General features: G+C 37.7%; 5 protein-coding genes and 1 long non-coding RNA gene across 19 annotated transcripts; 3 read left to right on the forward strand and 3 right to left on the reverse strand.

The window, feature by feature from the left end:
• Positions 1 to 9,567: 9,567 nt before the first annotated feature.
• On the reverse strand, positions 9,568 to 24,985 carry LOC110890937. 5 transcript variants are annotated; one of them, XR_004872785.1, is made up of 10 exons: positions 24,656 to 24,985; positions 23,238 to 23,322; positions 22,297 to 22,383; positions 18,538 to 20,950; positions 17,120 to 17,204; positions 16,179 to 16,265; positions 12,419 to 15,959; positions 11,001 to 11,085; positions 9,993 to 10,145; positions 9,568 to 9,839 (listed from the first exon to the last, which is right to left on the reverse strand). It is a non-coding gene; the product is annotated as an uncharacterized LOC110890937 (long non-coding RNA). The 5 variants fall into 5 exon arrangements; XR_004872784.1 differs by having other exon boundaries at positions 10,059 to 10,145; positions 16,113 to 16,265; XR_002564899.2 differs by having other exon boundaries at positions 16,113 to 16,265.
• A 10,344-nt stretch (positions 24,986 to 35,329) lies between these two features.
• Positions 35,330 to 36,504, forward strand: LOC110890949. Its single transcript, XM_022138593.2, has 2 exons — positions 35,330 to 35,457; positions 35,810 to 36,504. Exons 1-2 carry the CDS (start codon positions 35,404 to 35,406, stop codon positions 36,416 to 36,418), a joined length of 663 nt encoding a protein of 220 aa, XP_021994285.1. The 5' UTR covers positions 35,330 to 35,403; the 3' UTR covers positions 36,419 to 36,504.
• Positions 36,505 to 47,020: 10,516 nt separating this feature from the next.
• On the reverse strand, positions 47,021 to 56,328 carry LOC110890950 (DNA ligase 1). Its single transcript, XM_022138594.2, has 16 exons — positions 55,388 to 56,328; positions 55,188 to 55,304; positions 54,784 to 54,885; positions 54,583 to 54,693; positions 53,705 to 53,935; positions 53,530 to 53,624; positions 53,181 to 53,268; positions 50,316 to 50,447; positions 50,066 to 50,178; positions 49,095 to 49,196; positions 48,894 to 49,027; positions 48,155 to 48,228; positions 47,819 to 47,875; positions 47,647 to 47,724; positions 47,482 to 47,559; positions 47,021 to 47,349 (listed from the first exon to the last, which is right to left on the reverse strand). Exons 1-16 carry the CDS (start codon positions 56,180 to 56,182, stop codon positions 47,284 to 47,286), a joined length of 2,373 nt encoding a protein of 790 aa, XP_021994286.1. The 5' UTR covers positions 56,183 to 56,328; the 3' UTR covers positions 47,021 to 47,283.
• A 4,850-nt stretch (positions 56,329 to 61,178) lies between these two features.
• On the forward strand, positions 61,179 to 63,034 carry LOC110888708 (protein UPSTREAM OF FLC). The gene is made up of 5 exons (XM_035980154.1): positions 61,179 to 61,305; positions 61,393 to 61,462; positions 61,516 to 61,572; positions 62,238 to 62,353; positions 62,454 to 63,034. The coding sequence occupies exons 1-5, from the start codon at positions 61,179 to 61,181 to the stop codon at positions 63,032 to 63,034; spliced, it is 951 nt and encodes a 316-aa protein (XP_035836047.1).
• A 30,862-nt stretch (positions 63,035 to 93,896) lies between these two features.
• LOC110891012 lies at positions 93,897 to 96,825 on the reverse strand. 10 transcript variants are annotated; one of them, XR_004872793.1, is made up of 5 exons: positions 96,502 to 96,819; positions 96,180 to 96,355; positions 95,742 to 95,787; positions 94,198 to 94,226; positions 93,897 to 94,072 (listed from the first exon to the last, which is right to left on the reverse strand). XR_004872793.1 is itself a non-coding variant. In XM_035980047.1 (3 exons), the coding sequence occupies exons 1-3, from the start codon at positions 96,670 to 96,672 to the stop codon at positions 96,055 to 96,057; spliced, it is 351 nt and encodes a 116-aa protein (XP_035835940.1). In that variant the 5' UTR covers positions 96,673 to 96,819; the 3' UTR covers positions 95,797 to 96,054. The 10 variants fall into 10 exon arrangements, 1 of the variants encoding a protein (XP_035835940.1); XR_004872792.1 differs by having other exon boundaries at positions 93,897 to 94,078; XR_004872790.1 differs by having other exon boundaries at positions 94,198 to 94,352.
• A 38,129-nt stretch (positions 96,826 to 134,954) lies between these two features.
• Positions 134,955 to 136,407, forward strand: LOC118484130. Its single transcript, XM_035980049.1, has 2 exons — positions 134,955 to 135,532; positions 136,083 to 136,407. The coding sequence occupies exons 1-2, from the start codon at positions 134,957 to 134,959 to the stop codon at positions 136,143 to 136,145; spliced, it is 639 nt and encodes a 212-aa protein (XP_035835942.1). The 5' UTR covers positions 134,955 to 134,956; the 3' UTR covers positions 136,146 to 136,407.
• The last annotated feature ends 7,772 nt before the right edge of the window (positions 136,408 to 144,179 follow it).

Consider the following 144,179-nt stretch of genomic DNA (forward strand, 5'->3'; position numbering starts at 1 on the left):
CCTTAGCACTGGACGCATCAGTATATTCTCTCTCGCGATGAACGCTGTGCTCAGTAGACGAATGCTTGTCGTCATCTTTCTTGGGTTCAGAGGGTGGTTTGGAGTGTGTCTTTGGTTTAGAGGGTGGTTTTGACACAGATCTGCCTTGAGACTCAGTATTTTGACGATCAATCGCTGCCTGGACAGCATTGTTGATCAGAGCCTTCAGTTGTGCGCCTGTCAAATGTACTGACGCATTGTCATAGTCATCTTCATTCGTGTGGCTGTTCTCTCCATTGGGATCCGCCATTGTAACTTGAATCTGTTACAGAAGATAACAAAATTTTAATTTAGGAGATTATTATATGTTTGTCTTTTATGACAATTTGTCAACCATGGTACAGAGACCATATTTGGTTAACTTTTTATTTCATTAAATATTAGGATTTGAATATATCCTATTTTAACTATATAAATAGTATGGGCGGCATAAAGCCTAATCACGATGATGTTTTATAATATTAGCCGAGATTCCAGAGAATCAAAGGCATAGAGAGTTGAACCGTAGTTCTTTTATCTCTTACTGACAGAGAGTCATAGACTACTTCTGCCTTTTGTCTTATAAGACAATTATTATGGCCCATGGGCACTACACCTCTAATGGATGTCTTAATATGGTTGGCCCGTAGGCACTACATCACTAATGGATGTTTTGATAATATTGGCCCGTAGGCACTACATCACTAATGGATGTTTTAATAATTCTGGCCCGTAGGCACTGCATCACTAATGGATGTTTTAATAATACTGGCCCGTAGGCACTGCATCACTAATGGATGTTTTTATAATATTGGCCCGTAGGCACTGCATCACTAATGGATGTCTTTATAATACTGGCCCGTAGGCATTGCATCACTAAATGGATGTCTTTATAATACTGGCCCGTAGGCATTGCATCACTAAATGGATGTCTTTACAATATTGATCACCTTCATTGGTGATTTAACCCACGATCTATATATCATTTAGTTGGGTTTTGAAATCCTCAAAGGATTATTGTATAAGAATGACGTGCGTGATTATAACGAATCACATCTGCCATGAATGTTAACATGCGTACAGAGGTTAACAGGGAATCAGAATCTTTTCAGCTAGGTCGTACCATCTTGACTGATCTTAAAAGACCCCAAGCTAGGTTTCACCCCCTTAAGATTCTTTATTTAGGCAGATCAATGTAAAAGGAATGGTTTTGATTTATTTTATATGTATTAAAACAACACTCATAACATACATTCCAAAATCTCAAATACAATTACATATTGCCCTAAACGGGTCTTTCAAATAATACATACCTCCATAGAGGTTTTTAAAATAAGTGACAAGTCCACGCAGGGACTAATACAAGGTAGGTGTCCATGCAAGGACTAAATATAAGTCCACGTAGGGACTGAAATACGATAAGTTGTCCACACAGGGGCTTATTTTAGAATAGAAATTACATTCGTACTACTATTAAGGGCTAGTGGTCACGTTTCTTCTTTTTGCCCTTTAGTAGGTTCGCCAAGCCCTTGAGAAATCCTCGGTGGCTTTTCTTTTCTTCCTCGAACTCTCTCTCCACACGATCTAGTCGATGGAGTATTTCTTCCTGTTCAGGAGGAGAAAATCGTGGTTGTGGCGCTTGATGTGGAACTGGAGGTCTGGGAGGTATTGGATACCCATGAGCTGAGTAATCCGGTGGTCCCATGTTTCCATGTGCTCCGTCAGGGTAGCGCGCATTATATCTTGCCGACACCACATATGGGTCGCGCTCATAGCCGTAGTTATATTGTGCTTGTGACGGTTCGAACGGGTTGTAAGCCGTTGGACCTGTGTAAGCTGGTATGGGTTGGTCATACCCAAATGGTGGCGAATTTCGTGCAGTAGGTGCGGAGTTCGCTTCCTGTATAGGACTTGAAGGTCCTTCTTCATGTAGTGGCGGATAGTGGCTACTACTAGAATGTCGAGGAGTGCTGAAGTGGTTACCCCCTCCTCCTCGTGTAGACATACGAGCATTGGTCCTCCTACGCCTCGGCGGATCAGGTATTACTGGTTGTGCCGGTGGCGGAGGTGGTGGCGTAACTGCCTCAAAGCGTGAATCCTCAGATGGATCCTGTGGATGTCTTGGTTGCGATGTCTGATGAGATGGTGTGTTGTACCACTCATGTCGGTCAAACAAGGCCATAAAGCTGTCTGGGCCTTGATACTGCGGACCATGATATGAAGATCCATCAGATACTTCTATCGGATGCGTGGGCGTACCACGAGCTGGTTCAGTTGGATCCTCATCTTCCTCCATAGGATCTTCAGAAAAATGGTCTTGTGGCCCTAGTGGAACAAAACCTGAAGGTTCCTGTATGTAGTCAGCCGGATTAAACTGAGCTACGTAGTATGGACTAGGGTCGTCATAATTCCGGTGCGAAACCGAACGTTGCAGAGGTATGAAGGAAGGTTGTGGGTTGTTGGGATTATTTTCTGAATCTGGTCCAAAGGAGTGCCGGTAGGATGGCGTCGAGCTGTGCGAAGTGGAATGCCTCGCTGGTTCGTAAAGATCTCTTCGTCGTTGTGGCTCTTCGCTCCTTGTCATCGAAGGATGTCTTGTACCAGATGGTCCAGCTTCTTGATCGTGATGTGTCACGATTTCTCCTCGGCCTCTTCGTCCCCTTCCTCTTCCTCGGAATATAACAGGTGGCATTTTCCTGCTCCAAAACTTATTAAAAATCGAAAATAAAAGACAAAAAGGAGTAATAATCCGAATTTGTCCTAAGTTCTTGTCTAGACTCAAGTATGTGCAATTGTGTCACTGAGATTAAACACGATGCCTATTGTGTTTAATTCACTCAATGTTGGCTCTGATACCAACCTGTCACACCCCGATTTCCACGTGTCTCACCGGTGGGCCCGGTGGGGGATTACCGTGACGATGTTGGCAACAATATAGTCAAACCACACAATTATATAATGCACAGCGGAAGCATAAGATAAATATATAAATTTCAACCTCTGATTGTAATATCAAAATGTATTACAGAAGTTGAATATCCACAGTGGATCGTAAATACAGATAAAGTATTGTTCCATCAGATACTGCAATCAAGCTTGCGAGGCTTATCCCGACGCTAGGGAGCTAATACCAGCCAATTACGTTTAGGTACCTGCACTTAATCTTTTTGGGGAAAATACGTCAGTTTACACTGGTAAATACATTCAACTGACACATTTGAAAATGTTTATTAAAATTGATTTGAATGCACAAGGCACAAACTCTTTTTAACTTGGGAAAATTCATAATGATCTTGTGAACGTTTTACATGTTCTTTTTTTTGCGTTCAGTAGCCCGGGTCGTGCCGGGTTAAAGATTTATAGACACACCACGTTTGCGTAAAACCGTAGTACAGAAACCAACGGCTACGTCTTTTAGTTTTTAATGTCGACACTTTATACCGGGTGTACGCCTACACCGGGATGTCGATGGTCGTGGCCATTTCGTAAAATGATGCCGAGGATATCCGGGACAACGGTCATTAAACCCCCCAAAGGCTTATAAGCAACAAAACTGTTTAAATGAGCCAATCATATTTAATCAATTAACCACCTAAGCGATGGAAGTATATAATGCTCAATCAAGCGGTATTAGTATACCGTAACCCAAGCCCATATAGGGGAATAAGTCAAAAGTATTTACCTTGCAAGTATTAATCCTTAATTTAGATCAAGTCACCGATAGCTTTTACTGGGGCTCCTAATCTGGAACGAAGGTTTTAATTAACCTCTTAGAATCCTAACGGTCCTTGTATTAGCCGTAGCTTAAACCGGTTGATTCCGATATATAGATATGGTTAATTCGCACGGAAAGGCGAAAACCGAGAATGGAGTATGATTTGGACCCAACAAGTTCAGAGACTTGTTTTTATATGGGTCAATGGTTCATACTCTGGATTTTGGGGTTCAAATAGTATAATTTGACCCGTATCGGCTATTGCACGAAAACTAGTTCCATGAGCCGTACCGTGTGCGCAAATAGGCGAAACGGTTAACCATAAGAGTCGTACGCTTATTTCCTAAGTCAATATGCCTTAAAAGTATTTTGGTATCAGTAGGATACCTTCCGTAATGCCCGTAACGAGTTTAAGTTTATATTATGCCCCGTAGGGGCTTTTCGGTCATTTTAAAGACTTTAAAAGGGATTTTCGAGTTCTACAGGAAATCTGAGTTTCCCGAACAGCTTATAAAGCTTAAAATACTTTATTTATTATTTAAAATCAGTAGCAACTGGAATCGGGTCAAAAGACCTTGTAGAACTCTCGTTTTGGCCAAAAAGGGCATATTCGGTATTAACCGAACCGTAGCCATAACCGCAGGTTATGAGCAAGGTAAAAATTATTAAAAATCTTTAAAATTCCCAAAATATTATTTTACCACAGTGGGTAAAAGTTTTGGTGACGAAAACTTGGGTTAGATGGGCGTTATGCTAATTGCGCCGTTAATTACAAAACTTTCTAAAAAGTGCGCCTTTTAGCATAACTCTCATTCTAGACCTCGGATTGACGTGAAACTTTAGGGACATGCTTATAATTTAATAAGAAAGGTTTTGGTCCGTTCACGTGTCCGAAATACTCGCTTTAATTTTTAAAAGGCCGTTACGGTCAACTTTTAGGCGAATGACGGAAATGCGCTAAAGACTCGGATAACTCATGAACCGACCACAGAGGTTTTTACCAACATGTGACCTGGTCCTAAGAGAGTCCTAAGGTATATTTATACCTCACTAAAACGGGTCAGAACTGAAGTCAAAGCAAAAGTCAAACTTTTGCGACATTCGGCTCCGAACCGGTTCTATACAGTAAATGATCGATTCAAACGAGCGCAAACAAGTTTATATACTTATTACCATGATTTATGATTGTCAAAACAGGTTCCATAACATATATTACAGATTATGCTTAAATCGCTAAAATAGCTTTCTGTTGACTTTTTAACCGCACGTTTGACTCGATAATTGACATAGTTAGAGTGGTGATCAGGGGGAACCATTTTAGAGTTTTAATACCCACATAAATACCAACTCATAACCATTTTTGATTCGTCATAAGACTGAACCATTTGCAAGATATTGCAATGACAACCGTTAGTTACGACGGTTGCGTTTATGAGCTATAACTATGGAAATGCAAGACCAAATTGATTGTGAACGACTTACAGAAGTGTGTTCTTGATTATAGAACAGAAGAGAATGCTAGGGAGCTCTTGAAATGATCAGTTGTAAGTGTTTTGTGTTGTGTGATTTGTTATGCACAAGGTGTGGCTATTTATAGCCAAAGGAAGCAACTTATGATCATTACAAGCACTACAATCAGTCCAGAGCTGATGGGTAGATGTCCCCTAAGTGTATGGGTTGAGCATAGGGTGCCCATGCCCCATAATTATGTGCATGATCGTTCACAAGCTCCAAAAGTCAAGAAACTACAACTTTCTGCATCTGGGCGTCGTACGCGACCCGCATGGACATTCCATGCAACTCTTACGCGGGTCGCCTGGGATCAGAAAATCAGACGCGTAATAGAGGAGGCTCGCGGCCCGCCTCAACTTATGTTTAAACCTTACGCGGGTCGCGTGAGGTTATATTTTCTTAATTTTTCAAATCTTTTACAATGATTACAGAATCGGGCCATTAATAACGAAATCTTTCGTAATGATTTGCCTGACCTTTCGGATTTGAAGGGGTAACTTTGCGGTTTGGCCCTCGGTTATTTACCGATAGGGGCCTCATGTTAATTACCCGCATTATTAAGTCCCCGGTTTATTTATTAATTGTTCAGAAAGCCTTAGCTTTCATTATTGACGCTTTTAACCTTTCTTTTACGAATTCGATCGTAACTTTCTCGTTTCATATCGAAACTTCGCGGAATTTATATATATTATTTTAGTGAGTGTATAATACTGTTACAAAGTCTTGGGAACGTTAAAGGGTCACTCAGAGGTATTATTAAACATGTTGACACAGTTAACCCCTGTAGTTTGCAATCTCTCACTTTCTTCCGCGTTTTATTTTTGTACGATCTATAATTTATTCGTTTGAAGGTTTAAGCATTATTTAGGGATACTATACAGTATATTTACCCTTGTTGACATTTATAACCCTCGAATTTATATATACTTTCAAGGTTTGTCAAAATTAGTCCTTTATTTATTATAGATGCCACGTGTAAACAAATGACACGTGTTAACACATCATTGGACACAAAAATTCGAGGTGTTACACATTATGATGCATTGATAGTTTGTCATAGCTCTTGGATTTCTATGGTTTTATCGTTTTGATAACCTCTGATTGGCATTCGAGTTTGAGGAACCATTTGACATGAGTTAAGAGGAACTGAGATGAGCATGCAAATCGCAATATTATTGTGGGTGCACACACAATAATAATGTGAGGTGCATGCGAGTCCCAGTGAGGCTTAACAAGTGAAAAAGGGGTTCCGTTCCGTTATTTGATCGATGTGAAATACAACAGTCTATAGGAGTCGTAGCAGTGATTGTCTCCTACTCGAATGCGACCTTTTCATTTCCCTCTGAATCCTTGTGAATCTCGAAGCTATCGAGTATACCTGAACACCCATCTGAACGTCTAGCGAACTGTGTAGAATGCTAGGTGCTTCTACGGACGTCCCTGAGTTAGATGTCACAGTGTCGAATGATTGGTCTATACCTCCCTCAATTCTCTCTGTTTGCCGAAACTTAATGTATTGACGTCTTAGATCCCGAAGTGCGATCACTGCTGCAACACTCTTGTAATGGACCGTGTATTACTCAAGCAACTTGCAACATCGGTGGACAAAAGGATGATCGTAGTATCTCACCGACTTCAGTATTAGAGCGGCCTTGGTTTCTGGCAACGAACACCAGCAAATTGGATTCAGTCGAATCCTTAACCCTAGTAAGTAATTTATGGGAGTCAACACATACGAATCAATCGGGACATGATCGATGACAACTGACTATAGGGTGGAATGTGTAACTGCCCGCACCAAGAGTAACGCCTTAGGACGTGACACGCAAATGTGACAAGATGGACCCAGTTGGTGAAAGATTTTAGGGCCTCGACTCAAGCAACGACAGAAGAGGCAGCAGTCACGGCAACATGAAGGTACTCGTAACCGTAGCCTGTTGTATGGAAATAAAGGTGACTTCGACAAGGATTGACTATTATTAAATCAAAATATCAACAACCAAGGGAACGATGACAGTATTGGGAATCCACGTGACCGTAACAACACGGGAAATGATGCTCATGGAGGGGCATTTAGGATTGGCGTAGGCGACGCCAGGCATAAAAGCAACATGTTAGCTTGTATGGGTAGCTAATTGCTTCATCTCTGTTTGGCTTAACCTTGAAGCCTTTGGAAACCAAACCTGTTGTGGAACCGACTGATGGCAAGTCAAAGGAAACCTCCTATGCTCATTGGGATGCAAACTCGACCTTGTGGGACAAGTGCTCGACATCGACCTTCCTTCTATTATTCTTGATGGTTACAACGCAGTAGTTACTGTGGATTGGTTATCCAGGAATCACGCAAATATACCCTGTGAGGAGAAAACTTTGTGTGGAGAATCATTATTTGTTCTAAAGCATCAGAGTGGTGCAAAAGTTAGCGCTATTTCAGCTATGAAGGCCAAAAGTGTCTACGGAGGGATCACCCCGCTATGTTAGCAACCGTTACTGATGTTGAGGCTAAGGAAAAGAGGATCGAGGATCCGCCAATTGTTCGTGATTCCTCTCAGTGTGCTACCCGAGTTGCTTTTAGACTTACTTCCACCACTGTTAGGTAGAATTTCAGTTTGATCTCACGACAAGGGCAGCCCTGATTACTTGTGCTACATACCGTCTTGCACCAGGAGGGTTGTAAGGACTATCTACAAGAACTGTTGGACAGGAGTTTATTGGACATAGTTTTTGTTCGCTTTAGGGAGCCCCAGCTATATTCGGGAAGATAAAGCCTTTTCGTATGTGTACTGATTATCCAGAACTCAACAAGGTGACAATCAAGAACTGTTTGCCTCGATCATGTATTGAAGGAAGACCAAGAGGAGAATGTTCCTGAAACGGCATATCGAACGCAATACGGCCATTGCGACTTTGTACACCATGGCTATTGAGTTAATCAACACACCAGCAGCTTTATAGACCGCATGAATCGACTGTATTTATGGATGACGTTCTGAATCATTTCCAAGAGGAAGGAACATCACAGAGCTCCTGAGGGAGGAGCCACTCCGAGCGAAATCTTGCTAAAAGGTAACGTCTGGAATCGAGAGGTACATTTTGGTCGTATAAACAACGAAGTGGGAATGCACGTGGATCTCGCTAAGATCCATTTTGTTAGAAACCGATCGACACCAAAGATCCCTTCAAGGATACAACAATTTCTTGGTCTCACTAGATACTATCGCAGATTCATCACAGGATTGTCGAAGATCACGCAGCTCTAACCTCTTTAGCACAACAGGGTGCTGTGTATTCATGGGAGACAAAACAGGAGGACGTCTTTTCAGTTTTTGAATTTCAACTCTGCAATACACTAAGCATCGCTTCTATCCGAATCAGAGTCTCAGTTACACACCGACGCAACACGCAGAAAGTCATGATCTACTCGGTGGATTTACAGGAAGATTTGCACGCGTCACAACCTACGGTGGAAGCCATGGTCTTTGGATTTAAGCTGCAGGCATTACTTGGACGGTACCGAATGCACTACCTAGACCAATTACAAGAGCCTCCCGTATACCTTTGTTTCGAAGGAGCTAAACATGTAACGACATCGCTGGATGGAGCTATTGGATAATTACGACTGTGAAACCTGAACAAGTGTGAGCTTTGTAACTCACTATCGACTCTAGCATACCCGATCAGATTCGTCCTGTTTACACCGAGAGGTTGAAGGAAGAGAATTTTCAAGTTGGACCCATGCGGGGCATGGAGGACCAACTTCTAACAAGTTGGACGATATTCGCTACTTCATGGAACGACTACGGATTCCACTATACGACAATCCAAGGGAACTTGTGTGGAGCGAAGCGCATCGGCCACGATATTCTAGTCATCTGGATTTTGATGGAATGTATTAAGATCTAAAGATCTTGTACTGACAACTGGGCTTGAAGGCCTACGCAGCGAAGCATGTGAACGACGTTTGACTTGTGCGAAAGTCAAGGTGGGATATTAGCAACCAGAAACACATGTATGGAAATGAGAACAGACTGCCATGGATTTTGTCACTAGTCTACTTACAACTCGAAACGGAAACATTATCACCTGGGTGATCATTGATGGACTCAAGTTACCAGTACACTTCCTTGCAATCAAGAAAACTGACGAGTCTTCACAGTTGTGAAAGTTCCCCTGAGAGAGGCATCTTTCAGGTACGAGGTGCCAACTCCTGTTACCTCTGAATTAGAATTATGCATGACTTATGTGTTACGTCCGTGTTTGCGTCTAATAAAAGACGAATGAAGGACACTAGAAATATAAAAATTTTCTTAAAAGTGTCCAACTTTTCGGAATTTTAAATGATAATATCAATAACGCAGGTGCATTAATTTAACAAAAATTGGGCATGACCCGTCCATAAAACGAGCATACCCCTGTTTTAAACATAAACAAACTAGATACAATTCTACGATTCATTCGACAAAATACTACTAAGAACCAAAACAACAAATTTTGGACTAAAAACATTTGAACAAGCTAGCGGAAGCGTTTGGTATGACATAACATGAACACGCGCTCGCTCCGATTCTCCAAGTCGCCTGAATTGAGGATTTACCTACATTCAACAACAAAGCTTTAAAAAGTTAGTCATTTACTTATTTACTTATAAAACCGTCACTTTAGTTCCATTCGTGCATGTACTTTCATTTCTCTCACGCATTCGATTACCCAATTAAATGGGTATGACATATATTTTCAAACAACTAACCCGTTGGTAGATGATGACCAAACATAAAATGTTGTATAAACTAAAACGTCCATAGCATATTCTAACCGCATAAGTTACTTCAATCCGATTATCCTTTCAACATTCAACCGTTTCATTATTATATCAACACTTCGAAAGTCCGACATTCATAACCTGCACTTTCAAACATACTCAATAATAACTTGGTTAGCCAAACCCGTAATCTCAACATATTCATTTACTACATCTTCATAAAAAGGACGTCAACCATTTAAATGCATCCAATTAACTTATATTCCAAACCCAAGGGCATTATTAGTAACGCTAATTCTCAAATGCATCCAAATCATGCATTCGCACATACTTGCACACATACAAACTTACAATCATACACATCTACATACCTAATATACATTTAATCATACCTACAATCATGTATTCATACCTACGTGTTCCGTACGTATTTTTGTATACATTTACATGTAATACATGTCCAACTTCATTACATACATCTATCACACTCTTATATAAATTACATGAGGCTTAGACTTGGGTTTACAACTTATAATCGTCAAGGAAACGCTCGAAATCATGTTTGGGAGGCCCGTCGTAGTTCACGGATAATATACCGAAGCCTACGGCGCATAAATCACATAAATAATATATTTGACAGAACCTTCACCCGGCCGTGTCAGTTCACCACCCGGCCGTGTCAACTCTGCACTTTTCCTAGCCATTAATCCTTACCGAAACAGACATAACTCTCTCATTTTTCATCCGTTTTGCATCACGTTACTTCCTATATGATTGTAATTTAATATTCTATCATGTGATCTTGAAGTCCAACATCCGAGTTAAGGAATTTCTTAACTTATACGTATTCGGCTTGTTATTCATCTATGAATTATTCGACCCATTCGTGCATTTATCAAAATAATCTATTGATTTGACCTCAACTTCATATGAACTTAATAATTAAAACATTATATTACTTGAACAACTAAAGAAGTGATTATAGAAATCACTTACCTTGAGTACTCCAATAAGTGTATTTGTCACCTTGCCTTATCTTGACCCGTTATCCTCCTATGCTTGAGCTCTCCTTGACACGTTCCTATTATCTCATTCCATTACATCCATTCAATAGTTAGTATACGTAATCATACGCATCACTAATCACACTTCTATTCACGTGTCAATCGCTTAACGAGTTCAACATGTATCACAATACTACAATGCTAATCAATCTAACAATTTATCATTCCATCATCACAAAAGTCATACATGAGCTTCTAGCATGCATAATTATGTATTTACATCATGTTCATTATTCTTTCAAAATTCCATACTTAGAATGATAACATTTTCTAAGTTAGGCAACTTGTTTCATACATTAAACATTTCATACCATTTCTTAACACCTTGGTTTTTACACATCCATTCTACTATTTTCTATCAACAACCCGTTTCGACCCGTTGGTGCAATCATATGCATAGACTAGTTGGTAAGTGTTTTAGACACTTAAAACAATCAAATAACTTACTAATAATTTATTAAAATCAGTAGTTCATGATTCATACAAGTGTGCATAACAATACAACTACTTTTACTTAATATTTATACTAAAAAAATGTGCAGCAACTTTCTGCGCAGCAGCTGTTCACGACACATTTTAACCCATTTATCTTCTGATTCAGTTCTTCATGTTCAAATATGAAATGATCTACACTCAGAGATCTTTCTAAGCATATAAAGATCGTAAAAATCGGACATTCCAATGATTTTATATGATTTTTACAAAATCAGCACAGAAGCTGAAATGCTTCCAAACAGCTTGCTGTCAAAACGAATTTACTAACTTTTCATGTTGTTTTGACCCACTAAATCTCATAACCAGCCTCTTATGACCAAATATGAAATGTAATATGCGAAACAACCTTTTCAACGATATAAGGCTCGTTGTCTAAATCCTAATAACGAATGAGATACGGCCTTTACAAGGTGACTATCTAAGGCTGTCAAAAGTAACTATTTTACACAAACTTTGTAGGCATTTTATCAAACACTTGGCGGGTTTCGCATTTGTAAGACATTATGTACAAGTATTTATATGCTTTAACTTTCCACTTCTTGCATTCATCTAATCATCACTACTAAAATCAAATAAATTTATACCATACCCCAACTAGCTAACATAAGAATGCATCACATACTACCTAGTTCATCAACTTAGCACAAAGATTAGACATGAATGGTTCACCCATGTCACCATTCTTACTACTACTACTAGTGGGTTTCATCACAAGTGTTTAATACAACCGGATTTATGCAAAATTCATCTTCATCATGATGATTCTAACTCATTTACAGGTTCAATTCATTCAATTATCATGGATTGCTCAAACTCATCTTATCATCTAACATCATATGACATAATAAAACTTACCCTATGTTAGGAACTCTTAGATGATTGAGAAATTGTTCACATGCAAACGAAATTCATCCAAAATCGCCTTCAATTTGTAGATTTTCTTGGTAAGATGGAGAAGAAGGGTTCTCCCCCTTCCTGCTCTCCCTGCGTCGCAACCCCCACACCCAACACTGGGTTTTCTTTTCCCCTTTTTTTTATATAATTTGTCAAATTTTACATATTAAACCCCCAAGGTTACTCTTTGTTATCATTTTCATATACTTACTCAAAGTTTATAAACTTCCTTTACATTTAAAATTTAACTAATCATGTAGGACATTAAAACATCAAAATATTCTATCACACAAGTTTTGGGGTGTTACAAGTCTACCCCCCTTAAAGGAGGTTTCGTCCCCGAAACCTTTCTCATTACGACTGGACCAATTCTACTCCTACTCTTTCATTTCTTCATTTACAATGCTTACTATCACAGGGATGCATTCGAGATCTTGGCAAGAATCTCATTCATTCATAAACGTCTTCGTACACATTGCCCCTCCGTTCTTAAATCAAGTAAATTACTTTCATAATCGCATTAAAGTTAGAATCTGATCCAGAGCTCTTATTAGTGTCGTCTTCACTTTATAATGCTAGCTCCTAGCACATACCATCACTAGCGCTTCATTCATCGAATTTATTCCAAGTGTATACAGTTATTAATCATACAGACTAAGTCTATGGCTTGTATCTAACATCCTATTTAAGCATATTACATATATATATATATATTCACTACTTGAAATAAATCAATTTATTTTATTTTACTCATACATCATATACTATCTTTCATTTTATTCACTATGAGCCTTCCTTAACATTCCATTTCTATCCTTACTTCTGATTACCCTTAAGCTTATAGGAGGGGTCGATATTTTATCATACGCATTTATAATCATTCGAAAGACTTACGGTTACAACCAAAATCACCCTTCTTAAACTTACTTATCCGTACTTAACACGAAAACTAAGCATTATTTCCATGGTTACTATTGTTATCCATGTCATGCTTATCTTTTCTACAATGTCTTGTTCAAATGAACATGGCCAACAAGTCGAGCATCAAGGTTAGTATTTCTTAACGATACTTGCTGTCTCTTACATTCTATCAGAATTTCCACAGTTACGAGCATTCAAGTTCTATACCACTCGACAATCATTATGAACATACCTGACGGAAGTAAATTCCATTGATTCGTTATCCATGCCTTACGATGATTATTCATTTCCGATTAGTGACATTGCGTCTCTATTTTTCAAGCTCATCTATGAGTATAAAACTTAACAACTCAAATCATTAACTACCGAGTTCAAATGGCGATCGCCATCTGACCCGTATGTCCCATTTAATACTTCTACCATTCTTGCATACAACGCATTTGCAAAAAAAATATATTTATGTATATATATATATATAAGTTTAAACATAATTTGGGTCATATTACTTAAGGAATATTTACTTGTTCGGTCCGTAATTACTTACACATTCGAATATTTTCATTCTTATCATTCTTTTGCTAATTTGCTTTACATTTACTTAACATGGTCAAGCTATCGACTTCTACTTATGTAGACTAGTTTCGCCTTTTTTATACCTCAAGTCCGCTTCGCGGATTTGAACATTGCATTCATGCTTTTCATTCCTTGAACCCGTCTCGCGGATTCAAGCATCGCATTCGTATCTTTCATTCCTTGAATCCGTCTCGCGGATTCAAGCATGGCATTCGTATCTTTCATTCCTTGAATCCGTCTCGCGGATTCAAGCATCGCATTCGTATCTTTCATTCCTTGAATCCGTCTCGCGGATTCAAGCATCGCATTCGTATCTTTCATTCCTTGAATCCGCCTCGCGGATTCAAGCATGGCATTCGTATCTTGCATTCCTTGAATCCGTCTCGCGGATTCAAGCATGGCATTCATACATTGTTGGTCTGTACTTTTTACGGATTCAACATTTTATTCTTATCATTTGCACTTTTTACTCGTACGAAGTACTCTCAATCTCCCGAGAGTCTTACTACTCATTTCACCCATACGCCCACCTGCTACCCAATTCTAACGGACGTACCTGTAACAATTACCGCGGTCTCACGAACGTCATACGTTTCTTGTGTACTGGCCAGGTACACAATCCACGTACTAGTTTCGTGTCTTCGCGTAATCGCCACATTATGCCCGAAGAATTAAGTTTCGGCACGTGTTACATTTTTAAAAATTATTTACCATGTCGTTATCATAATTGTTCAAAAATTTTCTTTCACTTGCTTAACCATGCCATTTCATACGCCCATACGTTAGGTTTACGTACCTGGGGTCAATTTGTTTCATTACTTGCCTCGATGTCGGTCCTAGACCGCATTCACGGATCATCTCTTCCAACAATTGCGCTTACCCTTCACAAAACATTTAACACATTAGTATCATCATCATCATTAACGTTGCTTGCATCAGCCATCTACACAATGTCATGTTTACATTTAATACGGATCATAAGCTTTCAACACATCATAGTTCATTAGTCCATATTACTTATTCACATTCTTACATTTCGAGCTTCACTTCATACATTCGTCTTTTGTTTCATACCATTACGCACAACCATTTACTATCAATTTGTTCTATCCCTACACGGCTTACTTAGTCTCATAAGAACTCAATGGAATCCGTGAATCGGGCTTCCGGGATGGACGGTTAGTTAAAATTATGAAAACTTGAAATTTCAGCGGACTGAAATTATGTAAGCCGTCGGCGACGGCTAAGATGTCCGTCGGCGACGGGCTCTTAAAAAGGGCGTCGGCCAGAGTTCCCGTAAGCAGTTAGATAGGGCGTCGGCCCAAAAAGGGGCGTCGGCGACGGGTAACAACCCGTCGGCGACGGCCTCACGTTTACTAAAATCGCTGCATTCTTTGTTTTGGGCTTATTAATCGTTTTTCGGTTCGGTTCCAGCCATACGGTCCCTGAACTTCTCGTTTAACCTCCAACTTTACTTCCTGTATATATATACATATATATAGCTTAAATATTTACATCATACTCGTATTAAACGAATACTTAAAATTTTACCTCATTGACGACCTCGGAGCGAGCACACCTTTGCACGAGCCTTCGGTTTGAGTTCAAGCACTATTACTCTTGCTCGAATCCCTCAAACCTAGGCTCTGATACCAACTTGTTACGTCCGCGTTTGTGTCTAATAAAAGACGACTGAAGGACACTAGAAATATAAAAATTTTCTTAAAAGTGTCCAACTTTTCGGAATTTTAAATGATAATATCAATAACGCAGGTGCATTAATTTAACAAAAATTGGGCATGACCCGTCCATAAAACGAGCATACCCCTGTTTTAAACATAAACAAACTAGATACAATTCTACGATTCATTCGACAAAATACTACTAAGAACCAAAAAACAAATTTTGGACTAAAAACATTTGAACAAGCTAGCGGAAGCGTTTGGTATGACATAACATGAACACGCGCTCGCTCCGATTCTCCAAGTCGCCTGAATTGAGGATTTACCTACATTCAACAACAAAGCTTTAAAAAGTTAGTCATTTACTTATTTACTTATAAAACCGTCACTTTAGTTCCATTCGTGCATGTACTTTCATTTCTCTCACGCATTCGATTACCCAATTAAATGGGTATGACATATATTTTCAAACAACTAACCCGTTGGTAGATGATGACCAAACATAAAATGTTGTATAAACTAAAACGTCCATAGCATATTCTAACCGCATAAGTTACTTCAATCCGATTATCCTTTCAACATTCAACCGTTTCATTATTATATCAACACTTCGAAAGTCCGACATTCATAACCTGCACTTTTAAACATACTCAATAATAACTTGGTTAGCCAAACCCGTAATCTCAACATATTCATTTACTACATCTTCATAAAAAGGACGTCAACCATTTAAATGCATCCAATTAACTTATATTCCAAACCCAAGGGCATTATTAGTAACGCTAATTCTCAAATGCATCCAAATCATGCATTCGCACATACTTGCACACATACAAACTTACAATCATACACATCTACATACCTAATATACATTTAATCATACCTACAATCATGTATTCATACCTACGTGTTCCGTACGTATTTTTGTATACATTTACATGTAATACATGTCCAACTTCATTACATACATCTATCACACTCTTATATAAATTACATGAGGCTTAGACTTGGGTTTACAACTTATAATCGTCAAGGAAACGCTCGAAATCATGTTTGGGAGGCCGTCGTAGTTCACGGATAATATACCGAAGCCTACGGCGCATAAATCACATAAATAATATATTTGACAGAACCTTCACCCGGCCGTGTCAGTTCACCACCCGGCCGTGTCAACTCTGCACTTTTCCTAGCCATTAATCCTTACCGAAACGGACATAACTCTCTCATTTTTCATCCGTTTTGCGTCACGTTACTTCCTATATGATTGTAATTTAATATTCTATCATGTGATCTTGAAGTCCAACATCCGAGTTAAGGAATTTCTTAACTTATACGTATTCGGCTTGTTATTCATCTATGAATTATTCGACCCATTCGTGCATTTATCAAAATAATCTATTGATTTGACCTCAACTTCATATGAACTTAATAATTAAAACATTATATTACTTGAACAACTAAAGAAGTGATTATAGAAATCACTTACCTTGAGTACTCCAATAAGTGTATTTGTCACCTTGCCTTATCTTGACCCGTTATCCTCCTATGCTTGAGCTCTCCTTGACACGTTCCTATTATCTCATTCCATTACATCCATTCAATAGTTAGTATACGTAATCATACGCATCACTAATCACACTTCTATTCACGTGTCAATCGCTTAACGAGTTCAACATGTATCACAATACTACAATGCTAATCAATCTAACAATTTATCATTCCATCATCACAAAAGTCATACATGAGCTTCTAGCATGCATAATTATGTATTTACATCATGTTCATTATTCTTTCAAAATTCCATACTTAGAATGATAACATTTTCTAAGTTAGGCAACTTGTTTCATACATTAAACATTTCATACCATTTCTTAACACCTTGGTTTTTACACATCCATTCTACTATTTTCTATCAACAACCCGTTTCGACCCGTTGGTGCAATCATATGCATAGACTAGTTGGTAAGTGTTTTAGACACTTAAAACAATCAAATAACTTACTAATAATTTATTAAAATCAGTAGTTCATGATTCATACAAGTGTGCATAACAATACAACTACTTTTACTTAATATTTATACTAAAAAAATGTGCAGCAACTTTCTGCGCAGCAGCTGTTCACGACACATTTTAACCCATTTATCTTCTGATTCAGTTCTTCATGTTCAAATATGAAATGATCTACACTCAGAGATCTTTCTAAGCATATAAAGATCGTAAAAATCGGACATTCCAATGATTTTATATGATTTTTACAAAATCAGCACAGAAGCTGAAATGCTTCCAAACAGCTTGCTGTCAAAACGAATTTACTAACTTTTCATGTTGTTTTGACCCACTAAATCTCATAACCAGCCTCTTATGACCAAATATGAAATGTAATATGCGAAACAACCTTTTCAACGATATAAGGCTCGTTGTCTAAATCCTAATAACGAATGAGATACGGCCTTTACAAGGTGACTATCTAAGGCTGTCAAAAGTAACTATTTTACACAAACTTTGTAGGCATTTTATCAAACACTTGGCGGGTTTCGCATTTGTAAGACATTATGTACAAGTATTTATATGCTTTAACTTTCCACTTCTTGCATTCATCTAATCATCACTACTAAAATCAAATAAATTTATACCATACCCCAACTAGCTAACATAAGAATGCATCACATACTACCTAGTTCATCAACTTAGCACAAAGATTAGACATGAATGGTTCACCCATGTCACCATTCTTACTACTACTACTAGTGGGTTTCATCACAAGTGTTTAATACAACCGGATTTATGCAAAATTCATCTTCATCATGATGATTCTAACTCATTTACAGGTTCAATTCATTCAATTATCATGGATTGCTCAAACTCATCTTATCATCTAACATCATATGACATAATAAAACTTACCCTATGTTAGGAACTCTTAGATGATTGAGAAATTGTTCACATGCAAACGAAATTCATCCAAAATCGCCTTCAATTTGTAGATTTTCTTGGTAAGATGGAGAAGAAGGGTTCTCCCCCTTCCTGCTCTCCCTGCGTCGCAACCCCCACACCCAACACTGGGTTTTCTTTTCCCCTTTTTTTTATATAATTTGTCAAATTTTACATATTAAACCCCCAAGGTTACTCTTTGTTATCATTTTCATATACTTACTCAAAGTTTATAAACTTCCTTTACATTTAAAATTTAACTAATCATGTAGGACATTAAAACATCAAAATATTCTATCACACAAGTTTTGGGGTGTTACAAGTCTACCCCCCTTAAAGGAGGTTTCGTCCCCGAAACCTTTCTCATTACGACTGGACCAATTCTACTCCTACTCTTTCATTTCTTCATTTACAATGCTTACTATCACAGGGATGCATTCGAGATCTTGGCAAGAATCTCATTCATTCATAAACGTCTTCGTACACATTGCCCCTCCGTTCTTAAATCAAGTAAATTACTTTCATAATCGCATTAAAGTTAGAATCTGATCCAGAGCTCTTATTAGTGTCGTCTTCACTTTATAATGCTAGCTCCTAGCACATACCATCACTAGCGCTTCATTCATCGAATTTATTCCAAGTGTATACAGTTATTAATCATACAGACTAAGTCTATGGCTTGTATCTAACATCCTATTTAAGCATATTACATATATATATATATATTCACTACTTGAAATAAATCAATTTATTTTATTTTACTCATACATCATATACTATCTTTCATTTTATTCACTATGAGCCTTCCTTAACATTCCATTTCTATCCTTACTTCTGATTACCCTTAAGCTTATAGGAGGGGTCGATATTTTATCATACGCATTTATAATCATTCGAAAGACTTACGGTTACAACCAAAATCACCCTTCTTAAACTTACTTATCCGTACTTAACACGAAAACTAAGCATTATTTCCATGGTTACTATTGTTATCCATGTCATGCTTATCTTTTCTACAATGTCTTGTTCAAATGAACATGGCCAACAAGTCGAGCATCAAGGTTAGTATTTCTTAACGATACTTGCTGTCTCTTACATTCTATCAGAATTTCCACAGTTACGAGCATTCAAGTTCTATACCACTCGACAATCATTATGAACATACCTGACGGAAGTAAATTCCATTGATTCGTTATCCATGCCTTACGATGATTATTCATTTCCGATTAGTGACATTGCGTCTCTATTTTTCAAGCTCATCTATGAGTATAAAACTTAACAACTCAAATCATTAACTACCGAGTTCAAATGGCGATCGCCATCTGACCCGTATGTCCCATTTAATACTTCTACCATTCTTGCATACAACGCATTTGCAAAAAAAATATATTTATGTATATATATATATATAAGTTTAAACATAATTTGGGTCATATTACTTAAGGAATATTTACTTGTTCGGTCCGTAATTACTTACACATTCGAATATTTTCATTCTTATCATTCTTTTGCTAATTTGCTTTACATTTACTTAACATGGTCAAGCTATCGACTTCTACTTATGTAGACTAGTTTCGCCTTTTTATACCTCAAGTCCGCTTCGCGGATTTGAACATTGCATTCATGCTTTTCATTCCTTGAACCCGTCTCGCGGATTCAAGCATCGCATTCGTATCTTTCATTCCTTGAATCCGTCTCGCGGATTCAAGCATGGCATTCGTATCTTTCATTCCTTGAATCCGTCTCGCGGATTCAAGCATCGCATTCGTATCTTTCATTCCTTGAATCCGTCTCGCGGATTCAAGCATCGCATTCGTATCTTTCATTCCTTGAATCCGCCTCGCGGATTCAAGCATGGCATTCGTATCTTGCATTCCTTGAATCCGTCTCGCGGATTCAAGCATGGCATTCATACATTGTTGGTCTGTACTTTTTACGGATTCAACATTTTATTCTTATCATTTGCACTTTTTACTCGTACGAAGTACTCTCAATCTCCCGAGAGTCTTACTACTCATTTCACCCATACGCCCACCTGCTACCCAATTCTAACGGACGTACCTGTAACAATTACCGCGGTCTCACGAACGTCATACGTTTCTTGTGTACTGGCCAGGTACACAATCCACGTACTAGTTTCGTGTCTTCGCGTAATCGCCACATTATGCCCGAAGAATTAAGTTTCGGCACGTGTTACATTTTTAAAAATTATTTACCATGTCGTTATCATAATTGTTCAAAAATTTTCTTTCACTTGCTTAACCATGCCATTTCATACGCCCATACGTTAGGTTTACGTACCTGGGGTCAATTTGTTTCATTACTTGCCTCGATGTCGGTCCTAGACCGCATTCACGGATCATCTCTTCCAACAATTGCGCTTACCCTTCACAAAACATTTAACACATTAGTATCATCATCATCATTAACGTTGCTTGCATCAGCCATCTACACAATGTCATGTTTACATTTAATACGGATCATAAGCTTTCAACACATCATAGTTCATTAGTCCATATTACTTATTCACATTCTTACATTTCGAGCTTCACTTCATACATTCGTCTTTTGTTTCATACCATTACGCACAACCATTTACTATCAATTTGTTCTATCCCTACACGGCTTACTTAGTCTCATAAGAACTCAATGGAATCCGTGAATCGGGCTTCCGGGATGGACGGTTAGTTAAAATTATGAAAACTTGAAATTTCAGCGGACTGAAATTATGTAAGCCGTCGGCGACGGCTAAGATGTCCGTCGGCGACGGGCTCTTAAAAAGGGCGTCGGCCAGAGTTCCCGTAAGCAGTTAGATAGGGCGTCGGCCCAAAAAGGGGCGTCGGCGACGGGTAACAACCCGTCGGCGACGGCCTCACGTTTACTAAAATCGCTGCATTCTTTGTTTTGGGCTTATTAATCGTTTTTCGGTTCGGTTCCAGCCATACGGTCCCTGAACTTCTCGTTTAACCTCCAACTTTACTTCCTGTATATATATACATATATATAGCTTAAATATTTACATCATACTCGTATTAAACGAATACTTAAAATTTTACCTCATTGACGACCTCGGAGCGAGCACACCTTTGCACGAGCCTTCGGTTTGAGTTCAAGCACTATTACTCTTGCTCGAATCCCTCAAACCTAGGCTCTGATACCAACTTGTTACGTCCGCGTTTGTGTCTAATAAAAGACGACTGAAGGACACTAGAAATATAAAAATTTTCTTAAAAGTGTCCAACTTTTCGGAATTTTAAATGATAATATCAATAACGCAGGTGCATTAATTTAACAAAAATTGGGCATGACCCGTCCATAAAACGAGCATACCCCTGTTTTAAACATAAACAAACTAGATACAATTCTACGATTCATTCGACAAAATACTACTAAGAACCAAAAAACAAATTTTGGACTAAAAACATTTGAACAAGCTAGCGGAAGCGTTTGGTATGACATAACATGAACACGCGCTCGCTCCGATTCTCCAAGTCGCCTGAATTGAGGATTTACCTACATTCAACAACAAAGCTTTAAAAAGTTAGTCATTTACTTATTTACTTATAAAACCGTCACTTTAGTTCCATTCGTGCATGTACTTTCATTTCTCTCACGCATTCGATTACCCAATTAAATGGGTATGACATATATTTTCAAACAACTAACCCGTTGGTAGATGATGACCAAACATAAAATGTTGTATAAACTAAAACGTCCATAGCATATTCTAACCGCATAAGTTACTTCAATCCGATTATCCTTTCAACATTCAACCGTTTCATTATTATATCAACACTTCGAAAGTCCGACATTCATAACCTGCACTTTTAAACATACTCAATAATAACTTGGTTAGCCAAACCCGTAATCTCAACATATTCATTTACTACATCTTCATAAAAAGGACGTCAACCATTTAAATGCATCCAATTAACTTATATTCCAAACCCAAGGGCATTATTAGTAACGCTAATTCTCAAATGCATCCAAATCATGCATTCGCACATACTTGCACACATACAAACTTACAATCATACACATCTACATACCTAATATACATTTAATCATACCTACAATCATGTATTCATACCTACGTGTTCCGTACGTATTTTTGTATACATTTACATGTAATACATGTCCAACTTCATTACATACATCTATCACACTCTTATATAAATTACATGAGGCTTAGACTTGGGTTTACAACTTATAATCGTCAAGGAAACGCTCGAAATCATGTTTGGGAGGCCGTCGTAGTTCACGGATAATATACCGAAGCCTACGGCGCATAAATCACATAAATAATATATTTGACAGAACCTTCACCCGGCCGTGTCAGTTCACCACCCGGCCGTGTCAACTCTGCACTTTTCCTAGCCATTAATCCTTACCGAAACGGACATAACTCTCTCATTTTTCATCCGTTTTGCGTCACGTTACTTCCTATATGATTGTAATTTAATATTCTATCATGTGATCTTGAAGTCCAACATCCGAGTTAAGGAATTTCTTAACTTATACGTATTCGGCTTGTTATTCATCTATGAATTATTCGACCCATTCGTGCATTTATCAAAATAATCTATTGATTTGACCTCAACTTCATATGAACTTAATAATTAAAACATTATATTACTTGAACAACTAAAGAAGTGATTATAGAAATCACTTACCTTGAGTACTCCAATAAGTGTATTTGTCACCTTGCCTTATCTTGACCCGTTATCCTCCTATGCTTGAGCTCTCCTTGACACGTTCCTATTATCTCATTCCATTACATCCATTCAATAGTTAGTATACGTAATCATACGCATCACTAATCACACTTCTATTCACGTGTCAATCGCTTAACGAGTTCAACATGTATCACAATACTACAATGCTAATCAATCTAACAATTTATCATTCCATCATCACAAAAGTCATACATGAGCTTCTAGCATGCATAATTATGTATTTACATCATGTTCATTATTCTTTCAAAATTCCATACTTAGAATGATAACATTTTCTAAGTTAGGCAACTTGTTTCATACATTAAACATTTCATACCATTTCTTAACACCTTGGTTTTTACACATCCATTCTACTATTTTCTATCAACAACCCGTTTCGACCCGTTGGTGCAATCATATGCATAGACTAGTTGGTAAGTGTTTTAGACACTTAAAACAATCAAATAACTTACTAATAATTTATTAAAATCAGTAGTTCATGATTCATACAAGTGTGCATAACAATACAACTACTTTTACTTAATATTTATACTAAAAAAATGTGCAGCAACTTTCTGCGCAGCAGCTGTTCACGACACATTTTAACCCATTTATCTTCTGATTCAGTTCTTCATGTTCAAATATGAAATGATCTACACTCAGAGATCTTTCTAAGCATATAAAGATCGTAAAAATCGGACATTCCAATGATTTTATATGATTTTTACAAAATCAGCACAGAAGCTGAAATGCTTCCAAACAGCTTGCTGTCAAAACGAATTTACTAACTTTTCATGTTGTTTTGACCCACTAAATCTCATAACCAGCCTCTTATGACCAAATATGAAATGTAATATGCGAAACAACCTTTTCAACGATATAAGGCTCGTTGTCTAAATCCTAATAACGAATGAGATACGGCCTTTACAAGGTGACTATCTAAGGCTGTCAAAAGTAACTATTTTACACAAACTTTGTAGGCATTTTATCAAACACTTGGCGGGTTTCGCATTTGTAAGACATTATGTACAAGTATTTATATGCTTTAACTTTCCACTTCTTGCATTCATCTAATCATCACTACTAAAATCAAATAAATTTATACCATACCCCAACTAGCTAACATAAGAATGCATCACATACTACCTAGTTCATCAACTTAGCACAAAGATTAGACATGAATGGTTCACCCATGTCACCATTCTTACTACTACTACTAGTGGGTTTCATCACAAGTGTTTAATACAACCGGATTTATGCAAAATTCATCTTCATCATGATGATTCTAACTCATTTACAGGTTCAATTCATTCAATTATCATGGATTGCTCAAACTCATCTTATCATCTAACATCATATGACATAATAAAACTTACCCTATGTTAGGAACTCTTAGATGATTGAGAAATTGTTCACATGCAAACGAAATTCATCCAAAATCGCCTTCAATTTGTAGATTTTCTTGGTAAGATGGAGAAGAAGGGTTCTCCCCCTTCCTGCTCTCCCTGCGTCGCAACCCCCACACCCAACACTGGGTTTTCTTTTCCCCTTTTTTTATATAATTTGTCAAATTTTACATATTAAACCCCCAAGGTTACTCTTTGTTATCATTTTCATATACTTACTCAAAGTTTATAAACTTCCTTTACATTTAAAATTTAACTAATCATGTAGGACATTAAAACATCAAAATATTCTATCACACAAGTTTTGGGGTGTTACATTATGTCAGGCAATACACAACACCCTTGGCTCACGTCAGGACCAGAGCAATGCTTATCGCCGTTGGGCAAACGATCAGAGAAAACGAACTCTCCTGGCGCTCGAAGACATACTGCGAGCATGTGTGTGGCTGGCATTGGTACAAATTGGAAGGACTCCTACCTATGGTTGAGTACTACTGCGACAGTTATCATCTTGGTAACCAGACAACTCTGTTGAGGCATTACTTAGACAATAATGCCAACCTTCTTGTTAGACTGCGATGGTTGACAACTTAAAACTCTTGGTGTCACACCTCAACCGATGGCGGAATCATCGAGGCGCGGCACTAGGCGGATCAGATTGCTCAAGAGAATCCATAACAACTATATTGCGACAATATTTATTACATTCGTTATCCAATACTAACAAATAATACAATCACATAAGTCATCACAGATTTCTTGTCCTCTCGAACAATTCAAATCCGACAACCTAGATTTTAGGTGAGTTTCTAGACCTCCTAGCTCGGTTCGATGAGGACTTCAACTAAACCTGCAACATACGTTAAAATATTGTCAATACAAAAGTATTGGCGAGTATACAGGTTTGATATGTAATAGTATAATAGATTAAAAGTGCTGCGAATTTCCACATGCATAGACGTAATACACGACATATATACTCACAAAACTGATACTACCAGCTAAGTCCTCGATGCTCGATTCTTCGATGGCATAACTAGACCCCGTCGGGCGCAATAGTACTATACTAGTCATGGTGGGACGTCACGAGTATAAGTCCTAGCACATATGTAACTAGCATCACGTATATCTATGCAAACAGTTATTCGCAAGTGATAAATTGACTGATTAACTGATTCGTTGATGAGTTCGATTTATAAGGAACGTATGTTACACCTAAAATTCGATAAAAAGGGGTCAAGTATACTCACACTGCGTATTCGACAAGTAACCACAACTTGAGTTGGATTGGCGGAAGAATGACTGGGATTATCCTGATTACAGACCGATTACATGAGCGTTTGATAGTGCGTTAAACAAGATCGAGATTTCCAAAATCTGAGCAAAGGCTTGGTCTGATCGGAGGGGTTGTCCGATCGGATGGGTTGTCCGATCGGCTAGCCTATCCGATCGGCTAGCCTGTCCGATCGGCTAGCCTGTCCGATCGGATGGGCTGTCCGATCGGCTGGCCCGTCCAGCTGATTTTGACCAGTTTTTGAAGGTTTTCGATGGTTTGACCGAGGCGGTGTTTCTTCATGCTAAACAACTGAAATTTCATCAATTTCCAACCTGTTCTAACGGCCGGGAACCACCCCGTTCCATCAGATCTGTCCGTCCTTGAATGCTTTTCCCATGTTTAACCCGAAAACACACACACCTTGGCTAGTTAACATTGATTTAGGTGAGATTTGCTATATCACATGTGAGATTACTTGGATTCGAGTTGTTCATGGTGAAAATGAGGTCACTCTTTGAAGTTCTTGTGAACTTATGATGACATCATCTTCAAAACACCTCAAATCCTTGGAATCACACAACTTCCTGATTGGGAAACATGGATTTAGACTAGATTTGTGTCAAAACGTATGGAAATCACCCAGATCCAGGTTGTTTCTTCATGGGATGACATTACTCTTGAAGTTCATAAGAACTCCTTGGTGACATCACCTTAGAATACCCAAAATCCAGAGATTTCACGGTTAAAAGTGGAGATTTGAAAGGTAGAAAGGTGTAGAATTGAGTATAGATTAAGGAAGTACAAGATTTAGGTTAGAAACTTACAAGAATCGCGAGAAATCGAGAGAAAATAGCCCAAGAGCTTGCTGGTCGAGTGGGAGCTTCTTATCAGAGTGAAAGGTGAGTGGAATGGGGTATTTATAGGCAAGAGAGGGAAGGGAAGGGAAAAGGAACATTTGGGTCGGATGGCCCGTTCGATCGGACGGCCTGTTCGATCGGATGGCCCATCCGATCGGCTGGCCTGTCCGTTCGGACGTCCCATCTGATCGGCTAGGCCACCCGTTCGGACGGCCTGTCCGTTCGGATGTGCCTTGGCCAGTTTCGTCAGGCGTTTTGCGTCGCGATAGATTCGGGCACTTATTTCATTCATATTTATTATTATTATTTATTTATTTATTATAATTATTCACAAAAGGGTCGTATATACGTATCTACATATTCAATATTCGGTGCGATGATCGAGTTACGCGTGCCTTCGAGTGCGTTCTTCGATGTGATGTGCCACAATGATTATCGGGGTACTACTTGCTCGTATTGCCGTCATCGTCATGATGGCTGGAGATATGGTACTCACCCGATAGTCTTTGTTAGCGTTGTTTGTTTACGTTTTGACACCTCACGGTCATCGAGGAGGGTAGATTAAGCCCTCACTCAACATCATCGTGAGTGTTATTATTTATGAAAATAGCTTGTTAATAGTGATAGAATATGCGTAATTATTCGATTATACTTCGATGTAGCAATGTATCTGATATAGTTACATTATGATCCGAATCTCTGGTGCTAGGCATAACGAGTGTAACGAGTAGTAACAACGCACGAAGGTGCGGGTTGTTACACTTGGGAAGGTTGTTTGGATCGGGAGTCGATTGGCGGCAACGCGTGACCATCAGGAAAGCTGATAAACTTGGGAAACGCTGGAAGATCGCTGTAGGCGATCGTTTCGTGTTGAAAGTCTCACCCTGTGAGGGTGTGGAATGCTTGGGAAGCATGGCGAGCTTAACTGACGTCACGATGGATCATTCAACAGTCTGGGAAGAATCGGTAGCGTAACCTACAAACTCGAGTTACCTGACGAATTAGATAACGTACACGATGTCATTTGTGTCTCGAACCTAAAGAAGCGTCTGTTCGATGCAACACTTGTGATACCCTTGTTGAGAAACCCACTGTTAACACAGTTGAATTTCAATTGTGAGAGTTCGTTGGAACTCAAAGACGTGGACTGAAGTTCCTGTGAGAACACAAAGAACAGGTGAAGCTCTGTTATCCACGATTGTTCAAACGGTGGGACCAACTTTTGATATCATTGGCGAATTTCGGGACGAAATTCCCTTTCAAGTTGGGGATGATGTGGCACCCCACTGACCTCGTAATGCTTGTTTATTATTCGTGATTATTATTTGCGTGGTATTACATATAGTTTAATTAGAGTTTCTATCGCTTCACCCTTTGTGCTTATTTGTCAAATTTCGGGACGAAATTTCTTTCAAGTTGTGGATGATGTGACAACCCTAACTTTCAAGGTCAGTATCTCTTCGTCACATAATCTTGATTCTCGTTATTTCTCTTTCGTATTTTCCCTGCGACGATAAAAATTGGTGTAAGTGTATTATGTGTTAAATTGAATATGTGTAAGTGTGTGAATTGGGCCCGAACCTTTGTCATGTATATGAACCCTGTGTCGTGTATATATTGGGCCGCACCCGAATCTTGTGAAATTCATTTGCTTGTTTAGCAGCCCAACAAAGTGTAACATTGGGCTGCAAGATGTGGGGTTGTTTGTTTGAAGCCATGGTGACTCGGTTAGTGAAGAAAACCCCAAGACATTACCCATTTGTGGCAGCCAAGTAAATGGGCTTGAGCCCATTATCGGATAAAGAATGACCGCCCCAAACTTTTGTTATTTATGTACGTAACATGTTAATGTTGTTGATAACAAGAACATAAAATCAAAAAAAAAAACCCTACTCCTCTCTCAAACTTGCGAACAGTAGACAACCCATCGAGGCGACCTTGAAGTTTTGAGACATCAGTTTATCAATTCGAGCCCTCTTGGTTAGTAAGTTCATATTATGTTAATTCTTAAATTATTTGACCTTGTTATGATAATATGGTTGTTTTGTTAGTACATGATGGTAGGATCTTATATGTATTGATTGTTAAATCTAAAGGTATAATTAAGGTTATTGATTAGTGATATAGGGTTTATGTATGTCACAATTTGATAACATGCTAAGTGATCACTAAAACAGATTGGTTGTTCATGCGTAACGTTCGGTCGGATCGATGATTACATGATGATTTGTTAGGGTTTTGATGCAAGACTAGAACAGATTCGCTAATTTTGGGATATCCATTTAATAATTAGTGACACTTGGTATGTTAATGGAATTGGTCATGATAGTAAATGTCTATGCAATGTGTGAATGTTTCCTGATATTGTTTTATAAACTGGGAATTACATGTGGATTACTAAGTAATGATTTGACAAGATTAGTTAACCTTGAATAAGCAAATGACGACCACATTTATTTGTGATCTTGATTTCATGAATCCATGTGCACACATATAGTAAATGACGGTTATGTGTAATTGAAATCTTGATATCACCAAACCATGTCATGTGCATCTTAAACATCATGTCAGAATAGATAAGACATTAACAATGATGATGACGAAACTAATTGTTTGATTATATGAAAAACTAATTGTGATACGACACATGAAAATAGAAGATTTAACATGATGATGATTGATTCGATGTGGGTGTATTGTGTGTTTACTAAATCTTTGTTTCATGATTCATGTAAATTAATGATGTTGGGTGGTTATTGGGCCGTGTTACTTTTGAATTGCTAGTTCGGTAATACGGATCAAAGGATTAATTGATGATGGTTTGGCTAATGTATGTTTGGGTAATGTGTGAGCTGAAAGATTTAGAGGTATGATATATTAAGCTGATTTCTTTGGTATGATAATCTCGAGCTCGTAACATGATATTGTAGATATATGATAACTTGTATATATTGAATTATGTGTATTGGATTTGTTGATTAGTCAAATAGTTGGGTTGCATTTACATTGGGAAAAACATGTAATCGTATAACATAGAAACTTTTGGGCTAACAAAAGGAATTGGGCGAGGGAGTGATGTTGGGCTGGCTTGATAGTGGGCCGCACCACAAGGGTAATGAATCTATTTAAACTTGGGCCGAACATGTGTAATGGTTGGGCTTGTAGTGTTTGTGAGTAAAATAATGTGTGTAAGTGTGATGTAAGTTAAACTATGACATGATTAAGCAAAGCACTAGGTGAATGAATTAACAGTCATGACTTAGACTATATATGTGCGTTACCTGTTCAATAAATGTGCTTTATGTGGATGGTGAATACGTGAAATAATCGTACGTGTAATATGTGATTCATGTGCACATAAAACTGACCGTTACCGATAACCATGATAGGATGTGGTTGCTCAATTGGTAATTAAGTAGATAATCTTACCGAGCACATCAAAGGTGAGTTCACTGCTCTTTTTCCAAGCATGCATCCCGGGGAGGGACATCGGGTAACGTTCCAGGGAGGAACGCTTGTTATTGGGATGTTGTTATTATACTCAATTTCTATCACATAAGACCCCTTACATATACCGACAGTTGCCGGGGAGGCAACGAGGTTATTAGTTGATAGCGCTATTAGGTTTGGCACCCTCACACCGTACCGGGGAGGACGTGCGTGAACTAATTTCCTTAAAGCATGACCAATGTTTTGATAGAGACATTGGGGTTGGGCAAATACATCTTGTAGCCATCTGCGGTAATCGAGTTAATAACAAGATCAAATCAAATCATCGAAACTGTGAAACGCTTTAATCTGGTAACTGGTATCCAAACACGTTAACAAAACTTTGAACTCACCAGCGTCGTCTGACACACTTGTCTGCATGCTTGTAGGTCTATAGGGTTATGTCTTGTGGAACTTGCTGTCTGGAAGGCTGGAGTGATCATGGGTCGGGTTACATAGAATCCCCATACAAGCTTAACGGTTTATGTACACATGGTTTACGAAATACTTAACAAATGAGTATGCTTCCGCTGTAAACGATGCATGATGTGTAACGTTTGTAACACTTTAAGTTAATGAATGAAAGTTTTATTTAAACATATTTATGAGTTCAATGTGATTAGTGGCTTGGGTCTTGGTACGTCACACGCCTCGCGGGGGTTTCCGCATGTGGTATTTGGGGGGGGGTGACACTAACGCTCCTACAAGCTCTTTCAAGAGCTGTGTCACCATCTGAATCAGTTAAACTTTCGAAGCCATCTAAATCAACCTGTTCATCATCCTCATCTACATCAACTTGTTTATATTGTTCACTAATGTCAGCATCTACTTCAGCATAATACTCTTTCATATCAACACTATAATCTTCCACAACATTATATTTATCAAAGATGTAATCTGGATCTTCATCATCCTCATCCTGACCCACCTTATCAGTTATATCCTTCCTATTCTTAGCCTTTACACTTTTCCTATGAAATGACTTTACACGTTTGCTAGGGGTGGTCTCTACACCTTCTGCCTTTTCACCCTCACATGCACTACCTTCACAGGATCCTTCATAACTACCATCAACACTCTCACTTTCATGATCTTTATCCTGCTGATCACTATCCTCACTGTCTTCACCCTGCTGATCACTACCCTCATAACTTCCCTCATCACTAAGGTCTACGTATACAGGTTCCTTTTCAACATCCTTTTTTGAAAAACTGCTAACATGTTGAATATAGACATCTAGCACCCTGTTTTTTTCAACATAGCTAATCATTCTCAATACATCACTATCAGTGCCTAGAGGCCTTAAACCTAACATTAAATCTTCCCCTGGGACCCTAAAATGGTAAACCACAACATCCTCTTCTGAATAACCAAATGTTAACAACATATCATTCATCACTATCAATGAAAACATATCAGAATTCACATTATCAACGTAGTCTACCTTACCCCCGCCGTATTCAAAATCATCCTCGTCAGTGAAATCACCACCATGGTGCACTTTCAGGGTGAATGACTCGGGATGATTTGTTGTGGAATAAGAAAAAAACATTCAATCAGAAACAGGGGTTTTCAAATCCAGTTTATCAACTACAAATATGTACCGTATTTTACTTCTGGATCAAAATTGACACCTTCTTTTCGAACACAGCAGCTAAAATCATCCCCATCGTCGTCCATCGGAATCGTCTTGGGAGAATGCAGATCGTCGGCGATGATTTTTACGAGAGGGGAAGATAAACTGGGAAAAGGGTTGAAGATGATGATGTAATTGCTCTGCGATAAGGGGGTATTTATATTTGGGGTTTTTTAATAAATGAATTGGTTTAATGAAAATTAAATGGACCAAACTACCCCTGCAGATAAAGACAAAAAAGGGCCTTAAAATAGTAAAAAATGAAAGATTTTGAGTTTTGGACTAAAATGACAACAAAATGCAAACCACATGGACCCAGATTTAAAAAATTTGAGATTTGGACTAAAATGACAAAACTGACCAAACCACAAGGACCAAAATAGCAGTTTACTCTATTACTTTTCTTGACAAGTTTTGTAAATTAATAATTTAAAATGGTAATATGATTTTTCAACCATTTTAAACAAAAATAAATAAAAATATGTGGATTGTAGTTTAGAAGCATTGAATGGGTTTGGTTGAGCATGTCCATAAAGTCACAAACGGTCAAATTAGAAACCATTTTTATTTCCCATCAAACTTGTCAGTTTCTTCCTTTTCCAAACGGAACAGTCTGAAAGTTCATCTTCAGTCTTCACTGCTTTTTTTTCTGTTCAAACTGAAATAACAATAAATAAGTTAATGAGAGAAAAAATGTAAAAATTGACAATTTCAACCAACAAAGTTACTAAAATTAATATTGGGTAAATTACTTTTTGAGTCCCTGTGTTTTAGTGGTTTTAACCACTTGAGTCCAAAATCAAAAAGTTTAACGACCTGAGTCCCTATAAGCATTTTCTTTAACCATTTGAGTCCTTTTGAGTCCAAATTTTATCCTTTTGAGTCCAATTATTTGGACTCAAATCGTTATAAAATAAACAAAATTGGACTCAAAACGTTATAAAATAAATGACTAGGGACTCAGGGCGTTAAACTTTTTTATTTTGGACTCAAATGGTTAAAACCACTAAAACACAGGGACTCAAAAAGTAATTTACCCAATTAATATTTATCAAACTCACTTTTTATATAGACCATAGTTTTTATATTTGTGACATGTTTAAGCTCATTGGACATAATTTATACGATAAATAAGAGACTGACACGTGTTACTATAAACGGATATAAGGCTGTACGGTATGGACTAAAAGGACGGGCCGTCCTCCACCGGCGCCGGCGTCCGCCCCATCCCGCCCCCCTCGTCCTCCAACCCGTCCCGTCTTCAACGTCGAAGTTCCGACGGTGGCAACGTCTCCAATGGTGGGCCCCTTTGTTGTTTGTTTGTTTGTGTTAGGGACTTGTACATTAGGCTTCAATACTTGTACATAGGACATAGAAATTAAAAAAAATAAAAAAAGTTGTGGGGTAGGATCATCCTCTCATACCCTCTAGTGACCATCCTTGTGAGGACTTTGACGTGACGCCTACGTGACGAATGGTCCTCCAAGGATGGGATGTAACCATACCCTCTAGCCTAATTCATTAGCATTTTTTAAGATTCATTTTTGTGATTTTCACAATAGATAAAACCACATTGAAAAATTATGACATAAGAGAAAAATATGACAAATTGGTAGTTATTAAATACCCATTCGTATTTTTTTGTTATAGATTCATGATTTCAGAGTATTGATGTGATAAAGAACAAAACGAATTAAAGTATTTGTGTCTGTATCAACCGCGAAAACTCATGTCATGTTCAGCATTAGATGTCTAACCCAGTATTCAGGTTCATGTGCTAATATCAAATTTGACCCGTTGAAGTTACTTAACACCACTACTAAGTTCAAACCTACTCAGTGTGTGTTTTTGACAAACATACCTGCTTATGCTCCTACTCTCTTTAATGGACCCCTTTCCCTTCCTTCTTTAGCCTTTTTCACTACCTTTCCCTTTCTCTTACTTTAAAAAAATAGACACAACCCACACAATTATATATTCAAATTAAGGGCATAAATGGGTAATGACAAACGAACCTTAGTTAATTTTGTTTTTTATACAATAATAAGGGTAGTTGCACGGTACCCCTAACCGCGGAAGGGATCTCCCTTCCCAGTTCACCACCCGACAAGGATCCCTGACGGCAAATACCCATAGCCATCAAAGAGGGGTAAGAAACATGTTTCAAACCCGAGACCTCGAGTGTCCTCGGTCCGGCTTTAAAGCGGGTGTCGGTGGCCACCAAAGTGGCACTAATGGGAATTGAACTTGGATCTCCATTGGAGAACCCAAGTCACTCCACCACTAGGCCACTTGTGGTGGTTAATAATAAGTATCATGTTTATTTGGTTTTAGTTTAATAAAAGGTTATTTACTTAGTTATTAATACTCACCTAGAAGCTATCTATTACAAAAGAAACAAGCACAAAAGCAATCTCAAATGTCTTCTAGATGATTCAAGTATGTACTAAACATGAGGCAACTTATGGTTATTTATATTCATGGTCTTAGGTTCATTTTATATAAATTGATTTTTTAAATATGTAATTGGTTTTTTACATATTTTCTCTCCCCGAGGAAAAATTTAATCATTTTTTAGGGTTAGTAAAATATGTAATAAATAATTTTAGCAAAGGGAAATATGTAAAATAAAAAAACTCATTTTGTTATGTGTGTATATATATTTACACGCATTAATACAACAAAAAATTTACTTCAGTTTTGATATTATATGAACTTCGAATGAACTAAACCAAACCAAACTTCAAACTTATATTAATCTATATACTAGTCAAGCCAAAGTTGAATGAAGGAGAAAGAAAATATTACTGTTTATATGTAAATTTAGATAAAACATCATCTACCCTCTATAATCTTATAATATTTTTTAAGGTGCTTGTGATAAAGGAGAGATAAAATATCATGATAAAAATATTTTAATTATTAGTGATTTTAGTATAATTATAACACCTCATATAATTTTAACACCTCATATAATTTTATATAAATTAATGAGTAAATTACTTTTTGAGTCCCTGTGTTTTAGTGGTTTTAACCACTTGAGTCCAAAATCAAAAAGTTTAACGCCCTAAGTCCCTAGCCATTTATTTTATAACGCTTTGAGTCCAATTTTGTTCATTTTATAACGATTTGAGTCCAAAAAATTGGACTCAAAAGGTTAAAATTTGGACTCAAATGGTTAATGAAAATGCTTATAGGGACTCAGGTCGTTAAACTTTTTACTTTTGGACTTAACTAGTTAAAACCACTAAAACACAGGGACTCAAAAAGTAATTTACCCTAAATTAATTAGAAAAAAAAATATCATATGGTTGGTTGTCTTTTCAATTGGAAACCAACTTCAATTCAAAAAATTGTATAAATATTAAAAACACACACACTGACTGTAGGGAAACAGTAACACTAGCGCCATTATAACCCCAACTCCACTCACTCACTCATCCAGCAGCATACCATTACCATGGAAGATCAATCCAATTTTCTTCTTGATTGGTCCTTTTTCTCCCGTGGAAAGGTCAGTTTTCATCTTCTATAATTCCAATTCCTTTTTCAGCATCAAATTTCAAGTTTTGAAACCAGTGTTGTAAAAATCGCCACTAGTCGATGATTAATCACTAGTCGGCTAGTATCTAAGTAAATTTTTCGTTAATCAGTTGGTGTCTCTAGCCGGGCCTAGTCGGTGATTCCAACCAAAAACCTGTAAATTCCGGTCACTTTTCAATCAAACCATAAAAACGTGTTGAGGAAGAGTAAAAACATATCTACTTAAAATATTCACCTAAAAAAATGTGTAAATATATACATAAAACTGAGAATTACATTATACAAATTTCAATCCAATTAATCGCTGTAACTTATTCCAACAGAGTGTAGAAGAATTAACACAGTCACTACTAATCACAACAATGGAGCTTGAAGCAGCAAGATTCAAAGCCCTAGAAGAACTCAAGCTAAAAGACACCGAGTTAACTCAACTCAAACACCTTTTACAAACCGCCATTAACGAAAAACTCGAAGCTCAAAACCGCTACCAAACACTCCTCCACCACCGTCAAACCACCGCACCACCGCCGCCGCACTCCGTCCACTCCGCCTCAACCGACGACCACGTCTCCGATTGCGACGAAAGCATCGTCTCATCCTCAATCACCGAACCGCCGGTTCATTTCACGCCGCCGGAGATCTCGCCGGAAAATCAGGAACTTAGGGTTCCGGCGAAGAAACTGCCGGAAAACGGGAAGTTTTTGGAAGCGGTGGTGAAAGCTGGGCCGTTGTTGCAGAATTTGCTTTTGGCTGGACCGCTGCCGCACTGGCGCCACCCGCCGCCGGCGCTGGAGACGTACCAGATTCCGACGCCGCCGGTGGTGGTGCCGGCCGTTAACCGGTTGTTGTGGAAGGTTGAGAAGAAAAGAGGGTTTCCAGAAGGGTCTGATTGTTCTGTAGAGAATAAATGTCAAAGATTAAGGGAGAGTTAAGTTTTGATTATTTTTAGATGAATGATTAAATTAGGTAATTTGTATAGCATAATTTTTAGATGATATTTAAATTTTGGTTGCAAATTTATGATGGTCTATTGTTGTCTATAGTTTAGTTTAATAAAATATGAAGCAAGTTTATTAACCAATTTTTGTTGGAATAATTAGGCTACACGGTATGGTGATTGTCCTTCCTTGTAGGATGGTTCGTCACGTAGATCGGGTGTGAGGATGAGGCAAAGAGGATGAAGGTTAGAAAATAAAGGATGGACCTAAAATATATGTATATGTTGTATGTATATATGTGTGAGGAGGTTTTGTCCTCTAGTGGGACGGCTTGAGCGTCTTTCACCCGACGATTTGGACGCCGACAAGGGGGGGGGGGGGGGCGAAATGGCTGGAGGTGCGGCGTCAGTGGGGGACGCTCGAGGCTGCTCCCCACACCGTGCAGCCTTAACCGACCCATTCACTAAATCTACTCTTTATAATTTGATGTTTGCTGCGAGACTAGAATCATCAACCACTTTGAAAAAAATATGTTTAACAGATAAATACACAAGCCTGATAAGTTTACTCTAATGACATATTGCAATACGTTTTAGTTTTAATCTTCTAGTTATTTTTACTTAAAATGAATTTTTATCTCATATACTATTCAATCATTTTGTGTAACATATAATACATAAAATTTATTAGAAACTATATAAATTAGTTAATATAAAATAAAATAAAGATGTAACGTTTAATATGTTGATTGGTTTTCGACTAATTAACGATTAAGCTAGTATCAGGTTGTGAAACCAAACGATGACAACAAAGTTAACGAGTAGAGTACATAGTTGCTAGTAATGAAAGTTGTTGTGGGGCTTTAATGGGGTTGTAGACATCACGTAAGCAACCATTTTTCACCTTCTTCACCATCTCAGCTGCCCCATGCTCGCACGCCCACTTAAGCCCTCGTATCGCACCTCCTCTAGCGCCCCTATGTGGTGGTGTTTGCACCCCACACCTGCTGAGATGGTACAATTAACGCCCTAACCAAACCAACAATATATAGCCTTATAGACCAACTTCGACATAATTTTGAAACAAATTCAAATTTAACACATACAAATATAGAGACAGATTCAACTATATGCCAAATTTATTTTAAACATGTATTTTATTTATACGTCTTTTTACATACACCAACATCTATATTCTATTCGTATAAAAATACCTATATGTTTTTAAATATATAAATTCAACCCTTTTATTTGAAAATTGATGGATTTAAGTCATATTTTACAAAACTGTCATATATTAGATCCAAAAATAGACAAGTTTTTTTGACTTCTTTTATCAAGCTTTGGATGCTAACGAGGAATAGACAAGATGTATGGGCCAACCACCGTAACATTGGACCCACGAATCAGAATCAAGATCTAACAAAGTCATTACTAGAAGAAAAAACAATCACAATATTAAACCCACGAGATAACAAATAAAAATAAAAATTTTAAGGGGAATTGGCCTGTAATAATCACACCTAAACCTTATTGGCCATTAATAATCCCACCTCAGAATATTCCCCCCACCAGTCCCACCTTTCACCTATTTTTCCTACAATGGTCCCCTGTTAAAAAAACTTAACGGAGTTAAGCTTTTTTCCAAATTACAAACAGATTTTTAGGGCTTTTGATCAGAACGATGATACGAGTCCATTGATGTAAAACTTACTTCGAAATGGTGCTCCAAGTGACTTGATTTTGGTTAATTAGAAATTTAAACACCCGAATTGAAGCGTCGTTTTCATCGTTTGGAGCACCGTTTCGAGGCAAGTTTTACATCAGTGGACTCGTATCGTCGTTCTAATCAAAAGCCCTAAAAAATCTGTTTGTAATTTGGAAAAAAGCTTAACTCCGTTAATTTTTTTTAACGGGGGACCATTGTAGGAAAAATAGGTGAAAGGTGGGACTGGTGGGGGGAATATTCTGAGGTGAGATTATTAATGGTCAATAAGGTCTAGATGGGATTATTACAGGCCAATTTCCCAAATTTTAAATATGTTTGTACTTTTACACATTTTTATAGATTGCTTTTTTACTTTCACACTCACAAAAATTATAAACAATATACACTTTATTTTCACATTCTTCAATCAAAAATAATATATTCTACACAATCGTTATTTGTCTTGTATATTAAGCAAATACAAATTTTCTACCATATAAAACATATAAGTTTTATCTGATCATCATCATCTAAGATGTAGACAACCTTACCTCTACCCCGTAGGACTAGAGAGGCTGCTTTCAGTGAGACCCCCGGCTCGTTAGTAGTTTTGCATTAAGCCTTGAACGTAAGGCACATAACACTCGGCAATTGGGACAAAAGTCGATTAGCGCATGTACCCCCTGTTGAAAATAATTTAATCAAACAATTAATTTATTAATTACCGAGTTATCAGCCAAACCAGTTTGTTCCAACTTGAGCAAACTGATTAAAGAAAGGTAGAAGGAGACTGTCCCGTTGTCGGACGAATTTAAAGAACAAGTAAATTAAAACCAACCTGGCGAGTGAGAACGAAGATCCTTGAACGAAAGCCTTGAACTGCACGGAAAAACTCCTGTCCTTAAAGGATTTTACGCGCTCGTATTGCTGTGAGCTGCAGCGTAAACTCCCAGGATTTAATGCAGAACTGATCTGGTATTCCAACAGCAATGGAAACCAGAAAACGCAGAAGCTGGAACGAAAACACGAACACCCAGATGGAGGAGAGTAGGCTGCGAAATTGTGAGTATATGAATGGGTAACAGGAAGCCTTTATTTATAGTTGTGGGTTATACCAGAGAATGAGAAAAACAGGGAGAGATATACCAATCCCATACGAATTCGTTTTTCTGGATGCATATCCACACGAATTCGGTTACTGTATAGTTATCCCATACGAATTCGAATCAGTATGGGATAACCCCCACTGTTTCGAATTAATCTCTATCTCTCTATCTCATTCAATCCACAAATCTGACCCACCTGACCAGACCTTAGCTAAAAATAAAAGCTCCTCAGCTCCTCGCGACGATGCGTACGTGCGAAGTGCAAAGTGCTCCTCAAACGCGACCATTCGCGAGCTCGCGGCTCGGCTCGGCTCGGCGCGCGTGTGGGCTTCATCCACTACTCAACCCATTTAACACTTTGGAGGCCCATAAGGGGTAATCCCTTATAAACCACTCAAACTTCAATCACTCCACCAATGTGGGATGGAGGAAACATACCAACTTGTATGTTCCTCTTTAATATTATCTATAATATTTCCAACAATCCCCCACCAAGTTGGAATGTTTCCGTTCACTTAGACTAATGATGTCACTAGGTGTCACGAAGATTAAACCCAGTTTATGTTGATAAACAAGAAGAGACAGATTAGATGGTGTCCTAGGGAATTAAACCATTAACCTGATAGCCCCCTTCGGTTTACCCCCACACATCACCAGTTGACTTTGCGTTCTCACTGAGCGCGAATATGGCCGTGCGCTATAAATCCTTTTCATGACCCTTTAGAAGATAAACCACTAATCTTCACTCGAGGCGGCACCACCCCTAGATCATATAGGCAAAGTTTTACATCATCCACGTTGCTTGGATGCCTCCAAAACTTTGTTAAGAGCATAAGCTCACCCTTGTTCTCGGCAACGACGTACTATCATACCTCACATGGATCTATCAAATTTGATAGTACCTTCTATCGTTAAGTGACTTCGTTGTTACCCTTTAAACTTGAGAAATAGGAGCACTAAGTTCAAGTTGGGTTTCCATCACTAACGATTCTATTGTGGTTTTAGACCCATGTCTCTCGCGGTATTCACAACCAAATCTCTCGTCAGAGGTTTAGTAAATGGATCTGCCAAGTTCTTACTTGTCTTGACATAGACAACCTTGATGGTACCACTTTCAAGCAGTTGTCTCACATAATTGTGCCGAAGACCTATGTGTCTTGATCCCCCATTATACACTGCGTTGTACACTTTAGATAGTGTGGCCTCACTATCACAATACATGGGAATACACGGCATTGGAACATCCCACAGACGGATGTCAGTAAGTAGATCTCTAATCCACTCTGCTTCCTTACCAGCCGCAGCTAGCGCTATGAGCTCAGCTTCCATAGTCGAGTGGGCAATACACGTCTGTTTCTTGCTCGCCCAAGAAACTGCTCCTCCTGCTAGAGTGAAAATCCACCCACTTGTAGATTTTGAATCATTTGTGCGATCAATCCAGCTTGCATCAGAATAACCTTCAAGTATTCTGGAAGAAGACGTGTATGTCAGTTCTAAGTTACTGGTCCTTTTCAGGTATCCAAGTACTCTACCCACTGCCTTCCAGTGTTCTGTCCCTGGATTAACAGTATACTGACTCAGTTTGCTTACAGCAAAAGCAATATCAGGACGAGTGCAATGTGTTGCATACATCATACTTCCAATAGCACTCGCATACTCCAGTTGAGCCACTGCTCTTCCAGAGTTCACATTAAGTTTCACACTTGGATCAAATGGAGTATTAAACTCTTTAATATTTAAGTGTTGAAACTTAGTCAGAATTTTCTCTATGTAATGAGATTGACTAAGAGAAATCTGACTTCCAGTTCTCTTCACCTTGATCCCAAGAATGGTATCAACTTCTCCTAGATCTTTCATCTTAAAGTTCAAGGACAAATATTTCTTAGTTTCCGAAATACCTTCAAGGTGAGTGCTGATGATCAACATATCATCAACATAGAGACAAATCACGACTGTATAACCGGGTTCGCGTTTAGTATAAATACATCTGTCAGCACTGTTGTGTCGAAACCCGAAAGCAGTCACAGTGGTGTCAAATCTCTCATGCCACTGTTTAGGAGCTTGCTTCAAACCATACAGAGATTTAATAAGTCTACACACTTTGTTCTCTTGTCCAGGCATCACAAACCCTTCTGGTTGCTCCAAATAAATCTCCTCATTTAGATACCCATTTAGAAATGCTGTCTTTACATCCATTTGATGAATGTACAGCCCTTTCAAAGCAGACACCGCTATTAGAGTTCTAATAGAACCTATTCTAGCCACAGGTGCATAGGTATCAAAATAGTCGACCCCTTCTCTCTGCCTATACCCTTTAGCAACTAATCTCGCTTTATAGGCAGAAATGGATCCATCTGGATGATACTTCCTTTTGAAAATCCATTTGGATCCAATAGGTTTCTTTCCCTTGGGTAGATCAGCTAACTCCCAAGTTCCATTTCCCATAATGGAATCCATTTCATCATTGACTGCCTCCTTCCACAAAGGAGCATCTCTTGATGACATTGCCTCGTTGAAAGTTTTAGGATCATCATCCAAATTTACAGCAAAAATGACCTCTCTCGTCACTTTCTTTTGAGTTCCTTCAACCAGGTAAGAAAAGAAATCATCTCCATAACTTTTCTCTTTTCTAACTCTAGTACTTTTCCTTGGTTCTTCAACTATTGGTGAGGGTTGAACCCTTTTCTCAGAAGTACTAGAAGTTGTGGTGCCATTTGAGTTTTCATCATCTCTAGAAAACTTGTTCTCAAAGAATTCCACATCTCTGGATTCTACAACTATACCTGATTCGTCATCCAACAATCGGTAAGATTTACTATGCGAAGCATATCCAATGAATACACTCTTGAAAGCTCGTTCTCCCAGTTTAAGTGTCTTTGGATCAGGTACGCGATAGTAAGCAAGACAACCCCAAACCCTCAAATGCTCTAGGTTTGGTTTTCTTCCTTTCCATAACTCATATGGACTCGTAGGTATCACACGACTAGTGATCCTATTATGAACATAACATGCGGTTAACACAGCTTCCCCCCACATATTACGAGGTAGACCCGATTGGTTTAACATATAGTTAGCCATCTCTACCAAGGTTCGGTTCTTTCTCTCAGCCAAACCATTTTGTTGGGGAGTATATGGTGCAGTTCTCTCATGTATGATGCCTTCTTCTTCGCAGAATGCATCAAACCTTCGGTTAAAGTATTCTCCGCCTCTGTCCGAGCGAAGAATTTTAATGCGTTTCTCCTTTTGTTTTTCAACCTCAGCCTTATATATTTTGAATGCCTCAAAAGCTTCGTCTTTTGAATGCAACAAATAAACATATAAGTATCGGCTCGAGTCGTCACAGAAAGTGATAAAGTATCTCTTACCCCCACGAGTAAGAACTCCATTCAGTTCACAAATATCTGAATGAATTAGTTCTAGTAGTGATGTATTGCGTTTAGGAACACTTGGAAAAGGTTTCTTTGTGAATTTTGATTTAACACAAGTTTCGCATTTTTCAAAGTCTTTATCATTTAATTTTAATAAACCTTTAGTTTGCATTTTTTCAATGTTTTTAATATTTGTATGAGCTAAACGTTTGTGCCATAAAGAAATTGAACAAGCGATATAATCAGAAGACATAATTTCATTCAAATCAAAACCAATTGCATTACATTCACCAATACTAGAACTAACACTACCACCACTATCACTATCACTTTCATTCCCAAACCCGTCAATCACTGAAACGCCCCCTTGATCCGAATCTTCTTCTTCACCAATCCCATCTTCAGCTAAGTCAAGACGATACATTCCACCCGTGTTCTTTGCTTGACCCACATAGATGTCATTTAGAGAAAACTTCACACGGATATTCTTGATAACCAGCTTGTAACCATTCCGATCAAACTTATCAGCAGAAACAAGACCCTTGGTGATACCAGGAACATGCAACACGTCCTGAAGAGTAACCACTTGACCATCTCTGAAGTTTAGACGCACCGTGCCTTTACCTCGAACCTCTACACGATGTCCATCAGCACATACCACCACTGTTCCTTGAGGAACAGGAGCATAAGTAAGAAACGAGCCACGATTCCCACAAACATGAACAGTGGCTCCAGAATCCAAAAACCATCCTCTACATGCCACAATGCGTGTATATTGAGAAAGCATGTTGACTTCACCAAGACCCACATTGGCCACTAGATTGGTGACTTTCTCAACATCAATAGCACTCGTAGAACCAACCGTGGATCCAGATTTCCTCTGAGAGCACTCTCGTGCATAATGCCCTGTTTCTCCACAAAATGGACATTTACCAGACCTCTTTGGTTGATGGTTGTTAGTGTGTTGTGACTTCTTGAATTCTTTCTTCTTTGGTGCTGTAAACTTTTTATTCCTTGATGATGCCCCTTTTCCCTTTTGACCAGATCCACCAGCAACATGATTCACACTCGATCCGACTTTACCTCTTTTGTCCCTGTTGCGCGTTTCCTCCTCAATTCGAAGGTGCTTCAACAGTTCATCCAAAGAGTAGTCCTCAGACTTGTGCATCATTCTCTTTGAGAAATCCTTCCAACCAGGAGGCAATTTTGCAATAATAACCCCTACTTGAAATATTTCTGGCAGCGGAATAGAAAGTGCAGTCAATTTGTTAACAAGAACTTGGAGTTCATGCACCTGCTCCAAGATTGACTTGTCATCGACCATTTGGAAGTCTAGGTACTTGGCAATAAGGTATTTGTTAGTACCTTCTTCATGAGCCTTGTACTTATCTTCCAAAGCTTTCCACAATTCTCTAGCACTTTTTATTGGCGCGTACAAGTCATAGAGACGATCCGAAAGGGAATTTTTGATGTGACCCAGGCAAAGATCTTCAGCTTCCTTACGGATAAGTCTTTGCCTTGCCAAATCTTCATTTGGGAGCTCTCCTGCTTCACCAGGAGGGTCATCAGGGATTGCAGGCAAGTCAGGATCAAGGATATAGTAAAGTTTCAGCACAACTAGCATGAACTTAACCTTGTCCGCCCAGCGGGTATAGTTCTGACCATCGAATCTGTCCAACTTGACAAACTCTTGATTCATGAATCTCAGATTGGCTGTTGGTAGTTCAGAGTCCATTAATTCTGTTGATTAAAACACAAAATAAAATCCTTTAAGATTGTTGAAAATAATTTAATCAAACAATTAATTTATTAATTACCGAGTTATCAGCCAAACCAGTTTGTTCCAACTTGAGCAAACTGATTAAAGAAAGGTAGAAGGAGACTGTCCCGTTGTCGGACGAATTTAAAGAACAAGTAAATTAAAACCAACCTGGCGAGTGAGAACGAAGATCCTTGAACGAAAGCCTTGAACTGCACGGAAAAACTCCTGTCCTTAAAGGATTTTACGCGCTCGTATTGCTGTGAGCTGCAGCGTAAACTCCCAGGATTTAATGCAGAACTGATCTGGTATTCCAACAGCAATGGAAACCAGAAAACGCAGAAGCTGGAACGAAAACACGAACACCCAGATGGAGGAGAGTAGGCTGCGAAATTGTGAGTATATGAATGGGTAACAGGAAGCCTTTATTTATAGTTGTCGGTTATACCAGAGAATGAGAAAAACAGGGAGAGATATACCAATCCCATACGAATTCGTTTTTCTGGATGCATATCCACACGAATTCGGTTACTGTATAGTTATCCCATACGAATCAGTATGATCTGACCCACCTGACCAGACCTTAGCTAAAAATAAAAGCTCCTCGCGACGATGCGTACGTGCAAAGTGCGAAGTGCGCCTCAAACGCGCCCATTCGCGCCTCAAACGCGACCATTCGCGAGCTCGCGGCTCGGCTCGGCTCGGCGCGCGTGTGGGCTTCATCCACTACTCAACCCATTTAACACTTTGGAGGCCCATAAGGGGTAATCCCTTATAAACCACTCAAACTTCAATCACTCCACCAATGTGGGATGGAGGAAACATACCAACTTGTATGTTCCTCTTTAATATTATCTATAATATTTCCAACACCCCCTTGTCTTTCGGCTATCAACGCAACCAAATGATGCATGATTAATCGTCCCTCGCTTTTTAACGTTATTTCCAAGAAATTAGTAGAACGTTAAAATTAGTGCACTTTCACTTTTGCCCCTTAAGGGCCCACACATCTATACTATATCTATACTATATAATTAAAGAAACCTGTTTTTGGAAACTTGTCATTCTCTCATTTAATTGATTAAAATTTAATCCTAAATTCAAATAATAATAATAATATCAAATATTATTTACTATTATTTATTTGTTTAAAAACATATAAAAGTAAATACCCGGCCTGAATATCGTAGAAGAAGAAAAATAAGGCAGTTGAATTGTTTCAAAAGTTTGGGACTTTGTCAAGATTGTTTCAAAAGTTTGGGACTTTGTCCGGAATAGTCCCTATGGTCTTAAGTAAATTTAAAACAGACATAACACTTCACGAAGACTTATAAGAACAAGTTTGTTAATGTGAGTATTATTATTATTTATCTGTTTAAAAACATATAAAATCAATCAAATATGCGATTATAGATTAACTAATAAGTGATACACGTATTAGTAATTAAAAATTATATTAAAATAAAATATCTAATTTTCTATTTTCCTAAGGAAAAATTAAAAACAACTTATCTTAAATTAACAATTTTAAATTTGAAGATAATATTTTTTTAGAAGATGAAAGGCTTCTATTTCACATTCAAAGTAGCATAAGATTTAATATTAATTTATTATTTAATTAATATATGATAAGTATAAAAAAGAGACGGGAAAACAGAAAATTAGATAGTTCCAATGAATGACACATGTCACACATTAGTTTACTTATCTCTTTAGTTTCATAGTTAATCCTAAATTAAAAAAAATAAAAAATAAAAAAAATAATCCTGAAATCTCAGTAACAACTTTCCAAATCTTCAAATAATACATTTTATGTTACCTCTTTTTTTGAAACATTGAGTGTCTTTGTAATTTACATCCTTTCTAACTTTTTATTGATCATTAAATTTAAAAGTAATGTATTACATAAATACAATAATACGTATTATATAATCTATATATTTTTTTATTATTTTCAGTGACAGTTTGATTACATGCTTCTCTGATAAATTTTATAATATTATCATACATCATCTTTATATTAATTTATTTATGTCAATTTGGTATATAAATGTCTCGCTCTTTGGTTTGCATTTACAAAAAAAAAAATATATTTATTAAATAGTTTAAATTGTTCAACCCGTGTAACACACGGCGGGTTGAATAAACGTAATATTGTTTACCAAATAATAAAAAAAAATATATTTTTAAAAACCCCGTGTATTACATGAGTTGAATAAATATGATTTTATTATTTAGTATATAAAATTCATTTATTCAACCCGTGTAATACACGGGGTTATAACCTAGTATATACATTATATGCGCATACCGCAAGCATGTCCTACAGATAAGTTTTATCTGATATTAACACTAAACAATCTCTCTATCCTCAGAGATAGAGGTAATATTCATCTACATCTCATCTTCAGACCTCTTACCAATTGACCAATAGATGTATACTAGGTACGGTTGATGGTCGTGTAAATATAAAGAAAATAATATAGATATTTATGATTTTCATAAAATGAGAATGGTATCTTAACTGGGGACAATGGAATGTGATGGTGGTAGTTTTCTTTGGATCTAATCAAGTAATGGTGGTAAGCACCTACCTACCTACCAAAAGTTGTTTGCCACATTTCAAACTAGTTATGTTTCCTTTTTAGGGAAAAACTAGAATCTAAATCTTGATTTGATTTGACAAAATCCAACTTAAATTAACCGCTTTAGCGACGATTAACTAGAAAATTTATGCAAATAGCGCACACGGGTGCAAGTTACACAACATTATATTTCTTTCCGGAACAATTTCTTGAACGGAATGGATAAAATAGCAAGACGACAAGATGATCACCTAGAACCCGAGGTAAAACTTCAGTCAGAAACCTCGGATTCCATGGTGTGGTGAATCCGGTATATTCTTGACTGCGTGCATTCTCATTCATCTTCATCATCTTGATTGTTACTTTGGGTATGTTTTTGGGCATTATACATGTCAGCAACCTAAATTTGGTGGAGCAAAATGCAAAAAAGTATCAACTTTAAAAGTCAGAATATTATTTTCAAATGAGAGTTTCAAACTTAGTAAAAAAACTGAGAACATAAAATAATTTAAAAAAAAAGATGGTTTCTCACCATTTCTGAAGATGAAGCTTCTTCGGGACCTTTATCTTCTCGAACACGAAGTAAACGTGGGAATCGTAGCGAAATTCCCTTTTTTAAGGTTAAAAAAGTAATTAAATTGGTGGATGAATTATTCATATAAATCTTAAATATTAGAATTTTAAGTTAGAAATAAACCTTATTAGGATCAACCTCGCCGATTGCAGCACAATAAACCGGGCTGATGGTCAAGTCAGCAGCTTTAACCTCCCAAACCTGAAATATTTTGTGACATCTTCAATACATTCGAAAGATAATAACATAAACAAATACGTAACATAGTTCATAAAAAGCTCATGACTAATTATACCTCAGATGCCTCAAACCACACATCTGGATTTATGGAATCTGCATACCGATAATACGACTGCCAACATTTAAAAATCAAAATTAAGATACATAAAATAGTTTGAAGGATGAACGAATATTTAAAATCATGGTTGTAAAAGTCCCGACTAGGCTCCGAGTACTCCCCGAGTACTCGCTACAAGGTAGGTTGCCGAGGCACGAGTACTCTTCTCCCAGGCCAATTACTCCCCGAGTACTCCCGAATACTCCCGAGTACCTCCCGAGTACTCCCGAATCCGACTAGGGAGCGCCTAGCGACTTTTGCAACCATGTTTAAAATAAATATTTGCAACAAAACCTTCGGCTTTGGGATCACTTTAGATCGAAGACTTGTTGACCGTTCTTCAAGCATGGCTTCTGAAAATCCAGTGCCTATAAAAGACATAAAATCCAGTGCTTAATTAGTAAGTAGAGAACTGCAAGACTGCATAAACACTTGTACCTATTGCTTTAACTAAGATACATTAGGCGGTTATGTAACAGCATAACCATCCCCTATAGTCGTTAACTACAACTACTTATCTGATTCGGATTATTCAAATTCACATAAGAGTTAATTGCCATTTGCGTCCCTGTGGATTGTGCGATTATGCCAGTCCAGGCCAAATTTCAAATTTGTACCATTTATGTCCTTGACATTCTTGAAACATGCCAGTTCCGTCCAAAAACTTAACGTCACTTCAAACCTGCCGTTTAGTAAAATTGGGTAAAACCGTCATTTTCCTTTTTTTTATTTTCCCTTTATTGACCCTATTAAACGGGAAAAAAAGGAAAATGATGTAAAAAAGGAAAACAAAGAAAGGAAAATGACGCTTTTACCCTTCATTAAAAAAATGGCAGATTTTAACAGACGTTAAGTTTTTGAACGAAACTGGCATGTTTCAAGAATGACAGGGACGGAAATGATACAAGTTTGAAATTTGGCCTGAACTGGCATAATTGAACAAATCACAGGGACGAAAATGATAGTTAACTCGTCACATAATCACTTCCAAAAACATATGCAAAAAACCCTAAAAAGGAAAAACGTCACTCACCAATCTTGCAAATGGTTTGATATTCATCCTTATTATTATCATAACACGCAAGGAGAAAAGCGCCATATCCACCTACACGTTTTCCTCGGCCATGAAAGGCGGCAATGGGTACTAAATCTAATGAGTCACCGATGCTGCACAAAACATGGACCATCCGTTTAAGTGAGCCGCCATTGGAAACTAAATTAAAAATAAAAATACCTGTCCATATAATCTTTTTTCAACTTGAGCCAGTTATTTGATCGTTTTGCAGGCTCGTATGTAGCATCTCGGGTTAATGTTTTGATAATCAATCCCTCACAACTGATGAGATAAGAAACTGAGTCAGACATTCAAGATCTGATTTTTACAACTTCAAACAGCGGAGCAGATACAAACACTATTTTTTAAATTCCATTTTGTTACAGTTAATTAAAGTTCTGACTATTTAATCACATGTCACTTTCCAATAGGGGTGTTTACGGTTCGGTTCGGTTTTATGGTAAAACCAAAATGTTCGGTTTTCGGTTATTGAAAACTGTTTGGTTTTGGTTATTTCGGTTTCGATTTTTTCAGTTTTAGCAACAGTTCGGTTCGGTTTTTCGGCTTTTTTTTTCTTGGGGTAAAGTGTTACCCCGGTGAATTTGGTTTTGGCTTTTGGAACAAAATTACGTAAAACTGAAAAAAAAAGTATAATCCATGATTCAAAAATCTTTCTTAGACGTTTACATTTAAAGTATTATATTTAACTTTTTTAATTAATATTGTTCACATAAATCTAACATTCTAATCTATTTTTATGTTTCTTCAAAGTTCTTATCAAGACATTTTCTTTTATTATACTTTGAAAATCATTTAATTTATATGTTAAATTTTGTTATTTCTTGTAGGCAACGGAGAAATCATTTCAAAGATAGATAAATAAGCTAACGTTTTTATTATAAATACCTAACATCCAAGAATAAAACTAATAATTCCTAAATCAATATATAACAAACATTAAAAAATGATTTTTAGGTGATTCTTTTCAGTTCAGTTTTTTTTTCGGTTTTCAAAAAATGTAAAACCGTAACCGAACCGTAAATTTTGGCTCGGTTTTTTTCGGGTCGGTTAAATCGGTTTTCTCAGTTTTCTGCTCACCCCTACTTTCCAACCACACATCCAAACACCCTTTAGATCTAGGGGCTTATTACCTGGCATTAACAGCAGTATCCAAGAACGTTTGTATTTCTTCCAGATCGTTTGATGTTATAGCTGTTGCAAGCTGGAAATACCCAGGTTCTTCCTCGAAGGATTCATACAGACGCTGAAAAAAGCAACAATTTAAACCGATAAATTAAAATTTTATCATCAACCATTATAATTAATTTTTCGATATTTATGATAGTTTTACTTTAATATTTAACAACCATAATAATGAGCTATATTCCTCAGTTTGCTCACCTCTCTACGAGTAATAAGTTGTTCTTGTAAAAGCTGTTGTCCATTCAAATACAGCAGATCAAATGCGTATATGCATACATCAACCTTGATTTCACTCATGACAACGTTTTTGCGAGCACGAGTGCTTAAAATCTGAAAATATAGCCAAAATCAATGTATCAATTAAATGAAGCAACCAAATGACCCTTACAACATTGACCATAAATAAGATTCTTTAAGACCTAAAGAGATCACGACAATTTCAACCAAAAATGGGACAAACTCAGAAAGCGTCAATATCAGACCTGTCAATGCAAGTAGCATCAAAGAAGTGAATCTTCGACAAAGCATGTTACGGTTAATAATAGAGTGTAAGGGCTAAAGTGTATTTGTTGAATAGTATAGGGTCCTTTGTGTAACTGTTGAATTGTACTTGAACACTGATTGACGAATGGAATAGGTCGAACATATTGGTTTAAAAAAGCGAGCTTTAAGTGAGCTTAAAGCGTGAGGCGATGAAGCGCTTGGGTTGTCGCTTTTTTTGCTCTGAGGCGACAAATCACGTGAAGCGTTTTGAAGCGCGCTTTAAGCCCGAAGCGCCATTGGTTTGAAGCGACGCTTCAGCCCAATCAGGTCAGATCTAGGTTTTTAATTTAGGCCCAATAGTCTCTAATAGGGTTTAACTGAGGCCCGCTACCCTAAAAAAAGAATGTTAGTAGACATCTTCAGCCGCTCCCTCCCTCCTCTCCATCGATTCTTCATACTTTCTCCAATAATCGACTTTTTATGTTTTTTTTATGTGTTACGTGTGTTTTTTAATCATGTTTTTGTGTTTATTATTGATTAACAAGTAGAATATGTCATATTGATGTGTACAAATATTTTTTTATTTTGAGCGCTTCGTATACATGAAGCTCTCGCTTCGCGCTTGAAGCTTCGCTTAAAGCTTTTGGAACCAAAACGCTTCGGAGCGACTCGCGCTTTTTTAAACCAAGTCGAACATCATCAATCCCATTTGCATGTTCATCTAATCCTTTTGCATCAATCCAGCTACCTCCTACAAACTCTATTTCTGCTACTGTGACAGGTACCAATGTTCAAGAATCACGAGATAATGTGAAAAAGGAAGAATTAGAAGCAGGTGATAATCAAGAACATGAAGGCAAAGTTGTTGAGGTGAAAAGCATGAAGGTACCAATGTTAAAGAATCTCAAGATAATGTGAAAAGGAAAGGGATAGTGGTAATCAAGGACCCGATAACAAAGTTGATGGGATCGAAAAACCGAAAGTTTGGAGTAAGGTGACGAACCCGAATCAGCTGATGCGGAGTCAGCAAAAGGAGAGGGTGTAACTGAAAGCAACAAACTTATGAATGATGAAAAAAGGAACATTAAAAAAGCTGCAACATTTCCCTCATTCCAACAGCTTTCAATGAACTTACGAATGATTAATCACAGTGACATCAGGAAACTCTTGGCTGGGGTTAATTTCACATAATGGAGACTCATTTGACTCGAAAATTGGTAAGAACACGTTTCACTTGAGCGATTTGGTCTAATCCATAGTTGTTAAAAGCCATCGCCTCTTGCGCCCAGGCCCATTTTTCAGGCGAGGCGAGGCAGTTGTGCTTTCAGTCGAGGAAATTGCGCTTTAATTCTCCAGGTGATGGTTCAGGCGCACATTCCAGCAAGATTCCTAGATTCCGGAGAGCTTCCGGCCAAATTCTCTAAATTCCAACAAGATTCTAGCCAGATTTCTACTTTTATTCAAGGAAAACTACTTTATAACACTAATACACTAATATTTTGGTACTAATTAGATGATATAATGTGTTACATAACAGACTTTGATTATTTTATTTGAAGAATAGTATTCTTTTTCTAATACATAATATATTTTTAAATTTGTTTCATTATGCGCTTTATTTTTTCTCAGTCCCTCGCTTTTTTTGCGCTTTGCGCCTAGGCCCCAGGCGAGACCTGTGCGCCTAGTGCCTTTAATAACTATGGTCTAATCTTGATCCAATCTGGTCCAATTACTACCAATTTTGATCGACTAGGTCCGATTTTCAGCAAATTCCTACCGATATTTCCAACTTTGACCGATTTTGATTTTTACTGCTTAATTTGACCGATTTCGGAAAATCCAGACGGCAGACCTCCGATGAGCGACTAATCGCCGCCTAGAAGCAATTTCTACAACACTGGCTGCTAGTGAGGGCAGCCTTGTGTTTTGCTTATGTATTAACGTTGTCTTAGCAATCCTTTCGTTGCAGTTCTTGAGGTCAAGAACTCTTTATGAGGAGAGTATGGTTATGGTAATAATAGTGTGTAAGGGCTAAAGTGTAATTGTTGAATAGTGTTGGGTCCTTGGTGTAACCGTTGAACTGTACTTAAACACTGGTTGATGAACAAATAGAGTATCGATAAACTTGAGAACCATCTTCTTCTTCCCTGTGATTTCTCTTTCTTCTTCCTATCTTCTATCTTTCTAGTTTGCACCTTAACAAAGCAAAATTATATAAAAAAAAAAGATGCTTCATTTTACACATGACGGAAGGCAACAAACATGGGACTTTTGTGGTCCCAGGAAGCAATGGATGTTTTTAGATTTTTCTAAGGTTTAAACCATGTTACTTTAATGGGGTGTATGAAATAATTATTTTTACTTGTGTTAATTGTATCATTTTAATTTAGGGTTTAGGGTTTCTTTAATAATATAATTATAGATTCTATTTCATTAACTTAGGGATTCAATATATAATTTAAGGACCTCAAAACAGAGACGACCGATGTGATAAACGATGTTTAAGAACGAAATACACAATTTTCATATAACCACGGGGATGAAACATTAACATAAAAAAAAAAATTAAGATCACGTAACCTGAAATGGTAGAATTTTCTGCTTCTTGCGATCATACGCAACCAGTTCACAGTCCAGAACATATGATGTTACATTCGGTTTCTTAACCCTGCAAAACAATTCCAAAGTCAGAAACAACTTTTTTAACGCATACAACTTCCCGTTACGTATAACGTATTATCAAAAGGTTTTAGTTACTCTTTTAACAATACTGTTTTTGTCATTATAATTAACAAATTCATTATTTACAAAACTATTAGAAACAATGTTTTACATGAAAACGATAAGTTCAAAATAGATGAAAGTTCAAGAAACTTAAAGATAAAAAGTATTCACTAAAACAATAATTTTTAAAAATTAAGAAAGGTACCTTGAAGCAGCAACAACAACATCAGGAAACTTTTCTGTGTTTCTTTCAGCATTTCTGCTATATATCTGAACCGTACCATCCTCCAAATAATGAATCTGTGTCAGGTGAAACTTGTTACTCATTCATAAAATTAACATTGCTTTTTTACTACTTCAGTGACTTAATAACACTTTACCTGGGCCCGTTCCCCGTCATATTTGTATTCACACGTGAACTCCATGTTTTGAAACTTATCTAAAATTTCAGATACTCCTTTAGTAGGCTTAGCTAACATAGGTCCAACCGGAACACCGGGTGAAAAACAACACGTTTTGGGTAGATCCCATACGCCACCAGAAAGTAAAGCGGGAACGATTTTGTCATATACAGGAATTACCGAATACACTTGTTTCACGATTTTAGCAGCCTGAACACCATTATAAAATAAGTTAACAATAAAAAAAGTAAAAAAAAAAAAAACGCATTTTATAACAAACTAGTATTTTAATCCCCCGCGCGTTGCGGCGGTGTCGAAACTTAAGTAACTCGAACTTATACCGTCAAATATTTGACCTGACTCGTTTTCAAACAAAATAACGTCAAAACGTAGACCAACTGAAAACGCACATGAAAATAAGCACGAAAATGTATTGTATTTGACCTGACTCATTACCGAGAAAATTTACGTCGAAACTTAAACCAGCTTGGATTTATAGCGAAACGTACCTAAAAATAAGCACATAAGAAAATAGTGTTTTTTTACGTTAAAGAATGGTACCACACGTTGCAGCGGAGTCGAAACGTAAAGTAACTCGAATTTATACCGTCTATTGAAAACATATCATATTTGATTCGTCTCGTTTCCGAACAAAACGTAGACCAGCAAAAAACGTACATAAAAATGAGCACGAAAACGTTTTATATTTGACCCACGTACATAAAAATAAGCACCTAAAACTCGAGGAGGTCAAAATGACATTTTACAAAGTTTTTAGAAGAGGGGGTGTAAGTGGCAATGCTAAAAGTTGAAGGATTGAATACACAAAAGGCATTTTATACTGAAAGCCAACTGACCTCTTCTAGAGGCGAATCCGTGCGTGATGATGGATGTTTCTCGGTATAGACTATCGCATGCCCGAGAGCGGTCAAAAGGGTTTGCTCTGCTAAACCAATTCGCAACTTCGTCTGCAAAATTTATTTATTTTTAAGTAGTTATATCCATGATGAAATAAAGAAACAAACACAACAATTTCAAGCATAAATTTATATAACAACCTGAAGTAGACGGATCAAATATTGAGGTTCACAATCAGTTGCCGCAACAAGAAGTCCCTTTATGTGATTCTTCTTCTTATCTTGACTGTCTTTCCCAGATTCCTATCAACAATTATACAAACAACAAAACAATAAGCAATATTGTTTAATAACAAGTTAACAAACTCATATGTCAGTTTAGTCATAGTTATTAAAGCGAGCGCCTAGGCGCAAATAAAGCCTCGGGCCCAACAAATCGCCCTGAGTGCGCCTCGCGCCTTTAATCTTCAGGTTAGTTCATAATCTTCGGCATGGTTATTAAAGCGAGCACCCAGGCGCAAATAAAGCCTCGGGCCCAACAAATCGCCCTGAGTGTGCCTCGCGCCTTTAATAACTATGAGTTTAGTATTAGACTATTAGTATACCTTTGCAATAACCTTAAACGTATCGAAAACTTTTGCCACCGTCAATGGCTGCGGTTTACGCATCAACGGCTGCGACGAACGGCTCGCTTTCGCAACAAGGCCCAAGTCTCCAAGCTCCTGTACTCAAAACACAACATACATTAACATCTCATTATTATCATTATCATTATCATCATCAACATAACAACCAAACAATCAACCTTATACTGCTTCTTAATATGCGCTTCTTTTGCACCACACGCTTCCGCAAGCGCTTTAATAATCGACGCATCCCCAATCCCGAGCTCCAGCCCCTCATGAGCCGGCGCAATCCTATTCGCTAAAAGGTACACAACCGCCACCAGATCATCCGGTGTCGTCTCAATCACAGTCCTCAACATGTTACAAACAATCTCGGTAATCACTATACGCCCCGACTCCTTTGAAATCTCATCGAAAACCCTCACGAGAAACAGGAACGGCACACGCTCTCCCCCGACCCAATACGCAGCCTTTTTCGGGTCGAATTTAACCGGCTTCTTCCTCAATTCAACAACAGATTCATCCACATTAATCACTTTCACTTTCTGTTTCTTCAACCCCTTTGTTTCATCCTCTGAATTAACCGAATCAGGGTTTTGTTTATCCGGTTTTGGTTCATTAAATTCACGTGTTTCCGGTTCGATTCGGGTCGGGTTTAACGTTTCTGAAGGTTTAGATTCGGTAATTGAAGTGGAATTAATTGGGGATTTTGAATCTAGGGTTAGGGTTTTGCGTTTTTTAGGGGAAGATGAGGACGATGTCGTTTTGTTCTTGGCGGCGGCGGCACGTGCGTTGGACATGAGTGCATCGAAGGCAGAAGGGCGAGATGATGACATGTTGGTGGAGTGTTTGATTGAGATTTTGAGAAATTGTTTGGAGATTGATGAGAGAGAGAGTTTAGAGTGAGAGAGTGTGGTGGTTATGCTGGTTGTGGTGTGAGAGAGAGTGTGACAGCATGACCGGAGTGAGAGCATCAACCGGTGGCTCGTGGTGGTTGACTGTGGGGTTTATTGCAGTGGGTTTAGGCGGAAATGAGTGTTGTTGGCGGGAAAAAGATTGCCTTAACCCTTTTGTGATAATCGAGTTACATGATGTTGATGTGGCTTGATAACGCCTCTAGGCCCAAAGTCTTTCCTTATTTGGCTTAACCCGCTCTTAAGCCATTACCTTCATTAGGATTAAGCCTCGTTAGTGGTAACCCTTTTTTCTAGTATTTCGAAAATTCGGGATGTTACATGAATGTTGGGATGACTGAAAAGTGCAACTTACTCGTCCATGTCCATGTTCTGATTGTGACTTTGATGTGTACTCATCGACACTCTCAACTTGCATGTATGTATGCATACGAAGAGGAGTACGAGGTGATGTTGCAAGTTATTTCTTTCAGTTGTGGAGTAGTGGGTCGAGTGAGATAGCGGGTTATTTCCTTGAAGTGGTAGGTTAGTCGTCCTCCAATAAATGGTTTGGATGATTTGAAGTTAAGGGATAATGAATGAAATGAGTAATTAAGTCTTTTTCAAAAGTCTATCAATTCTCTCAAGCTCCTATCTATTTTCTTTGGACCATTTCAAATGATTCGGTTCGTATCAGACTTTCACTCCCAAAGTTATTCCCTTAATTGGTCTGGGGTCTCCGTCAGCCGCCTTGATCCAACTGCGTCATGTTGTGATTCTTAAGTCAAGTCTTTTGGCACCTTTTGGTATATGAAATTTTGACTTGCACTTGTATCGTTATCGCCTTTACAAGTTGCCCCTTACTTCACAAAGTCACAAAGCGAAGCCCTTTTGACTTTGTGTTTACAATCATTAACAGTTTGGTTTGGTTTGCCATCACCGGAGGTTTTCCTTCTTGTGCGGTTAAGGGCTTTAGAACCAAATATTGCATTGCACCCAAACGAACCTCTTTGTTTGCTTTGGTCTCATCTTTTGTCGGTTCTAATACGACTAAACTTATTATGTTCTTCGATGTTGGTTGTTTAATATGTCATTGTCACAACACTAGGAGAGGGGTGTTCATGTCTCATAACTACTTTGACCTTTTAATTGTAAGTTGACCGCACACTCTAAATGATTCATCTATGGTGATAGTGTTATCTTTCTAATATCGTTCTAACACATTGTGGACTCTAAACACACCCACAATTAGAGAATCAAAAACCTACTCCAAGTAAGCACCTTCCCACCCTGCCAGGGTTTGCTCCTTTCACATCTAAAACCGGCTACAAAAACACACTTTATCTCTACTCCATTTACTTACAAAACATGTTATTGGTCGTTTTGCATTATAACGCCTATTACGCTACGCCCTCTCTCTCCACATCATTCCTAGTCTTCTCAATAATGCCCTGAACTGACTATCAAGCCCGGTTTTAGGCATGTGCGAGGTGGGCGACAGGCAAAGGCCCAAACATTCGGGAGGCCTTAAATTTTAAATTTTTTAAATGTATTTTATGTATAAATTGTCTTTAAATTATTTTGATATGGAAAAGGATAACAAGACCAAAGTAGATGCGTTGATTAGTAACAAACATTTCAAGATAGAGAATTTGGGGCTGAATTCGACTTCTACCTCTTAATTTTTATATAAAGTGCATTTAAGAAAAAAGACCAACTTTTTTTTCTAATTTTTCATGCATTTAAAATTGTTTATACTGTCCCTTTTATTTTATTTTATTTACTTTTAATATATGATTTAATTTTGTCATGTAGTGTGTTTTAATCGACAAATATTATATATATATATATATATATATATATATATATATATATATATTTACAGAAACCGGATCAGGAGAAAACGCTCAAAAGTGTGAGAACGGTGAGAACGCATCCTAGCCCAACACGTGTCACGTGGCATAGAGAAGGGCTGAGGGGCTTTTTTGTCTTTTCAATCTTCTTTTATTTTCCCAACGCGGTATAATATTTTCTGGCGTCTAATTTTTTTTGGCGTTAATTGTATTTATTAAACTTTTTGGCGTTGAATTAATTGTTTTTGTGTCACATATATATTTTTTTTGCGTTATACCGTTTTCTGGTTAATTTTTTTTGGTGTTTGTGGCGTTTTGTATAATAATTCACTACGAGTTATTAATATTTGCATAAGATTACAATAAGACCAATGTTTTTTGGCGTTTAGTGAATTTTTTGGCGTTTAATACCCTTTACAAGGTGCTTTGCCAGTACCCGTTCTCCCAGTTTTCATACTACTAGCGTTTTGGTGTTTGTAGTTTTTGGCGTTTTATATAATAATGTATTTTATTTATAGAGAATTAGATAACAAAACAACATATAACTTGATATCAAAACAATGTAAAATGAAATCAAAAATAATAAAAAATGGTAATCTAATTTTTCTTCTGAATCTTCACTGTCATCAGCCTCTTTCTTCTTGGATTTGTTTTTGGCGTTTTGAACCTTTTTTGAATACTTTAGCTAGATGCCAACTTTCCTTCATAAACTCCGTCTTTTTCAGAAGAAGCTGCTTAGTGGCAACCTGTTTTTTGGTGTGATATTCTTGTTTGGTGGCATGTCATTAAAGATCAACTCTTGCTTGATGGTATTTGTAATAATGGAGTCCAAATAACATTTTACACTTATGTTGGTCCCTTTATTCCATGACTATATTTATCAAGAACAAAGCTCACATAATGGCATATCACTGTCATCAGTCTATTTTTCTTGAATATTTGTCCATCTCATTCAGCAAAATATTACTGAGATAACCCCCTCAGAAGAAGTATCCATTTCAGTGAAGCTTTGCCATCTGTGGCGTTTTAAAGTGAGTGGCTTCTAGAGGATATGGCGTTTGTGTTTTCTGGGTGTGAATAATTGCATTGTGTATAGACCCCTCTCTTATAGGAGTTTTTTGGCGCGTAGTTTAGGCGGGACTTTTTTTTTATTGTAATAAATTATAGTAATAAAGTAACTGTCTTTTCAGTTACTGTTTTTGTATTTACTGTGTTGATCAACTTTTATCAGTTTTATAGGTTATAGACGTCCCATGTTCTAAGTTTGGCGTTTTTTTAAATGGCGTTATGCAGACCAAGATGACAAAATACAATAACGGAGTAAATAAAATATTAAGCAGGAAAAATATTTTTTGCTATTTTTGGCGTTTTGTAAGGATTAACCATTTTTAGTATTTTTTTGGCGTTTTGTTTTTAATGGCGTTTTTTTTTTTTTGAATGGCGTTTTATCATTTGATGGCGTTTTGAATATGAGCGGTAAAAGACCCTTTTACCCTTAATGAAGTGCGTCCCACATAATAAAATTGATGTTATTTACGAAAACGCCACCGCGCAATCTAGTCCATGGATTGTTTTGATCGGACGACCCATAAGCGTTCTCACCGTTCTCACATTTTCTACCGTTTTCTCTAGATCCTGACCCTATATTTACATACTATAAATTTCCAACAAGTACATGTATTGGAGTGTTGTACATAAGGCTTAGGGGTATTTTAAAAAAAATATATATTCCACTTTTAGTCCAAAATTTATTTGATTTTTCATTTTAACCCAAAGTTTTCATCTTTTTTAATTTAAGCCACATTTTTTTACTTTCAACGTTGGTCCTTATACTTATCATATTTCGCAAATTTTTGTTTACCGTTTCATTCTAAATTTTGCGAGTTAACACGGTGCAACGTGCGTGTGTGGTTCAACGTTATTGTGTTCCATTTAACACTTCGTTCTAATTTGCGAGTTAATACGACGCAACGGACGTGTATGGTTCAACATTTTTATGTTGTTTTTTTCCTATTTAACATAACATGTTGGTCGCAACGAGCGGGTACTAAGTCAACTTAGTTATTACTTTTTGTGTTTTACGTTACGATTTAATTTCTTCATATTAATACGTGTTGGTTGTCGGCAGTAGTGTGACATTGGTACTATTTGAAACAGTGGTGGGGCTTAATACTAGTTTATATAAAATCTAACCGTATATGATTTTTTTTTACTTTTAAGTATATATTTTTTTATTTTAGGTATTGATTTTTGATAATGGAAAATTGAAAGCTGAAACTTGAATTATTGATGTTTGAAAGTTGAAATTTCATAAGGGCAGCTTTTCTTTTTTACTCGCTCTAGGCCTAAAACATTTAGAGAATTTTGGAGGACGACCATATCGACTGCTATAGGTTCTTTTGCGATACAAAAGTGGACACAAGACTTTTCGCTTTCTCCAACTTGGATTCCAAATCTTGCAAACCATTCAAATCTTATTGGGTTTCATCCCTAATAAAAACAATTAGAAGGGTGTTGCTCGATAAAGACGGATTTGATATAATTTAAACTGCTAAAAACAAACGAGTGTAATAAAGCCCCTTGAGTAGAGGTGTTAAATTTTGAATAAATGTAATCCCACTATAAGGGGACTAGGGGTGGAATCACTAGTGATGGATTCCATCACTCCCACTATCCAATCAACTAATGTCATGTCATCAATCCAATTTCCATCACTAGTGATAGAAATGTAGGAGGGGTGGAATCACTAGTGATGGGGATTCCAATATACAAGTATTAATGCACAATGTACAAGTCATACCCTATAAAACTCACAAGTTTAACGCGTGCTCAGGTTAACGCGTTTAAATGTTCACGCGTTATCAAATGAGTGGCGGCGGTGTAGCGTGGTTGTTTCACGCGTTAAAAATGGTGATCACGGGGGTGCCCCGAGTCCCCTAAACCCGCTCATTTTAAATTACTAGTAGTAAATTCCGTGTCTAAACGTGGGTGGTGTTTAGAACAAATTAAATGATGTCAATAATGCCCATTGAAGATTTTCTACATGACCATTAATGAAGCTAGATTAACTAATCCCATAAACAGACAAATGGAGATATTGTTACAGTTTTTTGTCATCATATGACCTTGCTTCTATTTGAATTTGCTTCTCATTCACTCATAATTCGTCACAAAATCATTTGGATCCATAAAATCCATTTGGATCATATCAGGTGAGCCAAACAATGAACAATTACAGGCCGAAGAGTCGAAAAGTTGAGGTGGTTTATTATCTGTGTCAAAATCAACAGGTCGAACAGCCTCACTTTATTGAAATCCCTCTCGTTTCACCAGACGGTTTATACCTGCGAGGTACACCTTGTTCTTGAAACTAAATCCAGCATTGTGTCTCAGTTCTCACACAACTGTAAGGGTCTTTTGTGAAATTTTTTGTTGCAGATGTGATTAGTAAACTCAAGTCTATGAGAGGAAGAGGCATGACTTCAATGTATTCATGGTCTTGCAAGAGGTTAATACATGTTAATATGACTATGATATTCCGGTTTTTGTTTTGATTTATAGGAGTGTTCAGAGTCTGGTTAGGCCGTTTTTTACAAAATCCATGGGCCAAACCAATAGGCATGGTTTTTTAAATTAGTTAAACCGAAGCAGTCGGATTGGTTGGGTGGGCTAGACCCACCAAAACGGTTCGGTTTTGATAGTTTGGTGGTTTGGGTTGTTTCAAAATTTTAGTAAAATGGTAGGTCTGATTTTTTTTTTACATTTTACATTTTGAGTATTAAAACATTTCGAAAAGAAAAAATTGTGAAAATATTAATAGCATGAAATTTGTTAAATTCATAATATGTAGGTATTATAATTGTTTGACTCCTATAAAAACAATTATATTATTTTTATTGAAATTACATATATTAAAACAAATAGTTATCATTTATTGTTCTTTTAATATTCTATACTAGGTTCAGTTATGGCGACCGTTCTAAATCGTAAACCAGACCATAAAAACTGTATATCGAACCGTAACCTAAATCCTAAAAACCGGTATTCCGAACTATAAGCCAAACCGGTTCACTTCTGTTATGGATCGAAACCATTGCAAGGTATGGGACTTGTCACACATCGGTTGTGTGGGCAATCAATGTGGGGTTTATATACCAAATGAGCTCTCTCACCCACCAGACTAGTCTTTTGGGTTGAGTCCTCTCGTTTGGTATGTAACAACTTCTAAAGCGAGCCGAACCGACCGATTTAGCTATGCTTGAATGTTCTTCTTGACTATGCAGAAGATACAAGAATGCTTTTGTATGGAATGATCTTTGTGAAGATGACATAATTGTTCCTGCCAATGAAAACGAATATGTTCTCAAAGGCTCAGAACTTTTAAAAGAAAACTATTCAGGTGAAATAAGGCAATCAATATTCATTATTTAGTATTTACACATCAATTGATGATTCATTTCAATAACACTAAAAATTTGAGCATGACAAATTGTTTCCAGATTGTATTGCTCATGCTAGAACAACTAGATTACAAACTTTACAACAACTAGTTGATCCATCATCTTCAACAAACATTGCCGACAGACGGACTAAAATTTCTCTTGATGATGATGGTTATCGTAGCCTAGCAACATACAGGATCTACAAGTGTACTCATGCCCTTTGTGACGCTGCGACTCAAACGGATGAGCATGTAAAAGTTCAAGAACACAATGCGCGTTTGCGCAAGACTGATACATTAGAATCTCTAATGAAAGCTGATGATAAATATTTGTGCACCTTAGAAAAACTTGAAGAACAACAAGAACAATGTCCGGTTCCAATCAACACAAAGCTTAGGGAATCCAATATGTTGTTACAACTAATCTCATGTGGTTTACTTTCATCACAAGATCATGACTTTCGTCAAGCTTTATCTTACAACTCTAGAACAACCGATTCAAGACCTTCATCAAGTTTGTTCTATCCGTTTGCAATGTTGGGTGAGAACAATTGCTTGTTAGAAAGTCCAAGATTTACGGATATGAGATTGAGATTGGAAGATAAGGAATACTTAAGTGGGAGTTCGGTAGAGACGTAATTTCACAACAATGAAGAATTTAGTAGTCAAAATCGATCTTATTCGTATTGTGCTAACAAGTTTGTGTACACCCATATCTCTAACATTTCACGACTAAGGTGCAAATTTAGATGTTATTAACCTTCAAGGGGGTGATGCGGTGGTAAGAGTTTAATTCCTTTTAGCAGAAGTCTTGGGTTTGAATCCAACTTTTACTTGTTTTTTGCCATTAACCCCTTGAAGCCTTTATGCCCAGGGCAACATGTGATTTACTTGATCCCATTGTTAATAATAGTGTATTAGCAGGGTCCCTTGAGTTTTCTGGTAACAGGTTTTATGGTTGCAAAAAAATGGTATTTTCAGTACAAATTGATCTAGAATTGATTCCATAATGTAGGATCAATTGTGCTTCAAGATTGACATGTGCAAAGTGCATACCAAGATCAATCATGGGAACACTAAGCAAACATTCAAGAATTGCATCAATTGTTGGGGAAATTTCAGAAACCGGATGATCAGAGAGGCGTGTAATCACTCTCAGATCAAATTATTTCGGTGGTTCACCCGAATAATTCAATCGGATACAACTCTGATTTTATGAGAAATTGAACCAGTGTATGTTCGTGTGTGTGAATTTTCGAACCAGGAAGAAGAATGTGTTCAAAACTGTCTACGAATTTTGGTTTTTGGGGTTGTAACTGCCTAATGGCAGTTACCTCTATTTTTCAGACAAAAAATTGCCAAAAACTGCCATTTTCCATCATTTCGAAAATGTGACAAATTCCAGAAAATAAAATTTTCTGATGCAGTTTCATTAAGGCAATTTAATGAAAATAAAATTTTTGAACCCGCCAGGGGCTGCCGCCCCTTGGACCCTGCTCCCAGGGGCGCTGCCCCCTTGGAACACCCGTAGAGTACGGGCTCCGCCCGTACACTTCGAATTATAATAACTCAAACAAGCATGCACTCCCACACCTCCTAACTAGCTTGATGTGTAGTATAATTCGCTTTGATCACCAAGTCAATTCCCGATTATACTAAAATATCTAACATTCCTCCCCTATTTTAGCGTAATCCTTGATTAACTTAAACAAATTCACAACAATCAAACTTATGCATAAATGAAATATCGCGACGATTGAATTTCATATTAGTATATTACACATTCCAAATATTCGAATATAGGGGTGTCGCTAAGGATTGAACCCTTTCTATTCAGTGAATACATGAAGATAATATACACACAAGCTTACATACTCTAATGTTCTTTCTTAACACTATTTTTACTAGCCTGTATCCCATCCTTCAATGAACATATCAAAGCCAAGTCCTAGCTTCTTGAAGCGGCTAAACTTCATGCTCATATAGGTAGCTCTTTATTCTTGCACCTGCATATGCAATTTTTCAAAGAACTATTAAGAAGAAAACCTTCAACCTCCTTTAACTTGCAGGTCTGAACACATACCTTGGGATGATGCTACTAATGTGTTCCAATTTCTAGATGTTAAGCTTTCCACATTGAATTCAGCATCTAACGTCATATTAGGTGGGAATTGGGTATCTTAACACAAGAAATCTCATGTGGACTTTAATCCCATCCCTACAGCCGTCTTGTGCACAAGATCTCTACGTAACTCTTTAGTTAAGTGGTTGGCCAAATTCTGTTGAGTTCTCACAAACTCCACCGATATCACCCCATGCATGATGAGCTCACGAATCATGTTGTGTCTAACACCTAAGTGTCTAGACTTCCCATTATACACTTGGCTATAGGCCTTAGCCAAGGTAGCAGCACTATCACATCTAATAGATATTGGTGATATAGGTTTAGGCTGTGACAGCTGGCACCAAACCGGTAATTTCCGTATACTTTAATTATTATTTAATGACTGCAATTATGTGCTTAAATGTCAACATTTGTCTGATTGCATACTATACTTGTGAATTCATGCACGTTGTATACTACAAGAATTACTTTATGCATTAATGAACAAGCGTTGCGTCAGAAATACTAGTAAACTCACCGGTAAGACACAATGTGTCAACAGAACTGCAGAAAGCAGTCAGACATTAGAAATAGGGCCTAGGTGTAGGTCCAACGACAAGAATACATTAAAACCCAAGAGTACATACAAGGGTTAACATATAGACATTCCGGAAGCTAAAATAAGCACTAAAAGCACCCGAAACGCACTTTAAGTGCAGACTTTTATTAAATTCAGCTATAATCAGCATTATGACACTGAAATATTATGCAAAATTTACGTTTTATCATCCAGAATACTTCCCTAGGTGTCGGGAATTGAAAGTGTCACAAAAGAATACTTAAAAGATACTAAAAGGTGCAATTTAGCACTTTAACGAACCGATATCTAACCAAACAACCGGACATTACCCGGAATACAAAAAAATATTGTTAAACTCATTGTTTTTATTTTTCTAAGCTAGTTATGGTACCCGAACACCCTAACACAATATATACCACATAACACACATAAACCTCTAACTAAATACTTGGAAACTAACTAAATTCCCTAACCATCCATCACCACCCAACTAAACCAACCCCCCCCCCCCAACCGGTTCTAGAAGTGGGATCCCTACTTTGATTTTCTTGAATTATTTATTGGGTTTGTCATGTACTAATGAAACATTTGATCTATTGGACAATAAATTGTTGGAAATTTTCTTTATAAACCACTAGATCTACACACCATACTCATCACCTTCATCATCCAACAAAACACCCTCTCCTCCCCTTCCTTGGCTACGGCTCCAACCATACACCCACACACATCCATTTCAAGCTCCATATCAAGCATTCTAAGGTGACTCCAAGGTGCAAGAAGCTAAGATAGGGAGTGTGGAAGCAACGGAACTTGAAAGACCTTCTTCGTTTGCTATTAACCACCTCATTTCTTCTCTTGAACATCCCTAGCCTCGAGCTAGTGGTAAGAACATGAATCCCTTCATATTTCATCTTATCTTAGTGGTTAAAGTAGGATACATGATGATAATCTTAAAGAACACTAAGAACCACAAGAAAGAAACATGGATATAAGCTCTAAATATAAAGAAAACATGTTGTTTTAGTGTTGATATACTTGTTGGTTATTGTTTGTGTGTAGAAATGATGTAGATCCTCATATAATCTTGCTAGATCATGATTAAAAACATAATCTAACAAGATGAGGGGATGAACATGTTAAAGGTTATGGATCATCCCTACTAAAGTCATGAACTTGAATAAATACAATGTTTCTTGAAAAAAAAATAATGATCAAAGTATGTTGGGAATCACATAGATCTAAATATTTCAAGTATGATTATTCAAGAAACCAAGTTAAAAATACAAGTTTTACTTAATCTTGGGTCTTAAACAAATAAACCTTATTTTTGGTGGTTAATAAAGGGTAGAAGTATGAAGTAACAAGAAAAATCCATGAAGAAACATTTTTAGAAAATATGGTCATAAGTTGTAAATGATAGGGGTGCAAACTAGCTGAGTTGAGCCCGAGCTTAACCAGGCTCGAGCTCAAGCTCGATTAACTTATGAGAGCTCGGCTCGATTCGAGCTTTGTTTTCAAAGCTCGAGCTCGGCTCGTTTGTATTTTCTCAAGCTCGAGCTCGGCTCGTTATTATCTATAAATTAATATATTAAATAAAAATAATATAATTTTTTAGGCTCGCGAGCTCGATAAGTGAAGCTCGGGCTCGTACTCGTTTACTAAATTAGCTTATTTTTAGGTTCGAGGTCGGCTTGTAAACAAGTTTAAATAAGCTCGGCTCGACTCGGCTCGTTTACACTAAGGCTCTATAAGGCTCGATGAGCCTAACGAGCTTCACATGTGAGGCTCGAGCTCGGGCTCGATAAACAAACGAGCTTTATTTTAGGCTTAAGCTCGGCTCGAGCTCGATAAGGCTCGGCTCGTTTCGAGCTTTTTCTCGAGTCGATCTCGAGTAGCTCGCGAGCCGCTCGGCTCGTTTGCACCCCTAGAAATGACTAGATCTTTTAATAAAGTGATTTACAAACAAATAACCATGTTTTTAAGGGTAACTAAACCTACTAAATAACATGGCAAGTTACTACAAGTTTTTACAAAGACTTCAAGTTCATGAAATAGTGTGATTTACATGATTTTGGCACTTGTTAAGTGTTGATTAAGTTGTTGATTGTTGTGGTGATTTTTTTAAAATAAAATAAACACATGTTTTGAAAATATGGGAAACCTCCATTTTTAGGGGAAACTATGTCAAAATTTTTATAAATTTTGACACTTAGAAAAATATAAGTTTTTGAGAAACTTATTCCCTAAAAATGTATCTAAAAATGTTTACCAAGGTTTCCCTAACTTTTGTGTTAAGAAAATGATGATTTCTTCGAGGTTAAAATTGACATTAAGTATGTATAGTTTTTAGAAAAATATATATATTATTGGATCACCAAATTTTGTGCTAAGTGTATGTAGTATGTATTATACGTGATAGTGTATTAGGACTCGAAAATACACTAAACACCCGTAAGAAGTGAAAATACAAAATACACATACAACATGCTTAGGCAAATACAAGAAAAATATATTTATGAAAATATATTATTTGATAGAATACATAACTTGGACAAGTTATGAACATGAAATAAAGTTTTTAACAAAGATACATAATTTGGGCGCAAAGTGCAAAATACAAGATACTTATATTAATTTTTGAGAAAATAATATAAGATGCATAGTTAAAAATATATAAAATATTTTTAACACAAGAACACATATACAAAAGATAGTGACTTGTGCTTGTACGATACAAGTCTAGTGACTAACGATAATAAAACACGTTTAGGTCACGACGCATTATAAGCGAAACCCGGTGAAGTTCACGACGCAAGGAACGCAAAGTTGTGAGTTCATGCTCCCCCTTTTCTTTAACTGTTTTTGGTTTTATAACTTCAGGGGTGAAATACATGTTATAAATGTACAATGTTTATCAATGGTATGATACAAAAACAAGAAGCATTCTTGGTGATAACTAGTACCAAGTATGATGCGTTTTGAGAAATGATACGAGAAATCGTGTCACGAATAGGGTACCATAAGCACCATTAATCGTGTACATACTTAAACCGCAGAACAAAAGATTAGATCTAATGGGTACTAGGGCAGCCCCACTCTCGGTGATAACTAGTACCAAGTAGTGTTTTTGTGTCTCCGTCGTGAATCGACAACTAGAAAAATGCCTATGGTTTGGTGACTTCCTATGTCGTGTCACATGTTAATGGCCTTGCAACCCATTAACAACTTGATACATACATGAATACTTGATTTATACATGAATACTTGATTTACACAAAATACATACCATGTTTTTCATACAAAGTATACAAACGTTCAATACAAGAACTGCATGAATTCACACCAACATTATGTTGACGTTTTTCAAAACTCACATGTATTTCAGGTAACTAAAAGTGGATGTGCGCGCGGTCTTACTCATGCTTGTGGATGTCGTCTATGTTTATCTTTAAATAAAGTTGTAAACTTTCAAGACAATGTTTTATGCTATCTCGTGATGTAAACGCTAAACTTATGTTTTCAAGTTATGAAATGTTTGGTATTTGAAGTTATTTTTACGAGCATGTAGTATGTTTACCTTTCGTATGCAATGAGAACCTTTCATGATCACACCTCGTGCTTCCGCCGCAGAAAGGGGTGTGACAGTTTAGGCCACAATGGAATCTCATAAATCAAGTTTCTTAGCCACTCAGCTTCTTTGCCAGCTGCGGCTAATGCTACAAACTCAGACTCCATTATTGAATCAGTAATGCAAGTCTGTATCTTAGATGCCCAAGATATGGCACCTCCTCCAAGCAGAAAAGTCCATCCACTCGTGGAAGAATGATCTTCCTTGTTTTTAATCCAACTTGCATCCGAATAACCTTCTAAAACCGAAGGAAATCCAGTATAGGTCAAACCCTATTTCATGGTTCCTTTCAAGTACCTAAATACTCGATTCATTGCTTGCCAATGACTTGCACCTGGATTGCTAGTATACCTACTAAGCTTTCCAACAACATAAGCTATATCCGGTCTAGTGCTAATCATGGCATACATGAGGGATCCAATGGCACTTGAATATTCAAGTTGGCTTACAGCTACACCTTCATTAGGTGAGAGCTTAAAAGCAGGATCCATTGGAGTGCTAACCGGAGAACTATCATGAAAATTAAACTTTTTCAATATCTTCTCAATATAATGAGATTGAGAGATAGATATGCCATTGTTCTCCCGTTTGATCCTTATACCAAGGATCACTTCCGCCTCCCTCAAGTCTTTCACATCAAAACAAGACGACAAAAATTTCTTTGTTTTATCAACTTGATCCTGGTCAGTACCGAAGATCAACATCTCATCTACATATAGACAAATTATGACTCCTTTCCTAGAATCATCAAATTTGCTATATACACGCTTGTCTGCTTGGTTTAATACAAAACCATTAGACAAAACCACTTCAACAAACTTTTAATGCCACTGTTTTGGTGCTTGCTTTGACTTAACTAGCTTACACACCTTATGCTTATTGCCAGGCATAACAAAACCCTCTGGTTGTTTCATATATATCTCCTCATCCAAATCACCATTCAGGAAAGCGGTTTTCACATACATTTGGTGAATTACAAGATTGTGTATTGCAGCTAAGGCAATCAACAATCTAATAGTGGATATTCTTGCTACAGGAGCATATGTATCAAAGTAGTCAATTCCTTCCTTTTGTTTAAAGCCTTGGATAACCAATCGAGCTTTAAACTTTTCAATTGAACCATCTACTTTCATCTTCTTCTTGAAGATCCATTTACAACCAAGTGGTTTACACCCAGGGGGTAGATCAGACAGTTTCCAAGTGTTATTCTGCATAATAGAGTCCATCTCATCATTTATAGCTTCTTTCCAGAAAGCTACATCCCGAGATGCCATGGCTTCACTATAGGTTTTAGGATCTTCCTCAATATTGACGCAATATTGATATTGAATTTCAATTTCATCTCTAGATCCTTCAACCAAATATAGCTGAAAATCATCACCAAATGATTTAGCTTTTCTTGCTCTACCACTCCTCCTAGGTTCCGGAGGAGTCTCAATCACTTGATCAGCCACGTGAGAGTTACTAGAGCTTGGAACCATGTCGCTAGGACTAGGTATTGAAGAGAATCTATTCTCATCATACTCTGTTGTTCTTGCCTAAATAACTGTATGCACTAACACGTAGTCATTTGGAGTGTGGAAGCAACGGAACTTGAAAGACCTTCTTCGTTTGCTATTAACCACCTCATTTCTTCTCTTGAACATCCCTAGCCTCGAGCTAGTGGTAAGAACATGAATCCCTTCATATTTCATCTTATCTTAGTGGTTAAAGTAGGATACATGATGATAATCTTAAAGAACACTAAGAACCACAAGAAAGAAACATGGATATAAGCTCTAAATATAAAGAAAACATGTTGTTTTAGTGTTGATATACTTGTTGGTTATTGTTTGTGTGTAGAAATGATGTAGATCCTCATATAATCTTGCTAGATCATGATTAAAAACATAATCTAACAAGATGAGGGGATGAACATGTTAAAGGTTATGGATCATCCCTACTAAAGTCATGAACTTGAATAAATACAATGTTTCTTGAAAAAAAAATAATGATCAAAGTATGTTGGGAATCACATAGATCTAAATATTTCAAGTATGATTATTCAAGAAATCAAGTTAAAAATACAAGTTTTACTTAATCTTGGGTCTTAAACAAATAAACCTTATTTTTGGTGGTTAATAAAGGGTAGAAGTATGAAGTAACAAGAAAAATCCATGAAGAAACATTTTTAGAAAATATGGTCATAAGTTGTAAATGATAGGGGTGCAAACTAGCTGAGTTGAGCCCGAGCTTAACCAGGCTCGAGCTCAAGCTCGATTAACTTATGAGAGCTCGGCTCGATTCGAGCTTTGTTTTCAAAGCTCGAGCTCGGCTCGTTTGTATTTTCTCAAGCTCGAGCTCGGCTCGTTATTATCTATAAATTAATATATTAAATAAAAATAATATAATTTTTTAGGCTCGCGAGCTCGATAAGTGAAGCTCGGGCTCGTACTCGTTTACTAAATTAGCTTATTTTTAGGTTCGAGGTCGGCTTGTAAACAAGTTTAAATAAGCTCGGCTCGACTCGGCTCGTTTACACTAAGGCTCTATAAGGCTCGATGAGCCTAACGAGCTTCACATGTGAGGCTCGAGCTCGGGCTCGATAAACAAACGAGCTTTATTTTAGGCTTAAGCTCGGCTCGAGCTCGATAAGGCTCGGCTCGTTTCGAGCTTTTTCTCGAGTCGATCTCGAGTAGCTCGCGAGCCGCTCGGCTCGTTTGCACCCCTAGAAATGACTAGATCTTTTAATAAAGTGATTTACAAACAAATAACCATGTTTTTAAGGGTAACTAAACCTACTAAATAACATGGCAAGTTACTACAAGTTTTTACAAAGACTTCAAGTTCATGAAATAGTGTGATTTACATGATTTTGGCACTTGTTAAGTGTTGATTAAGTTGTTGATTGTTGTGGTGATTTTTTTAAAATAAAATAAACACATGTTTTGAAAATATGGGAAACCTCCATTTTTAGGGGAAACTATGTCAAAATTTTTATAAATTTTGACACTTAGAAAAATATAAGTTTTTGAGAAACTTATTCCCTAAAAATGTATCTAAAAATGTTTACCAAGGTTTCCCTAACTTTTGTGTTAAGAAAATGATGATTTCTTCGAGGTTAAAATTGACATTAAGTATGTATAGTTTTTAGAAAAATATATATATTATTGGATCACCAAATTTTGTGCTAAGTGTATGTAGTATGTATTATACGTGATAGTGTATTAGGACTCGAAAATACACTAAACACCCGTAAGAAGTGAAAATACAAAATACACATACAACATGCTTAGGCAAATACAAGAAAAATATATTTATGAAAATATATTATTTGATAGAATACATAACTTGGACAAGTTATGAACATGAAATAAAGTTTTTAACAAAGATACATAATTTGGGCGCAAAGTGCAAAATACAAGATACTTATATTAATTTTTGAGAAAATAATATAAGATGCATAGTTAAAAATATATAAAATATTTTTAACACAAGAACACATATACAAAAGATAGTGACTTGTGCTTGTACGATACAAGTCTAGTGACTAACGATAATAAAACACGTTTAGGTCACGACGCATTATAAGCGAAACCCAGTGAAGTTCACGACGCAAGGAACGCAAAGTTGTGAGTTCATGCTCCCCCTTTTCTTTAACTGTTTTTGGTTTTATAACTTCAGGGGTGAAATACATGTTATAAATGTACAATGTTTATCAATGGTATGATACAAAAACAAGAAGCATTCTTGGTGATAACTAGTACCAAGTATGATGCGTTTTGAGAAATGATACGAGAAATCGTGTCACGAATAGGGTACCATAAGCACCATTAATCGTGTACATACTTAAACCGCAGAACAAAAGATTAGATCTAATGGGTACTAGGGCAGCCCCACTCTCGGTGATAACTAGTACCAAGTAGTGTTTTTGTGTCTCCGTCGTGAATCGACAACTAGAAAAATGCCTATGGTTTGGTGACTTCCTATGTCGTGTCACATGTTAATGGCCTTGCAACCCATTAACAACTTGATACATACATGAATACTTGATTTATACATGAATACTTGATTTACACAAAATACATACCATGTTTTTCATACAAAGTATACAAACGTTCAATACAAGAACTGCATGAATTCACACCAACATTATGTTGACGTTTTTCAAAACTCACATGTATTTCAGGTAACTAAAAGTGGATGTGCGCGCGGTCTTACTCATGCTTGTGGATGTCGTCTATGTTTATCTTTAAATAAAGTTGTAAACTTTCAAGACAATGTTTTATGCTATCTCGTGATGTAAACGCTAAACTTATGTTTTCAAGTTATGAAATGTTTGGTATTTGAAGTTATTTTTACGAGCATGTAGTATGTTTACCTTTCGTATGCAATGAGAACCTTTCATGATCACACCTCGTGCTTCCGCCGCAGAAAGGGGTGTGACAGTTTAGGCTGTCACACCCCAACCGATGGCGGAATCATCGGGGCGCGGCACTAGGCGAATCAGATTGCTCAAGAGAATCCATAACAACTATATTGCGATAATATTTATTACATTTGTCATCCCATACTAACAAACAATACAATCACATAAGTTATCACAGATTTCTTGTCCTCTCGAACAATTCAAATCCGACAACCTATAATTTAGATGAGTTTCTAGACTTCCTAGCTTGATTTGATGTAACTTCGGCTAAACCTGCAACATACGTTAAAACTTTGTCAATACAAAAGTATTGGCGAGTATACAGGTTTGATATGTGATAGTGCGATAGATTGAAAGTGCTGCGAATTTCCACATGCATAAACGTAATACACAACATATATACTCACAAAACTGATACTACCAGCTAAGTCCTCGATGCTCGACTCTTGATGGCATAACTAGACCCCGTCGGGCGAAATAGTACTATACTAGTCTTGGTGGGACGTCACGAGTATAAGTCCTAGCATACATGTACTAGCATCACGTATATCTATGCAAACAGTTATTCGCAAGTGATAAATAGTCCAATTAAATCATTCGTTTGATAAGTTTGGTTTTTATGGAACGTATGTTACACCCAAAATTCGATAAAAGGGGTCAAGTATACTCACAGCGCGTTTTCGGTTAGGTTTGCGGAACCGGTGCCGGAGAATATCCTGATTTCAGATAATTTACGTGAGTGATAGATTACTATGCGTGAAACGGCATCGATTTGCGCGAAATCGGGCGAAATTGGGTTAAAATTGGACGAAATGCTGAAATTGGGCTGGCCCAGTCGAACAGGCCACTCGATCGAATGGGCCTGTTCGATCGAATGGGCCTGTTCGATCGAATGGGCCTGTTCGATCGAATGGGCCTGTTCGATCGATTGGGCCTGTTCGATCGAATGGGCCTGTTCGATCGAATGGGCCTGTTCGATCGAATGGGCCTGTTCGATCGAATGGGCCTGTTCGATCGAAAGGGCCTGTTCGATCGAATGGGCCTGTTCGATCGATCAGCTGTTCGATCGACTAGCTGTTCGATCGACTTAGCTGTTCGATCGACTAGCTGTTCGATTGGCCATCCTGTTCGGCTGTTTTCGATGATTTTTTTTCGAGCGTTTTTCGGCGTTTTGGGTCGAGACGTTACGATGAGGTGTTAAGCAACTGAAATCCCGTCAATTCCAACCTGTTTCATCGGCCGGGAATCACCCCGTTCGTCGGAACTGGTCGTTTTTGTCGGTTTTTCAGTGTTTAACTCGAAATCGATCATTTTATCACTAGAAATGTGTAGGAGATTGGTCTAAGTTCTGGTTTTACCATTTTTATGTATAGATCTGATGTAAAAACCTTGATTTTACTTAGGAAATGCCCTAGATCTAAGTTGTTCTTGATGATATGAGGTCAACACCTTGAAGTTCATAAAACTTGTGATGAAATCAGTCAGAACATCTCAGATCCATGACTATCTTGATAGGAAAACACTGATTTGGTTGAGATTCATTGAAAAATCGTATGTAAATCATCCGAATCTGAGTTGTTCTTCATGGGATGACATCACCTTTGAAGAACTTTATGGTGACATCACCTTAGAACAGCCCAAATCCGTTGATTTCACGGTTGGAATTCAGATTTTGAAAGATAGAAAGATGGAGAATTGCATTTGGATCAAGAAAGTACAAGATTCGGGTTGAAAACTTACAAGAATCGGAAGAAATCGAGAGATTTGAGGGCTGGAACGTCTTGGTCGGTTAGGAGCAGCAACACAAGTGTTTGGGAGGAAATGGAGGGGTATTTATAGGCAAGGAAGGAGAAAAGGAGGAAAAACAGCAGTTGGTTCGGCTGGCCCGTTCGATCGGCTGGCCCAGTCGATCGGCTGGCCTAGTCGATCGGTTAGCCCAGTCGATCGGTTAGCCCAGTCGATCGGCTGGCCTAGTCGATCGGTTAGCCCAGTCGATCGGCTGGCCTAGTCGATCGGACTGGCCCATCCGATCGGACTGGCCTATCTGATTGGGCCGGTCTGACCAATTGGACTAGTCTGATCGAATTGATCCGTTCGGAAGCCTTTTGATCCCGTTTTTGGTGCGATTTCGACGGTTTGAGCCATATTTTCATATATTCATATAATTATTAAATTATTTATTATTATTAATCACAAAAGGGCCGTATATACGTATTTATGTATCCAATTCTCAGTGCGGTGATCGAGTTACGCGTGCCTTTGAGTGCGTTCTTCGATGTGATGTGCCACAATGATTATCGGGGCACCACTTACTCATATTGCCATCATCGTCATGACGGTTAGAGTCATAGTACTCACCCGATAACCCTCGTTAGCGTTGATTATTCACATTTTTGACACCTCACGCTCATCGAGAAGGGTAGTTTAGGCCCATATTCGACATCATCGTGAGTGTTATGCAAAATAAGTTTGTAATAGCGATAGAATATGCATAATTATTCGATTGTACTTCGATTTAGCGATATAATTGATATAGTTACATTATGATCCGAATCTCCGGTGCTAGGCGTAACGAGTGTATCGAGTAGTAACAACGCACGAAGGTGCGGGTTGTTACAGTATCCCCTCCTTTAGGAAATTTCGTCCCGAAATTAATCCAATAGTAGGGTCGTAAGAGTTGAGGCGATTGAGAGTAGAGATTAATAGCGTCTAGATAACGAGCGATCGATTACGATTTGGCGAGTGAAAATAGAGAGAGCATACGATTCGACTACTTAGAAGTGATAACACACACAAAAAGCAATTCCATAGCGTTTTAAACTTACCAATACTCGATTAATTTCCGAAGTTAATTAAGAAAATCTCCTCATGGCGCGGTGTCGACCGTTTTGATGTCCACACCAGCGCTATGTGGAGGGTTTTGTTATTTGATCACAGGTTTTGAGTTTTATATTTTAAAAGAATCAGGTGGCAAAATAAGTTTTAAGAAAACTTTCCTACAACGTGGGTTTGAGCTGAACTCGGTTGTCAAACCCTCGTTCTCGGGAAGGTTCCTTTCTGTCATTGCAAAAGTTTTTTTTTTAAGAAAAGGATCGGGACTTATGAATCTTCCATTGGGCATGGAGCTAACCTGCTTTGATGTCTGCTCCATGCTATGAGGAAATTTCACCTGTCCAACGGTTTTTAACAAAATTTATAAATTGGGTTTTTCCTTAATAATACAGAAAACAATTTACATCGGGCCCCACGTGGCACTTTCCCACGAAAGTTTGTTAATATGACTAAAACACTTATATATAGGAAGTACCAGCGGCGTATCCACCATGTTTTACCCATATTATCTCTGTTTCGTGCGGCGGTGTCACGTGTGCCGATACGACACAGATAGAATTTCGATTCCCTTGATCCTAGCGATGAGGTGCTAGACCGAGTTTTGAATAGAAATAAGTTGGATGCAAACCAAGCGTAGGCAGCGGGTGCGAGTAGTCCGGTCGCACAACGCTGATATGGTATGCTTGGTTGGGCAACGAATGACACGATTTTGATTCGGGTAAATGAGATTTCGATTTGATTCCACACGAAGTTTGCATGGCACGTTTCCACAAGACTTGCTAATATGACAAACACCATGTTTCCATATTAGTTTTATCTTGTGAAGCAATGTCATGCACCCTAACATTACACCACCTGCGATGACTTCCAAGTAACATTCGAACATCGATAGACAATAGATTTCAACAGATTGATAAGCGACGATTGTTGCGTTGCGAGTGATAGACGATTGATTGAACTGATTACACCACGAATAGTACTAAGGCTAGCCCACACGGCCTTTTTCCACAAAGTCAACTAATATGGTCAAAACATCACCATGTTTCAACCTTGTTAGTTTCGTCTCGTGAAGCGAGGTCTTGTGCGCTAACATGACACGTAGAGTGCGTGCATTGATAAGTAATAGCGAACCATGATAAGAGTATCGAGTTGGTGGATCAGGTGCGAGGCGCGTTAAGAGTGGAAGGCGGCGAGTGATTCTCGATACTCGTCTAGCGAATCCACAATAGACGATCCACACCAGCTGATAGAAGTTCACACAATTGACAACAACTAGCGTTAGAGATTTCTAGACAAACACATGATGCGATTGCGATTTCGAGCCACTTATCGAATGATTTGATTGCGAGATAGATCCGGCAAAACTGCGATTAAGTTGCGTTCTAGACTTTACGACCAGTCTCGCGTTGCTCCAATTGCTCTTCGGGGTGAACTTACCTAAGTTCATCGGTGTGGCAATTTGTGTACGCGGACTTACGAGAAGCCTCGCAGTGATGCGGTTTAGTTTTGTTACGCCTTGTGATTGATGGTAGAGTGTCAAATTAACCATAAAAGTATAATAGGTCTAGTAACGTCCAACTCCACATGGCACTTTCTTCACGAAGTTTCGGTAGTATGGTAAAGCGTACCCCCGCGTCACCCCTACTACTTATGCCCCGTGCTTTGGTGTCACACTTTGTTGACACGACCAAGACCCTTGACCGTGCGCTTAAACGTTATGGCACTTTCTTCACGAAGTTTCGGTAGTATGGTAAAGCGTACCCCCGCGTCACCCCTACTACTTATGCCCCGTGCTTTGGTGTCACACGTTGTTGACACGACCAAGACCCTTGACCGTGCTTTTAAGCGTTATGGCACCATTAGAACTTCACTACGATCTTCGTGCACTGACCAAGATAATCCCGTGTGCACCCGTGATTAGTTGTCCCTTGCACGTATACCGTACCTCGTTCTAAGAGTGTTATAGGGATAAAATACATAATATAGTACATAGTGCTAGCGTCTAGATAGTGCTCGATTGTAAGAGAAATAGAATCCGCACACGATGATATATGAAATAAGTTCCAGAAATGATAGCGATAAGTCGGATTATTACAACAACATTAGGATCAAAATAACGTTGTTGTGGATACTTGCGGAGACGGCGGTTGCTGATGACTTCCTTCCAGGTTACAGTCTTGTACGGCACTGCGACGTATAATGCCCATACCAGTTGCAATTTGCGCAATAGCGACATTTTGCTTCTAGCGGGTGATGATACGTGCATGTGAAACACAGGGGATGAGATCCATTGTAAGCGCGTTGTGACTGAACTGGGACTGATCGGAGAGGTTCGGGTTGCGGCAATCCAGTTGTTGAAGAGTCTGGGCTCACGGTCTTTCGTTTGCGGCTCGGTTGGGCTTCTTGAGTTGATGCAGTGTCGTCTTCGGATTCGCCTGATGATTTGACGGAGACATTGTCGGAGCAATCCTTAGGAGAATCCTCCGAGGAGCTGTCAGATGAACCACTGACCGATTCTCCAGAGGAATCGTCGGATGAGTGGATGATGATTGCTTGATGAGCTCGTGTGACAGGCTTCTTGGTGAAGGATCCGTTTACGACTCGTTTGCTGTTGAGCTCTGCGGCTAGACGGTAGGCTTCTTCGATGGTAGTAGGTTTTGCAGCTTCGACAAAATCACCCACACACTCTGGTAAGCCACGAATATACTTCGCGATAGCTTTCTTCGGAGTGTCGACTTGACTTGGGCAGATTATGCTGAGCTGTTTGAACCTTGCTGTATAGCTCGCATTGTCACCTTCGGTTTGCTTGATTTCCCAAAATTCGTTCTCTAGTTTCTGGACTTCGTGAGGAGGGCAATATTCTTCCTTCATGAGTTCCTTCAGCTCGTCCCATGAGAGGGCGTAAGCTGCGGAGATCCCACGTTTGTTGCGTTCGGCGGTCCACCAATCGAGTGCTCGGGATCGGAATACTCCGGTGGCGCAAGTAGTTTGAAGGTCCTCGGGGCACCCACTCTGACGAAGGGTAACCTCGATGGCATCGAACCACTGGAGTAATTGAGAAACATCTCCTTCACCAGTGAAAGGCATCGGATCACAGGCTTTGAAGTGTTTGTAGAGGAATGCAGATTCCGTCTTGACGTCTTCCGGGGCTCGAGAGTGGCTTTGAGAGTGCACTTGCGCGACAATTTGAGGAATGAGCTTGACCACTTCCTTGGTCACAATTGAGGCAATCCTCTTATCGGCGCGTCGTTGGGCTCTTCTCCTAGCTACTCGTCTCGAGATCGAGTTGTTGGAAGGCATCTAGACAGAAGGATTCGGAATGAGATTCGATCATAATGATTTCTGAACTTTTGATGCGATTCGATTCGATCAAAACTTGTTATAGAATTTAATTAAACACATAGGAGCCACATAGGAAAATTCTAGGTTCCTAAATTCTCACATAATTGATTCGTTTTGTATTTAATACATATAGATATAGTTGTAGGTTACACATAGTTGTTGATTCAGAATTTGTGAGGACGTGACAAGAGAAATAGCGTAAGCGATTCGAGTACTTAGGCGTTTGTTTTGTTGCGATCATTCGGTCTTTGTTTTAGATTGCGATGGCTGTGCAGGTTGTGCGCTTTGTAAATCGAGGTTCGTAAATTCGATAAATCGAGAAATCGGTAAATCGTAAAGCTTAAATTTGAAAACTCATAGACGTAATTGATACCATACACGTAAAATTTAGATGGAATGCCTCGGGTGTTTAGGCGTTGACTACCCAAGTAACCCGACTATAACCAACAGGTTCGGGCATACGCGTTGACCTAGAGGACTCACGCTTCCACTGGGATGCAGCTCCTAACATTCGTCTCTTTAGTCTTCGCACAGCCTGAGTCGTTGTTATGGTCGTGTCCTTGGTGAGAGCTTTTTGTAAACCATTTTATGGAGTGGAACAGTTGATTAAGGTATGGGTTTCACCCCTGGCTTAACAACTTCGTTCCCATTTGTGGTTGTGCTCATCGAATAAATTCGAGAGTTCCACCAGAATTTCGAAATGGAGACCTTTTGTCGAGATGTGGATGTCACTCCTAGCTCAACAAAGAGTTCTCGTGCTAGAAAAATACGCTGAGTGAGTGACCCTATCGAGAGTTATTGGTTTTCACACCTGGTCTCGACTAGATCACTCGGTTTTGTTATGCGAGTAGTTTTGAAAACATGTGTATTGTGTCAGCCTTAGGAAAGGCTAAGTAACCTTCTAGCCTTAGGAAAGGCTCTTTGTGTGAAGCTATAGTATGCGGTGTTCACACAATAGTTGTAACTTTCAACAAATTCGATCGGGAGTAGCAAGTTGGCCCAAACAAACCCTAACGAGTTCGTAAGAGTCGGCCTGTAGGTACTTAGACTATAGACTAGGTCAATTTTTCTAAGACATCGACCCGGACTAGGCCGAGTCTCAAACTTTGCCTAATTCCCTATAGTTATGGCTCTGATACCAATCTGTCACACCCCAACCGATGGCGGAATCATCGGGGCGCGGCACTAGGCGAATCAGATTGCTCAAGAGAATCCATAACAACTATATTGCGATAATATTTATTACATTTGTCATCCCATACTAACAAACAATACAATCACATAAGTTATCACAGATTTCTTGTCCTCTCGAACAATTCAAATCCGACAACCTATAATTTAGATGAGTTTCTAGACTTCCTAGCTTGATTTGATGTAACTTCGGCTAAACCTGCAACATACGTTAAAACTTTGTCAATACAAAAGTATTGGCGAGTATACAGGTTTGATATGTGATAGTGCGATAGATTGAAAGTGCTGCGAATTTCCACATGCATAAACGTAATACACAACATATATACTCACAAAACTGATACTACCAGCTAAGTCCTCGATGCTCGACTCTTGATGGCATAACTAGACCCCGTCGGGCGAAATAGTACTATACTAGTCTTGGTGGGACGTCACGAGTATAAGTCCTAGCATACATGTACTAGCATCACGTATATCTATGCAAACAGTTATTCGCAAGTGATAAATAGTCCAATTAAATCATTCGTTTGATAAGTTTGGTTTTTATGGAACGTATGTTACACCCAAAATTCGATAAAAGGGGTCAAGTATACTCACAGCGCGTTTTCGGTTAGGTTTGCGGAACCGGTGCCGGAGAATATCCTGATTTCAGATAATTTACGTGAGTGATAGATTACTATGCGTGAAACGGCATCGATTTGCGCGAAATCGGGCGAAATTGGGTTAAAATTGGACGAAATGCTGAAATTGGGCTGGCCCAGTCGAACAGGCCACTCGATCGAATGGGCCTGTTCGATCGATTGGGCCTGTTCGATCGAATGGGCCTGTTCGATCGAATGGGCCTGTTCGATCGAATGGGCCTGTTCGATCGATTGGGCCTGTTCGATCGAATGGGCCTGTTCGATCGAATGGGCCTGTTCGATCGAATGGGCCTGTTCGATCGAAAGGGCCTGTTCGATCGAAAGGGCCTGTTCGATCGAATGGGCCTGTTCGATCGATCAGCTGTTCGATCGACTAGCTGTTCGATCGACTTAGCTGTTCGATCGACTAGCTGTTCGATTGGCCATCCTGTTCGGCTGTTTTCGATGATTTTTTTTCGAGCGTTTTTCGGCGTTTTGGGTCGAGACGTTACGATGAGGTGTTAAGCAACTGAAATCCCGTCAATTCCAACCTGTTTCATCGGCCGGGAATCACCCCGTTCGTCGGAACTGGTCGTTTTTGTCGGTTTTTCAGTGTTTAACTCGAAATCGATCATTTTATCACTAGAAATGTGTAGGAGATTGGTCTAAGTTCTGGTTTTACCATTTTTATGTATAGATCTGATGTAAAAACCTTGATTTTACTTAGGAAATGCCCTAGATCTAAGTTGTTCTTGATGATATGAGGTCAACACCTTGAAGTTCATAAAACTTGTGATGAAATCAGTCAGAACATCTCAGATCCATGACTATCTTGATAGGAAAACACTGATTTGGTTGAGATTCATTGAAAAATCGTATGTAAATCATCCGAATCTGAGTTGTTCTTCATGGGATGACATCACCTTTGAAGAACTTTATGGTGACATCACCTTAGAACAGCCCAAATCCGTTGATTTCACGGTTGGAATTCAGATTTTGAAAGATAGAAAGATGGAGAATTGCATTTGGATCAAGAAAGTACAAGATTCGGGTTGAAAACTTACAAGAATCGGAAGAAATCGAGAGATTTGAGGGCTGGAACGTCTTGGTCGGTTAGGAGCAGCAACACAAGTGTTTGGGAGGAAATGGAGGGGTATTTATAGGCAAGGAAGGAGAAAAGGAGGAAAAACAGCAGTTGGTTCGGCTGGCCCGTTCGATCGGCTGGCCCAGTCGATCGGCTGGCCTAGTCGATCGGTTAGCCCAGTCGATCGGTTAGCCCAGTCGATCGGCTGGCCTAGTCGATCGGTTAGCCCAGTCGATCGGCTGGCCTAGTCGATCGGACTGGCCCATCCGATCGGACTGGCCTATCTGATTGGGCCGGTCTGACCAATTGGACTAGTCTGATCGAATTGATCCGTTCGGAAGCCTTTTGATCCCGTTTTTGGTGCGATTTCGACGGTTTGAGCCATATTTTCATATATTCATATAATTATTAAATTATTTATTATTATTAATCACAAAAGGGCCGTATATACGTATTTATGTATCCAATTCTCAGTGCGGTGATCGAGTTACGCGTGCCTTTGAGTGCGTTCTTCGATGTGATGTGCCACAATGATTATCGGGGCACCACTTACTCATATTGCCATCATCGTCATGACGGTTAGAGTCATAGTACTCACCCGATAACCCTCGTTAGCGTTGATTATTCACATTTTTGACACCTCACGCTCATCGAGAAGGGTAGTTTAGGCCCATATTCGACATCATCGTGAGTGTTATGCAAAATAAGTTTGTAATAGCGATAGAATATGCATAATTATTCGATTGTACTTCGATTTAGCGATATAATTGATATAGTTACATTATGATCCGAATCTCCGGTGCTAGGCGTAACGAGTGTATCGAGTAGTAACAACGCACGAAGGTGCGGGTTGTTACAGTTTAGGCCACAATGGAATCTCATAAATCAAGTTTCTTAGCCACTCAGCTTCTTTGCCAGCTGCGGCTAATGCTACAAACTCAGACTCCATTATTGAATCAGTAATGCAAGTCTGTATCTTAGATGCCCAAGATATGGCACCTCCTCCAAGCAGAAAAGTCCATCCACTCGTGGAAGAATGATCTTCCTTGTTTTTAATCCAACTTGCATCCGAATAACCTTCTAAAACCGAAGGAAATCCAGTATAGGTCAAACCCTATTTCATGGTTCCTTTCAAGTACCTAAATACTCGATTCATTGCTTGCCAATGACTTGCACCTGGATTGCTAGTATACCTACTAAGCTTTCCAACAACATAAGCTATATCCGGTCTAGTGCTAATCATGGCATACATGAGGGATCCAATGGCACTTGAATATTCAAGTTGGCTTACAGCTACACCTTCATTAGGTGAGAGCTTAAAAGCAGGATCCATTGGAGTGCTAACCGGAGAACTATCATGAAAATTAAACTTTTTCAATATCTTCTCAATATAATGAGATTGAGAGATAGATATGCCATTGTTCTCCCGTTTGATCCTTATACCAAGGATCACTTCCGCCTCCCTCAAGTCTTTCACATCAAAACAAGACGACAAAAATTTCTTTGTTTTATCAACTTGATCCTGGTCAGTACCGAAGATCAACATCTCATCTACATATAGACAAATTATGACTCCTTTCCTAGAATCATCAAATTTGCTATATACACGCTTGTCTGCTTGGTTTAATACAAAACCATTAGACAAAACCACTTCAACAAACTTTTAATGCCACTGTTTTGGTGCTTGCTTTGACTTAACTAGCTTACACACCTTATGCTTATTGCCAGGCATAACAAAACCCTCTGGTTGTTTCATATATATCTCCTCATCCAAATCACCATTCAGGAAAGCGGTTTTCACATACATTTGGTGAATTACAAGATTGTGTATTGCAGCTAAGGCAATCAACAATCTAATAGTGGATATTCTTGCTACAGGAGCATATGTATCAAAGTAGTCAATTCCTTCCTTTTGTTTAAAGCCTTGGATAACCAATCGAGCTTTAAACTTTTCAATTGAACCATCTACTTTCATCTTCTTCTTGAAGATCCATTTACAACCAAGTGGTTTACACCCAGGGGGTAGATCAGACAGTTTCCAAGTGTTATTCTGCATAATAGAGTCCATCTCATCATTTATAGCTTCTTTCCAGAAAGCTACATCCCGAGATGCCATGGCTTCACTATAGGTTTTAGGATCTTCCTCAATATTGACGCAATATTGATATTGAATTTCAATTTCATCTCTAGATCCTTCAACCAAATATAGCTGAAAATCATCACCAAATGATTTAGCTTTTCTTGCTCTACCACTCCTCCTAGGTTCCGGAGGAGTCTCAATCACTTGATCAGCCACGTGAGAGTTACTAGAGCTTGGAACCATGTCGCTAGGCCTAGGTATTGAAGAGAATCTATTCTCATCATACTCTGTTGTTCTTGCCTAAATAACTGTATGCACTAACACGTAGTCATTTGGTTCTATAACATAGAACCTATAAGCAAATTAATGCCCCGCATACCCAATGAAAATGCAGTCTATACCTCTTTTCCCTATGTTCCTTATCTTAGGATCAGTGAGCCTCACCACAGCTCTACAACCCTAAACTCTCAGCTTATGCAGCTCAGGTGGTTTTTTATACCAAAGCTCAAAAGGGGTGGTCTTGTTCCTTTTATTTGGAACCCTATTTAGCAAATAGCAGGCTGTTAACATAGCCTCACCCCAAAAGCCCTCACTTAGGCCCGAATAGGACAACATGGTATTAAACTATTAACCATTTCCTTTAAAGTCCTATTTTTCCTTTCCGCCACACCATTTTGTTCCGGTGTGTAAGGAGCTGTGGTATGGTGTATTATTCCAGTAGATTGGAAATACACCGGATCAAAATACTCACCACCTCTGTCCGTATGTAGGATTTTGATCAACCCACTCCGATGAAGCTCTACTTCTTGTTTATAAATCTTAAACTTTTCAAGAGCTTCATCCTTAGCATGCAACAAATAAACGTAACAAAATCTAGTAGCATCATCTATAAATGTTACTACATATTTTTATTACCTAGAGATGGTGTAGCATGAAAATCACATAGATCGCTATGTATCAAATCTAACACTTTAGTTTCCCTATGAACATGTTGCATGAAAGGCTTTTTGGTTATCTTATTCAACTTGCAAACATGGCATTTATCATTGTTTATGTTAATAGGCGGAATTAAGCTCATTTTAGACATTTCTTTAACTATTTTATAATGTACATGTCCTAGTCTAGCATGCCATAATTCCGATTCAGTCAAGTTGTTTCTACTACTAGTTGAAGCTATGCAATTTGCATTACTAGTTGAAGGTACATCATTAACATTACTAGTTGAAGCAACACAAACAGGTTCATTCATAGACGAGACATCAACATTCAACATAAACATACCATTACATAGATAACCGAAACCAACAAAGGTACCATGTCTGGACAAGATATACTTGTCACTTTCCAATACTTGTTTGTACCCACAATTATTCAACACAATGCCACTTAACATATTCTTTCGAATTCCGGGCACATACAAAACATTGTTCAAAAGTAAACATTTTCTAGAAGTAAATACAAGATCCACAGTTCATATTCCCTTGATTGGTTCAGTTGCAACGTTCCCCATCTTGATGATAGATCCGTCTTCGATTGATTGAAAGTCTTTAAACCAACGAAGATCCTTGCATACATGACTTGTTGCACCCGAATCAACCCACCAAGCGATGTCATCATCCTGCACATAAAATGCCTCAGAAATTAGTGATACATAATTCTGAACCGAATTATTAAATTGTACTAAATTCTGACCTTGCTTGCCCGGGTCCTTGGACCTGCTAGAACCAGCCTCATTCTTGTTCTTTGAACCAGACTTGTTATTCTTCATCATCTTACAGTCCCTCTTAAAGTGACCAACCTTACCACATTTCCAGCAAGGGTAATTCGGCTTTTTGTTTGAACCCGAATTGTTGTTTCCTTGAAACTTGCGTTTCCTTTTGAACTTACTGTTTCCTTTGGATGATTCACCGGTTTCAACCATGTTCACAGAACTTGATCCAGCCCGTTTCTTTTCATCATTGACCAACACATTTTCCTGTGCTCTCAAGCCTTCTTCAATTCTGAAGTGGCTTCCAAGTTCAACCAAAGTTAACTCTCCTTTCTGATGTTTCAGATTATGTTTAACACTCTCCAGGAAGGATGTAACTTGTCAATGATACTCGAAACAGAGATGGATTCATCCATCTTCATATCATGTTGGGCAAACTGCCCCAGAATTCGTAACAATTCATGATACTGTTCCATCACAGGCCTTTCATCAACCATTCTGTAATTATTGAAATTACTGACAAGAAACTTCTTACTAGAAGAATCTTCTGCCATGTATTTGGCTTCCAACGTGTCCCATAGTAATTTTGCAGTTTCAACATTTTTATAAACATCAAATAAGGGATCAGACATACCGTTCAGAATGTGGCCAAAACATATATAATTGTCGTTCTCCCACTTCGACCTCTTCCTGATTTGCTCCAGATTTCCCTCCTCCAGTATCTCCGGGATTGGAGTAGTCAACACATACACAACCTTCAACGAAGTCAGAAGAACGTGCATCTTCTTTTACCATCTTCGGAAGTCCTGCCCTTCGAACTTCTCCAGTTTGTCAACCTTGCTTGTCATATACTTCATCGATCCGCTTGCCATCTTCACATAAACTAATTTGATCTTTGAGTGATTACACGCCTCTCTGATCATCTGGTTTCTGAAATTTCCCCAACATCAATTAGATTCGATGAAGGTCCTAATTCATGCATTCTATTCTATCACCTTGCATACCCAAGAAACCATCCAAGAGAATCTAAACCTTCAGATACAATAAATTCAATACGGAGAATGTGATCAAACTCAAAGAAAGGTTTTACTTATACGCAAACTATTGTTATGAAATGACTTTTATATTGTTCTTGTTGGTTTAAATTTATAAATGTGTCCATCCTTCATGTGGTGATTCTTACTTATTCGGGTAGTTTTACAAAATACAAACCGTCTTACATTTTCACCAAATGTGTTTTGGTTAATTGGCTAGCTGAGTTCTTGCATGTTTAGCTTCAATTGTGTCCAATGGTTCTTTATGCCATAGACACATTCATATCGAGCCATTGGCGCCATGCCATCGCATATTAAATATCATAAAAAATCATTTGAGCTAAAGTTATGTGTTTGCTTTAGTTATGTGAAGTCAAACGTGTTCGAATATAAACTTGATTATATTTTATATATTATGTATATTATGTGAATATAACACTATTGTACTTATGTATTAGCATATGTATCGATTATGTATAGGGACACGTCGGTTAAGACATACCGATTCAAATGGTGGTTAATCCCGCAAAAGATAACAGCCAGGAATAACTGTCCCTCACATACGTATATATACATTTTGCCGGCAAAGATAACCAGCACCAAGATATTCGATACAATATCCTTCACTCTCAATAATCATATTCTATTCGTGTGTGTTGTCTGTACGTTTGTTCATCATGAATTCATCAAGTGAATATGGTGAATCAATTTCTGTGAATGATGTGCATGATCATGTTAAACTTCCGCTGCCAACATGTGGTATCAGAGCCACGGCGAATAACGATGAAGAAAGGATCTATACGTCTGCAACCGTCTTACCCTGCACGCACTGTTCCGACGAGAAAAGGGAACGACAGATGATAAACTCCATACAGAGAGGGTGCTACTACTACAACCAACCCGGTCACCAAATCACTTCTTGCAAGTCAAAAGAGGACGATGAAGCAACACTTCTGATTCGACAGGCCATTAACACCGGCTTTCAAAAGCATGAAGAAGATGAAGTTCGAAACATGGAATTCATTGTTAACGGCACAGACAGAGGTCTCTGGTCAGAAATCTGGTATGTAAATACAAGTTTCAAACATCATTTCGTTGGTAACTTAGATGTATTCAAGAGGATCAAAAATATGTTCAGTGTTGAAACAAATACCGATGAAAATCATTTCTTTTTCATAAGGGGTATAGGGGCCGTGGATGTAGTATCTGGAAATGAGAAATTTCGAATTCAAAGTGTATATTACACTCCCGAATTAGACAGAAATGTTCTCAGCCTTGATCAACTGGTGATTCAAGGATACACGGTGCAATTTAATGGCGAAAAATGCAAAATTTTTCCTACTTTCAGTACACCCATTATGAATAAGAAAAATAACATATCCGGTTTAACAAGAGAGGATGAAACCGGTTCGAGAGAGAAACAATCAATAATCAATAGAGAATCAGATCATGAAACGTTCAAATTTCATTACTTGAATGATTATTTCAAAAAATTGAATCTATCTTCCAATGAACCCGATTGGAATATAATGATTCTGCAAGCAATGAAATTCAACGAGTTTCAAGATTGTAAGGCTCTCTTAGATATGTTAGAAGACAGTGTTTATGTAACGAAATACAAGTTCGAATTAGAAGTTAAATTCGAAGAGATGATAGACTGGTTTCTAAGAATAAGGATGGGAATCACAACGAGACCGATTCCAGCATACATGAGTAACAATCGGAAGGTGAACTTATTGGAACTGTATATGATAGTAAAAGAGAATGGGGCCATAGGAATGTGACCTCGAATAATCTGTGGGCAATGGTCTCTAAAGATACGGGTCATGACTACCAAGATGGAGATTACATGAGAATTATATATGCTATGTATTTAGATGTTCTCATTTACTACTACAAATTCAAGTCGATTCAAGAAGATGTGAGAGACGGCAAAACAATGAACAAGGAAGCTTCCCACGGGGAAGAACAAGGATATTCAGGAACCGAAGATAAAGCTGCTGATAAGGGAAGAAGAACGATGAGTACTGGATGTATACCGGAAGAAGATAGAGAGCACTATGCTCTGTTTGCTGGCAATGACTGGATGGGACTGAAGAAGGCACAAAAACGACGAAGATTCGACTTTAGACAAGCTGAGAAGGCAGTAAATGAAGCCAATCGAAGCGTTTTTATGCACTCCCGTAAATATAATCCAGTTTAAGGGGGTGTGTTTGAATATAAACTTGATTATATTTTATATATTATGTATATTATGTGAATATAACACTATTGTACTTATGTATTAGCATATGTATCGATTATGTATAGGGACAAGTCGGTTAAGACATACCGATTCAAATGGTGGTTAATCCCGCCAAAGATAACTGCCGGGAATAACTGTCCCTCACATATGTATATATACATTTTGCCGGCAAAGATAACCGGCACCAAGATATTCAATACAATATCCTTCACTCTCAATCATCATATTCTCTTCATGTGTGTTGTTTGTATGTTTGTTCATCATGAATTCATCAAGTGAATATGGTGAATCAAGTTCTGTGAGTGATGTGCATGATCATGTTAAACTTCTGCTGCCAACAAAATGTATATGATCTTCTTGTATGTTGCTGTGCAGTCTAATGTAGCAAGTTCTCAATTGTTTTCAAGTTATTTGACAAGGTAAAGTAAAACTTCAAAAAAAAAAGAATATTGCCTTTTGGTTATAATTTTTAGAATAGACTACTATCCCACTCCCATGTATTCTTGTATTAATATACAGTTTTGAAATGCTCAACATGTATGTCTTCTTAGTGTTATGGAATTGCTAGGGGTGATAATGGGTCGAGGACCAGACTGGCCTATGACCAAAACTAGAGGTGCACAAAAAACCGTATCTGGAACCGGACCGATTTTTTTAATACCCGGGTATTCTATACTCAAAACCAAAACCAACCCTATCCGTATTTATAGGCTGAACAGAAGCTCGGGCACGGCCCCATGTCCATCCTTCTCTCTTTCTTCATTAATTGCAGTTTGTCTGCATTAGTTGACCACGCCCCCGTGTCCGCTGAGCACGACCCCGTGTGCAGAAGCGTATCTGTACTATCAAGATTTCCCTAGATCCTGCGAATCTTAGAGTTGACCACGGCCCCGTGTCCGCTGAGCACGACCCCGTGGTGGGCGATAGAAGCTTCTACAACTTTGTCTTTTCTGCTGACACTTGGGCACGCCCCATGCTCATTGACCACAGGGCGTGTTCAGCCTTCTGTTCTCTTGTTTTGCTTGGTAAGATGCTGTCGGGGAGGCCGGGCATGCCACATTTGTTCCTTTTCTTGTATTTATGTTAGATTTAGTTGTCTTTTTGCTTCTTTTGTTTATTTGAGCTCATTTAATCCTGAAAATACAAAATGAAGACAAAAGCACACTTTTTCCAACATTAGTACTAAAAAAGGGTTAGTTTTATGGCACAACTGATGTAGTTTATATGTTGCATTTTGTGCACATTAACACCACTGGCACTGCTCCTCCCTCTATCATCTTTGTGGACAACCCACCACCAAATGATGCCAAAAAGGGGGAGAAAATGAGGCAGTTGAAGAAAAAGGGATATGAAGATGGTCTGTACATTGCAACAGATAATTCAAGTATGCTTGCAGACATCCCTTTGCCAGATGGTTCCAAAAAGGTTGATGTAACCTTAAATGCCATTGCTGATGCAAAAGAAAGGTGAAAAAGGATATGGAGGCAAAGGATAAAGCAAGGTTTGAACAGGAGAAGAGAGTTTTTATGGAGATGAATGAGCAGGGTACTTCTGAGCCAAAGGATCAAGAAAATCCTCAGCCCACAAGAAAGTCTACTAGAAAGGTCAGGCAACCCAAAACCACACCTCCCAAATCCACAAAACAAACTCCCAAACCTTCCAAAAGCTCCACACATCAATCTTCCAAACCAACAGATGTTAAAACACCTGTTGTATAAACAACTGTTGCTACTTCAGTGGTTTCAACATCTGTTATCCAACCAACTACCACCACTACCATTTTAACACACACTACATCCACTGCCTTATCACCATTACCAAAAATCAGTTCACCACCACCAATACCACCTGCCAAAAGGCAGAAGAGAACAGTTGACTTGACACATCATCTGTGGTAATGGCAACAGTGGTTGAAACACCAGTTGTTTCAACAGCTGTTAGTCAGACACACACCATCACTACTCAAACACCACAAACAAAACCATCATCACAAAAATCACCACCTGCCTTAAAGCAAACGACAACTGTTGATAAATCAACAGTTGTAGTGACAACAGTGGTTGAGACACCAGTTGTTTCAACAACTGTTAGTCAGTTACCTACCACTTCAAACAATCCTTCCCAAGCCATAATTCCTTTTGCTCCAAAACCTCAAACAGAAACACCTCCTCCTGAAAATGTGTATACCAGAAGAAAAAAGTTTCAAGTGCATGATGATGACATACCAGCACCTGATCCAATTTCATCTGTACTTTACAAAATCACCAAACCTCAATCTTTCATTCCTCCAAAGTTGGTCAATCCAATCAAAGATCCAATAGCTCTTCAAGGATATGACTCTGCAGATACTACATCAGTAGCTGCCAGTTATCCACTGGAACTCCATGTAGTAAAGAATGAAATGAGGCAGTTCTACACAGTGGATGATCCTTCAAAAAGGAAATTCCCTTCTCTAGTTGGTTTTAGAGATCCAAAAAACATGGATGGACATCTAAAACTAAAAGCTAGACAAGCTGAAATAAGAGCTAGACTTAAATGCGAAGGAGAAAATGACAATGTGGTTTCAAGTCATTATCAGTTTTTACTCACCAAAGTCAAGCTCCTGGAAGACTATGCTAGAGATTTGAGTAAAGAAATGTCAAATTTACCACCAGAAGTTGGCCTGCAAAAGGATCTGAGAAAAGACATTCTGGCACTAATCATGAGTGAGAAGTTCTACCCTGCCAAGGAAGAACAATTCCAAGATTGGCCACTTGTTGCTCTCAAGACAGAACTCAATAGAATTGAAAGAAAAAAAAAGAGATCCAAGCATGAAAAGGTCAGCAGCAAACTGGCGTAAATACAAAAAGGCTATTGATGATCTTACCTTGGAGTATAAAAGAAAGAAACAAGAGTTGGTTGATGCAAAGGTTGGAACTGCCAAGGCCATAGCAAAATGGACAAAGCAGTACACTGATGAAGCTTATGAAAGGCTGAGAAAAAGGAGAGAAACAGATCCTAGCCTTCCAAAGAAGCCTGATTACAAAACCATTGACAAGTCAAAGAAGCAGGTCCACACTTCTGAACCACTGTTCACATCATCAGATACCTCTGTCATTATGTTAAACCAAAGAAAGAGGCAAAAGCTGACTGATGCAGAAGAGAAAAAGCAAGAAGCTGTGTATTTTAAAGAGGCAATCAAGAGAATGGCACTTGAAGATGACAGCTCAGCAAAAGCTGACTGATGCAGAAGATTTTCAATAATGAATGGTTTTGGCATCATCTGTTCCAGGGGGAGATTGTTGGGATTGAACCCTACAGAGGAACATATGATAAAAGCCAAAATTGGTTCAGTACAACAAGATCCACAATAAGCAGTGTTTACACTAAGCTTTCCCCTTGACAGTGGCTCCAACATCTGATATACTCTAAGTATTGGTCTCGTAAACAACTGTTAAGTCAAAGCACTGATGAAGCATAAAGATTAAAGCTCAAACTACTGATGGGATCCAAGCACTGTTGAAAATCAAAGCACTGTCCATTCAAGGTCTGATCACCCTTTGAAGAAAGCACTTCAACATCAGTGCTTAGATTACAACAGTGGAATGAAGAATCAGTGTTTATGTATCAGTAGTTTGAATATAATCAGTGTCTGTAGTGTCAGTTGTTATAGAATCAGTGTTTATGCTCAACATCTGATTGACTTTTGGTCAACATTTGTTTGAATTTTGGTCAACATTTTATTTTGTAAAGAAGTACAAAAAACAAACATTTTTACAAAATACCAAATCACCCTATCATGTAAGTGCATTGAAGTAAAAGTGGAAATGATATTATTCATGTGGTCCTGTTGTGCTTTTGTTTGGCCTCTAATATGGGTTCATGATCTAATCCGGTGATTTGAAGACATTGTTGTTGAATCGAATGAGATGGTTAATGTAATGTGGTCGTATTAGTAACAAATAGTAATTAATATAACTAAGTTTCCCGAGCCCGGGAAGCAATCCCGAGTAAAAACCTAGTGAAACTATAAATTAATAATTACTAAAAGATTTCAAATTCTAAGATTTTCTAGTAACAAATAGTAATTTTTTTTGTTGAACTTCAAATCTATCTTTAGTTCATTTTTAAATCTCCTCATTGCACATAAGAGTTGGGACATTGTCTTATCGTATTTCAACAAAAAAATTGTGAAGAGTTGTTGTCGCTTGCAATACACTTAAAAAATGTGCATTAAAAAATAATGAACTTGACAAATTCAATTAATTTGTGAATGTATATTGGACTTAGAAATTTAAAGATCAAACGTTAAATTAATAAATTGTTAATTTAACGATATAATAATATTTCGCTAAATTAATAAAATATTTCGATTTTAACATCATTAATTTATAAAGGTTTTCTTTAGATTAATTTGCTTAGACACACTACAGTCATACTGTCCCATCGACTCCATAGGCCCAAATCGACTCCAAATACACAAATCGGCTGTTGTATCGACCACATAGGCCCATTTCAATGTTTCTTCAATGATTTATCTTAATTGATCGATCTCTTTTTAAATCCTTCTTAATAACTATAATATAATACAAAAGTTATGAATAGAAATTGTATTGTATTAGTAACAATTTTTGACATTTCAATGTCTTGATTTAATAGAAACTAGGTTATCACCCGGGATTGCTTCCCGGGCTGGAGAAAATTAATTAGATAAATATTAAGTGTACAAACAAAACAAAATACAAAGTCTCATCTTACATAAATTAGTGACAAAGTGGAAATACAATTTAAAGATAGTCGAGTCCCTTTGAAGATGCATATCCTTTGAGTTGCCAAAACCTTTCCCTTAGTAAAAATTAACAAAGAATAACAAAGATCCAAGTTATAACCGGATTGCGGGCCCCGGTTATAGTTTAATTATATTTACAAAAATAAAATTATAGGAAAGATGGAATTGGGTGTACCTTTAATATGCCCTTTTCAAGATCCGAAGCTATAGCGGGAATGTTAAGAGTCAGCCATTAGATGAAAGAGGTTCAAAATTTGTATGTATATTTGTAATGTGTTTATCACGGATTTGACCGACCCGGAATGACCAATTCCGGTCATTCCTCTACAACTACAAAAGATAATTGAAAGAATTTAGTAAAAAACAGGATATCTAATTTTCGTTTTACAATACCATCTTATCCATGAAAATCATGTCCATTCGGTAAGTTTGATTCTTGTTAACATTCGTCATTTTCCTCTAAAGGCTAACGATCTTCACCTTAATGGTGTAGTTGTTTGAAAAGGCATTAAGATCGTTAAGAGAGCTAATCTTTGTGCCATTCATTTCAATATTCCAAAGGAAAAAAAAAACAATTAGATACATGAATATAGAAAGCAATGTCTTGACAATTACAAAAGTAACATGGAACAAATAAGCAAAATTTAGAAAATAAAATTCTTGCCAGATGTAAATATTCAATGTTTAAAAAGAATACAATCAATTAAATGTAAAGAATGATTACTGTTATTAGGGGTGTTCAAAAAAATCCGAAACCGAATACGAAATATCCGAAAATCCGTATCCGAAATATCCGAATTTTCGGATATCCGAAAATCGGATAATCCGAAAATTCGGATTCGGATTCGGATAGTGATTTTGAGAATTTTCGGATAATCGGATTATCCGAAAATATCCGGAAATTTAATTTTTATTTTTCTCGGATATCCGAATATCCGAAAATATCCGAAATTATCCGAAGTATCCGAAAAATATCCGAAGTATCCGAAAAATATCCGAAAAAATATCCGAAGTATCCGAAAAATATCCGAAATATCCGAAAAATATCCGAAATATCCGAAATTTTTATTCGGATATCCGAAACTATCCGAAAAATCTGGTTCCAAATATTAAAAAATAATAAAAAAATAAAAATTAAATAAAAAATTGGATATTCGGATATCCGAACCCGAATCCGAAATTTCGGATATCCGAAATTTCGGATTCGGGTTCGGATGTCAATATTTCACTATCCGAAATTTCGGATATCCGATTTTCGGATATTCGAAAACCGGATTATCCGATTTTGAACACCCCTACTGTTAATCACTATATATAAGGTTTGTTTAAATTTTAAAATTTTTCGGTATTGGTATTTAAAAAGGCAAAAAAGGTATATTAATTCTATATTGGTATTTGTTATATACTGAGATCTACTCCTAATTTGACTTGATTATATATAAAGAAAGGAAAGTATGCACTATAAAATTGTAAATTATGGGTAGAAGAGAACCAATAAATGAAACAATCAATAACAACTTACCAAATAATTACATTTGTGATTTTGAAATTCAAATATAATATGTAACAACTTCCTAAATACTTACGTTTGTGATTTTGAAATTCAAATATAATTGGTCAAACTTCTATTATATACCAAGATTTGATAGTTAATATTGAATAATTTTATTATACATGAATAAAGGAAACAAAAATATAATGTAAAAAAGAAGATAATACCTATAACAATGGCTCGTCAGCCACATCGCCATGTTCCACCAAACACCTAGGCCACCATACAATTCAAAAAGATATGGTCACTCGTTTCGATGCAAATAAAAAAAGCTAATCTAAAACAATTTCGTTAAAATTAGTAATATTAGCTTACCCATGATGATTGTTAAAGGTAAAAAGTGTACCGGAAAATATGAAAAACGTACTGGCTAGTAAACAATCGGCCGAATGAGATACGAAGAAAATGCAATCGACAAGTAGACAACTTAGTTGTTATGATAATAAAGGTGCATTTTGGCATGAACTTGTTTTGACCCATTTACCTAATAAATGAAAACTGGTCCATTTCACCACCTCTAAATTTACCATTTATAACGTAACAAAGATCAAAGATGTCATAAGCAACAAAATGAAAAAAATGTATCACCAATTCTTTTGCAATACCTTTGATCGACAGTTCCTGGTAGCCATATGAATAGCGGTGCTACCCTTCTTGTCTGCGGGTTTAGAATGAAGTGATCCACAACAAATAAATCATCCACAACAATAGTAGGCTGCCCTTCTAAAGCCATACGAACATACTTACTATGCAACTCCAAGTCAAGGGTAGCGAAACTGAGCTACAAAATAAAATGTATGAAATCAAAACATTATATTAACTAAAAAAGATTGAAACTTTATATCAAGTATATATACTAATTTTGAACATACATATCAAGCAACACGTGTTTCGCAATGATTTATATAAAAACAAAATTTACACAACCTGTATAGGTAAAGCCACACCAACTTTGGTTACAATATCATATTCCCATGTAAAACCCCATCCCGATTGATGCCGACAAGACTTGGTCGGAGTACAAACGGTGGTCAAATTCGAACAGAGGAATGTTTTCGAGAGGGTTTCAAATTGGGAAAATGCGTTTGAGTCAACCATAGGGTTTCAAATCGAGAAAATGAGCAATACTAACTATGTACCTGATGGTTAAATCAATTGGGTTACGGTAGAGATTGATGGATTAAAGAGGTTGAAGCAGGAGAATGATGAACAATGGGAAATCTAGGGTTTTCTAAAGGAGGGGGATTTAAGTTGGAAGAATGAAAAGAATGAGGGATTTAGATTTTTTTAACAATTATATACTCGGGTCATAACATGCACCGCGGAAGATCCATATAAAAGTAAAAGTGACCCACTATTTTTCCCGCCAAAAGTAAGTTGAGGTTGCACCACAGGCTAACACGTGGCCCTAATTTTTTTTCATTTATTATATATAATAGATAATAGATAATAGATAATAGATAATAGATTGTTGCATATGACCTTAGAACATGTCCGCTATTTCCTATCGTTTATCCTTTTTAATAGAAATTGTTGCATATGACATTTGAACATGTTCACTATTTCATCTTGTTTATCCATATATCTTGATATTTCCTCATTGAGTTAATCAATTTGTTCTTGTGTCGACATCGAGTTTGCTTTTGCATTTGCTTTCGACCTCGCCTTTGCCATTTTTGCCCAATTGGATAAGGGAATTCTTCAAAATCGTCCTCAAGATTGATCATGAAATCATGAATCACAGCTAAGTGTCATTATAACCAAGGTTGACGACGAATGTGTGCTCACTGGAATTAGATGTGCTATATTTGCTCGATTTCGATGTCTTAGTCCTCTTTGGTTTGAGTGGGACCGGTTCGTGCCATTTTGGCTCGTTTTTATCAATACGGAACACATGCTCACACTTAAAAACAAAAAGCATTTCTTCTTGGAACTCTTTTTTACTTAGACTCATCACTTGATAATCAGAACAACTGCTTGTCTTGACGCAATGCTAGCGGTTGAAAAACTCAACTTGTTGGTAGGAGTTGTTATCATGTGCCAATGTGACTTTAAGTCGGAGCGTGAAGTACCAGTTTTGTTGCATAAATATGCGTGGACATGAGCCCATAAGTCTTTGCTTTTTTGGTTGTTGCCTTAATTGGAGTGACATGAGATGCGAAAAAACGCTCAAGCTAAAATTTCTTCTTCCTTAAATCATCTGTGTATTGTAAAGGCTTAGAAGAACTCTAGTCTACTTGTTTCTCCTTTTTTTTGTTCTAGAGGTTGGAGTAGTAACCGGTGACGAAGTCGACGTCTCGGACGATTGAGTGTCCGAAGACGTGGTGGGGGGGGGGGGGATTGTTAGGGTTCGGGTTTGTACCGTTGTTTTTAACAATTGTTGGAATGAGAGTTGATCATTGATGGTTTTTTTTTTAATAAAAAAATTGGGTTGATATGAGACGAGAGTGATATGTTTTGAGATGAGAGTGATACAATTTGAGTTGAGAATGTAGTTTGTATTGTGTTAAATTAATGTTTTTAGCACATATAATCGTTTGGGGTGTACTTGAAACAAAAATCTTCAAAGGGCTAATTTGGGACCCACTTCAGTGGTTCTGAGTTCTGACCAAGTTTGTGTCCACAGACCAACACACAAGCAATAGTGGACGCACTCCACCCACATCGCAAGATAGTCCGCCACCACATGGTCCGAAATCCCGGACCTGCCGCTACTTGTGGATCGATCCTCAACCATGTTTTTTTTTGGTAATTATATAGTTTTATATACTCAACAAAAATGATTTCCAGATTATGGAATTAGCTAGGGAATAGGGGATCATGGAAGGAAAACCAAAGAATGTGAAAAACAAGAAACCGAGGAAGTGGCGGATGCAGGATTTTATCCTAATGGGATTTTTTTAGTAAATTATCTACTCTATAAATAAGCAACATCTTTAAGCTTTGGGTAGTTGTACCCTTGGCTTTGGGTGGTTTTCAAAAAAAATGAGAATTTACTTTTTAACCCAATTCTTTCTATTTGTTACAAATTTAACTTACAAAATTGATTTTGTTCACCTTAAAGTCAAAACTTTTCTTCTTTTACAATTTAATCTCACAATTTTTCTACTTTTCATCTTTCGCAAATTTTAGATTTACGTTTCGTACTAAATTTTACGAGTTACCACGGAGCAACGTGCTTGCGTGGTTCCACGTTTTTACGTTTTGTTCATAATTTTGCGAGTTAACACGGCACAAAGTCCATGTGTAATTCAAAGTTTTTACGTCTATTGTTTTTCATCTTACAGGTTCGTCACAACGCGTGGGTCATTGATCAACTTAGTTATTAAAAACACTATAAAGAAGCAACATATTTATGCATATATGTGTTGTAATCTTGGCTTTGGAGGTTTTCAAAGAAAACATGGTTATGTAGCATTGGCTTTGGGGGTTTTTTTAAAAAAAGTTGATTTTTTTACTTTTATCCCAAAACTTTTTATCGTTTGCAATCTATCCTCACAAATTTTTTTACTTTCAACTTTGGTCCTTTATAATTTTCATTTTCAGCAATTTTTTTCGCTTTATGCTTCATTCTAAATTTTGTGACTTAACACATCGCAATGTGCGTCTTTGGTTTAACGTTTTTACGTTTCGTTCTAAATTTTACGAGTTAACACGACTCAGCGTACGTGTGTGGGCGAACGTTTTTACATTGTCTATTTTTTTCCCCGTTTGACAAGTTCAACATAACGTGCGGGTCCTAAATCGACTTAGTTATAATTAAATAACCCCCGCCGCAAATGCGGCGGGTCGTAATTCTAGTTCTCTTTAATTCTCACTATTTTTTTTTCTAAATTCTACAAAGTTTATAACTAATTTTTTCCCTTTTTTCCAAACGCATAGGTTCCTGGGAACCTATAAATGTGGGCTGAATCCGCCCCTGAACCGAGGACCGGACCTGTCAGGTTTCGGTGTCAAGACCAATAACAGCACATTCGTTTTTGCTGCTTTCATGCTAATGGGCCGGTAGATTACCAAGTATTGGGCCTATCACAAAATTTATACAATAAACAGTAAAACATGGATTAAACATTGGGCTGGTAAGTGACAAACGTTGGGCTGGTAAAACATGGATCAATCATCAATCAATGGATTATGGAAAAAAATATATATAACTACTCTACTAGAATGACTATAAAAATTTTATTTTATTTTATTTTCATTTTTTTTTTCAACTAGAAATCATGTTTAACTAGATGGAAAAAAATGTTATTTAATTTTTCACCTTGAACATGTTAAGACTTATTTGTATTTGATTTTTTTTTTTTACCTTATATATTGAATGAGTTATATATTTTGGAAATTTCGAATTCAGAATTTTAGAAATAGATAAATAAAATGCAAATTTTAGTAAGTATCCCTCTCAGAGGTTTTATATGCTGCAAAATAACTTTATACTTATTATTAAGGGGGGCTGTTTGACAATTTCTGAATGGTTAAGTGCTGAACGAGTAAGAGGTCTGAACCATTAAGTGCTGAACCGATAAAAGATCTAAACTATTAAGAGCCAGTATAATGCTTAACCGTTTCTAGGCAAATGTCTGACCAATTCAGATTAGAGGTCTTAACCATTCAGACTCACTATAATGCTTAACCATTCAGATGCAAATGTCTTAGTCATTCAATATTTGCTTGCGAAACAAACAGTCTGAACCATTAAGTGTTGAACCAGTAACAGGTCTGAACCGTTAAGAGCCTCATTAAGAGATAAACAAACAACCCCTAAGTTGTCATTACCCATTAGGTTGGTGTAGGGCTGTTCAAATCGCTCGACGCTCGAGACTCGTTCGATGCTCGATCGGAAAATGTTCGGAATTTGCTTGTTCGATTTTGCTCGATTGAAAAAGGCGCTCGGTTTGGATCAGTTCGGTTTGAAACGAACCGAGCATGAGCAAAGGTCCGCTCAGTTCGGTTCGACTCGGTTGGCTCATTTATTTTTTAATATATATATATATATATATATATATATATATTATTTAATAACTAGATGCGCATAGTAACAATGTTTGGTCCAAGATCCAAATAGAGTTCATTTAATTAGAGAATTGAAGGTTGATAACAATAGTCCATTGTCTAATAATCCAGAATAATTGAGTCAAAATGTCAAAATACCGAAATGTGAAGCGTCGATCGATACTCAAGTATCAACCCGCCATTTAATTCAAAAGTACATAATCTTAATTAAAACCCCGCATCAAACATCATTATTCAAATTCTTTGTCGCCAAGACGCCAACTCCTTATGGTTTTGCTTCAATCGGTTCATTCGATTTCAAACTTCTCATAGAACAAAGGTCTGCTTCAATCGATCAACAATTTATCTTTCCGCTCAGATGATCTCAGTAGAACCAGTTAAGTGTTTTTTCTATTCATTGTTATTTCATAAATTTATATGTGTGTTCTAATTGGATGAAACTTAGGGACGAAAACTGCACTTTACTCTAAAAACTAACAAGTCCATCGTCACTTTTCTATTTGTTATGTGACGCTCGATACTCGCTCGACGTTCGTTCGAAAAATACTCGGATCGAAACACGCTCGTTCAACTTTGGCTCGGTTGAAAAAAACGCTCGGTTCGGTTCGGTTTGTAAACGAACCGAGCACGAGCAAAGATCTGATCAGTTTGGTTTGCTCGTGAACAACCCTAGGTTGGTGGCTATATAACAGAGGCAAAACTTCTAGGAGTATATAAAATTTAATGATTAAAGGTTTAAGTCTCACAAAGATAAGGTTAAAGAAATTCTCGGTTCAGTCTCACAAATAATAAGATTAAAGAAATTCTCGGATCTAAAAAAATATTATTAAGTTAATTGGTTGTTTATAACTAATTATGTATAAAGAAATATTTAAACAAACTATATATGCTATATATTATCCACTACATTTTCGTTTCGATAAATAGTAAAATTGGTAGTTTCTTTTTTGTAAAGTTTTAATTTCATTCCTTATAATATAATTAATATATACCTTTAACCCATTTAATTTTTTGATAATTATGTTTTTTTTTTTCTAATAGCATATGCTCGTTAACTTAAAGAAAACTAAATGTGCAGTTGTGTTTAATCTTCTTTTAACAAACATTCCGTTATAAATTTTATAGAAAATGAAGGCGTGTGCAAAATAAAGTTTTTTTTTTTGGTATTGTAAACTATACCGAGTACAAGTACTGTAATGAACCGAACTATACCAACTGAGCAATATCGGTTCCGGTGTTGTGTATACTATATTTTAAATCTGATTTTTTTGTTAAGTTTTATTTATCATCCCTTAGACTATAACTAATATGCACCTTTAACCCATTTGGTTTTCTATTAATTTGATATTTATCTAATAACTGTGTTCATTAATTTAAAAAAAAAACTAAATATGTAGTTGTGTTTAACTTTTTTCCTAAAACATTCTAGTATAATTTTATTAAAACACAACTGTATATAAAATAAAGTATTTTTTTTATCATAACTTTATAGAGTATCGACCATCAGAGGCGTCTCTAAGAATTCACGTACCCTGTTCAAGCTCTAAAAATGTGTCATTCCGTAATGTTTAATTATTATTTTTTAAAAATCATATTAATAATGGGCTCAATAAACCTAATGTTAAGTGGGCTATTTTCAAAAACATAAAAAATGATTTGTTAATGGGCCTATATTGAAATCGGTATGTGTTTACTATTTAAAAAAATTGAATAACATATATATATATATATATATATAGTAGGAGTTGGGTAGAAAGCCTTATTTTCCTATAAAGTCTAGGAAGCAATCAGAACGTGACATGTGGCATTGAAGGATTTTAACTAAAAGGGCAATTGTGTAATTTGACATTTTATTTTAATTTTGGAATTTATATCTCATTAACTAACTATGCACGATTTTATGGTAACTGATTCTCCATGATTTGCGAATTGCTACCAGATGTAAATATCAATCAGATTCTCATTCGTTCCTTTCACAATCTTGATCAACTTTATTCGTAAATCATTTTTTACGTGAGAGATAGTTATGGCTTCAAACACAATTCTTGATTGTGGATATGGCAAATACACTTCTTTTTCTGTTTACTATTATCTGGTATGTATCGATTTTTAATTATGTCTGGAAACCACCAGAATGTTCTTGACGTTGTGTTTTAACAGCAAGCAGATTCATACAGTTGTGTTTTAGCATTCAGATTCATACAGTTGTGTTTTAACAGCAAACAGATTCATACAGTTGTGTTTTAGCATTCAGATTCATACAGTTGTGTTTTAACAGCAAGCAGATTCATACAGTTGTGTTTTAACAGCAAGCAGATTCATACAGTAGTGTTTTAGAATTCAGATTCATACAGTTGTGTTTTAACAGCAAACAGATTCATACACTGTGTTTTACCATCCATCCTGGTAGTGCTGGAGGATTTCTTGACGCTGTGTTTTAACAGCAAGCAGATTAATACGATGCGTTTTCTTGATGTGTCTCTTCATGAAGGATAAAAGGAAGAGAGAGAGAGAGAGAGAGAGAGAAAGGGAGAGAGAGAGAGAGAGGGAGAGAGAGAGAGAGAGAAAGAGAGAAAGTCACAAGAAATGTGGGGTGGTTATGGAATGATAATTATTTCCATATTTAAAACAAGCTAAATGACATATCTACCCCTGATTAATTAAATAATCCTATTTTTAAGAAACACATATTACCAAAATGCCACCAAGATGATCTCAGCCATTAAACACGCCCATTGGATGGCCCAGATCGCTTCCTAGACTTTCTAGGAAAAACACACTTTCCGTAGGATCCCCACTCTCTCTCTCTCTCTCTCTATATATATATATATATATATATATATAGAGAGAGAGAGAGAGAGAGAGAGAGAAAGGTTAACGTACAAAACTGCTTAACGTACGTTAACGTACGCGACGAAAAACAACATGCGTGATTAAGTTTATAACGTGCGTGATTATATATTTGATCAAAAACCCATGCGTGATTACACACATGTATGCGTGATTATATCCAAGTTGCTGAAAGCATGATTAGGTTTTATCAGTTTTGTACGTGCGTGATTTTCATATTAACGTGCGTAAATTTGTCGCGTACGTTAACGTACGTTAAGCCGTGAAGTACATTATACTTATTCTATATATATATATATATATATATCTGATTTTTTAAATTCGTGTGCCCTTCGAAATCACGGGTGTTGTGCGGAGGTCCTCCCCGCACACCATTATAGCCGCCATTGTCGACTATATAACGAACCTAATTGATACCTACTGAACAACATAAGTACCGATATTGGTACCATTTATTATGGTTTTAGATCGGTAACATAAGGAATCGAATTGTACCGACCGAACAACACTGGACCGATAACACTAGTATTAAAATCACTATCAGCATTCATTTGTATGGTTTTCGATTGATGTCAAACACTTGTAGATATCCTTTTGGGCTGTACCGGTAATGAACCAAACCATACCGACTGAACAACATCTGCACTGGTATCGATATTTGTTTTTATGGTTTTCGATCGATGAAAACACATGTCGATATTCTCTTAGGCATATCATGACTTTATTTTTTAGGTTTTATACACACGAACGTCATATTTGTAAATACTGATGTAAATAATGTTTTCATTTTTATTTGTCAGTATACATTTTTTAATGGCATTGTGCGGGTGGAACTTACTAGTTATTGAAAACAAATGTGAAGTTATGTATTTATATAGATGTATCATATTGAATTAAGATGATAATATAATGGAACTTACTAGTTATTATTGAATTCAAATGTGAAGTTATGTATTTATATAGATGTATAATACTGAATTAAGATGATCATATAATGTAAAGAATGATTCGTACAGGGAAAACCAAGACTTTGAACATGAAAACACACTAACCACCCCAAAATCAGTTCACGATACTATCTTTAGGTTATCCTGATCTTCAAGAAATACGTTAGAGCTACACAAGTTCGAGTCTACGCTTTCAGGCATCTGATACGTCTTTGAAACATCCGATAATCCTCTCCCTATGTTATTAAAGTAATGAATAATGTATTTAAGCTATGTATGAAATTAAATTTGACCTTGGTTAAGATGACATGCTAGCACTTCTGAGTTAGTGTGTTACACATTGTGTCCATAGATTCATGAACTTGTTTTCAAAATGGAATAGAATCTTGTTTAAAATTTGTAAAATTGTGTCGGAACATAAGAGGTGTGAGGAGACAAGAATCTGAACGGGCTTATAAAACCCACCCGTTTTGTTCGGATTCATGGGTTTGTCCAAATTCAACCTCTTAAAAGATATGTCATATAGAATATTAATTGTCACATATACTCCAAAACTTTCATACTCTAAACTAATGGCTGCTAATCATAATCATAAGTGTATGATTCACGCCCTTATAATAGTTAATTAAGGAATTGAAAATTAGAAATATTCTCAGTGATCATGTGTTTTTTTGACTTTCTAGAAATGGAAAGGGATTACTCTTTTTAAAATAGATACAAGTCCATTTTTATTTTTAAATTATTTTGGACATAAATAGAGTAATAAACTATGGATGTAATTTATATGGTGGATCAAGGTTTTTCTGGTGGAGTCGTTATTTGAATATATATGTGGTTTACTAAAGTTACACGTATAACGATTGAGAATCTGTATAGTATATAAGATTATAAATATTGGTTCAAGTTATTTTATAAAGGCATCTAATTGTATGAAGTGTAAGAAAGATTTATAGAGTGACAAGTGTCCAATAACCTAAAATTAAACCCACCCCCCGGGAAAAAAAAAAAACTATACCTCACCAAAAAACCTAACCCCCACCCCACCCACCTCCACCCCCCCAAAAACCTAAAAAAAACCTACCCCCTCCCCCCGGCAAAGGAAAAAAAAAAAAAAAAACTATACCTCACCAAAAGAAACCCCAAAAAATCTAACCCCCTCCAAAAAAAAAAAAACTAAACCCCCACCCGCTCGGAAAAAAAAATTTTCTTTTTTTTTTTTGGGGTGGGTGGGTGAGGGGGGGGGGTTAGGTTTTTGGTGGTGGTGGATGTTTAAGTTTTTTTTTTTTTTTTTTTTCTTTTATGTAGTGGGTTTTTTTAGGAGTCTTGATACCCTTCTTACAATTAGAATCCTTTGTATTTGATCCTAATCCTATAAATATTAATCAAGGTTTTTCTGGTGGAGTCGTTTTTTGGATGTATGTGGTTTATTAAAGTTACACTCATAAAAAATATGAATCTCTGTCTAATATTAATAAAAAAGTCTCCTTAATTTCATATGGCATTCTCTCATAATAAAAGATTTCATCAAAATGTCATATAGCAATTTATCTTGCTATCTCAACCACAATAAATAATATAATAAGTAAATTAATATAAGGACCATTATCCACCTTAATAAACCTCCTCTCTCTCAAAAGAAATACATATACCATGATGTTTGGGTTATAAATTATACTATATGATATAGAGATAAAAATATAAGAATTATTTTATCTATTGAGTATACCGATTTTACATATTAGAGATCAAGATTATCTTCGCCTCTTTGATATACAATGAATGGTCATTATATATTTTTTAATATGTCTGTATTTAATATGAATATCCTTTAAAATTAAAAGTCGTTTAATCGTTACTTTATTATTATTATTATTATTATTATTATTATTATTATTATTATTATTATTATCTATAACAAAACTATTATTATGTTCTATTATTATTAATATCTCCAATTTAATTATTTATCCATTATTATATTAACTTTATTTGGTAATATAACACCTCACTAAGATTAACTACATATATTTTTAAAACCAAAAAAATTAAAATTTTAATAATTGATAAAGATGGTACTGTTACAAATAAAACATCAAATCTAATTTAACTTTCAATATATGATTCCAATTATTGTCACATGTCAATCTCTCATTTAACCTTACAATTTAGATTTACATTTTATTATAAAATATTTTTTTAATCCTTACCCTTACTAATATAATAAATTTAATTTAAATATGTTAATAACCATATTAGGATGCACTATTTAATTAATATTATTAGATAAATACAATGTATTTTATTAAATATTATCGTAAAATAAAAAATAGAATAATTACATCTCTTTTACTAAACCATACTTTTATCGTAAAAAAATACAATAATTAGATATTTTTTACTAAACCATCCTTATATTAATAATATAATCGAAAAAACGCAATAATTAGATTATACTATTATTACACTTTTTTAACTATGTGACCAGGATCATATAGAAGGATGATTTACATTTTTTTTTATTTTACGTGTGTAATACACGGGTTTGTAACACTGATAAATTAAAATATTATTCATTTTAAGTTTTTTATATATTTAATAATACACGAGTTTATAAGCTAGTATTATATATAGTAAAGATTAAATATAAATGGGTTTTAGCATACAAACGGGTCTTAACATTAGAAGCGAATAAAGATTTTTATTATTTTTTTATTTTTTTCCATCTAATTAAACATGATATTTAGTTGCAAAATTAAAAGAAATATATTTATGTATTTACTCTAGTAGAGTAATTATGTGCATTTACTCTAGTAGAGTAATTATGTGTAATTACTCTAGAGTGATTACATAATATAGGAACCGTTCGTGTATAAAGTAAATACACCAATTTGATTACTAAATTACAATACATAAAACAAAGAAAACAGAAAATTACAATACTCGTTACAATTGAAATAAGATAAAATACAAGATATTAGATGAAGCAGAAAGGAAAATCTGGCTGAGGGTTATGTTTGACACTGGGTCGTTAAAACAAATTCCGAGTCTCCCAAGAGAACTCGTTTTGTCTCCTAGGGTACAACAAACGAAGCAGTTTATACTGCCGGAATTAGCACAAGGACCCGAACAGTACCTTGAAACAAGAAGCAAGAAGATGAAGAATCTATATAGAATTGTTTGCATGTGTTGGACGTTGCTTCTGTGTTTTGCAAGCAGGTATCATACGGGTTTTATAGTGCAAAACGAGTCGGTATCATATGGGTTATATAATGCAAAAAGAGTCAAAAGTGTTTTAAGAACTAAAAATAGAAAATTAATTAGCATTGAACATCTTCAATGTCTTTTAATTCTGAATCGTAAATGTTTGACTTGTTTGTTTCAACTAAGACCTTAAACTGCTGAAGTATGGATGTAGTTACAAACCGCGCGTAGTTTCACACCACACAAGCGAGCGAACCCACAAGTCCGTTCCACTCAGGTGTGCACACACCACATCATTCGCGAGCCTATACGAACACACCACACAGCCATGCCATATGGATACCTCTTCATACATGTTTTACGTCAATCAAAAACCATGAAAACAAATATTGGTACCGCACTACTACTATCGAATTTGTTTGAACGGTATCACTTCTGTTCATCACGATAAAGAATAAAATATCAATTATATCCGACTCGTTTAATTTTAAACAACACTTTTGATCGAAACGTAGATAAAAATAAGCACATCGCAATGGTATATTTGGAATAGTATGAAACATTACATTACGTTATATTCTTATAAAAAGGACCAAAGGTTAACGACATCAATAAAAAAACTAAATTGAAGGAAAATTTTATAGTATGTATGTTTGTTTTTCGATTACTTGTACATTACTACTCACAATTTAATTTTGATTTTTACTTCATATATTAATAGCTATTAGAGAAAAACAAATATAAGTATGAAGGTCAAAGTTAAAAAAATAATAATAGAAAACTACATTATATAATGTACTAGGTTGTGGACTCCGTGTGTTACGCGGATTGAATAAAGAAAATATCTCACGTAAATAAATATGATAAATACCGTAAAGAATTACTTAAGACCACCCATAATCAGAAAAATGTCAATTTCTTTGAAATTTGAAGAATATCAAAATAAATTAACACAATTTAAGATGATAATATATCATAGATAATTATTGCTATTTATCAATATATACATAAGTTAAACTTACAATTTAACAACTGGAATGAATAATTTGAAATGGAAAACTATACATGATAAATCTGTTAGAACGCCTAAATCTTAATATTAGCTAAATCACATAATTCATTAATGAGTTTCACTTTGATATCATGTTTTGTTTGTTGTGCAAAGAATAGTATAATTTATTTTTGTAAGTTACCACAAGAGTTTATACTAACGTTTAAGGATTTTATTCCATTTGTTTTTTCTATAGGTTGCTATACCGAATGATGGTATCGTAATGAATCAAACTGATACCGATCAAAACTGAATTCCTGCCGCATTGTGCGAGGGATTCCACTATATATAACTTTAAATTACATGTTCACTATTGTTAATAACTAAAAAGCTAAACTCATCTCATAATTTATTCCACCGATCACATGTAAACTAAAGGCGCTATGTAAATATTATTTACAATAATGAAAAATATCTTATATATATGATTGATTGTAAATAGATTACAACCATACGTGAAATAAAATTTAGTAACTATTTAAAATTAATTTAAATTCAAAAGTGTATATTCGTTAATTCTCCAACCTTCAATAGCTATATTCAGCAATAATTTATATTTATAGTATATATTGATAAAATAATATTAGAATTAGATTAAACCCGTGTGAATTAGATCAATATCCTATGTTATATATTAAATAATAATTAAAGATATATTCAACAATAATTTATAATTATATTATATATATTAATAAAATAATATTAGAATTAGATTAAACCCATGCGAATTAGATCAATATCCTTATATTATATATTAATTAATAATAATATTAGAATTATCAGAAAATATCCTCTATATTAATAATAATAATTAATAATAAAAGACATATGTTAAAGAAGAAAATGTCACATGGTATAAGCTCGTGTATTACACCGGGTTAAATATAAAAAAAATTCTTGATTCGCTATATATTTTATTTAATTTGTAGGTGTTATAAACCGTGTATTACATGGGTTAAATATAAAAAAATACAAATCATAAACTTTTATATTTTCATTATCACATGGTTAAAGAATATAATAATATTATAATCTTATACGTTCATAATTCATTATTTTATCACATAGGTTAGGATATATAAACTATATTATTATAGAAAAATTGTAATATCGTTAATAAATGTAAACTCTAAATGTAATAATATTATAAAGTTAAAGTTAATTTATGATTTTAGTTTCAAAACATCTTATTTTTTAATCTCTATATATTATGTATATTTCACGTAACATATTTATAAAGATTTCTTATTTCTTAATCTTTATAAATTATTGATTAGTCATAGTTGGCCAGACAACGATACTTGATCATTAATAGTCTCAATTATTAGACACAACTAAATTCGTCAAGCATAACCATACTTGACCATGAGTAAGCATACATAATCAAAATTCACCATTTATCACAGGTTGAGGACTATCAATAAATTAGTGAAAAGCTTTATTAGTTTTATTTTCACACCCCAACCGATGGCGGAATCATCAGGGCATGGCACTGAGCGAAACAGATTGTCCAGAAGTTTCCATAACAACTATCATTACCATTCAATTTATATAATACGTCCCATACCGTACCTCAAATAGCAAACAAATTATTACAGATAACATCTAGTCAAATATTCTGTTCCGACAACTCAGATTTAAATATAAAAATTGTTTATCTATGTCAAGAGACTCAAGCTGCAAGATCTACAGACAACTATACTCTAGACTTTTATTCTAGCTTCGCCTTCCTAGCAGATAAGCATCTTAAACACCTGTCACATACGTTAAAAATAAAGTCAATACATATAATGTAAAGGTGAGCATACAAGTTTGATAATAGCATAATAGAGTTAGAAATAGTTTACGCATAACCAGCACGTACACAGAAGAAAACGAAGCATGTTAATTATCGACATGGATCTATCGATACCAATGACTGCGGGTTGACTGCCCGAGGCAGTTCGCAATACATGATTACCACCGTAATCCATGCAAGTAATTGTCCTTAACAACCCCCGTGTGAACGGGTGCTGAGTCCAAACTATAGTACTATCGTCGTTAAGGCAGGTAGATAACATTCCACGTGTAGACATAACAACAAGCATTCATTTAGTTACGTAATACATGCGGTAACGGTTAGCGTTTAAAGTAATTGAGTAGTGTGTTCGATTGTGATTTAGAATAAATAACGTATGTAACACCCAAAAGTGCTAAAAGCAAAAAGGGATCGAGTATACTCACAGTGATTGATGGATTGAAGGGAGCACTTGAGAGTAGGGTTAGCCTGAATAGTTCGATAGCATAACGATAAGCAACGCGTAAAACGGAAAACAAGTGTTGGAGGGTCGGACAGCTGGTCGATCGGACGGTTGTCCGATCGAACGACTTGACCGTTCGGATTGGCATTCCGTTCGGACAGCCTGTCTGGTCAGTCAGTAGGCCGATCGGATGGCTGTTCGAGTGGATTATTTCTTCCTTTGAGAAGGATGTGTTTGTGTATGATGGTTTGACTTTTGAAGTTTTCGTTGTAGCATTTTGAAAACGTTGAAGTATCTTTACCTTTCAGGTCGATCGATCGAACGGTCCGTTCGATCGGCTGGCTAACCGGTCGGTTAGGTACTTCAGCAAACAAGTTCTTATCAGGGTGTCACCTGATCGGACAGCTGTTCGATCGGGTGGCACTCCAACGTGTTGAACATGTTGAAAATCGATTAAGTGTTGAAGCATAGTATCTCATGATCCGAAGAGTAATTCAGATCAGGCGATAGTCCGATCGAACAGTAGTTCGTTCAATAATAGACTTCATGGAATTGTTCAAGTGTGGGGCCAGGTGCTAGCCGATCGGCTGGCCTGGTCGATCGGCTGATTGTCCGATCAGCTGGGCTGTCCGTTCGGACAGTCAGTCCGATCGGTCAGCATCCTGACCTGATCAGCCTGTTCGTCTAACCCTTGGCTGTTCTGATTGTTTGATGTTATATCGAGGTGTTTTGACAACAAGTTGAACCATAGAACCCTCGTTCTTACTTGTTCTTCTTGGTCGGACAGGAATCACCCAAATCCGGCCGGTGAACTATTCGGAACGGGGTTTAACGTTTAACCCGAAGTCGGTGAACCTCGTGGATAGAATCCGGATCTTGAGTCGTGCAATCACCGAAATGATTAGCAAGTCGGCACAAGCTCCGTTCCTATCGGTTTGAAGGCATTGAGTGTAAAAGAGTCGAAAGAAAGTTGGAAAACCATCTTTCAATCCTTTTCACCGAGAAATGTTCAGATGTATGAAAGATCTTTGCTTGTTTATGTGGAAATCGGCTAGATCCAAGTGATTCTTGGTGGATTGAAGCCAAAACATGAAGTTCTTCAAGAACACCATGATGACATCATCCTAGAACACTTGAATCTTGATGATTTCACGGTTAGAAATCAAGATTTGAAAGATAGAATGGTGTAAGAGTGTGTATAGATCAAGAAAGTACAAGATTTAGGATGAAATCTTACCGGAATCGGAAGGAATCTGAGAAAAGGAGGGGAGCACGAGCTGGTCGGTCAGAGCTTTCCAAAAGTGGTAAAGATGACAATGACAGGGGTATTTATAGGATGCCAAAAGTGGAAAGGGCTGGCCGATCGGCCAGGCATCCCGATCGGACAGCTTGTTCGATCGGACAGCAGTCCGATCGGCTGAGAGCCTGATCGTTCGGCTGCCTGATTCGAGCGCTCGATGCGATGATTTTTTATATTTCGATTTCGATTGCGATTGATGAGAATACGATAGAGTTTCCTATTCAAATTACTTTTACTCCCAACCACTATATCTAACATACAATCACCTATGTCTCGCGCTGTCTTTTCGCCACCAATTATCATAATTCGATTTTGATTGAGTTCGATTGAGTTTCGAGTTTCTATTGATTATCACACATAACATAAAGTAAACATGCACAGGTAACACACAAGGCACACACACACATATATATTAACCCCAAAATTCGCGTAATTCGAGTCTCGAGTTCGATGATTATTGGATTAGCTCGACTATTGATTAATTGACTTTATCGCATTGTTACTTCCTATTATTCACAGTCGTAAAGCGGTTCGCGTCGATAAATAGACTTCAATTAGTTCGATTGTAATTAATGACTCCACATAATACAACTAACGTAAGCATGAACACAAAATAGACTAACTAAGGTCAAAGGAGTCAATCTTGACTTTCACTTTGACTTTCGGTAACACGGGGTGTTACAGCCTCCCCTTGTTTAGGGAATTTCGTCCCGAAATTAGGCTGAAAGCTTGTACATCACCGTGCATCACGTTTGAGAACTTTCTCTCTCTAGACTTTCACTTGAACAACTGCGGGTACTTCGCCTTCATGTCGCTTTCGAGTTCCCAAGTGAACTCTGCGCCTCGTTTCCCTTCCCATCGGACTTTCACAATAGGAATGCGCGAGCGTCTGAGTTGCTTGGTTTGGCGATCCATGATTTCGACAGGCTTCTCCACGAAGTGTAGCGTTTCATTTATTTGAAGGTCGTCGAGAGGTACAATTAGATCATGCTCAGCCAGGCATTTTCGGAGGTTTGACACATGGAAAGTCGGGTGGACGTTACTGAGTTCCTCCGGTAGTTCGAGTCTGTAGGCGACTTTTTCGATCCTTTCCAAAATCTTAAAAGGTCCAACATATCGAGGCGATAGTTTCCCTTTCTTGCCGAATCCGACCACACCCTTCCTAGGTGATACCTTTAAGAGTACGTAGTCGCCAACATCAAATTCAAGGGGCTTGCGTCTTTTATCGGCGTAACTTTTCTGTCTATCCCGTGCTTTCGACAAGTTGTCTCGAATCTGGAGGACTTTGTCAGTCGTTTCTTGCAATAGCTCAGGACCGGTTAATTGCGAGTGACCGATCTCGTGCCACACAATAGGCGATCGACATCTTCTTCCATATGGGCCTCAAATGGTGCCATTTGGATGATGGTATGATAATTGTTATTGTACGAGAATTCGACTAGCGGCAGATATTTGTTCCAATTACCGCCAAAGTCTATGACACACGCACGGAGTATGTCTTCGAGAGTACGGATCGTTCTTTCAGTCTGTCTGTCGGTCTGCGGATGGAATGTGGTACTCAGGTTAAGCGACGTACCGAGTGCTGCTTGAAACGTTTCCCACAATCGCGACGTAAACCGAGCATCACGGTCAGAGATGATGTCACGAGGCGTACCATGATTACAAATGATCTCGTCGGTGTAGATTCGGGCTAATCGTTCTACCTTGTAGTCTTCCCGTATTGGCAAAAAGTGGGCTGATTTGGTCAAACGATCAACGACAACCCAAATGCTGTCGTGACCTGATGACGTGGGTGGAAGCTTGATTATGAAATCCATAGCTATACTCTCCCACTTCCATATAGGGATTGGCGGTTGTTCGAGTAAGCCAGAGGGTCTTTGATGTTCAGCCTTGACCCTTGCACAAGTCAGGCATCTTCCGACATAGAGAGCGATATCCCTTTTCATACCCGGCCACCAGTACTTGTAGCGAAAATTCTGGTATATTTTATTGGCACCGGGATGAATAGAATACAGAGATTTGTGAGCTTCGTCCATTAAAATCCTTCGCAATTCGGTCCGCTTAGGAATCCAAATTCGGTCCAGAAAATAGAAGATCCCATTCGATTTGCTTACAAGCTGAGCTCCATCGTGATTGATTCTCTCCTTCTTCAAGGTGCGTTCATTAAAGCAAGCATGTTGGGCTTTGCGGATGAGGGTTTTGAGATCGTGTTGGGCTTGGGTATGACGAATACTGAGCAAGTAACTCCGTCTGTTGAGCGCGTTGGCAACGACATTTGCTTTGCCTGGGTGATAACGAATCTCACAGTCGTAATCGTTGAGGAGTTCTACCCATCGGCGTTGACGCATATTGAGTTCTCTCTGATTAAAGATGTGTTGTAAACTCCTGCGATCGGTGAAGATCGTACATTTGGTACCATACAGGTAGTGTCGCCAAATCTTTAATGAAAAAATAACCGCGCCTAGCTCGAGATCATGGGTTGTGTAGTTCTTCTCGTGGATTTTGAGCTGTCGAGAAGCGTAAGCTATAACCTTGTCTCGTTGCATGAGGACACAACCAAGGCCAAGGTTGGAAGCATCACAGTAGACAATGAAATCGTCGTTCCCATCGGGCAATGAGAGAACAGGAGCATTGCAAAGCTTATGCTTGAGGGTTTGGAAGGCAGACTCTTGTTCGGTTCCCCAAACAAAAGACCTGTCTTTATGCGTAAGAGCGGTAAGCGGCACAACGATCTTAGAGAATCCTTCGATAAATCGTCGATAATAGCCCGCTAATCCGAGAAAAGAACGGACTTCAGACGGGTTCTTTGGTGTAATCCAATTCTTAACTGCTTCAATCTTCGCAGGGTCAACATGGATACCTTGACTATTCACGATGTGACCCAGAAATTGAACCTCTTTTAACCAGAATTCGCACGTGGAGAACTTGGCATAGAGTTGGTTCCCCTGGAGTAACTCAAGAACCAAACGTAGATGTTGCGCGTGTTCGGCTTTCGATTTGGAATAAATCAAGACGTTGTCGATGAACACGATGACGAAACGGTCAAGATACGGCTTACACACACGATTCATCAGATCCATGAAAACCGCAGGTGCGTTGGTTAAACCAAAAGGCATAACAACGAACTCATAGTGGCCGTAACGAGTGCGAAAAGCGGTTTTGGGTATATCTTCTTCCTGAATACGTAACTGATGATAGCCTGAGCGTAGATCGATCTTCGAGAAACACGTAGCACCTTGTAGCTGATCAAACAAATTGTCGATGCGAGGTAGGGGTTAACAGTTCTTGATGGTCAACTTATTCAATTCCCGGTAGTCGATACACATCCTGAACGTCCCATCCTTCTTTTTGACGAAAAGGGCTGGTGCGCCCCAAGGAGAGGTGCTCGGGTGAATAAAGCCTTTTTCAAGTAACTCTTGGAGTTGGTTCGAGAGTTCCCGCATTTCGGATGGCACGAGTCGATAAGGGGCTTTGGCTACGGGGTTAGCTCCAGGAATGAGGTTGATACGGAAGTCGATATCACGACTGGGCGGTAATCCGGGAAGATCATCAGGGACCACCTGAGGAAATTCACGGACCACAGGGACGTCTCTGATTCCTGTCTTCCTTTTCTTTTCCTTCTCCGCTACTACGATGTTGGCCAAGAAAGCTCTGTATTCCTTGCGGAGATACTTGCTAGCTTGGATACATGACATGAGCTTGAGACCTTTCGAAGCAGTTTCACCGTACACACATAATAAATCACTATTCGCGAGCGAGAATCGAATCATCTTGTCGAAGCACACAACTTCAGCATGGTTTTCGCGTAGAAAGTCCATGCCTACTATGATGTCAAAACTTCCGAGCTGCATCGGAATAAGGTCGATTGGAAAGATGTGATTGTTGAGCTCGAGAGTACAATCACGAAGAACAGAATTAACGGCGACAGTTCTTCCAGTAGCGACTTCAACTTCGAATGACGAGGGAAGATAAGAACGCTTACGACTAAGGAGCTTCTCGAATTCAAACGACACAAAGCAGTTATTGTAACAACTGCCACTAAAATCCATAATTAGGATGATAATTAGCTATTAAGAAAACCCTAATTGAGAAACCCAAGTAATTCTGCACTAACCCTTAAATTTCCAGAACAATCAGAATCAGGATCAGGGCCCCTAAAACCCAGGGGGGGCAAAACCCTAGTTACGATTATCTAAATAACTTGCTGGCCATTTTGAATTTTACAATTTTATCAACTCAGCTAAGTTACTTAGACACGAAGCTATCTATAGAAAATAGGTGACCACTCGCGTAGCGCGACACCTATAGGGGTTACCCCTCGCGCTACGCTACAGGGACAAATTTCGCGTAACATAGGTTACCACTCGCGTAGCGCCACGCCTATAATGATACACCTCGCGCTACGCGACGGTGTCAAATTTCAGGTATAAATAGAGGAGTCTGGGACTTGATTTCTAGCACAAAAACGACGAAGAAATTCGTTGTACATGCTAAGTTATAGCCAAAATACTACACAAACACACACTAATCTCGAAACGCTGCCGCAATCAGGGTAATAACTCGATCGCTATTACGATTCAACGTCCGATCGATTATAACTATCCAACGATAGTCCAGGTGCTGCTCAATTGAGCTTGTACTTTGATTATTCGTCGTGATTTCGACTTGAATATTAGAGTGCTGTTCGAATTCGGACTATGCTCTGTTATTCGTTGTGAATCCAATTGAATTATCGAGTATTGCACTGATTAATCGCTGTGAAGGTTTAACCTCGTGAATTGACGTAACTGCGGTATTAAGTTACCTACCTAGTTGTGTGCACTAGATTACAAAGCTAACTCAATAGGCTAAGCTCTACCTGTATAAATCTGCAATATATCAAGGCTTATCTGTAAACTAAACTTTGGCCGTATGAATCTGCATGATTATAATGTGAGTCATTCTTCTTTTTAAATTGTTTTCTCACAGTTTGTGAGTAAGTATTACAATACCTCAAATTATTTTCAAGGTTATAATTACAGGGATTAAGTCTTTGTAATCACCAAATTACAGCTGGTATGTGGGGTATTGTGCACATTACTATTATCACTCTATGTGAGTGAATATTACTCTATGTGAGTTATTATTACTCTGTGTGAGTACATCGTCACTATTTGGGCAACGGGACCCAATAGTGGTATGACCACAGTCACAGAAATGAATCGAGTGACAAATACCCATTCTTGATAATTGGTTGATAGAAACATTGTAATCGCTCTTAATACTGTAAATTATAACTAACGGGTCGTTTTATAAAACAGAATGATTCACTCAGTATTTCCCGCTGACAAAACCTTTTTAAAACGCGTTTCAGGTAATTACAGTAGATTGGAGTAAGGATTAGATCCAGCACTGAAGGACTTCAAGAAGTGGCTTATTTCATTAATTAAATCAAATTAAGAAATATCGTTTTTATATTAAAAGCTACCTTTGCAAAACATGGGTTTATCCCATCTATTTAATAAATAAAATCCGGTGTTTTTAAACTCTGATATTTTTCCTAACTCACGGTCCTGATGAAATTTCCGCTGCAATGTTTTTCAAAATAAAAATAATCACCGGTACCACGGGACTGCTCGCGGCTCCCGATTCCGTCCAGGGTGGGTCGGGGGTCGTGACAGAAGGTGGTATCAGAGCTAAGCCATTGCTTTAAGCCTATAAGTGTTGTGATAATAATACTTAAGCTTAAATAAAAAGAGTTAGGAAATTTCTATTAAATGGTAGCACAGCTGATAGCAGCTAGACTTGAACATAAGAAAAGATGCCTTAGTATAAGCTAAGCCACTGGTTTACACAATTAGGTGTTATAATAATACCTAAGTGAAACGGAGAATTAGAAACTTAATATTATCTGATAGCACTCCGGATGATATTTAGACTTGAACTTAAGAATTTTGCCTTAAAATAAACTTTAAGGTAAATTACTTATATAAGTATAATGTAATAGACACTGGTATGACGGTTAGCAGGCAATAGCACTTAATTGCTATTTATTCTTGCTTATTGATATTATTTGGTCTAGAATAAGATATGTTATGGGAATACAAATTTCCTTGATTCTGGATAAAAGCCTTAATAAAAGAGGCACTTTTTGAAAAGATACTATTTATGGGAAATAGAAAATTTTCTCCGACAAAACTGGGTATAGAGTAACAGACTCTCCAGCTTGTCCGGACATATTGAGATTACCGCTCCGGCGCGAACCGGATAAGACGGGGTAAATGATATGTCAAAACAGTGACAAGATTTCCCTAAATAGTATCATGACCAAATACCTGAGTGGTTCTTGGAAATATGAATCTGTTAAATACATTGACCTGATAAATGGTATGTTTATTTCAGCATGTGAAATATGTGATTATATAGATAGGTATATCTATAAGCAAATTCCAAAAACCCATAAGGATTGACAAATTGAAATAAAGTACAAGCATCCGTGTCTAGAATTCTTTATCAGGAATCTCTTTTCCAATATCAAACATTATTTTGTTTGAGCATTTACCTCGTAACTCATACAATGAGAACTCTTTAAAGATAGGATATCATCGAAAGTATAAAAATGTACAAGGCACAAGTAAGAAACATATAAAGTTGTGCTAATGCACAAGAAAACACATGAAACTTAAAATATACGTCCACAGACGTTGAAATATATCACACACGATTTTCCAAGGCAAGAACTTTGAAAAGTGTAAATTGGGCACGATAACGCCAATACTAATTCTGTTAGTAGAAAACTACTAATTAGGAAGAAACACTCTTGCCATACGATTCTACCAACGACACAGATCTCGCTAAGGTACGTTCCATAATCACACTGCAAAAAAAGAATCACCTACCTTTGTAAATTCTCTATTTTATTTTTTCGACATTCCATAAAAACATCACACTAGTTATCACATGGAAATCCAAGTAAAGTTTTTATATTATTGAAATTCTGACTTCTGCCTATAGTAAGTTAATTCTCATAGGCATCATACCATGAGGATTTCCTTCATAGTAGCAAATTTTTACATTTCTTGGTAAATCCACATGGTTCATTCAAATTAGGAAGACCATAAGAGGACATTATACCAATTGTTGTTTAATCAAAAGTACCAATATCATTTCACTATAGTTGATCTTTGCATAGTAAAACCTCGTTTTACAAAGCAATGACTCTTTAATATCAAATCAATGAATTTCTTGAAAAACTCGATTTTCCATGGTTTCTGTTATAAAGATGTCCGAACTTCCTTATTACCACTCGTTTTGTTCAAACCCAGTTAAATTGCTCACAATTCGTATTCAATTCCAGGTCCCATATGATATTTTAAGCCATCATATTCAAATTCAAAATAATCCCAATAAGCACTTTGATTCTCTTGAAACTATAACATGTTTTTGACCTTCGATTTCACTAAAATATTTCTTTAATCACAATCACCCTCTGGTGACATCTCCACAAAATCTGAAGATTTCGCTAATCTCGGATTTAAAATTATTTATATTAAATTTGCCTTATTAATTTATTCAATAAAAGTAATCTTAAAACAATCATATACTCAGATAATGATACACAAATTCACCTCCTATTCCGATGTAAGTTTATGATAATATATCAGTATTTTAAATACCCTGGTTATTGTCAGGAGCAGATATTGAATAGCCTAGCCTTAGTTAGGCATGGACTGATCACCTATGCTTAAACAAGGCAGCACTAACCAATATCCAACCATAATAATAACCATTTAATGTATATAAATTAAGTTATCATACTTATTTATTTCAACAGTCAAAAAGAACATTGTAAGCATTTGCATGCACTCTTAACTTTGTTAAGAAAAGAAAAATTGTACGCCAAATTCTCAAGGTATGAATTCTGGATACAGGAAGTGCAATTCTTAGGTCATGTGGAAAATCACGAAGGTATCCATGTGAATCCTTCTAAACTAGAAACAATTACTAAATAGAGGGTTCCGCAAACAGCCATAAAAGTTCGAAGTTTTCTAGGTTTAACTGGATACTATAGACAATTTATTAAAGATTTTTTTTCTAAGATAACTAAACCCTTAACTAAGCTAACCTGTAAAATAGTTAAGTTTGAGTGAGGACCTAGACAAGAAGAAGCTCTTAAGATATTAAATCAAAGGTTAACAAGTGCTTCAATTTTAGCATTGCCAAAAGAAACTGAAGATTTTGAAGTATATGGTGATACTTCAAAATTAGGAATAGAATGTGTGTTGATGCAACGCAAAAAGGTAATTGCGTATGCCTTCAGGTATTTGAAAAGGCACGAGGAAAATTTTACAACTCATGATTTAGAATTAGGAACTATAATTTTGCCCTTAAGATTTAGAGACATTATCTGTAGATACAGATCACAAAAGATAAAGGTATGTATTTGGGCAAAACAAACTAAACATGAGGCAAAGAAGATGGATGGAAATCCTAAATAAGTACAACTGTGATATCCAGTATCACGAAGAAAAGCAAATGTAGTTGCAGATGCTTTAAGTCATAAGTATCATGAAAAGCAAGAGTGAGTCCATACTCTTAGATTAAGATATACGGTTAGATTTAACGAAGCAACTAAAGAAAGTTCAAGAAACAGCAATCGAAGACAATGCTGAAGGAATAAAAGGGCAAGCCAAAGAATTAAAACAAGGAAGTAATAGAATTTGGAGATTCCCTAAGAAAACAATTGGGTACCTAAGCAGGGAAAATTAAGAAATAAGATTCTAGATAGATCTAGGTATACCATATACCCAGGTAACAATCAGATATACCAAAATTTAAGAAATAACTTTTGGTAGATAGGAATAAAAATGGACATAGCCAGTCATATATCTAAGTGTCTCACCTGTTCACAAGTCTAGGCAGAGCACTAGAAACCTTTAGGATTACTCCAACAATTAGAAATGCCTATATGAAAATAGGAACTCTTAATAATAGATTTTGTTACTAAGTTACCCAAAACCAGAAAAGGTAATAATGCGATTTGAGTAATCATGGATTGATTTACCCAAATCAGCTCATCTTCTAAACTATGATAGAAACCTTTAGCATAGAAAGGTTAACCCAGTTGTACATAGATAAAACAGTATCCTTACATAGAGTTCCACTCTCCGTTGTATTAGACAGAAATAGTCGTTTCACTTTTCATTTCTGGAACAAGTTTCCAAATAGCAATGAAAACACGACTAAATTTAAGTACAGCTTATCATCCCCAAACAGACGTACAAAGTAAAAGAACCATTCAAAACCTTGGAAGACATGCTGCGAGCATGTGTGATAACCATTCAAGTAGGATAACTATTTACCCTTAATTAAATTTTCCTATAGCAATAATTATCATTCAAGTATCGAAACTGTCCCACTCAAAGCACTGTACAGACGCAAGTGCAAAACTCTAGTTCATTAAGCAGAAATAGGGGAAAGTTAATTATCAGATCCTAAAATTGTACAAGAAACCCCTGACGAAATAACTCAAATCAAGGAAAGACTGCAAACAGCTCGAGATCGTCAGAAGAGCTATGCAGACAATCGTCGCAAGCCTTTAGAATTTCAAATCGGAGATAAAGTACTTTTAAAAGTTTCTCCTTGGAAAGGTATAGTACGATTCGGTAAGAAAGGAAAGCTAAGTCCGAGATACGTTGGACCATTCCCTGTGATTCAACGAATAGGACCAGTAGCTTACCAGTTACAACTACCAGAAGAATTGGCTGGAGTACATGATGTATTTCATGTATCCAATCTCAAGAAATGTCTATCAAACAAATCCCTGGTAATACCTCTTCAAGATATAGCGGTAAATGAAAAAAATTAAAATTCATAGAGAAACCATTGGCTATCGAAGATAGAAAAGTCAAATGGGAATCCAAGAAAGGGCCAGAATACACTTGAGAACTGGAATCAGAAATGAAGCGAAAGTACCGTCATCTATTCCAGTAAATCTCGAGGACGAGATTTTTCTTAAGGTGGGGAGGATGTAACAACTGCCACTAAAATCCATAATTAGGATGATAATTAGCTATTAAGAAAACCCTAATTGAGAAACCCAAGTAATTCTGCACTAACCCTAAAATTTCCAGAACAATCAGAATCAGGATCAGGGCCCCTAAAACTCAGGGGGGGCAAAACCCTAGTTACGATTATCTAAATAACTTGCTGGCCGTTTTGAATTTTACAATTTTATCAACTCAGCTAAGTTACTTAGACACGAAGCTACCTATAGAAAATAGGTGACCACTCGCGTAGCGCGACACCTATAGGGGTTACCCCTCGCGCTACGCTACAGGGACAAATTTCGCGTAACATAGGTTACCACTCGCGTAGCGCCACGCCTATAGTGATACACCTCGCGCTACGCGACGGTGTCAAATTTCAGGTATAAATAGAGGAGTCTGGGACTTGATTTCTAGCACAAAAACGACGAAGAAATTCGTTGTACACGCTAAGTTATAGCCAAAATACTACACAAACACACACTAATCTCGAAACGCTGCCGCAATCAGGGTAATAACTCGATCGCTATTACGATTCAACGTCCGATCGATTATAACTATCCAACGATAGTCCAGGTGCTGCTCAATTGAGCTTGTACTTTGATTATTCGTCGTGATTTCGACTTGAATATTAGAGTGGTGTTCGAATTCGGACTATGCTCTGTTATTCGTTGTGAATCCGATTGAATTATCGAGTATTGCACTGATTAATCGCTGTGAAGGTTTAATCTCGTGAATTGACGTAACTGCGGTATTAAGTTACCTACCTAGTTGTGTGCACTAGATTACAAAGCTAACTCAATAGGCTAAGCTCTACCTGTATAAATCTGCAATATATCAAGGCTTATCTGTAAACTAAACTTTGGCCGTATGAATCTGCATGATTATAATGTGAGTCATTCTTCTTTTTAAATTGTTTTCTCACAGTTTGTGAGTAAGTATTACAATACCTCAAATTATTTTCAAGGTTATAATTACAGGGATTAAGTCTTTGTAATCACCAAATTACAGCTGGTATGTGGGGTATTGTGCACATTACTATTATCACTCTATGTGAGTGAATATTACTCTATGTGAGTTATTATTACTCTGTGTGAGTACATCGTCACTATTTGGGCAACGGGACTCAATAGTGGTATGACCACAGTCACAGAAATGAATCGAGTGACAAATACCCATTCTTGATAATTGGTTGATAGAAACATTGTAATCGCTCTTAATACTGTAAATTATAACTAACGGGTCGTTTTATAAAACAGAATGATTCACTCAGTATTTCCCGCTGACAAAACCTTTTTAAAACGCGTTTCAGGTAATTACAGTAGATTGGAGTAAGGATTAGATCCAGCACTGAAGGACTTCAAGAAGTGGCTTATTTCATTAATTAAATCAAATTAAGAAATATCGTTTTTATATTAAAAGCTACCTTTGCAAAACATGGGTTTATCCCATCTATTTAATAAATAAAATCCGGTGTTTTTAAACTCTGATATTTTTCCTAACTCACGGTCCTGATGAAATTTCCGCTGCAATGTTTTTCAAAATAAAAATAATCACCGGTACCACGGGACTGCTCGCGGCTCCCGATTCCGTCCAGGGTGGGTCGGGGGTCGTGACAGTTATCGGCTCCAGTATCAAACAAACACGATGCATAAATACCATTCACAAGGAACGTACCATTAACCACGTTGTTGTCAGCCTGGGCTTGGCTAGCATTGATGTTGAAGGTTCTGGCGCGTGCTGCTTGTTGCTGCTGCTGCTGCTGGGGCTCTTGCTTCACAACCCTGTTCGGGCACATGTTTGCAAAGTGGTTAGGGTCACCACATGCAAAGCAGACTCGAGCATTGATCGCGGGTGCCTGAGCTGCGTGTTGGCCTTGCGGGGCTGGGAGTAGAGCTTGATGAGCAGTGGCTTGAACTGGGGCTTGACGAGGACCATAGCGACAATTGGCAGTAAAATGGCCGTACAAATTGCAATGAGCGATAGGCAAGACCCACCAGGTGATGATATGAGCATGTCGGGCAGAGCGGTGGGGACCTGTGTAAGCACGCTTTGCTGGCGGCGCTTGAGTAACTGGTGCTGGCCGATGATGAGACTGCTGCTGAGCCAGTACGGCTTGCAGAGGAGCAGCAGTGGTAGTGACAGCTAGGGCTGTAAACGAGTCGAGTCGAGTCGAGCCGAGCTAGACCTAGCTCGAGCTCGGCTCGAACTTGATTCGAGCTGGCTCGGCTCGAGCTCGAATTTCAAATCGAGCTAAGATTTGAGGCTCGAGCTCGGCTCGATCTAGCTCGAACTAACAAAAACCCGCAAAATTTACCACTTAAAAAGCTCTTAAAAATGAATTTCTTTATAGACTGAGGGCTATAATTGCCATTTTATATAACTGTATAGCTAAATCTGCAAGTATAAATAGTTAATTTACTTTGTACATTGTCTTTACCTTCTTTTATAGGTGAGATACTCCCTTAGTTTTTGTTTTCTAAGCGATGTGGGACAAAAAAATGAAGGTTGTAAACCTTATCGAGCCAGATCACGAGCTCACGAGCCGAGCCAGGCCAAGCTCGAGCTCGGCTCGTTTACAAACCGAGCCGAGCCGAGCTGGCTCGTTTATAACCGAGCCAATTTCGAGCCGAGTTTTCTTCGAGCTTTTTTCAAACGAGTTTCGAGCGAGCTGCGAGCCACGAGTTTTTTGAACACCCCTAGTGACAGCACAATTCTTGTTGCTGGAGCTGTTGTTGTTGTGCTTTTTCTTGCGGCGTAACGAATTGGATGGTTGAGCAGTGGCAGTTTCGGCGGTCAGTGCAGCGGTAGCTTGATGCAAAGACTTGGAGGGCTTATCCCAGAAACCAGCCTTTACTCGCTTGTCGTTGATCTCGGCGGCAAGCAAGTAAGTCTCTTCAATTGATGACGTCTTCGCGGCGTGAACAAAATCGGCAACACAATCGGGTAGAGCTCGAATGTACTTCTTGATGGCCATGTCTGACGTCTTGACTTGATCGGGACAGATGATGCTGAGCTGTTTAAAGCGAGCAGTCAAGGCAGCGTTATCTCCATCCTTCTGCTTAATGTTCCAAAACTCGTCCTCCAGCTCTTGGCGTTCATGGGGACGGCAGAATTCGTCCATCATGATGGCTTTCAGCTCTTTCCATGTCAGCTCATAAGCTGCATATTTTCCGCGTTTGTTTCGTTCGGCCGTCCACCAGTCTAGAGCTCGGGACTGGAAGACGCCGGTTGCGTTTAGGGTACGGAGATTTTCTGGACAGCCGCTTTGGCGCAGAGTGACTTCGATGGAATCAAACCATTGAAACATAGCTGTTGGGCCATCTTATCCGGTGAATTCCTTTAGTCCGCATGCCTTGAACTGTTTAAAGCTGAAAACAGTCTTGGTAGCATCTTTGGGAGCTTCAGTTCTCGACTCCTCGGAAGATTTGCTGTCGTTTTCATAGACATCGCTCATAGCTTTTGCTACTTGCTTGGCGATGATAGCAACAAGACGTCTGTCTCTCTTTTCTTGGCGGGTAAGTGGGGTTTGGTGTCCGGATGACGACATGGTCTGCAACAGACATCGTCGTAGGTCTCAGACACATCAAAATCGAATCTCACCTCACACGTCTACTACTTACTAAAGCTCAGGAACACGTCGAAACATATATCGCATAAACACATAAGCACATAATCACAGATTCACGTAGTCACAGAAGCACATAAGCACGTAGGGCACAGAAGCACAGAAACACAGAAAACACATACGTATTTAATCACAGAGGCAGTCAGAATATAGAAACCTATCATTCAAGTTCGCGTGTCGCTCATATATATATATCGGTCGTGTATTGCATATCGAGTAGTATAGCATAATCGTATGGCATGCCGAGTATAGTATAAGCGTATATCGTAGCATAATGTCGTCTAAATTGTAGCGACTTGTTACCATTTTGAAGTAGAAGAGCGATGCGAGTCGTGTGTGTCGATCGAAGTGAGAGCAATAATCGAATAAATACCAAAATTAAACAGATAAACAGATACACGCACTTAAAATACATAAAATCGACGAATTATCAGAGTCAGCAGTTGCGGGCTCAAAATCGAACACATAAAAATCGAGTAGTAGATTGTTTGCGGCTATTAGACATTGACTACCCAAAGCGATTCGACTATTCTCAATATACTTGTCATCACATTTTGACTTTCGGGATCGTGTTTCCGCCTCGATTCTTGGGCATCCAGCACGTATTCCCTAGGTCATACTCGTGAGTTCAGGTCGTTGGAGTCCGTCGAGGCCTTGGTGAGATAAATAAAAGTCGGAACAAGTTGTCAAGGTTAGGGTTTCACCCCTGGCTTAGCAACTTCTTCCTTGTTTTAGTGAAATTGAGGAGATTATTCATCAAAATATGGATTTCACTCCTGATTTGGTATAATTCTCCTCGTTAAACAAGCGTTCGTTATTGAAAAATAGTGAAGAAATTATTGATAAAACAACATTGACCTAGCAACTTAGTCGAGAGTTTGCGGTTTTCACACCTAATCCCGACTGAGTCACTTGTCGTTGTCTGAAAATTCGAGTGCGGTGATGATGAGAATTAGCAGGATATATAGCACATAAGCTTGGTCTATTGGTTCCTAACTATAGTCTAGGTCTCTAAGACTTCGACCCGGACTAGGTCGAGTATAGCCTAATTCCCTATAGTTATGGCTCTGATACCAATCTGTCACACCCCAACCGATGGCGGAATCATCGGGGCATGGCACTGAGCGAAACAAATTGTCCAGAAGTTTCCATAACAACTATCATTACCATTCAATTTATATAATACGTCCCATACCGTACCTCAAATAGCAAACAAATTATTACAGATAACATCCAGTCAAATATTCTATTCCGACAACTCAGATTTAAATATAAAAATTGTTTATCTATGTCTAGAGACTCAAGCTGCAAGATCTACAGACAACTATACTCTAGACTTTTATTCTAGCTTCGCCTTTCTAGCAGATAAGCATCTTAAACACCTGTCACTTACGTTAAAAATAAAGTCAATACATATAATGTAAAGGTGAGCATACAAGTTTGATAATAGCATAATAGAGTTCGAAATAGTTTACACATAACCAGCACGTACACAGAGGAAAACGAAGCATGTTAATTATCGACATGGATCTATCGATACCAATGACTGCGGGTTGACTGCCCGAGGCAGTTCGCAATACATGATTACCACCGTAATCAATGCAAGTAATTGTCCTTAACAACCCCCGTGTGAACGGGTGCTGAGTCCAAACTATAGTACTATCGTCGTTAAGGCAGGTAGACAACATTCCACGTGTAAACATAACAACAAGCATTCATTTAGTTACGTAATACATGCGGTAACGGTTAGCGTTTAAAGTAATTGAGTAGTGTGTTCGATTGTGATTTAGAATAAGTAACGTATGTAACACCCAAAAAGTGCTAAAAGCAAAAAGGGATCGAGTATACTCACAGTGCTTGATGGATTGAAGGGAGCACTTGAGAGTAGGGTTAGCCTGAATAGTTCGATAGCATAACGATAAGCAACGCGTAAAAGGGAAAACAAGTGTTGGAGGGTCGGACAGCTGGTCGATCTAACGGTTGTCCGATCGAACGGCTTGACCGTTCGGATTGGCATTCCGTTCGGGTAGCCTGTCTGGTCGGTCAGTAGCCGATCAGATGGCTGTTCGAGTGGATTGTTTCTTCCTTTGAGAAGGATGTGTTTGTGTATGATGGTTTGACTTTTGAAGTTTTCGTTGTAGCATTTTGAAAACATTGAAGTATCTTTACCTTTCAGGTCGATCGATCGAACGGTCCGTTCGATCGGCCGGTTAACCGGTTTGTTAGGTACTTCAGCAAACAAGTTCTTCTCAGGGTATCACCTGATCGGATGGCTGTTCGATCGGGTGGCACTCCAACGCGTTGAACATGTTGAAAATCGATTACGTGTTGAAGCATAGTATCTCACGATCCGAAGAGTAATTCAGATCAGACGATAGTCCGTTCGAACAATAGTTCGTTCAATACTAGACTTCATGGAATTGTTCAAGTGTGGGGCCAGTTGCTAGCCGATCGGATGGCCTGGTCGATCGGCTGATTGTCCGATCGGCTGGGCTGTTTGTTCGGACAGTCAGTCCGATCGGTCAGCATCCTGACTTGATCAGCCTGTTCGTCTAACCCTTGGCTGTTCTGATTGTTTGATGTTATATCGAGGTGTTTTGACAACAAGTTGAACCATAGAACCCTCATTCTTACTTGTTCCTCCTGGTCGGACAGGAATCACCTAAATCCGGCTGGTGAACTGTTCGGAACGGGGTTTAACATTTAACCCGAAGTCGGTGAACCTCGTGGATAGAATCCGGATCTTGAGTCATGCAATCACCCAAATGATTAGCAAGTCGGCACAAGCTCCGTTCCTATCGGTTTGAAGGCATTGAGTGTAAAAGAGTTGAAAGAAAGTTGGAAAACTATCTTTCAGTCCTTTTCACTGAGAAATGTTCAGATCTATGAAAGATCTTTGCTTGTTTATGTGGAAATCGGCTAGATCCAAGTGATTCTTGGTGGATTGAAGCCAAAACATGAAGTTCTTCAAGAACACCATGATGACATCATCCTAGAACACTTGAATCTTGATGATTTCACGGTTAGAAATCAAGATTTGAAAGATAGAAAGGTATAGGAGTGTGTATAGATCAAGAAAGTACAAGATTTAGGATGAAATCTTACCAGAATCGGAAGGAATCTGAGAAAAGGAGGGGAGCACGAGGTGGTTGGTCAGAGCTTTCCAAAAGTGGTAAAGATGACAATGACAAGGGTATTTATAGGATGCCAAAAGTGGAAAGGGCTAGCCGATCGGCCAGGCATCCCGATCGGACAGCCTGTCCGATCGGACAGCAGTCCGATCGGCTGGGCCGTTCGATCGGCTGAGAGCCTGATCGTTCGGCTGCCTGATTCGAGCGTTCGATGCGACGATTTTTGATATTTCGATTGCGATTGATGAGAATACGATAGAGTTTCATATTCAAATTCTTTTTAATCCCAACCCCTATATCTAACATACAATCAGCTATGTCTCACGCTGACTTTTCGCCACCAATTATCATAATTCGATTTTGATTGAGTTCAATTGAGTTTCGAGTTTCGATTCGAGTTTCGATTGATTATCACACATAACATAAAGTAAACATGCACAGGTAACACACAAGGCACACACACACATATATTAACCCCAAAATTCGTGTAATTCGAGTCTTGAGTTCGATGATAATTGGATTAGCTCGACTATTGATTAATTGACTTTATAGCATTGTTACTTTCTATTATTCACAGTCGTAAAGCGGTTCGCGTCGATAAATAAACTTCGATTAATTCGATTGTAATTAATTACTCCACATAATACAACTAACATAAGCATGAACACAAAATAGACTAACTAAGGTCAAAGGAGTCAATCTTGACTTTGACTTTCGGTAACACGAGGTGATACATTTATTTACAAGAGGTTAAATAAAACAAAATTCCTAATATCATTTTATAACATCAGAAAGATGTTTTAATATATAATATTAATTAAAGTTTGACGGAGAGATCATAAAAAATAAAATTAAGATAACTTATAGTAAACAGTAATAGTAGTTAGTGGTAGTGGTAGTGGTAGTGTAGTCGTCGTCGAGTCGTTGAATAGTCGTGGTCGTGGTCGTGGGTAGTGGTAATGGTAGTGGTAGTCGTAGTGGTAGTAGTAGTAGTAGTAACAAAATTATTTTTAAATAAATTAAGAGTAAAATTGTGAGGTTGAAGGAGAAATTGCCATGTGCCATTAATTGGAGTCTTTTATTAATATTTATTTATATGAAAATAATTAAATAATAGTAGTTAGTGGTAGTGGTAGTGGTAGTCGTCGTCGAGTTGTTGAATAGTCGTGGTCGTGGTCGTGGTCGTGGGTAGTGGTAGTGGTAGTCGTAGTGGTAGTAGTAGTAACAAAATTACTTTTAAATAAATTAAGAGTAAAATTGTGAGGTTGAAGGAGAAATGCCATGTGCCATTAATTGGAGTCTTTTATTAATATTTATTTATATGAAAATAATTAAATGTATGTGTTTTGTTACTATTTAATCTTTACTTGACCCACAAACCTTCGTTCAACACGAGTCGTATCCAGCTGGGCTGAAGAGTACGGAACCGATTACGGTGAGGAATACTTATCATCGGTGCACGATGAACCATCCCCTCCTCTCCTGACTTTGGATGCTTACGTCAAGACGTGATACTAAAGGTGGGACTGGCGTGGGAAATATTCAATGGTGGGGCTGGCAATGGCAATTGACACATAGTTAGGATTATTACAGGCCAATTCCCCTATGTGAAATGACCAAATTGCCCTGTTAACACAACTGGCTATACACTCCCAAATTTAACTATAAAAGAAAACGCTGGTCGTAGGATTCAAACCTGTGACCCTTGCTTGAAATGTCGATTTTAAATCATTGAGCCATGTATTCAGCTTGTTATTAAATGCATATTCTTTTCCTTTTAACGTAATAAAAAACAATAATTTTGATCATGAGTTTGTTGCAGATTGTTGAAGATTGGGAGGTGCATGGATGATAACATGCTGGTTTGAGTTTTATTAGGGATTCTGTTAGGATCTGAGGCTGTCATGATTCGTGTTTGTTTGCATAAAACTAATAAGTGCAGCGGAAATGAGTTGCAAACAAAGTAAACACAAACAAAGGAAAGTATAGATTGATAAACAATTGCTTTTCATTGAGTCAAATGATTGAAATACAAAGCAAATGATTACAGTAAAAGCTTGCAACCTAAACTCCCCCTCAGCCTGATACACCAGAGTTGGTTGCACAAGATGAAAGGATGAATTGAGGAGAAGAACTCACTCAAAACGATCAAGTGTAACAGTACAGAGTACTGTCATACTTATAGGCAAACCAAACTACTGATATACTTCAGCTGACGTCACCATGACAGTGACATCTAACGACCTAACAAACTACAAATACTGTCCTATACAAACTACTGTTATGTAACATCTGATATTCACTAACATACATAACATAAGGAAACTACTGCTTCACGTTCCACTGTTGTAGCCTTAGCACAGATGTTGAGTCTTCAATGCTTTCTTCAAAGTTGATCAGTCTTTGAGAGGGCAGTGCTTGAGTCTTCAGCAGTACTTAGGAAACAGCAGTAGATAGAGCAACAGAGTTTGTCTTCAGCAGTTGTTAGGTAATCATCAGAGTTTGGTTTATCAGTTGTTGTAGTTGAGCAACACTTTAGATTATCAGCTGTTAGATAACCACTGTCAAGGGGAGAAATTAGAGTAAACTGCTGCTTATTAAGTGTCCACTGATGGGATCCGGTTTTGGCTTTACATTATCTGTTCCTCTGTTAGGGTTCAATCCCAATAATCTCCCCCTGGAACAGATAATGCCAAAACCCTTCCTTATTCAGGACCTTTATTTTTCATCAGAAGTTCCATTGCTTTTCTTTTAAATTCTTTCTCAAAATCCTTGGAACTTGTATCATCCTCATCCCTGCACAGTGTAAGCTCAAGGAGATCCTGTAGATCTTCAGCACCTAGGCCTAGTGCCTGATTCCTTGATATATGCTTCACTTCACCATTGAATCTGAGCAAAGTCAATACGTGGGTCTTTTGATCAGACATCCACTTTAGTATTTTTGAACTCAATGGGTTTCTTGGGAGAGCTTTATTATCTGATGAACTTGAAGTGATTGGCTTGAAGAAGTGAAGAGTAGCATCATGAGCTTCAGACACTCGTATGAATGCTTGTTCAATGATCTTGTTGGCTTCAGCTATATCTGCTTCAACTTCTTTGTCAATCAGCTCACTGTTTGTGATGCCTGCTGATGACTTTTGGCTTACTACTTTAACCTTTTTGGCAAGGACTTGTAGTTTAGCCAATCTTTCTTTATCTGAAGCTATTTTCTTCATAGCTTCTTCAATCTGTTCAGCTTCTTTGTTCTTATCTACTCCAGCAGATAGCATTTCCTTCTTTTCTTTACTCAGCTTTGTGACAAAATCTTCTGCTGTGCTGATCTGTGTTTCGAAAAGTTTGACTTGCTCTTGAAGCTTTTTGTAGTCAGACCTTTTAGGAGAGTTAGAGGCTTTCATCCTCTGCTTCTCAAGTCTTTCATAAGCTTCATTAGTTTGTTGCCTAGACCATTTTGATATGGCTTCAGCAGTGCCTATCTTAGCATCCACCAACTCCCTTTTCTTTCTTTTATACTCAGCAGTGAGATCAGCAATGAGTCTTTTGTACTTACTCCAGTTTGGAGCAGTCTTCTTCTTTGAAGGATTATTCTTGAATTTTTGGATCCTTTCAACCTCATGCTTCAAAGCTACTAAAGGCCATTCTTTAAACTGGGATTCTTCAGCAGAATAAAACTTTTCTTTCATGATGAAGGCCAGAAGCTGTTCTCTCAGTTTCTTCTTTTGATCTGCCTTTTCTTTGTCTAGCTCTTGAGCAAATTCTTCCATCTGCTTAACCTTTGCAAGGTAGTGTTAGAGCATATGAGATCGTTGGTACTTGTGCTGGATTAGTTCAATTGTAGTTTGTATGTCTTTTGAATGTTTAGGGGTTGTTTTGTAATTATCTAGAAGTAATATTCCTGACCTAGTGTAGTTAAGATTCCAGCAAATTTATAAATTTGCTGGTTAGTCAGGATGCTAGTATAAATACCCCAAGCATTGTAACACATTCAAGCTTTTGGCTCTTGGTGCAATAGAAGTGTTGTTTACATTCTTATTGAGCTTTAATCTGATTTCCAAGGTTGTGTATTGTTATATCTTTCTGTTTGGATTCAATACAACACTAGTTGTATTGATCAATCCATTAGCTTCACCTTCATCTTCATTCTTGACATTTCTTGACTATTCATAGTTCAAACACTTAATCAATAGGTGTTTTGGACTAAAACAACCAACCACTGTGATCCGGATACGTTTTGGGATCTACAATTTGGTATCAGAGCCTTTGTGCTCTTGGTTGTTGTGTTCTTGTTAAGATTTCTCATTGCTTTTGAAGGTTTTTCAAAGTTTCAAGGTTTTTAAAATTTTTGGGCTTAAAATGGATTGATTTGGTGTGTTTAATTAATAGGTTGTTGTTAATACTTGGTTAGGGAGTCATTTTGGTCATTTTGATGCATCAAAACTTGGTTTTTGGGCTGTTTTTGAGTGATTAGAGGGTTTTAGTTCGTGATAAACCCTCTGGTTGGCGAAGTTAACTTGAATGTAGCGATGAATTTTTGAATACAGCGACGATATTTTTGAACACAGCGACGATAATTTTGAATATAGCGAAGATAATCATTAAACGTAGCGAAGATAGCGATTTTGTCTGAATCGTTGTCTGTTTCATCGCATAATCAGCAAGTTAGCCGACTATCGTTCGAGCGAATTTGCTGATCATCAGCGATATAGCATCATTTGACCCATTAGCGATTTTATCGAAGGCGACTTCGAGAACCGTGCTAGCGAATCACAGCGTTCCTATCACGGTTTCCGGCAATTATAATCTAACTCCGTTTGATGTTTGATTTGTCAGCGTAGACAGCGTAGTTGTTCGTGCAGGATCTAGCTTCTCGACAGCGAAGACAGCGAACTAGCCAGATATCAGATCAGCGAAGACAGCGAACAAGTTTTCAGAGATCATAATCTACATCGCTCGCCGGCGATTTTAACTGGTTTGTCAGCGAATTAAAGACTGTTTCAGCCAACGTTCCTCAAAAACTAAGAAAAATGTCGCTAAATCAACTAAGTCCAATCGCTCAAGCGGAACTTGAAACTGGAACCACAACTCGCCCACCAAAGTTGAAAGGAGCGGAAGACTTCAGCACCTGGAAAACTCGCATTCAATCGTTCTTCGAGTACACGGATTACAATCTGTGGCTATCCGTTACGGCCGGACCTCACGTTCCAACGGTAGTTAGAGGAGATGTAGTGGTTCCTAACAACGATGCTACCACCTTCACTGACGAAGACAAAGCCCTCATTCAACGTGATCGTCGTGCACACGCTGCTCTAACCATGGCTTTATCAACAAACGACTGCAACATGTTTGAAGAACACCGAACTGCAAATGCACTCTGGAATGCATTGATCGAGTATTATGAAGGAAATGAAGAACTGATCGAAAGCAAGAGAGATATGGTGCAGAAACAATACGACATGTTCTGCGGAGTCCGTGGAGAGAGCTTGTCTGATCACATTAGCCGCTTCCTAAACATGATGACCAAAATGAAGAAAGCTGGAAATCCTGTAACCAATCGTGCTGCAATAAAGAAATTGCTTGATTCGCTCCCCAAGGAATGGAGCCTGCAGTGTATGATGATCAAGAAGGATTTCCTCAACAATCCTAATCCTGTTACTCTGTCAGATCTGATCAATACTCTAAGGGCATTTGAAATGGATGTAAACAAGAGAGAGATGAACACTTCTGGATATCAACCTAAAGCAACTCAACCTTCATCAGGACTGAAGAATGTAGCGTTTCTCGCTTCAGGGGGCATTACTCCACAAGCTTCTGATCTAATTTATGCAAATGCTTCCGCAAGCGCATCTAAAGCCCCACAAGTTGTTGAGAAAACGATCACTGTCGATACTCAAGCACTGAAAGTTTCAACCGAGAATGTGGCACTCTTCAACACTTTCCTAAGCAGCTATGAAGCCCTAATGTCTGGGGAATTGAGGAAGGAGATGTTTACTACCGAAGACATGTATCAGGTTGATCCAGATGATATGGAAGAAATGGATCTGAAATGGCAAATGGCCATGATCACTCTGAGATTGAAGAAGTTTCAAGACAAGACAGGCAAGCGATTAGGTCTTGGAAAAGCTGGTTTTGACAAGTCTAAGCTGAGGTGCTACAACTGTAAGAATCTTGGACACTTCAAGCGTGACTGTCCGATGTTGAAAGAGGGAAACAGTGAAGCTACTCCTGCTGCTAAACAGATCACTGCCGAAGAGAACAAAAGCAACGCTTCTCCCAGCACGCCGAAGGCTTTGGTTGTTGAAGACTATGACTGGAGCGAAGAGATCACTGAAGCTAAGGAACTAGTCAACAAAGCACTGATGGCCAAAATCTCTAGTGAATCATCTGCAAAGCACTTTGAGAAGCAGACAACGGGAATCCCAACTGGAAACAATGATGCTGACCAGGGATTGAAAGGTATTCTGCCTTCAGTGGAGTCTGGTGATAAAGCTGAAAAAGATGCTGAGAAAGGAAAGGATAAAGTTCAAGCTACAGCCATGAAAGCAGATGCATCAAAAGAGAAGGCTGACAAAGACTTGGTAAATAGTATTCCACTTAGTTTCAAGGAGAAGTTATGCTCCGAAGCATGCGTTGATGTCGTGGCACATTATAAATTCCTAAATCTGGAGTTTGAAAGGCAAAAGGACAAAGCTTTGAAAATTAATAATGAGCTTAAACAAAATGAGGCTGCATATCAGAGAAAGTTGAACTCAACTTTGGCTGAAATGCAAACTCTTAAAGAATTTGTGTTTAGAAAAGATTTTATCATAAATGATCTTACTGAAAGGTTAGAAAAAGCGTTAAATGAAAAGAACAAACTCCAGATTATAATAGATAAATGGAATGTCAGTCAAAAGGCCTTTACTGACATCAAAAATTGCCAACGACCAACGTTTGTGAAAGACGGGATTGGTTATAAGGATAGGCACGGAAATGAAAGAAAACTTTTCTTTCCGCCTCACAGCAAAAACTACGTGCCTATGCCTACTCCTCATCCCGAAAATGATCTCATAAATGAAAAGGCCTCAGTTGAACAAAATGAATTTTATGAAAATGAGACAACTGCTAACTGTTCTAAAAGCAATGCAGATTCCATTGAGTGTAAAGAAGATGTGTGCGATGATGATGGAGACTGCGGAGGGTCAAAAATAGGAATTGGTTATTCAGGCGACAGTTATTCCACCGTTAACTGGTTCGTCTGGAATTGTTCTAAAAACAATGTTAAGGATGAATGTAATAGTTTAAGTAGGATGGATGACTGTAATGGCCAAGTGCCTAAAACTAAATCTGTGGATGACTGTAAGGGCCATGTGCCTACATTTGAGACCCGTGATCATGAACCTTATGTGTCTGAATGTCATGGTTTGAATTATGCGTGTCGTGATGATAATGTTGCTTGTGAATCTCCTGTATTTGTGCCAGAATTAAAAAGGAATAGCTTTGGAAAATTCCTTACAAAGGAAATTCCCGAATTTATTCCTTCCAGAACAGGTATGACAGAATCAGAAAAGAAAGCTACTGAAGATCAAGATAATGTAGAATCAAGCGCCATTACCACAGAAGACGAACAGACATCAGAAAGTTCGCATTCAGAAATCTCAACTGAAGATCAAGCAACAAGTGATGAAAGCTTCGAATGTTCAAGTTGTGAAGCAAGTGAAGAACAAAATTCAAGCAAGGACAACACGTCTGAAAGCTCACTCGATTCAGACAGTGATGAAGAATTTCCCGAAGATGAAAGCAGAGTGGACAAGAAAATGAAGAAAGCAAAAAGTTCAAGACTCTCATCACATACATCATCTTCTCACACCAAAAGACCCAGACATAAAAGATGTTTTCGCTGTGGTCATTTAGGACATACAGCGAAACATTGTAAAACCAAAAAGTTTCCTAGACCAGAACATGATTTTATTACAAACGTCACGCAGCAACTAAATTATCTTAAGAAATCTGTTAAAAATCTGGTTGATTCAACTGCGTATCTTTGGAAACAAAAAGAGGTCAAAGTGGGTCAAAACCACGATAGATTTGAAATGAAACAGATTTGGGTTCCTAAATCAAACTAATCTGTATATTTGTATATTTGTATATATCAGAATAAGCTCCAGAAATGGCTTCGAATGCTCATGGAATACATCTGGCACGTCGACAGCGGATGCTCAAGACACATGACGGGGTTAAAAGAACTATTGAAGAACTTCCGCTTTATTGATGGCGACTTCGTGTCCTTTGCCGGAGACGAAAAGGGAGGGAAGATTGTTGGAGTAGGCGATGTAGTATCCGAAGCTCTCACGCTGGAAAATGTCAACTATGTTCCAGAGTTATGCTATAATCTCATGAGCGTCTCTCAAGTGTGTGATAAAGGAATCTCAGTGTTGTTCAATGACATGGAATGCCTGTTCCTGAAGCCGGGTTATGTTGTTCCTGCAGAAATGATCATGCTTACTGCTCCAAGACAGAACAACACATATGTGCTCAACATGAAGAATGCCAAGACAAATGACAATCTAACATGCCTTATCTCTAAAGCTTCAGAATCGGAGTCACTGCTTTGGCATAGACGACTGGGCCATGTCAATTTCAAAAATATGAATAAACTATCTAAGTTAAACTTAGTTAGAGGTCTTCCGATTAAAGAATTTCCATTTTCTGAAAAATGTATTGCATGCGCCCAGGGAAAACAGCATAAGAAACCTCACAAGACCAAAGCAGTGAACACGATTTCTGCACCACTTCAGTTACTGCACATGGATCTTTTTGGTCCTATCAGTGTTAAAAGTCTTGCTAAAAGCTCTTATTGTTTGGTTGTAACAGATGATTTCTCTCGTTTTTCATGGGTATATTTTCTTGAAGCAAAGAGCGAGACTGCTGAAATATTGAAGGCATTCATTCCCTTGATAGAGAACGTAACCAAACGGAAAGTGAAGTCCATAAGAAGCGACAACGGGTCTGAATTCAAAAATCAGACCTTCATATCATTTTGCGCAGAAAAAGGAATTCATCTTCAATACAGTGCAGCCAGAACTCCTCAGCAAAATGGAGTCGCTGAACGCAAGAACAGAACGTTGATTGAAGCTGCAAGAACCATGCTGGTGGACTCCAAGCTTCCAATTATCTTCTGGGCTGAAGCAGTTAATACAGCATGCTACGTTCTGAACAGGGTGCTCATCGTGAAACCTCATGGAAAGACAGCATACGAGCTTCTCTTCAAAAGAAAGCCTCTTATAGATTTCTTCAGGCCATTCGGATGTTCGTGCACTCTGTTGAACACTCAAGAAAATCTCGTCAAGTTTGAAGCTGTGGGCGATATCTGCTACTTCATGGGGTATTCATCCACTCAGAAGGCTTACCGTGTCTACAACAAACGAACAAAGATGGTGATTGAATCGTACTATGTGGACTTTCAAGAAGGAAATTACACCAACACTGGAAGCACTCCTGACTGGTTCTATGATGTGAGTGTGATCTTCAATAACTTTGAAATTCCGGAAACTGAGTCTGACCCTGAGCCAGTTGAAGACGTTCAAGTTGAACCCTTGTTTGACTCGTCTGACATTGGTTTCACTCCTTTCACCACTCGATTATCTCCATCATCTGCTGATCCGATTATGGCTGTGAATGAATCAAATGGTCATACTTCGCCTGAGAACACCCAAGAAAATGGTGCTTCTTCTTCACAGGCAAATGTGAATGAGCCAACTCAAGACGATGATCCGCCAATAATCTATGTCGACGAACACTTCACCAACCTTCCGCAGCAAATCGAATCTCTGACAAATGCAGGTTACAAGACAAACAAAAATCATCCTCTTGAAAATGTAATCGGCGCAGTAGAAGAAGGAGTACGTACTCGAGGGCAGTCAGCTAGCATCAACAAAGGTCTCTTCGCAGCCTTTCTTTCACAATCCGTTCCACGTGACATCGAAGACGCTATTCAAGACTCCAGCTGGGTTCAAGCGATGCAAGAAGAATTGTCTCAATTCAGGAAACTCAAAGTGTGGGAACTCGTAGATCTACCTGAAGGAAAGTTTCCTATCGGTACAAAATGGGTCTTTCGAAACAAGATGGATGATCGTGGGGTGGTTATCAAGAACAAGGCTCGATTGGTGGTGCAGGGTTTTCAACAAGAAGAAGGGATCGACTACGAAGAGGTTTTTGCTCCAGTCGCTCGATTGGAGGCGATCAGAATATTCCTGGCGTATGCTTCCTACAGAAACTTCAAGGTCTTCCAAATGGATGTCAAAAGTGCGTTTTTGTACGGGAAAGTTAAGGAGGAAGTTTACGTGTGTCAGCCTCCTGGGTTTGAGGATCCTCATTTTCCAGGGCGCTATTTTAAGCTGGATAAAGCACTGTACGGCCTACATCAAGCCCCACGCGCCTGGTATGAAACTCTATCCACATACCTTCTGGATTGTGGTTATTCCAGAGGAACGATTGACATGACACTCTTCACCAAGAAGGTAGGGGAAGATGTTATGCTAGTCCAAATCTATGTGGACGATATCATATTCGGGTCAACAAACGAGGACTTGTGCAGAGAATTTGAATCTATCATGAAGGCAAAATTTGAAATGAGCATGATGGGAGAACTGAACTTCTTTCTGGGTTTAGAAGTGAAGCAAAGGGAGGATGGAATTCTGATTCATCAAGCTAAATATATTCGGGACATTCTCTCGAAATATAACATGAATGACTGCAAAGTGGCAAGCACGCCATTCGCCACCCAAACAGAGCTCACTTTAGATCCTCAGGGAAAGTCGGTGAACAAATCTTTCTATCGCTCAATGATCGGATCTTTGATGTATCTGACAGCAAGCAGACCTGATATCATGTGGGCCGTTTGTCTTTGCGCTCGTTTCCAGACAAATCCAAAGGAATCCCATGAGATTGCCGTAAAGCGCATCTTCCGCTATCTGAAAGGAACACCAAAACTAGGGCTTTGGTATCCTAAAGATAGTAATTTTGACTTAATTGCTTATTCTGACAGCGATCATGCAGGTTGCAAAGTGGATCGAAGGTCGGTTTCAGGAGGATGCCAATTTCTGGGAAATCGGCTGATTTCATGGCAAAGCAAGAAGCAAACAACAGTGTCCACGTCGACAGCTCAAGCGGAATACACTGCAGCATACAGTTGCTGTTCACAAGTTCTCTGGATACAGAATCAGTTGCTGGATTACGGAATCAACATCATGAAGACTCCGATATTCATCGACAATGAGGCTTGTCTGGGAATTGTGAAGAATCCCGTGCACCACTCCAGAACCAAGCACATCGAAATCCGCATTCATGCAATTCGAGACGCTTACGAAAAGGGTTACATTCAAGTGGTGCCAGTGGATACGACACAGCAACGTGCCGACATCTTTACGAAAGCTTTTGACAAAACTCGTTTTAACCAGTTGGTAACCTGGTTAGAGATGGTCAATTTCCTTGATTGGAAATGAAGCTTGTGTTGATTAAAAAAAAAAAAAAAAAAACTTTTAATTAAATATTAATAAAATAATAACGTTTTTGCTTGTTGAAAATAAAACGGATATTGAAGGACGTCGCCTACCAAAAAGATTTTCTGTTTAAAATTTTATTTTCGGGCAAATGGACTTACGAAAATGAAAATTTTAGGGGGGATATTCTGAAAATCCTTGAAACAAGATGCTTATGTCAGACTCCTGTTAGAGGAAGTGATAGAAAATTGCTAACACTTTGTCATTTCTTTGAACAGAATACAATATACAATCAGGGTACCAAGCAACGATGTGTCGGTAGATTCAGCAACACCGACGAGTAAACTGCTGGTAGGGAGCCGAACATAATGTCTACACAAGAATTCTGGCTTTTCTCAGGCACTACGCACCTCAGTGGGTAACACGTTGCGGCATATGGCTTAATGGTCTTGAATCTTGCGTTGACGGATTGCCAAAATCTGAGATTTCGGGTCTTTATATTGGGATTTCATTCGGAGGATATCATAGTTGCTCTTCTGCTGTACGGTGGTACTGACCTAGACGCAAATACTATGATATTCTCTTACCAATAAGTGCCTATTAAAAAAAAAAAAAAAAAAAAAAGAGGCCAAACCCTGTATAATAAGTGCCATTATTGGCCAAAAATCCATAATAAGTGCCATCTTTGGCCAATCTCTCTGATAGATCAGTAGGCAACTCTGCTGTACGATGGTACTGACCTGTTTGCCGAACCATCTATCTTAACCCTCGATAGTTCCTGGAATCTCTGTTGTACGAAAGTACAGACCTGATCTCCGATCTATCGTTGAAGAGAATGAATCCAATATACTCACCTGTTATGAGGAATCTTTGTGCATACCCTGATCGCGGGGGTATGTCCTGATGTGGGACTCACGAGGGCGTAATGATTCTATTTTCAATAGCTTGTGTGGGGGCCATCGAAGACTTGTCAAAATTACCGAAAACATGATAAAACACGCTCTCCGAAGGTATGTTGAAAGAAGGATGCATGGATTTAAGCGGACAAACATACTGACAGTTTTTCTTGTGCCCTGGTTAGTAATAAAATGCTCATGTCATAAGAATTTGGCGAGTGTTGGCAATATGATTCTCTGCAGGTAAGTTTGGTAAGCGTCAGTCATTTCAAGAAAATCTGAGTTAAATGAATCCTCGCAATGCAAGAAAGTTGAAGTTCGGAGTCAAAATGGCCCAAATTTTAGCATCACTGTAAATAACCCAAAATAAACAGGCTTTCAAACTTAAACGGGCACGCTTTTCGAGAACGTTTGAAATCCTCAAGCAAAAACCAAAATTTTTGAAACTATATATAAGCCGGCGAAGATAAGATACCAGCGAACATATAAGTTCGCTGGTTACTTTTTGACCGTACCTTTATATACCTCTTTAACCGTCCTTTTTCAAATTTTTACTCCATCACTTTCATCGCCGGTGTTAATACTTCACATTCTCGATCATCATCTATCTTCCAAAATCATCAACACAAGTTTCCATTCAATCAAAGAATTTCAGGTGTGTTTTACTTGATCAGTTTATAGTTCATTGTTTAAATGATTACATGTTTAAATCTCAGTTCATGACAAACTTCATAAGATTGTTAATGTTTGGGTGGTTCTTGTGGGGTGGTTAAGTTTGTCATTGAAGAATCGATTGTGTGGATTGTTGGTTTCTTGTTTAGACATATGCATATTCATGGTCAGATTCTTATTTATCGTATGTTCTTGTTTCATCCATTGTATATATAATCTGATCTAAGGGTAAATAAAAGAATACATTGAACATAATCAGTTAAAGGGTTTTGAAAGGGTTTTTCAAGAAAACGTTGAACACAGCGATGAATACAGCGATGTTAGCGATTTTAAGGGAAATCCAAAAGTCTCGAACGCGAGTTCGAGCAATCAGCGAGCGGTTTAATTCGCTCGGATAGCGATCAAATTCGCTACTCTCGCTGTTCAATCATTTCCGGTAATGAGACGCTGTCTTCGCCTATGTTCGCTAGCGAAGAATTGACTTGAAATCACAATTGATCCACCAGCGAACATAGCGAATATATCAGATGTGTTGGCGAAGTCATCGTGGATATCAAGTCTTGAACGCGAGTTCAAGCACCGAGTCATTGATCTAATTCGCCCGGATGGCGAGATAGATCATGATCTTCGCTGTCAGATCAGTTCCGGGTCAAAAACCTTGTTTTCGTTAAATTCGCCAGCGAATTTGGCTTATCTATCCGGTAATCTGTGTATATGGCCATCATTAGCGATGAAACAATCTGATCTGGTAGCGAAGTTATTGTATATATTCATTTTTTTTAATTTCTTTTTAAATTATATATGTCTTATGTAAATTCTTGTCTCGTACATAGTTTATCCGGTATCCGCACACTCTAACTTGCTTCGTTTTCTGTGCAGAATGGTGAAAGTGCTCGAATGGGATAAAACCCTCAAGCATAACCAGAGCATAAATCTCGATCAAGTACCAACTGACTTCGAAGATGTATCGAAATGGGTTCGCAATAGCAGAATTGGTCATGCAGTAGAGACTTCCGTTCCTGTCTATCCTCTTCACATTCGAGAATTCTGGGAGAACGTAAAGCTGGAGTCAATAAACAACAAACCAGGAATCTCTTCAACAGTACGCAACAAAAGAGTGGAAGTGACAGAGGAAAGGGTACGTAAAGTTCTGAAGCTCAAAGACAACGATAATGAACCACAAAGCATGAGTCAAGACGATATTCTTGACGGTTTCAAAGGAATGGGATACGCAGGGGATTTCAGAAATAAGAAGGAGATTAAAAGGGGCGGTCTAACTCAGGATTGGAGGTTTATTGTTTATGTAATTTCGACAAGTCTAGCGCATCGAAAAGGCGGGTTTGATGGCTTAAATTTGGAATGGTCTGCAGCTATGCTGAGCCTATGCACAAATCAAAAATTCAATCTATCTGGATTAATTTTCAATTATATGAGAGAGAATGCAAATGGAGCGACTTGGGCAATGTACCCGAGATTTATTCAGATGCTCATTAATGATCAAGAAAAAGACCTTCCAAACGATGGAAATACCTACAAATTCCACGTGCCCACAAGTAGACAATATACTGAAATCAAAACCAACGAATGGGTTTTGTTGCACGACTGGATGTACAGAGCTGAAAGACTACCCATCGTGAAAGCTGCATATCAGAAGTACAAAGAAGGGGTCAAAGCTAAACAACAGAGAGCAGCACAAGCACAGGCCGAAGCAGCCGCCAAAGAAGGAAGTAGCAAAGAAAAACGAAAGGGCAAGCAACCTGCAGGTGAAGAACCTCCTAAGAAGAAAAAGACAACAGGAGGTTCTGAACGTTTAATGAGTTCTGCAATCAGGGCGGCACAAACTGAAGAGCAACGCAAAAATATTCAAGATCTAAAAGCCATGCATGTAATGCAGGAGAAAGAGAAACGAGAAAAGAGTCTGAAACGTAAAGAAATATCTTCTTCGGAGATGCCCGAAGTAGTTCCTGAAGAAGTTCAAGACCTGAATGACTTCGTTGATCAAATTCTTGTTGATCCTGACGAGGCACAAGCACGCGAAGGTACTTCAAAGGTTTCCCCAGTCAAACCCACCAGAATCTCAAAACCACCCGTTGTTCCACAAAGGCTACGACCATTTCAAGACTTGTTCGATCGATTGATAAAGGACACCGGGCCTTCCGTGGCGAAAGAAATTTGTT

Source organism: Helianthus annuus, chromosome 11 (assembly GCF_002127325.2).
Source record: "Helianthus annuus cultivar XRQ/B chromosome 11, HanXRQr2.0-SUNRISE, whole genome shotgun sequence".
NCBI classification, from domain to species: Eukaryota; Viridiplantae; Streptophyta; class Magnoliopsida; order Asterales; family Asteraceae; genus Helianthus; species Helianthus annuus.

Bases quoted from the DNA above. Each gene is read 5' to 3' on its own strand.
- LOC110890950 (XM_022138594.2), bottom strand. From the start codon at position 56,182: ATGCTCTCACTCCGGTCATGCTGTCACACTCTCTCTCACACCACAACC. The intron at 53,269-53,529 runs GTACCTTTCTTA...ATTGTTTTGCAG, and splicing joins GTTGTTGTTGCTGCTTCAAG to GGTTAAGAAACCGAATGTAA. The intron at 49,028-49,094 runs GTATTTTTATTT...TGTTTTGTGCAG, and splicing joins AAAAAAGATTATATGGACAG to CATCGGTGACTCATTAGATT.
- LOC110890949 (XM_022138593.2), top strand. From the start codon at position 35,404: ATGGAAGATCAATCCAATTTTCTTCTTGATTGGTCCTTTTTCTCCCGT. The intron at 35,458-35,809 runs GTCAGTTTTCAT...TTATTCCAACAG, and splicing joins CCTTTTTCTCCCGTGGAAAG to AGTGTAGAAGAATTAACACA.
- LOC110888708 (XM_035980154.1), top strand. From the start codon at position 61,179: ATGAACAATTACAGGCCGAAGAGTCGAAAAGTTGAGGTGGTTTATTAT. The intron at 61,463-61,515 runs GTTAATACATGT...TTTGATTTATAG, and splicing joins TATTCATGGTCTTGCAAGAG to GAGTGTTCAGAGTCTGGTTA. The intron at 62,354-62,453 runs GTGAAATAAGGC...AATTGTTTCCAG, and splicing joins TTTAAAAGAAAACTATTCAG to ATTGTATTGCTCATGCTAGA.
- LOC110891012 (XM_035980047.1), bottom strand. From the start codon at position 96,672: ATGGTTGACTCAAACGCATTTTCCCAATTTGAAACCCTCTCGAAAACA. The intron at 96,356-96,501 runs GTTGTGTAAATT...TTTATTTTGTAG, and splicing joins GTGTGGCTTTACCTATACAG to CTCAGTTTCGCTACCCTTGA.
- LOC118484130 (XM_035980049.1), top strand. From the start codon at position 134,957: ATGTATCAGGTTGATCCAGATGATATGGAAGAAATGGATCTGAAATGG. The intron at 135,533-136,082 runs GTAAATAGTATT...AAAGCAATGCAG, and splicing joins AGAAGGCTGACAAAGACTTG to ATTCCATTGAGTGTAAAGAA.